At 38.3% G+C, this 144,179-nt stretch overlaps 4 protein-coding genes across 6 annotated transcripts; 2 read left to right on the top strand and 2 right to left on the bottom strand.

Moving 5' to 3' along the window:
* Positions 1 to 24,091: 24,091 nt before the first annotated feature.
* LOC123940688 (atherin-like) lies at positions 24,092 to 29,955 on the bottom strand. The gene is made up of 2 exons (XM_046003652.1): positions 29,537 to 29,955; positions 24,092 to 24,141 (listed from the first exon to the last, which is right to left on the bottom strand). The coding sequence occupies exons 1-2, from the start codon at positions 29,953 to 29,955 to the stop codon at positions 24,105 to 24,107; spliced, it is 456 nt and encodes a 151-aa protein (XP_045859608.1). The 3' UTR covers positions 24,092 to 24,104.
* Positions 29,467 to 39,644, top strand: ZNF639 (zinc finger protein 639). 2 transcript variants are annotated; one of them, XM_046003430.1, is made up of 6 exons: positions 29,467 to 29,600; positions 32,995 to 33,064; positions 33,703 to 33,771; positions 35,568 to 35,678; positions 37,876 to 38,010; positions 38,143 to 39,644. In XM_046003430.1, exons 3-6 carry the CDS (start codon positions 33,714 to 33,716, stop codon positions 39,294 to 39,296), a joined length of 1,458 nt encoding a protein of 485 aa, XP_045859386.1. In that variant the 5' UTR covers positions 29,467 to 29,600; positions 32,995 to 33,064; positions 33,703 to 33,713; the 3' UTR covers positions 39,297 to 39,644. The 2 variants fall into 2 exon arrangements, with proteins under 2 accessions (XP_045859386.1, XP_045859385.1); XM_046003429.1 differs by lacking the exon at positions 29,467 to 29,600 and adding an exon at positions 29,633 to 29,821.
* A 12,329-nt stretch (positions 39,645 to 51,973) lies between these two features.
* On the top strand, positions 51,974 to 87,988 carry MFN1 (mitofusin 1). Of its 2 annotated transcripts, none has more exons than XM_046001417.1 (18): positions 51,974 to 52,082; positions 53,342 to 53,460; positions 54,832 to 54,967; positions 56,298 to 56,460; positions 59,174 to 59,298; positions 61,240 to 61,348; positions 62,233 to 62,340; positions 65,047 to 65,200; positions 65,315 to 65,382; positions 71,951 to 72,072; positions 73,706 to 73,832; positions 74,119 to 74,223; positions 74,494 to 74,596; positions 74,734 to 74,963; positions 76,583 to 76,735; positions 77,803 to 77,999; positions 81,415 to 81,549; positions 83,607 to 87,988. In XM_046001417.1, exons 2-18 carry the CDS (start codon positions 53,349 to 53,351, stop codon positions 83,686 to 83,688), a joined length of 2,229 nt encoding a protein of 742 aa, XP_045857373.1. In that variant the 5' UTR covers positions 51,974 to 52,082; positions 53,342 to 53,348; the 3' UTR covers positions 83,689 to 87,988. The 2 variants fall into 2 exon arrangements, with proteins under 2 accessions (XP_045857373.1, XP_045857371.1); XM_046001415.1 differs by lacking the exon at positions 51,974 to 52,082 and adding an exon at positions 52,089 to 52,407.
* Positions 87,989 to 89,306: 1,318 nt separating this feature from the next.
* GNB4 (G protein subunit beta 4) lies at positions 89,307 to 143,719 on the bottom strand. The gene is made up of 11 exons (XM_046001418.1): positions 143,438 to 143,719; positions 142,737 to 143,094; positions 116,701 to 116,798; positions 108,836 to 108,874; positions 107,843 to 107,949; positions 106,232 to 106,295; positions 104,293 to 104,455; positions 103,119 to 103,185; positions 102,811 to 103,012; positions 91,977 to 92,193; positions 89,307 to 90,486 (listed from the first exon to the last, which is right to left on the bottom strand). Exons 3-11 carry the CDS (start codon positions 116,755 to 116,757, stop codon positions 90,380 to 90,382), a joined length of 1,023 nt encoding a protein of 340 aa, XP_045857374.1. The 5' UTR covers positions 116,758 to 116,798; positions 142,737 to 143,094; positions 143,438 to 143,719; the 3' UTR covers positions 89,307 to 90,379.
* Between the last annotated feature and the right edge of the window lie 460 nt (positions 143,720 to 144,179).

The following is a 144,179-nucleotide window of genomic DNA, read 5'->3' as shown; positions in this document are numbered from 1 at the left end:
ACAGGGTTGTGAAGAGGCTTAAATGCGTATAATACCTAGCATCTCGTAGGTGCATAATAAAGCTACTGTCACGAACAATAATTTCTACAGAATTTACAGATTTCTAAAACTTAGTTTGGTTTTAGGTTTTTGGTTTTAAGTTCCAAATTAGGTTCCAGAAATCTGTGATACACATGAAATTCTCTGGGAAACTTTTTTAAAAATTGATAGCTGGCCTTCATCCCTGAGATCCTGATTTAATAGTCTGCAGCCTGGGCTTTTTTTTTTTTTTTAAACACACTTTTTGTACATGATTGTTCAATGTAGATTAATTTGTAATAGTCCCAAAGTGGAAACAAGCAAAATGTCCTGCAATGCACGAATGATTAAATAAACTGTGGTGCCCCCATACCATGGAGTATTGCTCTGCAGTAAAAAGGAACAATCCCTTTGATACCAGCAACAAGGGCATTATGTTGAGTGGGGGGAAAAAGTCAACTGAAAAGTTTACAGGTACATGATTCCATTTGTATGACATTCTTAAGATGACAAAATTACAGAGATGGAGAACAGATGAGTGGTTGCCAGGACTTAGAGATGGGGTGGGAGAGGGTAGGGGAATGGGTGTGGCTGTAAGGGGGTAACTCAAGGATCCGTGTGGTGATGGAGTAGTTCTGCATCTTGATGGTGGTGTTGGTCACATGAATCTACACAGGTTAAAACTGCATATAACGGGGATGCCTGGGTAGCTCAGTCAGTTAAGGATCCACTCTTGATCTCACCTCAAGTCATGATCTCAGGGTCATGAGATTGAGCCCACATCTGCCTCCTTGTTCAGCACAGAATCTCTCTCTCTCACCCATTTTGAACCTAAGGATACATCCAGACTGAAAGTGAAGGGATGGAGAAACATCTTTCATGTCAATGAGACTCAAAATATGGTGGGGGTAGTGATTCTCATATCAGATAAATTAGATTTTAAACTAAAGACTGTAGTCAGAGATAAAGAAGGACACTACATCGTTCTTAAAGAGTCTATACACCAAGAAGATCTAACAATTGTAAATATTTATGTTCCCAATATGGGAGCAGCCAACTACATAAGACAACTGTTAATGAAGATAAAGCGTCATATTGATATAAATACATTAATAGTAGGGTATTTTAACATACCACTCTCAGTATTGGACAGATAATCCAAGCAGAAAGTCAATAAAGAAACAAGAGCATTCAATGACGCATTGGACCAGATGGACCTCATAGATATATACAGAACATTCCACCCTAAAACAACAGAATACTCATTCTTCTGGAGTGTACATGGAACTTTCTCCAGAATAGACCACATACTGAGTCACACATCTGGTCTCAACTGATACCAAAAGACTGAGATTATCCCCTGAATATTCCCAGACCACAGGGCTTTGAAACTGGAACTCAACCACAAGAAAAAGTTTGGAAGGAATTCAAACACTTGGAAGCTAAAGACCACCTCGCTTAAGAATGTTTGGATCAACCAGGAAATCAAAGAAGAACTTAAACAATTCATGGAAACCAATGAGAATGACGACACTTCGGTCCAAAACCTATGGGATACAGCAAAGGTGGTCCTAAGGGGGAAATACATAGCCATCCAAGCCTCCCTCAAAAAAATTGAAAAATCCAGAATACACCAGCTGTCTTTATACCTTAAAGAGCTGGAGAATCAACAACAAATTAAGCCAACCCCACACACAAGAAGGGAAATAATCAAGATCAGAGTGGAGATCAATTAGATAGAAACTAGAGATATAGTAGAACACATCAATGAAACTAGAAGCTGGTTTTTTGAAAGAATCAAGATCAATAAACCATTAGCCAAACTAATCCAAAAGAAAAGAGAGAGGACCCAAATTAATAAAATTATGAATGAAAAGGGAGAGATCAGGACTAACACCAAAGAAATAGAAACAATCATCAGAAATTATTATCGACAGTTATATGCCAATAAGTTAAGCAATGTAGACGAAATGGATGCATTCCTAGAAACCTATAAACTTCCAAAACTGAATCAGGAAGATATTGACAACCTGAATAGACCAACATCTAGTAACGAGATTGAAGCAGTGATCAAAAAAACCCTAAAAAACAAGAGCCGAGGTCCTGACAGATTCCTGGAGAATTCTACCAAACTTTCAAAGAAGAAATAATACCTATTCTCCTGAAGCTGTTTCAAAAAATAGAAACAGAAGGAAAACTTCCATAAAACTTTTTTATGAAGCCAGCATTACCCTGGTCCCCAAACCAGGCAAAGACCCCACTAAAAAGGAGAATTCCAGACCAATATCCCTGATGAATATGGATGCTAAGAGTCTCAACAAGAGCCTAGCTAATAGAATCCAACAGTACATGGAAAAGATTATCCACCATGACCAGGTGGCATTTATCCATGGGTGGCAAGCGTGGTTCAACATTCACAAATCAATCAATGTGATAGAACAAATCAATAAGAGAAGAGAAAAGAACCACATGGTCCTCTCAACTGATGCAGAAAAAGCATTTGACAAGATACAGCATACATTCCTGATTAAAACTCTTCAGAGTATAGGCATAGAGGGAATATTCCTCAACTTCGTAAAATCTATCTATGAAAAACCCACAGCGAATATCATCCTCAATGGGGAAAAGCGGAGAGCCTTCCCTTTGAGATCAGGAACATGACAAGAATGCCCACTCTCACCACTCTTGTTCAACATAGTACTAGAAGTCCTAGCAACAGCAATCAGACAACAAAAAGAAATAAGAGGTATTCAAATTGGCAAAGAAGAAGTCAAACTCTCTCTCTTCACAGAAGACATGATACTTTATATGGAAAACCCAAAAGACCCCACCCCCAAACTACTAGAACTCATACAGCAATTCAGTCATGTGGCAGGATACAAAAATCAATGTACAGAAGTCAGTTGCTTTCTTATACACTAACAATGAAAATACAGAAAGGGAAATTAGAGAATTGATTCCATTTACTATAGCACCAAGAACCATGGGATACCTGGGAATAAACCTAACCAAAAAGGTAAAGGATCTGTACTCAAGGAACTACAGAACACTCATAAAAGAAATTGAAGAAGACACAAAAAGATGGAAGACCATTCCATTCTCATGGATCAGAAGAATAAACATTGTTAAAATGTCTATACTGCCTAGAGCAATCTTTCAATATACTTTCAATATACTTTCAATGTCATTCCGATCAAAATTCCACTGGCATTTTTCAAAGAGTTGCAGCAAATAATCTTAAAATTTGTATGGAACCCGAAGAGATCCTGAATTACTAAGGAAATGTTGAAAAAGAAAAACAAAATGGGGGGCACGACGTTGCCTGATTTCAAGCTTTACTACAAAGTTGTGATCAAGACAGCATGGTATTGACACAAAAACAGACACATACAGCAGTGGAACAGAGTAGAGGGCCCAGATATGGACCCTCAACTCTATGGTCAAATAATCCTCGACAAATCAGGAAAAAATAAACAGTGGAAAAAAGACCGTCTCTTCAATAAATGGTGTGGGAAAATTGGACAGCTATGTATAGAAGAATGAAACTCGACCATTCTCTTACACCATGCACAAAGATAAACTCAAAATGGATAAAAGACCTCAACATGAGGCAGGAATCCATCAGAATCCTAGAAGAGAATATAGGCAGTAACCTCTTTGACATCAGCCACAGCAGCTTTTTCAAGACATGTCTCCAAAGGCAAAGGAAACAAAAGTGAAAATAAACTTTGGGGACTTCATCAAAATGGAAAGCTTCTGCACAACAAAGGAAACAGTCAACAAAACAAAGAGGCAACCCACGGAATGGGAGAAGATATTCGCAAATGACACTACAGGCAAAGGGCTGATATCCAAGATCTATAAAGAACTCCTCAAACTCAACACACACAAAACAAATAATCATGTCAAAAAACAGGCAGAAGGCATGAACAGACACTTCTCCAAAGAAGACGTACAAATGGCTAACATGAAAAAATGTTCATCATCACTAGCCATTAGGGAGATTCAAATTAAAACTACATTGAGATACCACCTTACACCAGTTAGAATGGCCAAAATTAGCAAGACAGGAAACAACATGTGTTGGAGAGGATGTGGAGAAAGGGGAACCCTCTTCCACTGTTGGTGGGAATGCAAGTTGGTGCAGCCACTTTGGAGAAGAGTGTGGACATTTCTCAAGAAATTAAAAATAGAGCTTCCCCATGACCCTGCAATTGCACTGCTGGGTATTTACCCCAAAGATACAGATGTAGTGAAAAGAAGAGCCATCTGTACCCCCAACGTTTAGAGCAGTAATGGCCACGGTCGCCAAACTGCAGAAAGAACCAAGATGCCCTTCAACGGACGAATGGATGAGGAAGATGTGGTCCATAAACACGATGGAGTATTATGCCTCCATCAAAAAGGATGAATACCCAACTTTTGTAGCAACATGGACGGGACTGGAAGAGATTATGCTGAGCGAAATAAGTCAAGCAGAGAGAGTCAAGTATCATATGGTTTCACTTATTTGTGGAGCATAGCAAAGAACATGGAGGACATGGGGAGATGGAGAGGAGAAGGGAGTTGAGGGAAATTGGAAGGGGAGATGAACCATGAGAGACTATGGACTGTGAAAAACAACCTGAGGGTTTTGAGGGGGTGGGGGGGTGGGAGGTTGGGGAACCAGGTGATGGGTAATAGGGAGGGCACGTATTGCATGGAGCACTGGGTGTGGTGCAAAAACAATGAATACTGTTATGCTGAAAATAAATAAATAAAAAATAAAAACCACATTGAGATACCACCTTATGCCAGTTAGAATGGCCAAAATTAACAAGACAGTAAACAAAAAGTGTTGGAGAGGATGTCGAGAAAGGGAACCCTCTTACACTGTTGGTGGGAGTGCAAGTTGGTGCAGCCACTTTGGAAAACAGTATGGAGGTTCCTTAAGAAATTAAATATAGAGCTATCCAATGATCTTGCAATTGCACTACTGGGTATTTACCCCCAAAGATACAGATGTAGTAAAAAGAAGAGCCATCTGTACCCCAATGTTCATAGCAGCAATGACCAAAGTCACCAAACTATGGAAAGAACCAAGATGCCCTTCAACGGACAAATGGATAAAGAAGATATGGTCCATATACAATGGAGGATTATGCCTCCATCAGAAAGGATGAATACCCAACGTTTGTATCAACATGGACGGGACTGCAGGAGATTATGCTGAGTGTGATAAATTAAGCAGAGAGAGTCAATTATCATATGGTTTCACTTACTTGTGGAGCATAAGGAATAACACAGAGGACATGGGGAGATGGAGAGGAGAAGTGAGTTGGGGGAAATTGGAGGGGGAGATGAACCATGAGAGACTGTGGATTCTTAGAAACAAACAAGGTTTTGGAGGGAAGAAGGGTGGGAGGATGGGTGAACCTGCAGGTAGGTATTAGGGAGGGTACATATTGTATGGAGCACTGGGCGTGGTGCATAAACAATGAATTCTGAAACACTGAAAAGAAATTTTAAAAAATAAATAAAGATTTTTTAAAAATAAGATTCTCTGTCTCTCCTTCTCCCTCTGCCCTTCCCACCCACCATGCACTTAAAAAAAAAATTACGTAGAACTCCACAGACTTGGGGTGCCTGCATGGTTTGGTCCGTTAAGTGTCTGTATTCAGCTCACGTCTTGATCCCAGCCAGGGTCCTGGGATCAAGCCCTGTGTTGAGCTCCCTGCTTACTGGGGAATCTACTTCTCCCTCTCCCTCTGCCTGCTGCTCCCCAGCATATGCTCGCTCTCTCTCTCTCTCTCTCTCTGTCAAATAAATAAATAAAATCCTTTAAAAAGAGAGAACTACATAGACTCAAAGACACACAAATGAATGTACAGAAAACTGGTAAAATCTGAATAAGGTCTGTAGATTGTACCAGTGTTGGTTTCCTGGTTTTCATATTGTACATAGTTATCTAAGATGGTAACATTGAGGAAAATGGGTGTTCTCTGCACTGTTTTTGCAATATCCTGTGAATCTATAATAATTTAAAAAGAAAAAAGAAAAAGAAAAACTATTGCTTCATACAACGGTTTGCATAGGTCTCAAGGGTATTATGCAGAGTGAGAAAAGCCAAACGCAGAAGGCCACACACTGTATCATTCCATTTATACAACATTCTCGACCTGACCAAAATAGAGAGCTGGAACGCAGATTAGTTGTCAGAGGTTTAATGGTAAATGTAGGAAAAGGGGGACATGTGATTATTAAGAGATAGCATAAGAGAGATCGTTGTGATTCTGGAACAGTTCTTTTTTTTTTTTTTAATATTTTTATTTGACAGACAGAGGTTACAAGTAGGCAGAGAGGCAGGCAGAGAGAGAAGGAGGGGAAGCAGGCTCCCCACTGAGCAGAGAGCCCGATGTGGGGCTCGATTCCAGGACCCTGGGATCATGACCTGAGCTGAAGGCAGAGGCTTTAACCCACTGAGCCACCCAGGTGTCCCCAGTTCTTTATTTTTACTGCAGAGATGGTTACAGGAGTCTCCACAGGTAACAAAATGGCATGGCACAACACAAACACATTGTACCAATACGGATTTCCCGGTTTGGCTACTGTACTAACATTACACAAAACGTAACCACTGGGGGAACGTGAATGAGAGGTCCAGGCCCTCTCTGTATTGTCTTTGCAGATTCCTGTGAATCTACAGCTATTTCAAAATAAAAAGTTTTTAAAAAGACCCCTAGGTGACCTATATGAACAAAAATGTTTGAAAAACACTGACTCTGCTAACTGAGTCACAAATATTAAGTAGGCAGGAATAGAATCATGATTTGTTCAGACCATTAGTTAGCAACCTAGTTACCTGGGGAGATAAAAACAAAACAAAACAAAAATAGCCCAGACTAACTACATCAGATTCTGACCCGACAATTCTCAGATTCTAGGGCCTGAGATTCTGCATTTCTGACAAGATCTCAGCAGCAACAAAGAACAACTTCTGCCAAGAAAGGGGCACCACTAGACTAAAAAGATGTGGTATCGCCTAAGTAGGTACTTTGGTTATTATGTTCAAGAAAACTAGTTACTAATCTGTTATTTTCTTTTTTATCTCCTCACCAAAGTGGTAATAGCAAGAGCTAATACTGGAAAGCATTATGAAGGCTTTGAGCTGTTACGAAAAATGAAATATATTTACAAATATAAGAAGTAAAATCTTTATTTACAAATAATTCCATAATCGCTAGTGATTTTATGTGAATAAACTAGTGTTTATATATTCACATAAACACTAAAATAATCTTCACGGATACAGAAGAGAGCTGTGGAGAGAAAAGTATAAGTCATTCTTTAACAAGACTTGGGAGAATCCTTTGGTCTCAATCAGCAAAACTCGTGAAAATAATGAGTTCCGAATTGTTAGGGGCCATCCCTAGCTAGGATGTGGTTGCTAGTAGCCGCACCCCTGTCTAGTAGTCACCTCTGTCCCTACTGAGATAACTCTGATATGCTGTGAGCGAAAACGAATGAGATGCACAGACAGCATCAGACCAGAGAAAGAGAGAGACAGAGAGAGACAGGGACAAAGATGGCTTCGTGGGTCCAGTTGCTTTCTCCTATCTACCTTCCTTTCTCAGTTACTATGATTTTTTTTTTACGTTAAGTTCTCAATTATTTTCAATACTTATTTTTGTTTTGATTCTTGCAATTATTAGACTTGATTTAAATTTTGATTATTACCCAAGTGATAGATGTATATGTCCCTAAAAGATCAAATAGTACTTCAGATTTAAAAACAGAAAAATAGCAAACCCTGCCCTGCCATACCCCACTTCGAAGGCCCTTTCCTTACTGCCTTTTCAGTACTTTATCTATTTTCTACCTCCCTTTTTCTATGTATTTAGACTACCATCTTTGAATCAGTTTTAGAGGTTATTTATTAACTTTCTGCAATGGATGAGGACTCAGCACTCAAAAACTCATTTCACTATGCATAACTTGAACCTCTCCTTATCCTCTTGAAAGAATTACATCATTGTTAAAAAATTTCACTCTCCAGTGTTTACATTATTATGATTAAGTAACATTCTCTGATATTGAATAACATACTGTGATAATATGCTGAGAAAAAAAAATACCACAATTATATATGCATTCTTTGGGTTTAATTTAGAATAACAACCATTAATGTTTGTTAGAAATTTCTTATTTACCTATTTCAAAATCTCAGAACTATGAAAACTCCTTCAATGTGTTCAAACATAAGAAATAATCTGCCAGTCCAATTTTATTTTTTTAATTCTCCTGCTGCATTTGTTTTCCTGATTTTATTTTTTTCTAATTTTAATTCCAGTGTAATTAACATACAGTGTTATATTAGTTTCATGTGTATAAGTTATTGTGATTTTTTAAAATAATGTTTTATTTATCAAAGTAATATATGTATATATTTTCAAGAGTTAAATCATTTTATCAGGCATCTAATATACAACTGCATTACCTTCCTTCACCCCTCTCCATATCCTTTTGTTTTTGTTTTTTAAAGATCATAATTATTTGTCAGAGAGAGAACACAAGCAGGGGGAGTGGCAGGCAGAGGGAGAAGCAGGCTCCCCTCTGAGCAGGGAGCCTGATGCAGGGACTCTGTTTCTCTTCCTCTGCCCCTTCCCCCAGTCGCTCTCTCTCAAATAAATAAACAAATCTTTAAAAATACAATTATTTACTAGTTTATCTATTTACTTACTTAATTTTAAATGTACTTTTGTCTCAATTTCTCCCCCTTCCTGCTCTAATCTGAGTTGTTTGTATTCTAGGCCTGCTATGCTATAGTGCTCTGGGAATTATCTTTCCCATCACCCATCCCATCATCCCTCTCCTTTCTCTTATGTTGTATTCCTGACTTACTGGAGCCCCCATATTTCACTTTGGATTCACTCACTCGTTCTAATGGAGTACATCTCCAGAGCTTCCTGAAGAGGAGCACATTGGAGTAAAGATTCTTAAGTCTGCTCTCACGTTTGTCTGGTAGCTGTAGAATTCTAGATTGGATTACATTTTCCCTTGGAATTTTGAAGGTATTGCCTTACAGTGGTGCAACTTTCATCTCCTTAGATTATGATCTGTTCCCCTCTCATTCCTAGAGTTTTAGAATCTTCTTTTTAACCCTAATGTTTTAAAATCTCACAAGGCTTTGTCTTAGCATGGGATTTTTATTGCTGTTGTTTATTCAGTTTGCTGGGTCATCAGGAGACTCTTTCAATCTGAAGACTCACACACTTCTGTTCTGAGAAATTTTCTTGTACTTTTTTCCTTGATTATTTTCTCTTTTCTTTTCTAATGTTCTGTCTTTTGGGAACTCGCTTATTTCCTTATATTTCCTCTCCTTATTTACCCCTTTTTCTCCCACTCTTTTTTTCTCACTTTTCCCAGGAGAAGTCTATCTTCCAAAGCTTCTATTAATTTTTAGTTTAGCTAATTCGTGTTTAATTTCCAAAAACCTCTCACTGAATATTCATTTTTAGAGCACCCTTTTCTTATTGCATGGATTCAATAATATCTTCACCTTGGATTGTCTCTTTTCCTCTAGATTTCTTGAATGTTTCATTTTCTCTTTCACATTAAATTATTTTCTTAAACCTCTCATGATCCTCAGGTTCTGTCCATGTTTAAGAATATGGCACAGGGGCGCCTGGGTGGCTCAGTGGATTAAGCCACTGCCTTCGGCTCAGGTCATGATCTCAGGGTCCTGGGATCGGGCCCCGCATCGGGCTCTCTGCTCCGCGGGGAGCCTGCTTCCTCCTCTCTCTGCCTGCCTCTCTGCCTACTTGTGATCTCTCTCTCTGTCAAAAAAAAAAAAAAAGAAAAGAAAAAAAAAGAATATGGCACAAAAAAACAAAATAAAACAAAAACCTTGTTAGAAGCTAACCGTGGGCTTCACAAAGGGTGATCAGGCTGGGACCCAGCTATTTCCCTTGGGGCCCCCTTTCCCTATGACCAACATCTAAAAGTTCTTTCTTTTTTTTTAAGATTTTATTTATTTATTTGACAGACAGAGATCACAAGTAGGCAGAGAGGCAGGCAGAGAGAAGGGAAGAAAAGCAGGCTCCCTGCCGAGCAGAGAGCCTGATGCCAGGGCTCCATCCCAGGACCCTGGGACCGTGACCTGAACTGAAGGCAGAGGCTTTAACCCACTGAGCCACCCAGATGTCCCTAAAAGTTTTTTCTTTGGATTAACTGGTTTCCCAAAAGAAGAGTCCTCCCATTGGTAAACCTAAAAGTGAGTCTTATGACAGCCGAGTTGGGGCAGAAGACTAGAGTCCAACTCTTAATTACACTTTCCAGTAGAATCTCCCTTCCCTGTGCTATTTCTCATATTCCCAAATCCAGTCCCTCTAACTGAACCTCTCTAGAGAGTAAACTCTCAGTCTTCTATTGGGGTAGTGAATTGGAGCCTGGGTATGTAGAGAAAAGTTCTAGAGGATTTTTTAATTTGTTAAGGCTGCATAACAAAATAGCATAAAGTGAGTATTTTTTAAAGATTTTTATTTATTAATAATGTACTGTATGGTGACTAATATAATGAAAAATGAAACATTAAAAATATTTATTTATTTGAGAGAAAGAGAGAGAAAGCACAAGAGGGGAGAAAGGGCAGAGGGAGAGGGAGAAGCAGACTCCCCACTAAGCAGGGAGCCTGACCAGGGTTCGATCCCAGAACCCTGGGATCATGATCTGAGCCAAACACAGATGCTTAACCAACTGAGCCAGCCAGGCACCCAGACTGAGTGTTTTAAACAACAAATATTTATTTCTCACAGTTCTGGAACCTGGGATATCTATTTCAAGACATGGACAGTTTTGGTGTCTAGTGAGAGCGTGCTTGTTGGTTCAGAGACAGCTGTCTTCTCTCACCGTGTCCTCAAATCATGGAAGGGACAAAGGAGTTCTGTGTGGTCTCTTCTGTACGGGCACTAATTCCAAACATGAGGGTTCTATCCTCATGACCTAATCACCTCCCAAATCACCTCCCCACCTACTAATAGCATCTCATTAGGGGTTAGGATTTTAAAATATGAATTTCAGGGGGCAGGGACAGTGGTAGACACAGATATTCAGTCCATAATAAATCCTAAATTATTATTCTCCTTCTCCTTCTCCTTCTTCTCCAAAGAGTGGGCGAGGGGCAGACGGAGGAGAGAGAATCTCAAGCAGGCTCCACGCCCAGTGCAGAGCCCGATGTGGGGCTCAGTCTCATGACCCGAGATCATGACCTGAGCTAAAATCAAGAGTCAGACACTCTTCACTAACTGAGCCACCCAGGTGCCCCCCAACTGCTTTCTTATGTAGACTCTCCTTTTCATATAGACTTTCTCAAAAGTTCAATACCATTCATTCCCCTGTCTGCTGTACCTAATTCAAGCCTTTCCAAGATCTGGCTGTTAAAATTGGCTTGCTTCTTGGAGTTACCCTCTGTAGGCAGTTAGATTTGAGAAAATGAAAATCAGCCCTGGTGGTATTCAGACTGTGATATTCCTAACAGAACATAAACAATGTTTCCAATGGACTGGACAAGAGTACATAAAGCGTATTTCTATACAGAGCTATACCACAGCTGGAAAAATGACTAATAATCTTTTCTTGTGACTGCTGCTTTGCTTCTAGTGACATGCCCTGTCTGGTTTTATTTCTTCAGTTTCCTGAACAAAGATTTCTAAGACATCCAATTGCTGAAATTTCCCTATTTCTCAACTATATCCTATCCTTTTTCCTAATCCCCCTTTAGAATCACTCAGCACAAACCAGCCCTCTAAGAATTCCTTCCCAATTCTTCTGTACTGAGATGCTACCAAGATTCCTCTGGCATGTGTTCTCCCTTGCTGCAGAAAAATAATTAAACATAATTTTGTTTAACTCCAGGTTTGTTGCTGGTAATTTCTGGTGAATGTTGACAGAAGTCAGCTTTTTATGGTTGGCTAAATTAAGTAACCCTCATGTATCTACTTTCCGATTCTAAAATATTGTTGACCTCTCTCTGAGTTGCTACAAATTGTATTATCTCTCTCCCTCTTATTGCGAACCAACACTCTATTACTGAAGATGTTTCAAACTGGATTTCTATCACTTGCAGTGAATGAACAAATCTCACACAGCACCTGCCACAGTCAGCATATAAGCCACGGCATTGAATCTAGACCATACATGTGTATCTCCAGACGCAGTCCTTCCACAAAATGTTAGACCTGTTGACCAAACTCCAACTGTATGCCAAATTCAACCAGACCTAAACTTAATTCATCCTCTTTTGTCACCAGGCTTGCTCCCCTCGACACCCTTGATTATGCCAGTTAATCTACCAGTTAGTTGGTCACACGAGACAGACACTGGGAATTCTGTCTACAGTGTACCCTCTTCCTCACTTCCAAACACCCTATTGTCACCAAGTCCTGACAATTTTACCTCCTACAGACTTCTTGAATTTGTTCTGTTCCTCTGTCCCTAGTGCTACTGCCCCATTTCAAAGTCTTTATCATCTGTCACCTAGAACAATACAATAGCTTCTAACTCTTTTCTCTATCTTCAGGGAAGCACCATTTTTGCTAAAATTCAAACCAGATATTTATGCTATCATTTATCAATATGTTCCTCTTGGCTACAGCATAAACACTAAGCTTCTTGGTAAGACAAGCAAAATCCTCCCATACCTGGTCCCTGTTCACTTTTCCAGTCTAAAAACAGATCCACCTTCAAACTGAACACTTTCTTCCAGAAATGCCAAAACATGTTGCTTCTCATTTTCTTTGTATATGCATCCTCTCTGGCCAACAATTTCTCCCTTCTTTACCATATGGCTAATTCCTGCTCATCTTCCAAGAAGGTTTTTCTATCCTGCACTCCCCAGCCGAGAGAACATTTGTCTAACCCAAAAGACTATAAGGTTTTCATGTGTAGGGGCTTGCTTTTATTCAACTTTGTGTTCCATAGTGAGTAGCATAAACACAGGCACATAATAGTCATTCTTTAAATAATTGCTATCAGGTTAAAAGAGGACGTTATAACTGTATGATATTTCAGGTAAGCTTCATGGTAACCACAAGGGAAAAATATGTCATAGATACACAAAAGATTGTGATTAAAAAGAAAAAAAGTCAAATCATGTTGCCACCCAAACTCATCAAATCACAAAGGAAGACAGAAGAAAGGAACCCATGAACAAAGGATCTACAAAACAATTAGAAAACAATTAACAAAATGGAAACAGTAAGTCCTTAACTATCAGTAATTACTTTAACATAAATAGATTAAATTCTCTAATCAAAAGACATAGAATGGATGAGTGGATTTTAAAAAAGTTAGATCCAGAGGTCTGGGGGGTTAAGTCAGTTAAGTATCTGGCTTTGGCTCAGTTATGATCTCAGGGTCCTGGGATCAAACCCTTCTTTGGCTCCCTGGTCAGCAGGGAGTCTGCTTCTCCCTCTCTCTCTTTCCCTCCCCAGAGCCCCCGCTCATGCTCTCTCTGTCTCTCTCTCAAATAAATTTTTAAAATTAAAAAAATATTAGATTTAGTGATATGTTGCCTATAAGAAATTCATCCTAGCTTTAAGGACACATGTAGGCTGAGAGTAAAAGGATGGAAAAAGATATTACAAGCAAATATTAACAAAAAGGAAGAAGGAATAGACCTTAGCTAAAATAGACTTCAAGTTAAAAATGGTCAAAAGAAACAAAGATGGTGATTATAAGTGGTAAAGGGGTCAATTCATCAAGAAGGTATAATAATTGTAAATATTCTGGCATCTCACACAAGAGCCCTTAAATATATAAAGCAAATACTAACTGGGGGGAAAAATGAGAAATAAACAGCAATGCAGTAATAGTAATAACAACTTTAACACCCCACTCTCAACAAAGGATATATCATCATCCAGACATAGAATTAAAAAGCAAACTGCAGATTTGAACAGCACTATACACCAAATGGACCTCGGAGACATACACAGAACCTTCTTTCCAATAGCAGCAGGATACACATTCTTCCCAAGTGCAAATGGGACATTTTCTAGGATAGATCATATGTAAGGTCACAAAACAATTCTCAACAAATACAAGAAGATAGAAGTCATATGAAGTATCTTTTCTGACCATGATAGTATAAAACTAGAAATCAATAACAAGAAGAAAGTTGGAAAATTAACAAATATGTTTATATTAAACAACACATTGCTGAACAAGCAATGGATCAAAGAAGAAATTTTAAAAGATCAAAAAATATCTTGAGACAAAAATGGAAACACAACATACCAAAATTTACAGGACGCAACAAAAGCACTTCTAAGAGGAAAGTGTATAGCTGTAAGTGCCTATATTAAGAAAAAGAAATCTCAAATAACCTAACATGACATCTCAAGAAACTACAAAAAGAACAAACTAAGGCCAAAGAAGGAATTAAATAATAAACAGTAAAGCAGAAATAAACGAAATAGAAAATAAGAAAATAATAGAAAAGATTAACAAGAGTTAAGAGTTCGTTCCTTGAAGAGATAAAATTGGCAAACATTTAGCCAGACTATACACTAAAAATGAACAACCTGAAAAATAAAATAACCCTATCCACAATAGCATCAAAAATAATAAAATACTTAGAAACAAACTTAACCAGGGAGGCAAAAAATTTAAACACTGAAAACTGTAAGACATTGATGAAAAGAATTGAAGACAATACAAATAAAGGGGAAAATATCCCATGTTCATGAACCAGAAAAATATGATTAAGATCTCTATACTGCCAAAATCTTATCTATTGTCTATAGTCAATGCAGTTACTATGATAATTCCAATGACATTTTTTTTTTACAGAAGTAGGAAAAACAATCCTAAATTGGTATGGAACTATAGAAGACCCTGAATAGTCAAAGCAATCTTCAGAGAGAAGAACAAAACCGGAGGTGTTACGCTTCCTGATTTTAAACTGTACTGATGAATGGAAGAGATTTAAAAACGGATCAAGGACTTTGGCAGAAAATAAAAATAATTTTGAATTTGCACTCTCCATAAAAAATTGGGGAAAATGTCAGTAAATAATATTAGCAAAACCTTTTAAAAAATCAAATAAATTTTTTTGGTCATTTTGTTTTTTCTTTCATTTTCAGCCTATCCCTATGCCATCGAATTTGAAGTAAGTTTTTTTTTTAAGATTTTATTTATTTATTTGACAGACAAAGATCACAAGTAGCCAGAGAGGCAGGAGGAAGCAGAGAGCCCGATGTGGGGCTCGATGCGGGGCTTGATCCCAGGATCCTGGGATCATTACCCAAGCCGAAGGCAAAGGCTTTAACCCACTGAGCCACCCAGGCACCCCTTGAAGTAAGTTTCTTATAAGCAACATCTTGTTGGATCAAATTTTATTTTATTTTAGTATAGTTGACACACAATATTACATTAGTTTCAGGTGTACAACATAGTGATTCAACTCTCCATGCAGTATACTATGCTCACCACAACTGTAGCTCCCATCTGTCACCATGCACACTACCACAGTACCACTGACTTTATTTCCTATGCTATGCTTTTTTTTTTTCAATGATCATAAGGCTCTAAAAAAGGGGTTTCCATTTTTATTATTTTACATTCAAAACAAAACATTAAAATGTGTAATTCATAAAGACTAAAAACTGTAATCTAAAGTGAAAATGACTTGTTAGGGTCGTGAAGCGTTCCATATTTTTTAATCACTTTACTAGTTGAAGATATTTATCCAGAGAAAGGACCCAAGAGACCTGGTCAAGTAGAATAAATACAAAACTACTTTGTAGATAGTATGTTGGCTATAAGCCTTAGAAGACTGTGTTTTGGCATCATCTTTTTCTACTTATCCTGTTTAACAGCTTTTTCCTCCATCGGTGGTTATTTATTCTTCACAAATGTTTTTCATTTCTAGAAATCTTTATTTCATAGAAATTACTTGACAACAGTATGCTATGCTTTTTATTCCTAGGCCTTATTCACTCCATAACTGGAAGCCTGTATCTCTCATTCTCCTTCACTCATTTTGCCTATCATCCTACTCCCCGTGGATCAAAAACAATTTGAAGCCATCCTGCCAGTCTTCTAATGATATTTTTAAACTGCCCACGTTTAAGGTAAATATTGATATGTAAGGGCTTAAGTATGTTATTGTATTATTTGTTTCCTGTTTCCTCTGTTTCTCATTCCTGTGTTTCCCTTTTCTTACCTTCCAATGGATTATTTGGACACATGGGATTCCATCTGGATTTATCTGAAAAAAAATTTTAGTATATTGTATTGTATGATTTTCTTAGTGTTTGCTCTGTGTATTAGAATATACATATGCGGGGCGCCTGGGTGGCTCAGTGGATTAAGCCGCTGCCTTCGGCTCAGGTCATGATCTCAGGGTCCTGGGATCGAGCCCCACATCGGGCTCTCTGCTCCGCAGGGAGCCTGCTTCCTCCTCTCTCTCTGCCTGCCTCTCTGCCTAGCCTGCCTCTCTGCCTAGTTGTGATTTCTCTCTGTCAAATAAATAAAATTTAAAAATCTTAAAAAAAAAAAAAAGAATATATATATGCAAGTTACCATAGCCTACTGGTATGAATGTTTTCTACTTTGGGGGAAATGTAAAAACCATATTTCATTTGGGTCCCTTTACCCTCTCCACTATTTAAATATAGTAATCTTATGTATTTCCTTTACATACAATATGCATCACACTAGATAATGTTATGATTTTTGGTTCAATTATCAAATATGACTTAAGAAACCTAGGAAAAAGCTAGCACACACACACACACATACAAACAAACCTTGTGCATACGTGACTTCATAGTTATGCTGGTATGTTTTAAGGGTAAATTTCTAGAAGTGGAACTTATCAACTAAATGGCAAATTTATCTGTAATTTTGCTAATATTGTCCAGATATTTCCCCAGGTGCTGTATCATTTTGCATTCATGAAATTGCCTGTTTCCTTACAAACCTCTCCAAAAGTGTTTACTTTCAAATTTTTGGATTTATACTAATCTCACAGTGAGAAATGATAACTCAAGGTAATTTTAATTTGTATTTATATCGTTATATAATTTGAACATTTTTTATATGTTTAAAGACCGTTTCTACTTCTTTCTCTGTGAACCATTCTGTCTCCATTTTTTTTTTAATATTTTATTTATTTATTTGGCAGAGATCACAAGTAGGCGGAGAGGCAGCAGAGAGAGAGGAAGGGAAGCAGGCTCCCCTCTGAGCAGAGAGCCCCATGCAGGGCTCGATCCCAGGACCCTGGGATCATGACCTGAGCCGAAGGCAGAGGCTTTAACCCACTGAGCCACCCAGGCGCCCCTCTGTCTCCATTTCTTAAAAGCTTTTCTTGCTTCTCCTCACGATACTACCTCTGTCTTCAAGGAAGGCTGGAAAACACATTTCGAACTCAAGTCAAGTCAAGGATTTAGTTCATAAGGAAGAAGGCAAGATAGGGAACTGAAAATCTCAGTCCCAATTTATCTTGATTTCCATTTAACCTTTCATTTTCAAAGGTCCTTACAGAAATAAAAAAGTGAAGTTTCCAAAGAAGCAAGAAGTGTTAATAGTGATAAGCTGGGGAAATGGGATGGAAATGGGAATGAATTACTTATGTTGCACCCAATAATATTTAGTTTCTCCTTGGAAAACGAGATTTCTGAATCTGCTTTTATCATGAAGCCAAATAAATTAATAAAAACAAAGTAATTTCCCTCTCCCCCCTCCATTACCCCTCTCTACATAAGGCTGGCTGTTTTGTTTTGAAACTCTGCCTGCTTTTTGTAAACTGGCAAAGACTAAGATCAGAAAAGTTTCTGTAAAGTGCAAGTTTTTGGAGATCTGATTCTAACAAAATTTGAATATATGAAAGTAAAAAACAAATTCATCTTCCATAAATCAATGATATGAAACATGTGGGAAGGGGATTTCTGCAGCTTAATGACAATTAGTTTTCATCATGGACCTTGTTTGGATCTTGTTTTTGAAAAAACTAACTGGAAAATGATGTTTAGGAGATGGAAATGTGTGTCTTTGAAGATATTGAGGCATTAATGTTCTTTTTGTTAGGTGTGAAAATGATATGTTCATGTAAGAAAATGCCCATATTCTATAGAGAATTATGTGGGAGTGAAATGACCTGAGATCTTCTTAAAATGCTTGAGACAATAGAGAAAAGGATAAAAGGAAGTAAGGGAGGGTGGGAGAGCAGAAGGAAAAAGAGAAGAGAGAAAGCAAGTAAAGTATCGCTTGATAATTATTGAAAATGAGACACTGAGTATATGAGGGTTCATTTATTGTTTTCTCTAGTGTATGTTTGAAAAAGTTTATAAAAGCTATGAAAAATACCAAAAGAGTATGCAGAGTAAAAATGGAAAAATAAATTTAAGTGAGATTCTCATCCAAATTAATTATCCTTTGAATATACCAAACCTCATCATTTTTATGAGCAAATCAATGTCAAATCCCTTTAAAAGTTATTTTGCAATGTTTCAAGTTTTTATTTAATATTCTAGTTCTTTAACATACAGTGTAATATTAGCTTCAGGAGTAGAATTAAGTGATTCATCACTTATGTATAACATCCAGTGCTCAACACAACCAGTGCCTCCTTAATAACCAACACCCACTTGGCCCATTCCCCCCATCCACCTCCCGCCATCAACCCTCAGTTTGTTCTCTCTGGTTGAGTCCCTTATGGTTTGCCTCCCTCTCTTCTTTTTTCTTTCCCTTATATTAATGTCTTTTGTTTCTAGAATTCTACATATGAGTGAAATCCTGTGGTATTTGTCTTTCTCTGACTTATTTTACTTAGCATAATACACTCTAGCTCCATCCATGTCATTGCAAATAGCAAGATTTCACTTTTTTATGGCTGAATGTGTATATATAGCGCCTCTTCTTTTTTTTTTTTTTAATTTATTTATTTGACAGACAGAGATCACAAGTAGGCAGAGCAGCAGGCAGAGAGAGAGTAGGAAGCAGGCTCCCTGCTAAGCAGAGAGCCCGATGCGGGGCTCGATCCCAGGATCCTGGGATCATGACCTGAGCCAAAGACAGAGGCTTTAATCCACTGAGCCACCCAGGCGCCCATAGCACCTCTTCTTTATCCATTCATCAGTCAATGGACATTTGGGCTCTTTCCATAATTTGGCTATTGTAGATAATCCTTCTATTAACATTGGGGTGCATGTATCTCTTTGAATCAGTACTTTTTTTTTAATTTTTTTTTTTTAATTTGACAGAGAGAGATCGCAAGTAGACAGAGAGGCAGGCAGAGAGAGAGAGGGAAGCAGGCTCGCCACCGAGCAGAGAGCCCGATGCGGGACTCAATCCCAGGACCCTGAGATCATGACCTGAGCCGAAGGCAGCGGCTTAACCCACTGAGCCACCCAGGCACCCCTGAATCAGTACTTTTGTATCCTTTGGATAAATACCTAGTAGTGCAATTGCTGGGTCATAGCGTAGTTCTATTTTTAACTTTTTAAGGAACCTCTATACTGTTTTCCAGAGTGGCTCTATCAGTTGGCATATCCACCAAGAGTGTAAAAGGGTTCCATTTTCTCCACATTCTCCCAAGCATCTGTTGTTTCCTGTGTTATTAATTTTAGCCATTCTGACAGGTGCAAGGTGGCATCTCATTGTAGTTTTGATTTGTATTTCCCTGATGATGAGTGATGTTGAGCATTTTTTCATGTGTTGGTTAGCCATCTGTATGCCTTTTTGAAAAAATGTCTATTCATGTCTTCTGTCCACTTCTTAACTGGATTACTTGTTTTTTGGGCGTTGGGCTTGATAAGTTCTTATGTATTTTGGATACATTTTATCAATATGTCATATCTTTATCAGATATATCATTTGCAAATATCTTCTCCCTTTCTGAAGTTTGCCTTTCAGTTTTGTTGATTGTTTCTTTCACTGTGCAGGTTTTAATTTTGATGAAGTCCCAACAGTTCATTTCTCCTTTTGTTTCCCTTGCTTCTAGAGACATGTCTAGTAAGAAGTTGCAACGGCCAGTGTCAAAGAGGTTGCTGACTATGTTCTCCTCTACGATTTTAATGGTTTCCTGTCTCACATTTGGGTCTTTCATCCATCTTGAATTTATTTTTGTGTAATGTATAAGAAAGTGGTCCAGTTTCATTCTTCTGCGTGTTGCTTTCCATTTCCCAACACCATTTGTTAAAGAGACTTTTTACCATTGGATTATTTCCTACTTTTCTACTTTTCCTACATATTCCTACTTATTCTTTCCTACTTTAGCTGACCATATAGTTGTGGGTCCATTTCTGGGTTTTCTATTCTGTTCCATTGACCTCTGTGTCTGTTTTTGTGCCAGTACCATACCGTCTTGATCACTACAGCTTTGTAATATAGCCTGAAGTTAGGAATCATGATGCCTGGCTTTTCTTTTTCAAGACTGCTATTCAGGGTCTTTTATGATTCCATACAAACTTTAGGATTGTTTGTTCTAGCTCTGTGAAAAATGCTGGTGGTATTTTGATAGGGATTGCATTAAATGTGTAGATTGCTTTGGTCAGTATAGACATTTTAACAATGTCTGTTCTTCCAATCCATCAGCATGGATTATTTTTCCATTTGTTTGTGTCATCTTCAGTTTCTTTCCTAAGTGTTCTATAGTTTTCAGCATACAGATCTTTTACTTATTTAGTTAGGGTTATTCCTGGGTATCTTGTGTTTTTTTGGTGCTATTGCAAATGGGATTGATTCCTTGATTTCTCTTTCTGCTGCTTCATTTTTGATATAGAGAAATGCAACAGATTTCTGTACATTAATTTTGTACCCTATGACTTTGGTGAATTCATGTATTAGTTCTAGCAATTTTTTGGTGGAGTCTTTCAGGTTTTCTACATAGAGTATCATGTTGTCTGTGGATAGTGAAAGTTCCTTCCTTGCCAATTTGGATGACTTGTGTTTCTTTCTGTTGTCTGATTGCTAAGACTGGGACTTCCAGTACTATGTTAAATTACAGTGGTAAGAGTGGACATCCCTGTCTTTTTCCTGACTCTAGAGGAAAAGCTCTGTTTTTCCTCATTGAGAATGATATTAGCTGTAGGTCTTTTGTAAATGGGACATTGAGGTATGTTCCCTCTGTCCCTACTTCACTGAGGGTTTTTATCAAGAACAGATGTTGTACTTTGTCAAATGCTTTTTTCTGCATCTATTCAGAGGATCATGTGGTTTTTATCCTTTCTTTTATTAATGTAGTATATCACGCTGATTGATTTGTGAATATTGAACCACCTTGCAGCCCAGAACAAATCCCACTTAATTGTGGTGAATGATTCTTTTAATGTACTGTTGGATTCAATTTGCTAGAATTTTGTTAAGGATTTTCACATCCATGTTCATCAGGGATATTGGTCTATAATTCTTCTTTTTAGTGGGTCTTTACCTGGTTTTGGGATCAAGGTAATGCTGGCCTTGTAGAATGAGTTTGGAAGTTTCCCTTCCAGTTCTATTTTTTGGAACAGCTTGAAAAAAAATGGATATTAACTTATCTTTAAATGTTTGGTAGTATTCCCCTGGGAAGCCATTTGAGCCTAGACTTTTTTTCCTTGGGAGATTTTTGATTATTGATTCAATTTCTTTGCTGGCTATCAGTCTATTCAAATTTTCCTCCTGTTTCAGTTTTGGTAGTTTATATGTTTCTAGGAATTTACCTATTTCTTCCAGATTGCCCAATTTGTTGGCATATACTTTTTCATAATATTCTCTTATAATTATTTGTATTTCTGTGGTGTTCTTGTGATTTCTCCTCTCTTATTTGTGATTTTATTTATTTGGGTCCTTTTTCTTTTCCTTTTCATAAGTCTGGCTAGGTGTTTATCAATTTTATGAATTCTTTCAAAGAACCAGCTCCTGGTTTCATTTACCTGTTTTACTAGGTTTTTTGGTGTTTTTTTTTTTGTTTGTTTCTATATCATTTATTTCTGCTCTAATCTTTATTATGTCCTCTCTTCTGCTGACTTTAGGCTTCATTTGTTGTTCTTTTTCCAGTTTCTTTAAGTGTAAGATTAGGTTGTGCATTTGATACTTTTCTTGCCTCTTAGGAAGGCCTGTATTGCTATATAGTTCCCTTTTATGCCCACTTTTGTTGCATCCTAAAGGTTTTGGACAGCCATATTTTCATCAGCGTTTGTTTCCATGTATTTTTTTTTTTTTTGTATCTCCTTTAATTTCCTGGTTAACCCATTTATTCTTTAGTAGGATGTTCTTTACCCCCCAAGTATTTGTGGTCTTTCCAAATCTTTTCTTATGGTTGACTTCAAGTTTCATAGTGTTGTAGTAAGAAAAATATGAATGGTATGATCTCAATCTTTTATTTGTTGAGGCCTGATCTGTAAGTCAGTATGTGATCTATTCTGGAGAATGTCCCATGTGTACTTGAAAAGAATGTGTATTCTGCTGATTTAGGATAAAATGTTCTGAATATATCTGTTAGGTCCACCTGGTCCATTCAAAGCCATTGTTTCCTTGTTGATTTTCTGCTTAAATGATCTGTCTATTGATATGAGTAGGTTGTTAATGTCTCCTTCTATCATTGTATTATTATCAATGAGTTTCTGTATTGTTCGTTATTAATTGTTTTATATATTTGTTTTCTCCCAAGTTGGGGGCATAAATATTTACAATTGTTAGATCTTGTTGGGTAGACCCCTTTACTATGATACAGTGCCCATTTTCATACCTTGTCACAGCCTTTGGTTTAAAATCTAGTTTGTCTGATATAAGTATAGCTACCCCAGCTTTCTTTTAATGTCCATTAGCAGAGCATGGAAAATGGTTCTCTATCCTCTCATTTTCAAACTGCAGGTGTCTATGTCTGAAATGAGTCTCTGGTAGGCAAAGTATAGATGGGTCTTTTTGTTTTAATCCATTCTGATAACCTATGTCTTTTGATTGGAGCATTTAGTCAATTTACATTCAAAGTGATAATTGATAGATAAGAATTTACTGTCAAAGTGTTACTTTATGTAAGTAACTGTTTCTGGAGATATTCTATTTCTTTCTCGTCGTTGCTGCTTTTGGTCTTTCTTTTCCACTCAGAGTCTTTCTATGCTGATGGTTGGGGGAGAAAAATGGCACCAGTCTTCTCCCTCCTCCCTAGAGAGGGCATTTGTGCCCACCCTCTCCAGGAAGCCTTCACAGAAAAGCAAACAATCACTCCTCGTTTATCCCAGGCATCCCTCAGATCCTTGCCTTCACCCTGTCTGTGTCCAGGCCATCGGCTCACCTGGCAGTGCAGTGCACCCATGTTTTATCAAAGGCGTGCCAGCTGAGCTTCAAAACTCCAAATGTCAGGGGCATGGCATGGACCTGCAGGGGTCCTCTGGTGGATGGTCTCCCCACACTCTGGCTCGTGCTGGTTTGTCCCAGAAGAGGAGTTGCACCAACATGCAGGACCTTGGAGTCTAGAGTAAAGTGCCTGAGTCCAAGTTAGCTGCCCTTAGCAGGAGTCTCTAAATATGCTTAAGGGGCAGGAAAGTACAATGGTGCCTGCCACCTCTTTTGTCTCTGAGAAGCAATGCCACCTCTCCCAGATGCACTCCAAGAAGGGGGAACCATCTCTCCCAGTGTGTCCCAGGGGATCCTCAGATTACAGCTGTCTGCCCCCAGGCCCCTGCCCTTCTTCTCCACAGGAGCACTGCAGTGTGCACCAAGCTCAACACCAGCCACGTCATGGACTTCATAAACTCCAGTCTTTCAGTTCCACTGATTGTAAAAACCCCTCTCATTTTCCCAGTCCATGATTTTGGGAAAGCACTTTTCTGTGTGATCCCCTGTGCACTGCTTTCTCGCGCTCTCTCCTCTCTCTCTCTCTCTCCCTCCCTCCAGCTCCCTCTCTGCACTCCACAATCAGGGCTCCCTCCCCTCTGCAGCAACCTTGATCATTTTCTCCCCCAAATCATGTCTCCACACCTCCTACCTTCCACAATGTGGTCTCTTCTCTCCCTCTAGTTGTGCAGTCTGTTCTGGTAGTCCTCAGATCAACTTCTTGGATATTCAGAATGATTTGATATTTATCCAGGGGTGTTTGGGTGGGGGGAGGCAAGCACAGGGTCCTCCTACTCCTCTTCCACCTTAACTCTTCTCCTAAAAATTCTTAAACAAGAGATTTTACATCTATGAAAGGCAGGAAAACCAAGACCTGCATTCATTATGATGTTCCTCCTTAAATATTTTTTCCTTTCTTAATGGCTTCAGTATGTTTCTTGTTCATGTCAGATCTATGGATGCTGATACCTCTCCTTTCAGAGGAAGGGAAGGCTAGAGAAGCAAGAGCTAGAAATGAAATGCCTTGACATAAAAATCACACATAATGCTTTTACGGACTTCAAACAGGACAGGGAGTGTAATATTCTGTATGCCTGAAAGCAGAGAGCACCAGAAATTGGATATTGTGCAACAGTAGTAACACCTGCTACAAACCTAAACAATCAGTTTATTTTCTTCCTAGAGATAACAAATATAACCATTTACTGAGGAAATGCTTTGTTTTCATCATTTTTTAATCTCAGTCTCCCTTGACATGGCTCAGCCTTCAGATCTTTGCAGGTATATATGTCTAAATATAAATCTATCTCACAGATACAACACTTGACCTTCATTCCCAAATGCTGTAAATAAAGTCAGTACTCTAGAAAATAAAAAGTGTCATGTAGAAATTATTATTAATATTCTAATAAGGAAGTCTAGTCAGATTTTATTCATTCATTCACTTATTTGGTTAAAGAAAAAAATTTTTTTTAATTCAGCATTGAGTGAAAAAATTTGATAGCCAAGCAGGGAACTTGATCCAGAATAGAGTCTAGATAGACTCTTGGGGATAATGGGTCAAGGAAGGGAAAATGGAGTAAGTCTTTTAAAGCCGAAAGACTCTCTCTGTTCCATTTTGAGGAATCAGTGTTTGACTAGCTGGCTAGATCTAGACTTGCTGGTTTTTAAAGCACTGAACTGGCTCCTTGGGGGACCTCTGCTGTCTGAGTGGCTCATAATTATGGAGTCCAGGTGTCTCTGTTGGGGATGTGAAGTCCCTGACTTAATGCTATGGCATGTAGCTGCCTCATGTCTGAGTCAGGAGTATGTCAGTCAGTCAGGTCTGCACTAGTATTAGCAAGCTAGTGGCCAGAATAGAGTTTACCAATTAATTCAACAAGTTGAATACCTCTTTACGTGTCCCATCCTCCTTAGACCAAGGTAAGTCCCCTGTCATGTGCTCCCATAACACTCTTTACTTACTTTACTTTTTTTTTACTTACTTTACTTACTTTATATAAGGTTAGTCATCACATTCTAATGCTGTTGAATTGCTAATCTTCCCCCACTTTATCATAAGGTACAGCAGGGCAAGGGCTATATCTATCTTGATCACACTGTATTCCCAGTACCCAGTATAGTGCTGGACCGAAGGTATATATGAAGTGAATATTTTATTTTTTTGTCCCCTTCCCATGCACAGTGATTTTTTTTTTGAGGGGGCGGGGAGAAGTTCAGAGAGAGAGAGAAAGAGTCTCAAGCAGACTCCAGGTTGGGCACTGAGCCCCATGAGGGGCTCAATCTCATCAGCCTGAGATCTACAATGTGAGCCGAAACCAAGAGTTGGTCGCTTAAATGAATGTACCACCTAGGCACCACTGCAATGAATATTTTATTTTAAAAATTAATGAGTGTTGGTGGGCCTGGGTGGCTCAGTCATTAAGCATCTCCCTTCGGCTCAGGTCATGATCACAGGGTCCTGGGACTGAGCCCCACATCGGGCTCCCTGCTCAGTGGGAAGCCTGCTTCTCCCTCTCCTACTCCCCCTGCTTGTGCTCTCACTGTGTCTCTCTCTGTCAAATAAATAAAATCTTTAAAAATTTAATGAGAGTCTATATAAGACACTGCTAAGCAGGGAGATGGAGCAGACTTGAATATAATAAAACTGTAATTCAAAGTCTGTAAAGAAACAATATGATAAATAGGAGAAGCCAATTTTTGCGAGGAAGAAAGCTTATTCAAACTGGGGGAATTAAATTGTTAAGAAAAAGAATATAAAATTATACATACAAAATTTTACTTAAGTACAAAATTATACAAGAATATCAAATTATAAATACCTCATCTCAGAAGAGGTTCATGAAATTGAGGAGACTTAAAGCTTAAGCTTTGTTTCCTTCACAGTAAATGCATCTCTGGTAATAAGTGGACCAATGTACCAAATACTGTGAAGTCTCTGAAGAGTGATCAGAGATCTCTGCTGGGGATAATCAAAGATTTCACAGAAGAGATAAATTATGAGCTTGATCTTACAGACAGAAACAAGGTAAAAACACTGCAGGTGGGAAAAACATGCTGAAACACACAAGTGAAAAAGACCTAGAGGCTAACTGTTGAATAGTGAGAAGTGCTCTTTGGCTAGTGTAGGTTTGGGTGGAGAAAGCCTTAGGATAGTGACTTTCAAAGGGTGATCCTGGGCCAACAACATCAGCATCACTCACCTCCAGCTCAGATTTATCCAGGTAGAAACTTGGGCTAGTGCACAGAAATCTATAGTTTGACAAGGACTGCTGGTGATTCTGATGCAGTTAAAGTTTGAAAACTAGGGCCTTAGGAAGTTAATTGAGCATCTGGGGCGCCTGGGTGGCTCAGTTGGTTAAGCAACTGCCTTCGGCTCAGGTCATGATCCCAGCGTCCCAGGATCGAGTCCTGCATTGGACTCCCAGATCCACAGGAAGTCTGCTTCTCCCTCTGACCTCCTCCCCTATCATGCTCTCTCACTCACTCTCTTGGTCTCAAATCAACAAATAAAATCTTGGGGGAAAAAAAAAGTTAATTGAGCATCAGATAAAGCTATATTTATCAAATTTAATTTCAGGCTATTATACAAGATGGAGAGAAATGAGAAAAAAAGGATTATGACAGAAAGAGAGAGAATACTGTTCATCTCACAGCCCAAAATAAACTACAAATAAGCTAAAAAGTTGAAGTGAAAAAATACAACCAGATACTGGGTAGAAGAAAAGATTAATTTCACAACAACTTAAAACATTCATACCATTAACAAAATTAAAAAGCAAACAACAAACTTGAAAGAAATATATGCAACATATATCTTGGGTAAAAAGCTAAAAATTTTAACTTTCTTTAAAAAGAGATAAACAGCCCATAGAAAAATGGACAAAATATATAAACTGAAAATTCTCAAGAGAAATACAAATGGCCAGTAAACACAGAAAATATTTAAGTTCACAAGAAACAAATACAAATTAAGATGGAATACTATGTTTCATTTACCAAATTAGCAAAGCATTTTTTTAAAGACAGAAACAACTTAATCATCTGCTATGTAACTATATAGTTGGTTATTTTTAGTGGAATTCCACAGTGCCATTAACATTAACAGCATGAAGTATATTCAGGGTATATTAAGAGGGTGGGGGGAAGCTGCTGCAGAATAACATAATACTATCCAAATTTTTAAAACCAATTCTAAATGAATATAGATTTTTAAAAATAATAATAATGTACAGCCCCTGAGCAAAATGTTACCATTGATTACCTCTGGGTTGTAGGATTATGATAACTTTTTCTTTTGCTATTCATACTTTGCTGCTGTTTCCATTAAGTGATAAAGATGTATCCCTTTTCTAATCAGGAAAAAAACTGAGCTCTACTACAAATGTGATAAAAAGTTGGGAGAAATAATGAGGATTTAATACCCCTTTGGTCAAAATTATATTAGAAGATAACAAACCCTATAACTCGGTATTCTCTTGAGATTTGCGGGTTTCATCCTCGCAGCCACCACCCTCCGTTAAGAGGAAGGAAAGGAAAGAGGGGGAACGCAAAAATGAAACTGGAAAACTTACTCCAGCTAATCAAAAAACATCAAGTAGCCTCTGACTTGTGATTATGCTAAAGGACATGTCAACATTGTGATGCTCTTCGTATTTATTTCTCTGGGTAAGGGAAAATAGTGTGGGTTTGTTTGTTTGTTTGTTTGTTTAAGTAATGTGCTGGGGGGCTGGTAATGTTGTTTTCTCTCACTACAGAATGTTTTGAAATAAAACGTCAGCCTAGAATGTAAAGATTTTGTTTGGCACAAGGCAACACATGAGCAAAACAGTAACTTAAAATGGTCCCATACCACCCCCTTGTGGCTTCCAATGTGTCACCTCTGGAAACAGCCCGACCAGCCAAGAGGACGGAACCGTGAATAATGTTTATGTAAGTCCAGCGAACACGTGTCCCTTCCCTACGCGGTAGCGGTACGAATTATACGAGGATTAAAAGATACCACTAAATCTCTTCGTACTTTATCCAGGCCATGCCAGCATTCGTAAACATTCACTTATTTGGGCTGAGTACACACACACACACACAGTAGTCGAGGTCCTAAAAAGTGAGCATCGGAAACCGGGTGTCTCTTTAAAATACGGGTTCATCTTCTGGAATAAAGGTGAAGGAATGGGAGTAAAGTCTGGGATGATTATTCTCCAGCGTTTGGTTGGTTGGGCAGCATGTGGTAATCAGAAGAAGCACAGTGGATGTGGATGAAAAGACAGGGATTGCAGCCCTAACTCTCCGAGTGACCTTGAGCGCCTATAATAAGGGCCCCATTCATCTATTAACAGTTATTTGAAACCTGGGTGCTGAGGTTATAAAAATGAATCAGACCTAGCCTTTAGACCCTCGCTTTTCTAATTTGTAAATTGGGACCGACAACTTCAATTTACTATCAAAAATTAAACATAAACATAAACATTAAAATTATACATAAACATTAAACATAACATTATACATTAACATTAAAAAACTAAACATAAACATCCCTTGTACAGAGATGTTCATTTTTGAAACCGTGTTCACAGGTTTATTTATGCTTGTTCAATTTAATCCTTTCCACGTCTGCTCCTAGGAGCTCTAAATCCGAAAAGGAATTAAATAATCTAATCCAATCCTCTAAAATTTTACATTCATTCCACGGGGATTCCTTGAATCAAGGAATCGGCCTGAAGCCTAATAACGACCGCGATCTTCAAAATTCTCAGCCTCCTACCCCTGCGTAGTTCTTCAGTGGGGACTCGGTACAACCTTGGCAAGGCCGTCGCCCTTTGCGTCCCCAGCAAGCAGCTGCCACTCTGGGGGCTGAAATGCCGTTTGCCTTGCCTAACTCGTGTAAAACCGCTCTCGCACGCCCCCTGGAGGAGCCGTGTGGGAAAGGGGCCGCTAGCTCGCCGCGCTTCTCCCACTTCTCTGGAGGCGGGAGGAAAGGCTCGGGAGCCGGTGGCAGGGAAGTTCCCTCGGCGGCCTTGCGGGGAGCAATTCTAGGGAGTGGAATCACCCGCTAGGCTCCGGAGAGGCGGTACCCAGCCCGAAAGAACCCTGCGGGGGCACAGAAGTGCCGGCAGGGGGCGCGCGCTGCCGGGCCACCCCCGGAGCTAAAGGCCGGTGGTCCCTCCCAGGTCTGGTGTGCGGCGTGGCCGCGCCGCCCGATCCCCTGCCCCCCCACTCTCACCTCGTCACCTCCCCGCCCAGTCGGCGGGCCCCTGAGGTGCGCGGCGCAGGCGCGGAGCGAGGCGGTGAGTGCGGCCGCAGAGCTGGGGCCTGGGGCCTGGTGCCTGGCGGGCAGGGCGTGAGGCGCGCGGGAGGGAGAAGGGCCGGCCCGGGGGAGCGCCCGGGAGCGCTAGGTCCACTGCGGCGCCGCCCGCCGGCAGGGCCGCGTGGCCGCTCCGCCCGCATTCGGGCGCTTGGGCTACGGCCGCCGCCTCGGAACTGCGCCTGGGCGGGCCCCTGAGTCCTGGTGAGTGTGAGGAGGAGCGGGCCGGCGGCGTGCGGACGCAGCCTCCCACAGGAAAGGGCAAGGAATACCCCACGACGTCTTTTTAAATAAAACCCTGCCTCCGTTTTAAGGCGGGACGGCGACCCCTCCGCCATCCCGAAGGCAGTTCCACCCCCCGCGGAGGACGCTCGGCCCCCTGCTGCTGTTTTCTTTATGGCGCTTTTGGGGTCGGGGTTTAGGGTCCCCGCTGGTCGCCTGGCCCTGCTGGGCCCGGTGCAAGGCGCGGGCGTGGAGGCGGCTAGGTCCGGGGGTCTCCTGCGCGGCCCCTCTGACCGGCGTGTCCGGTGGCGCCTGGGCTCCCGAAGCCGGTCGGTGCCAGGCTGGCCCCCCGCCGTGCGGAGCGGCTTCGGGATTCTGGCTGCGAATCCCTTGTTCGCCCGCAAGCCTCCGCTGCAGAAAGCAGCCTGGCGGTCTCATCTCCGGCCAGTGGCCTGCCCTCCCCCTCTTAGGGTGCTCCTACACCCCTTTTGGTTTTCTTTTTTTTTTTTTTTTAAGATTTTTTAATTTATTTATTTGACAGAGAGAGAGATCACAAGTAGGCAGAGAGAGGAGGAAGCAGGCTCCCTGCGGAGCAGAGAGCCCGATGCGGGGCTCGATCCGAGGACCCTGAGATCATGACCTGAGCGGAAGGCAGCGGCTTAATCCACTGAGCCACCCAGGCGCCCCTGGTTTTCTTTTTCAGTACAACCTAGGACGCGATTAATTTGAAGTAATTTCAATTACCTCTTTGCGAAGAGGTAAAAATTTGGGCAAAGACTGATAACTCAAGTTGGACGTACCGTGGGTTCTAGTTTAAAAACTCTACTGAAACATTTTTGTGTTTCAGTTCTTTTAAAATCTGGAGAATATGTACTTATTCTGAAAGGAGGATGAAAAAACTTGCTTTTAAAACCTTATAAAAATAGAGCTTTTGATTGTGAATACTTGCCTCATTTTTATACCAGTTAGAGAATATTTGTATTAGATGAAAGGCCTTAGATGTCGATCTGTTTGATATAGGTACTGATTGCGTGTTATATGGCATTTTGTACAGACATTCTTGAAAAAAATGACAGGTGGAGAGATGCTGATTGGTATTTTGTAAGTTGCTTTTTAAAAAAAAATCAATGTTTTATGTGGCATGGTTTCATTTTTGTAAATGTAAAACATATACATGTATACCTTAGCATAGGAAAATGTCTAGATGTCTGTATACCAAAATGTTAACAATGTTCTTTCTGGGTGAGTAGAGTCAAAGTGATTTAATTAATTTAAATTACTTTATAACCTGCTGTGACATGTATTATATGGGTTGTTTGTTAAATGGGGAAGAGGGAGTGAATGAGAAGGTGACTCAAAATCTTCCCCATGAGAGGAAGACTTAGTGAGCAAGGTTGATAAGACATCTTTGAGTAAAAAACCAAACTTCTTCATCAGGGCAGTTATGTATACAAAAAGCACATAAGAATATTTGCTGAAATGAAAGATGTTAGCATTTCTGGTCTTGAATAGGCATCTTAGCATCATGCTGAAAGGGTGGGAGTCAGACCTTTCCTGATCAAGGTGATCCTATTCCTCTCACCTGACAGCCTGAATCCAGGCCAGCTTGCAACATTAATTTTAATGCCATGCTTGGTTTCCTTTCCTTGCTTTTTCATTCTTCAAATTGGGAAGAATTTAAAGTGTATTCTGAAATAGCAAGAAGCTACTTTAATGTTGGGCCGATAGTTTTCATTGTTCTCCCTGACAGTTTTAGAACATTTAAAACATGAAGTTTAATGCCCTGGGCTGTATAAATTCTGGAAGTGTACAGAAGAGGTATTAGGAATAAGTCTTGAGGTTTTAGTTTATGGCATAATGAGAAATTTTTGAATGTACTTTATTGGGAAGGGTTCAAGGAATGCTATTTGTATTAGGTGAGCCATTTTATATAGAGGTACTATTTCTATAAATCTTACTGTTGTCAGTTTCTTTGGATTATTCCCTTCCCTTCTTCCTGTTGGTGACTAAGAACTGGAAGATGTAACTTGCTGGTAATAGTGATTAGCAGTGAAAATTACTTACCCAGTTAGTTGTTCAAAACTCAGAGTCAGAAGACATGATTTTTCAGCTCTGATTCTGCCACTTAGTTGACTTTCACTAAATGCTTCCTCATCAGTAAAATTGGAGTGAGTTTGGTGATAACCCTTCTGTGTACCTCATAGGGTTGTGAAGATCAAATAAAATAAGAGGAAAATGCTCAATAAACTAAAAAGCACTGTCTTATTACTGTATGATCACATCACCTATAAAGCTAATTAATGTACCCAGAACCTAGTGAAGCAGCAAAAATAGTGTGTGCACCTCAGGTACCTTACTGTTAGAAACAAGATGGTCTCAGTAATAATACCAAGTTCTACCTGCTATGTATATCACTTTGATGATAAGAAAGGCAGCATATAAAGCTGGCAGAGAAAATGTCCCTTTCTTTTTCTGACATTCCTTATTTGCCCACTTCTACAATGAAAGAACACTAACCTGAAATCGAAAAGGTGATTCTGATTCTGACATTAATCTGTTACCTGAATTGTAACTCCCTATTTGTATCTCCCTGTTTCCAAAGCATGTGCTTTAAAATTAGATCTTTACTCAGATTCCAGTGTTACCACTTACAAAGAATATCCTGGACTTAATTTTACTATGCCTCGGTTTTCTCATCAATAACAAGGGATATATAATCAATTTTGAGGGAGTGTTGTATATTTTTCATATTATAGGATTAAATAAGATAAAGCAGCCTGGCACATGATTGGTGTTCAGTAAATGGTTATTGTCCTTGTATTGTTAAATAATCTATAAGGACTTAAATAGTTCAGAGTCTGATTTGGTTTGCTTTCATTATGGCTAAATAACCAGATTTATATTCCTGTTTTGGTGTTAAAATATACCTATAGCTTTAGAAGCTAAATTCATTTCAAAGAAATATGACACATGTATATACTCACATATTTATCAGTTTTTAGTGCTTAATACAATATGTTCAAAAGATTATTTATACTTGAATTAATTCCATATAACTTTCCAGTTAATTAAAGACCTGGTGCCATAGTATTCTTGAGTCTCAGAAGTGAAATACATTTTTGCTATTATGACTTCTTTTGTGTTTTTTCCTACAGGCATTTCTTAACCATCTGTGAAAACTCTGTAGTTCATTTCTCCTCACTACAGTGTTAAGAAATATACCAAGTAAGTGGAATGCGATAAAACCATTTAGTCAATTTTATAACAGTCCATTGGAATTTAATCATTTAATGATTAAATAGAAGTTGCTATCTGTTTTGTTCTAAATAGAATGTTGAATGTGACCTTATAAGTAAGAAAAGAATTTTTTCTTGAAAATCATATTCTGAGCTTCTATGTGATGAGTGTATTTTCTGGAAATGAGGGGATTGGTACAGATTTGTGACATTTTTCAAGAGCGTATACCCACTGTTAGCTTGAAAATGTATCAAAATATTCCCAATTGTAAGAAATGTACCTGTTTTATTCTTAATAGGGTACTATAATGATTTTTTAAATAAAAATAATTTAAGAGCATGGTTTATTGTAATTATCCAGTTCTCAAAATTACATCAACATTTGAAATGGACGTCACAACCTCACTAAGAAAAAAAAAACAGTATTGGTGTCCTGCCTTTAAACTTGATCAGAAAAGTAAATCCAAAATATAAATGGAAGCATTGTTTAACACTTCTCTTACAAAGTAGATTTTCAAGTGGCACATATACATCTTATTCCCAGCAAGTTCTTTAGTTAGGAGGGATTTTTATAAAATATTAACAATCTTTATTTGTGACATTTTTGTTAATTTTTTTCATTTTTAGATTACAAAGATATGAATGAATATCCTAAAAAAAGAAAAAGGAAGACATTACACCCTTCTCGTTACTCAGGTCAGTGGATTATATTAAAGTTGGGCCCTGGATTGAGTCCCTTGCCATTGTATTCTTACCCATTTTCTCATAAATAATCAGATAACAGTTAAATATCTGGGTCAATTTTTAGGTAAGAGAAAACTTTAAGTTCTTTTTTTTTAAGATTTTATTTATACATTTGACAGACAGAGATCACAAGTAGGCAGAGAGGCAGGCAGAGAGCCCGATGCGGGGCTCAATCCCAGGACCCTGGGATCATGACCTGAGCGAAAGGCAGAGGCTTTAATCCACTGAGCCACCCAGGTGCCCCGACTTTAAGTTCTTTGAATATATATTCCTCATTGTCCCACGTGCTAGGCGCACATTAGAAGTTTACAGACATTATTTAATATATACAACTGAGTAGTTGATAGATATTTAAAATTAGATATCCAAGGTGGCATGCTTATACAGCATTAAGCTTGTTCTTAAGGTACATTAACCTTGGTGGAAGGTATTTGGATTGCTGGGGATAAATTTTTTATCCTATACATTATTTTCAAAAATGTGAACTTTTATTTTGATTGTGTTATTTTAGGTCCTTTGGTTGAGGTTGGCTCTACTATCTTGGCAATAAGTGAGGTCTTTTTTTTTTTTTTTTAAAGATTTTATTTATTGATTTGACAGAGAGAGATCACAAGTAGGCAGAGAGGCAGGCAGAGAGAGAGAGGGAAGCAGGCTCCCTGCTGAGCAGAGAGCCCGATGCGGGACTCGATCCCAAGACCCTGAGATCATGACCTGAGCCGAAGGCAGTGGCTTAACCCACTGAGCCACCCAAGTGTCCCCAATAAGTGAGGTCTTAAGAAGAGAGGTCTTTAAAAAAAAGAGAGAAAGATCTTTGATTTGACTTATGCAGAATTTAAGAAACAAAACAGAGGAGCATCAGGGAAAGGAGGGAAAAATAAAAGAAGATGAAAGCAGAGAGGAGACAAACCATAAGAGACTCTCAATCATAGGAAACAAACAGGGTTGCTGGAGGGGAGGGGGGAAGGGAAGGGGGTAACTGGGTGATGGATATTAAGGAGGGCATGTGATGAATGAGCACTGGGTATTGTATCGAACTGATGAATCCCTGAACTCTACCACTGAAACTAATAATATACTGTATGTTAATTAATTGAATTTAAATAAGTTTAAAAAATAATAAAGAATAATAATAAATAATGATAATAAGAATAAAGAATAAATGTGAATAAAAAGTTAAAAATAATAAAGTGCAAAAATAACAGAGGTCTTTGTTACCACCTGTAACTAATCTCACGTATCTATATTTCAGATAGTCTCTAGCATACCTGCTAGTCCACCCAAGCTACACATTCACTCTTCATATCTTAGGAAATTAAGCCTGGTTTACTGCCTCCTAGCCTCTCCCAACAAGACTTGAAATGACTATTCAGAAGCCCTCATTGGTCCTCAGACCATTTCTCCTATGCCTTGCTTTCTTTTCATTACATGGCAGATCTTCTTGGTAGTTAATTCAGTGTTAATTCAATGTTTTTTGCAGTTAATATATTTATCACATATTTATAATGTGTGGAATTCTGACAGTAAGGCAGATCTATCTTTGTGTACTTCAAGTGTTATATTGTAAATCATGTAATTGGTGGTTCTTGCAAAGCTCAATGTCACTATCAGATCTGAAATATAGAAGCTTTCAGAATTGAAGGAAATATACTTTATTACAAATATGAAAATTTATATATGGTGGATAAAGTGATGGCTTTACATGTTTAATTGTTTACTTAAAATTTTTAAAATTTTCCTCTTATGTTCAGATTCCTCTGGAATAAGCAGAATTGCAGACGGATTCAATGGAATTTTTTCTGATCATTGTTATAGTGTTTGTTCTATGAGACAACCGGACTTAAAATACTTTGACAACAAAGGTATATCTAATATTTTCCAAAATATCCTTTAAGTTGCTTTTATATGTTTTTATTTCTTACTTGAAAATGTGGGTAAAAGTTATGACTTCTAAATGGGCACGTATTCAGTTTGTTTAAATGTAGGGAAATTGGGGTTTTTTTGGTAAGAAAGCAAGTATGAATTTTTAATTTTTAACATTATTTCAACCTGTAAATAGGTCTCCTAAGTCCATTTTAGTGGCAAGGAATTGGTGGAAAATCAAGACTGACCCAGAGCTGGGAGCATTTATGATGAAAGGTTAGGAATAGTGTTATACACAGTTCTTCCACTCAGCTGTAGTCTAAAGGGCTAATGGAAAGGAAGGAATGGAGGGTGAAGCACTCAGTGTTTTTCAGTCTTAACATGTTTTGTTGAGTCTTTAAAACAGCATTGGGTAAATGATAAAAATTTGTATTTGCTCTCTTCTTTGCAGCCATCAAAACTGCCAGTTTCCTTGAGCTCCTACCAGAGGCACAGAAATATAATTTTTTAAAAAGCATAAGGAGTTGGAGATATTTGTATGAACTCATGTTTGGCTTAATAGAGACACAGATGGTTACATACAGAGATAATTATAGTTATGTCTGTGTATATGCAGCACTGTACAAACGTGTTTACTCTTTTAGTTGAGAGGGCCTAGAAGATATGACACCCCAGTGGGAGTGAGCCCAGATTTTGGTTTTTAAAACCATTTTCCAATAAAAAGAACTAGCACTTGGAGAAATGGCTGATTTAGTTCTAAGGTGGGAAATACATAAGATGAGCCTGGAGCATTTTGTAGTGCCAGAAAATAAGGAAGTACTCAACACACACACATGATCCAGGTAGTCAGAGGAACACAGGAACCAACTAAAGAGCTCCCAGTAGCCAAAGTTGAAACAATTTGAGGGAAAAAAAAAATTAGAACCCCAAAATATAAAATAAATATTCCTGAGTCCATACAGATGTAATTGAATGAATAAATTAAAAACTGTATAGAAGAATTCCAAATTATTTATGTGGATGCTTCTCCCTCAAGGAGGTGGAACATAACTTTCCACTCCTTAAATGAGGACTGCATACAGGGACTTCGTTCCAAAACATAGAGTATGGAGAGTACTCTTTGGAGAGCCTTCATCATGGGTCATGGTCTCAGGATCCTGGGATCGACCCCTACATCGGACTCTCCGCTCAGCAGGGAGCCTGCTTCCCCCTCTCTCTCTCTCTGACTGCCTCTCTGCCTACTTGCTCTGCTCTCTGTCAAATAAATAAAATCTTAAAAAAAAAAAAAAATACAGCAAAGAAACCTGATCAATACTACTACAACCAGGTGATCACAGTCAACATCTGCAGCAGCAAATCATGTTAGTACTATGTACCCTTGATATGATGTGATAAAAAAGGCAGCTTGCCTCTCTGGTCTACCTCTAATAACCCATAATCCCAGTCTCATCATTGGGCATCCTACAAAATACCTGATCTCTACTCCTCAAAACTGTCATGGTCATCAAAAACAAGGAAAGTCTGAGAAACTGCCACAGCTAACAGTATCCTAGAGAGAGATGACAACTAAATGTAATGTGAAATCTTAGGTTCTTGAAACAGAAAAAGGACATTAGGAAAAAATAGGAAAATCTGCTTAAGTGTAGACTTTAGTTAATACCACCTTACTGGTACTGGTTATTAATTGTAACAAATGTATCATATTAAGAGCATGGAGAAATTGAAATGTAAGAGAATGGAGAAACTGAATGCAGGATATATGGGGATCCTCTGTATTATCTTCTCAAATTTTTTCTGAGAACTAAAAATAAAGTCTTTTAAGAACAACAGTGACATAATATTAAAGCCTAGTTTTTTCTGCTGACCTGTATTTCAGTTTCCCCATGCTAACTTTAAAACACGGGGTCTGGGCTGAGGGAATATTCAAACTCAGTAATTTAAACTGAAAATTCCTAAGTAACTTTAATAAGTATATTCTAGTCCAAATGGGGCACAGATGCAAAAGCAGTTGCTTGTTTGGACAGATTATTTTGTGTGTCTGTTGGATAACATCTCTTTTCTTGGCTAAATCTAAGTCCTTTAGTTCCTGTTGGAATTCAAAATTTTATTTAAAACATTTAGTGCTTTGTTTAATAGTAATTAATATATAATGCTTTGATATATATAATAAGTATTTTTCCAAATCTCTTTTTACAGATGATGATTCTGATACAGAGACATCAAATGACTTGCCAAAATTTACAGATGGAATCAAGGCCAGAAATAGAAATCAAAACTACCTGGTTCCCAGTCCTGTACTTAGAATTCTAGACCACACTGCCTTTTCTACAGGTTAGGGAAACCAGTTGTTAGCATTTGCTTATTTTATATAGATGAATGAAAAAATTAGATATAAAATTTTTGCCAATTATTTATTCATTAGGTCTTACTTAGTGATGATAACAGACGTGTTATATTTTTCAGAAAAATCTGCTGATATTGAAATTTGTGATGAAGAGTGTGACTCACCTGAGTCAGTCAACCAACAGACTCAAGAGGAGAATCCTATAGAAGTTCACACTGCTGAAGATGTTCCAATTGCTGCAGAAGTACATGCAATTTCTGAAGATTATGATATAGAGACAGAAAACAATTCCTCAGAAAGTCTTCAAGACCAAACTGATGAGGAGCCACCAGCTAAACTTTGCAAAATTCTTGACAAGAGCCAAGCTCTGAATGTGACTGCCCAACAGAAGTGGCCTTTACTGAGAGCCAATAGCAGTGGTCTCTATAAGTGTGAACTTTGTGAGTTCAACAGCAAATATTTTTCTGATTTAAAGCAGCATATGATCCTGAAGCATAAGCGTACTGATTCAAATGTGTGTCGAGTATGCAAGGAAAGTTTCTCTACCAACATGCTTTTGATCGAACATGCCAAACTGCATGAAGAGGATCCCTACATTTGTAAATACTGTGATTATAAAACAGTGATTTTTGAGAACCTCAGCCAGCACATTGCAGACACCCATTTTAGTGACCACCTCTATTGGTGTGAGCAGTGCGATGTACAGTTCTCCTCAAGCAGTGAACTCTACCTGCATTTCCAGGAGCACAGCTGTGATGAACAGTACTTGTGTCAGTTTTGTGAACATGAAACGAATGATCCAGAAGACTTGCATAGCCATGTGGTAAATGAACATGCATGTAAATTAATTGAGTTGAGTGATAAGTATAACAATGGAGAACATGGACAGTACAGCCTCTTAAGCAAAATTACCTTTGATAAATGTAAAAACTTCTTTGTGTGTCAAGTATGTGGTTTTCGGAGTAGACTTCATACAAATGTTAACAGGCATGTTGCTATTGAACATACTAAAATTTTTCCTCATGTTTGTGATGACTGTGGGAAAGGCTTTTCAAGTATGCTAGAATATTGCAAACATTTAAATTCACATTTATCTGAAGGGATTTATTTATGTCAATACTGTGAATATTCAACAGGACAAATTGAAGATCTTAAAATTCATCTAGACTTCAAGCATTCAGCTGACTTACCTCATAAATGTAGTGACTGCTTGATGAGGTTTGGAAATGAAAGGGAATTAATAAGTCATCTTCCAGTCCACGAGACAACTTGATTATTTTCTTTACCTGTCATAATGTTAATGTAAAATAATAAATTTGGCTTTTTTGGAGATGTTAAAATGGATGATTTTAAACATAACTTATGAGAATTGCTTTTAACAAGTACGTTTTTTAATTGTCCAATTTTCTTGGCATTGCTACATTTTTCAGTATATAATGGTATCCTAAATGTGTTATTTTCAGTGCATGATAGTTTTAACCACTCTTGGTGTCTGTCATCTTGTTTCTTACAGAGCCTCTGATTTCATGAATTGATGAGAAACAGATGTACTAAAGAAACTAGACTACAGTTTTCCTTTTGTAACCATGGGTGCTATTAACTTTTTTAAACTCAAGACAAACTCAGTCTGATATTTCCATTTATAAGAACCCAAACCCTCCCAGATAATCCCCATCAGGAATTATCTCCAAGACTCAGTGGACTATCCATCTGTATAATTCTTTTGACAACACTAGGAAGCAAGTGTTACAGTAGGAAGGAAGATCCAGTTTTGTTGATGGTCTTTTTTTGTTGTTGTTTTTAATTCTCATTCTATTTTAGCCCCTATCTATGAGTTAAATGATTTTAAAATGGGACTGAGGAGGAACTGGTAAGGGGTTAGACAATAAGAAGTAACATTTAATAGCTCAACATTTTCATAATTCATTTGTAGTTATGTAACAGCGAAGTAAGCTCAAACTGCTGATGACAAATCATTTATTGACTGAGAAAACCCACTGAAGTATTAATCTGGAATTATGAAGATCTGGAAGATGAGGGATTCTGGCTTTCTTCTTGGCTTGTAGATGGCCATTTTCATTCACATGGTGTTCTCTTTGTATGCAAGTCTATTTCTCAAACTCCCCTTTTTGTAAGATCACTGGATGAGAGCTAACCTTCATGACCTTATTTTAACCTAGTAAAGATCCAATCCCCAAATACGGTCATATTTTGAGGTACTGGAGCTCAGGACTTCAACATTCGAATTGAGGGATGGGAAAAAGAGACAAAACCACAGTTCAATAGCAGCTTCTTAAATAGCAATATGCAAAGATATGATTTTTGTCTATCATTGAACTCTAATAAACTCATGCTAACAAACAGTATTGTTCAGGAATATTGATACAGTTGAAGAGATCAATTTATGACCTATGGTTTTCCCACTATAAGAACCATGGGAATTTAGTCTATTTTGAGAATGGCAGCAACAAGTTTTTTCAAAAATAATCATTTTTAGCTCTACTATTGTCATATATGCATAATTGTATTCTTAGAAACTCATCTGATTTGAACATTCCAGGTAGGGCTACCTGATAGAAATGTTTCTAAGACTTAATATCAGAGTATTTAAACTGGAAGAGAACCTTAGAAACCATCTGGTCTAAACCCTCTAGTTCTCTTAAGTTTCTTATTGAAATAGGCCAAGGTCACAAAACCAGTATAAGAGACAGGAGTGGAATCCAAGTTATTTGGCCTCCAGTCTAATGTTTCCATTACACCATGTTACATTAAAATTCAAGCTTTGTCCTTGGGGTGTTTTTCATGACTACTTAACACAGCTGTTTGGCTGCCTTCTTGGCAATTCTTTTTTTAATGCCTTTTTAATATACATCCATCTTCAAGAATTTTATTTTTAGGAAACAGACTTTAAATAAATAATGCCTTGGTGGGTTTTTTTTCAATTTTGTATTTTATTACTTTACATTTGATCACATTAGTAATCAAAGTAATTGTAATGAAACCTCAAGAGATACTAATCCAAATTTAAACCCATGTAATGTACTTTTTACTGAATCTGCATCTTGAGGACACATTCCACTGATGGTTTGTCCAGTAAAAACTTTTTGCTTTGACTCCGCTTTCAAATAAGTCAATGAGAGCCGGTTTATATTTTTAGCTTAAAGAACTTCTTTAGAAAAACAACCCTAACTAAAAAGAGATTTTTCTAACTACTTCTGGGTTTTGCCCCCCCAAAAAACAAACATTTCCACTGAACTGTCTTGTGATTTAAAGCACAGTTCAAGTCTGAGAATACATAATTGATAGTGATGTTTATTTGCACTACAATAGAATTCTTGGCAGTAGTGTTGGGCCATTTTTTTTCTTGCTTTTTTTATCTTTACCTTGCAATGAGTTATTGTTTATTCAAAATTTCAAAATTCAAAATTCCAAATTTCCCCTGTACTCCAAAATTTGAAAGTGTGCACTATTCAAAAGCCTCTCTTCCTGCTCATAAATTTGCCAGTTTTATCATTTTAAATCAACACTCTTAGGTTTCATGAATGTGTGTCATCACATACTAACCAGTTTCTCCGTTTCACAGGGTCCATAGCGTGTTGTTAGGTGATTGCTGAGTTACTGGTAGGTGTAGTATATGTAAGGTTTGTGTGTGTGTGTGTTTTTCTGCCAATAGACTAACACTATTCCTAATTTTTAAATCTAATTTGCAAAGCACTGTATTACTTAATTTCTGGCACTTTACCATTAACCTTACTTTTGCTTGTTTTGTCAGTATTACTTCCTTTTGTAAGAAGTTTAATATGTTTCCCAAACTACCGTGATTCATTTTTAATGGATTTTAATGCCTAAAAGCACTATGACTTATACAAACTTGAGAAAGTTAATAAAAATCAAATGGCCCAATCCTCTTGGGAATCAGATGGGTTTACCAAAAAAACAGTATTTGTTAAGAATTTAAGTGAAAACAAATAGTTAAGACCAGACATCCCAAGGAAAAGCAAATTTGGTTACTCAGGTTTACCCTATAATTAACACAGTCTGATTCCTGGGGCGCCTGGGTGGCTCAGTTGGTTAAGCAACTGCCTTTGGCTAAGGTCGTGATCCTGGAGTCCTGGGATCGAGTCCCGCATTCGGCTCTCTGCTCGCAGGGAGTCTGCTCTCCCTCTGACCTCTCCCACTCTCATGCTCTTTCTCATTCTCTCTCTCTCAAATAAATAAATAAAATCTTTAAATTAAAAAAAGAAAGCAAAAACAGTCTGACTCCTATAAATTAAGATAAAATTTGGGTATATATATTCCTTTGCCTATAACTTTCAGTTCTGGTGACTGAAGACAGAGTATAAGAATTTTCATTCAAGACATTTAGGTTATGGATTTACATATGCTCCTTATATTGGTTTAGCTTTCCATTAAAAAATCTTTTTTTTTTTTTTAAGATTCATTTATTTGACAGAGATCACGAGTAAGCAGAGAGGCAGGCAGAGAGAGAGAGGAGGAAGCAGGCTCCCTGCTGAGCAGAGAGCCCGATGTGGGGCTCGATCCCAGGACCCTGAGATCATGACCTGAGCTGAAGACAGAGGCTTAACCCACTGAGCCACCCAGGTGCCCCTCCATTAAAAAATCGTTTAAGACAACATACATTTGGTGGGGCACCTGGGTGGCTCAGTGGTTTAGGCCACTGCCTTCGGCTCAGGTCATGATCTCAGGGTCCTGGGATCGAGTCCCGCATCGGGCTCTCTGCTCGGCAAGGAGCCTGCTTCCCTCTCACTCTCTCTGCTTGCCTCTCTGCCTACTTGTGATCTCTCTCTGTCAAATAAATAAATAAAATCTTTAAAAAAAAAAAAAAAAAAGACAACATACATTTGGGTCACCTGGGTGGCTCAGTGGGTTAAGCCTCTGTCTTCAGCTCAGGTCATGATCTCAGCATCCTGGGCTCTCTGCTCAGCGGGGAGCCTGCTTCCTCCTCTCTCTTCCTGCCTCTCTGCCTACTTGTGATCTCTCTCTCTGAAATAAATAAATAAAATCTTTTTTTTAAAAAAAAGGAATGTATACATTTATGTTGTAAAATAAAAATTCACAAAGCTGGGGCACCTGGGTGGCTCAGTGGGTTAAAGCCTCTGCCTTCAGCTCAGGTCATGATCCCGGGGTCCTGGGATCGAGCCCCGCATTGGGCTCTCTGCTCAGCAGGGAGCCTGCTTCCCCCACCTCTTTCTCTCTGCCTACTTGTGATCTCTCTCTCTGGCAAATAAATAAATAAAATCTTTAAAAAAAAAAATCACAAAGCTAAAAGTTGTCATGTAATTTACATATTTAAATGAAGTTATGCATTCAATTTGTAATTTTAAAAATTTTAAGACAGTATTTTTTTTTAAGATTTTATTTATTTATTTGACAGAGATTACAAGAAGGCAGAGAGGCAGGCAGAGAAAGATGAGGAAGCCCGCTCCCTGCAGAGCAGAGAGCTCCATACGGGGCTCGATCCCAGGACCCTGGGATCATGACCCAGGCCAAAGGCAGAGGCCTTAACCCGCTGAGCCACCCAGGCACCCCAAGACAGTGTTCTTTAAAGCCTACTTCATACTAGTCATTGAAAATAATTTCTGGATAAAGACTTCCTGTATTAAAGCATCAGTCATCACAACCTCCTTAAATTCGTTCTCCTTCATAATCCTGGTGTTAAACTGGTAACTACCCAAACCCAAAATAAATCTATTTGTGAAAAGTAATTTCTTTATTCTAAAAAGAAACAATTTTGGGGGGCAGCTGTCTGGCTCAGTAGAGCATGGGACTCTTGATCTCACAGTTGTGAGTTCAAGCACCATGTGGGTATAGAGATTACTTAAAATCCTTTAAAAAATGAAAATAAAAAATTTTCTCACATTGCTACATAGAAATATTGTATTACCTACTAGTCTTATTCCCACATTTTAAGAAGGCTGATTATTTAGACAGCTTTTTAAAGGAATTTTTGTTATTAAAACCTTTAAAAGTGTGTTGTTTTTGGTTTTAAAAAGGCAAGTGAGTATAACCTGAATAGTCTTTTTCTTGCTAAAAATATTGAACTGAATGACTTAAACCCTGAGAAATTTAATGAAAAGTATGTTTTGAATGAGAACTCAAAACTTTTCTAGTTTTTAACCTTACCCAGATAGTGTCCACTGCCAAAAAACTTTTAGTTGAAATGACTGATACTTTTGTTACCCTTCTCTTTAGAATAACCTGAGAGCAGGAATTGGAATCATACCCGTCAAATGTAACTTCTGGTGGGTAATTTTTTTTCCTTACTTAATTCTCTGTGTGAAGGCCATTCACCATTCTGTTCTGAATTTGGATTGACTGAAGTTTGAGAATATTAGATTCTCTTTTCCTGCCTACCCTTCATTTTATTTAGGGTAACCTCCATTATTCATGTTTCTAAAACATATTCCTCAAATAAAATCTATGGTTGATAACCTTCATCTTTACAACTCTTCCATACCTCCAGGAAGTCTCATAAGATTAAAATTTTCCCAATTAAAAGGGTGAGAGTAAATTTGTTTTCTTTAATTCTTCTATTCTCCAAACTGTTAAAATAATTTAACTTCCCTCACACCGTATACCACATCACTGGTTTCTACACCTTATAAATATTTTACATGTTCCTGTCTAATAGCAGTTGGCTGTGCTGAATTTATAAATTTTAGTGAATCTATCTTGGGTTTTAAGAAGCAGAATATCATGGCACAGATCTTAATAATACTTTTTTATGGTCACAAGATTATGGTTAAGTTCCTTACGGCACTCATTCAGTGTTCTTTACTGAATAATTAAAATACCGAGGTGGAGGAACTAACCTGGAATGATGGAATGTCAGTCTGTCTGAGAGGGATCTCAGAGGTCTTCTAATCCGGACTCATAAAGTGCACAACATATAAAAATAATTGTATGTGATACAAGTTTTGTTTTCATGGTAATAAATTATACGTTAACTGGCACATCAAATCTGAATTGTGAATATATTTACTTAGGACAAAACTGACTTTTTTAAGAAAAAAGCAGATTGATTTGAAGAAAATATGAAGTAAATAATGATACATAGACATGGAAAAGTTGGCTAGGTGATACATGAAAGACTAAAATTTGAGAATACAAAATTCTGATCTAAGCTTCTTTGTTTATAGTTTAGAATGGTTATCTAGTATCATTAGTCAAATGCATTTTTATAAAGATTTTATTTAGTTATTTTGGGGCATTTGAGGCAGGAGGAAGAGTAGAGGAAGAGGGAGATAATAATATCCAGCAGACTCCTTGCTGAGTGCAGAGCCTGAGGCAGGACTCAAACCTATGACCCTGAGACCATGACCTGAGCTGAAACCAAGAGTCAGATGCTTTACCCACTGAGCCACTCAGATGCCCTAGTCAAATGCTTTTTAAGCTAGAATAAATGGAACTTCTAATTTCCCCATCACTCTTAAAAATTTTTCTTTAGAGAAAGTTTAAATATGGCCTATTTTTTTTCACAGAATGTTATACTAGACACCTGAAGAGAGAAAATGACAGAGTCCTGTACCAAAATATGAGTGATTTTTAAATCCTGTTTGCTAACTATAAATTGTATGACTATAACCATGAACAGTGGACATAATATTACTAAATTTTTCTCAAATAGACCATGGAGTCTCTGCAACTCCTTAAAAACTTCTATTTCACTACTCTTCAATTTGACAAGTAGCTATGGAATATCAATTACAAAGCTATGTGCTCAGAGATATGAAGATAAATAAACTATGGTTCTTGTCCTCAAAAAGACTTACCATATAAGGCAGGAAACTCTTCTCTCACATTTCTAAAGTTAATTCAGTTAAATATCAAACTGAGTAACTTTTGCATTTCTAAGTATTTGTTTTATGTACATGGCTACCAGAACATTCTTGTATGTGTTGAGGTGTTTGGGGTTTGTTTTGGTTTTCTTTGGGGGTGTGTGGGTGTGTTGGGTTACATATACACATAATATATGTGCGATTAAATACTTCCAAAATATTATCCAGACTGACTAAAGTTTATATTCCCATCAGCAGATCACATTTCTCTACATCCTCACCAAAAATTAGTATCATACCACATTTTTAATTTTCTGTAAATCTGAGGGGCATAAAGTAGTACATTATTATTGTTTGAATTTGCGTTATCAAATTACTAACAAGGTTGAAAATATCTTAAAACAAGATATTTTGGTTTCTTGTTTTGTGAACTGCTTCTGGTTGACTTTCAAAAGTTCTTAATAAAATTTAAATATCAGTCCTTTGTTTCCTATATATACTGCAAAAAAAAAAAAAAAAACCCAGGTTGTTATATATTACTAATATCTTTTTTTGAACAGGAATCTTTAATGTAGATAGATCCATTACATTTTCCCTTTATAAGTTGTGCTTTCTGCATCTTGTTTACAGAATTGTCTTTAACCTCAATGTCATAAAGTTATTTTCCTGCATTTTCTCCTAATAATTTTCTGGTTATACTTTGCATGTCCACGTCTGAGTTTCTTTGTGTGTTGGTATGATTCAAGTTGTTGTTGTTGTTGTTTGATTCAAGTGAGCCAATTTTCCTAATACTATTTGTTAAATAATGCATCTTCCTTCAGTGTGCATACCAATTTTATCATATATCAATTGCCTACGGGCATAACTGACATACAGGTCTGTGTCTGTACTCATATATATTCCTTTGTTCTAGCAACAGTGCCCCAGGCTTAAACAGTTACAGTATGCTTAAAATATTAGGGTTTTACAATGTGTCTTAGTATAAAGTAGTGCAACTTTACTCCCTTTACTCTTTGGGAGAATTGTATTAGTTATTGGTGGACTTTTTCTTCTTCCATGTAAATTTAGGATTAGTTCCAATTCCATCTGAAGTCTTGTGGCAATTGCATTAAAATTTTAAATCATTTTAGAGGGAATTAACATCTTTACATTAAAATCTTTACTTGTGTAAATATTGTATATTTCTCCATTCACTCAAGTCTCTTTTTAATGTTCTTTTAATTTTTTTTTTTTTCATGAGGGTCATATGTACTTTTTGTTCAGTCAATGCCTAGATTCTTCACAGTTTAGGTTTCTTTAGCATGTTTATTTTCTAATGGGTTATTACAGGTACATAGGAAGGCTTCTGGTTTTTTAAACATTGATTTTGTATGTAGACACCTTTTCAGGTTCTAGTCTTCTTGGTTCTAATAGTCATCTTTGCTCAATTTTTAATATAAATAACCATATAACTTCTGAATGACATAAACTTAAGGAATTAAATGTCCTTAATAACTCTTTTTTTTTAATCACGGAATTTGGTTGTAACTTTACTGTTATTACTAATGAGTGCCATTATTAATGCGCAGAACTAGCAATAGCAGGCATTCCTTTTTTGTTTCTAGTCTTAGATGTAAGACTCCTAAAGTTTCCCCAGTAAGTTTGTTTACTCTAGGTTTTGATGATAGTCTTTATTAGGTTTCTTAGTTTTCTAAGAACTTTTATTATAAATAGATATTAAACTTAAGCAATAACTTTTTGTGCACCTATTAAGGTAAGTATGTGAGAGTTCTCCTTTAATCTACTAATGTAATAAATTATATTGGTTGATTTTCAGATGTGGAATTATCTTTGTATTTCCAGGAAAACCCTGTTTGGACAAAAACTTTTTTCAAATACAGCGTTGGATTCAGTTAGCTAATAGTTCATGGAGAACATTTGCTTCTACATTCACAAATGTAATTTTTCTTACTTGTACCTCCTATCCAGTGTGGTATCAAGGTTATTCTACTCTTGTAAGTAAGTTGGATGTTTCCTCTCTTGTTCTATTCTCAGACAAAACCTGTATCAGATAAGATTAATCTCTTTTTAAAGTGTTTGGTAAAAAGTCACCTCTAAAATCATCTAGGCCTGGCTTTTAAAAGACATGCATACATTGGGGAAATTGCCATTTCAGTTCTTTGAGTGATTATTAACTTATCCAATTTTTCTTTTTTTTCTTGGAATAATTTTGGTATGTGATGCTTTCCCAGAAATTTTACATTTCATTTAAGTTATCAAATTTATTGGCTTTATGGTATATATCTAGAGTTATTTTCCTTTGATTTGTGTCTTCCTAGTTTTTGACATTCTTGAACACATTTGGCAGTGGTGTGTCAAATTTATAAGTTTTTTGAATAATTACATTTTAGTTTTTGTTAATCTGTATTTGTTTTAGTCTTTATATTTTAATTTTTAAAAAGATTTTATTTATTTGACAGAGAGAGACAGAGAGGGAAGACAAGCAGGGGGAGTGAGAGAGGAAGAAGCAGACCCCCTACCGAGCAGGGAGCCAGAGGAGGGCTCAATCTCAGGACCCTGGGATCATTAACAACTGAGCCTCCCAGGAGCCCCAATTTTTTTCTTCTTTATGTTTACTCTGCTGGTTTTTGCCCATGAAGCCTGTTCCATTTTAAGAAAAATGGATTAAATTATTAGTTAGTATATCAAAACATTTGTTATAATGTGATTTATAGTTCATTTTTACTTTAAAATATAATTCTATAACCATGTAATTATTATTTGTAGAATTAACAAACGGGCACCAGCATGATTTAAAAAATTTAAAAATAAAGCAAAAGTTCCCTTTGAGATTCCCTATGCTCAGAGCTGATTTGAATAATTAAGGGTTTCACATAGCTATTAAGTGGCATAGTCTAGATTTGAACTGAGGTCTTCAGATTTCAAGTTCCACATTTTTAAAGATTCTAGCCAGTCACTTGACAGACAGAGGTCACAAATAGGCAGTGAGGCAGGGGGAGAGAGGGAGGAAAGCAGACTCCCTGCTGAGCAGAGAGCCTGATGCAGGCTCTATCCCAGAACCCTGAGATCATGACCTGAGCCGAAGGCAGAGGCTTTAACCCACTGAGCCACCCAGGCGCCCCTCAAGTTCCGTATTTAATTAAAAGATTAATTAAAAGATTTCTTCTTCAATACATATTTGTTGAATGAACATATGAATAGATCTTAAAGGTGGTGAATGCTTTCACTCTCCATATGCTACCAGATGCTTGAAATTCATCCTTAAAATTTCATTCCTTTTTGCTTAATGCCTTAAAACCATTGTTAATTATTATAGTGCTTATCAGTCAGAATTGTTACTAGATGCACATGTATTTTATTAAGAATTAAAAATAAAAACTTTATATTTTTCTCACTACAGAAATACATGCTTAATATAGAAACTGTGAAAACAGAAAACTACAAAGGAAAAAAAAAATCACATGTAATATCATCATCCAGAAATAAAATGTATGTATTGAATGATTTACAAAAATATTTTTATGTACTGGGGAATATATGTATGTCAAGTATTTTTCTAAAATAAACTTTAATGACTATATCATATTTAATACTGTCCACATACCACAACTTATTTAACCCATCTCCTTTGGGGGAACACTTGGATTGTTTACAATTTTTCATGGTTTTAAATAATATTTTACTATTTATTTGTATTTTTGAATATATAGCATTTGGTTATTTATTTATAGCTAAGTTTCTGTCCACATGTTTATTTTCCTAGGACTGCTGGGTCAAAGGCCTTCACATTATAAATTTTGAATAATTTTCCCAAATAGTCCATAACAATGTGATAGACAGTTTTATGTGTCAACTTGAGTAGGCTGTAATACCCAACTATTCAATCAAACACTGATCTGTGTGTTTCTGGGAAAGTATTAGTGATTAACATTTACAAGCAGTAGACTTTATATAAAGAAAATTATTTGGGGATAATGTGGGTGGGCTTGATCCAACCAGGTAAAAGGCTTTAAGAGGAGAAAAAAGATTTTCCTAAAAAGGAATGGTGCCTGTGGTGCAGTATCAGGTCCTGCCCAAAGATTTCCATTCTGCTGCTCCTTTAAGAACCACTGAATTTCCATTCTGCCCTTACTGACCTCTTGCCCTACAAATTTTGGATTTGCCTAGCCAGCCCTCACAATCACAGAAGCCAATTCTTTGCGATAAATTTGCCCTCTGATCCTGATTGATACACACTGTAACCCTCTGACCAGCAAAGTATGCAACTGCCAAGTCGTCATTTACATTATAATGCAAAGTTTTCTTACATAAACAGACCTTTATCTATGGTAGAAATAGATCTTTTTTAAAGAAGATTTGAAAAAAGCACATCTGAAATGATCTTATTTATTTACTTGAAAGACAGAATGAGCAAGAGAAAGCGCACAAGAGCAGGAGCAGAGGGAGAGGGAGAAGCAGGCCCAACGTAGGACCTTGGATTATGGACCTGAGCCGAAGGCAGCCACCCAGGTGCCCTGAAATAGATCTTTATTGGAAAACAAATTTTGATAGAAGTACAATGTAAGGATTCCTAGCAGAATGAATAGCATACTGTTTATGTGTGTGCATTTGTATACGGTGCAGAAGGAGGTTGGTAAAATTAGATAAGGGATTAAAAAGCACAGAACACCAAAGTCAAATGATTCCAGTTTATTTTGCAATTATGCCTACAGCTCCAGTATATTACTAATATTAAAAGCCATTTTTTAAATGAAATACCTCTAATTCCAGTCAGTAGAATAACCCTTTCATAAACATTGTGTGGAATCTTGGTACAGTCCAATACCTAGAGGACAACCAAAGTGACCTTTTTAAAATATAAGTCCTATCAGTCCCCAAGTTTAAAACAGCTAGCCATTGCACTTAAAATAAAATCCAAACTTCTAATCTTGGCCTATGTGATTCTACAGCTACCTACCTCTCTAAATTTCCCACATTTTTTTTCTGCCTCCCTGCATCCTAGATATACTGGCCTTTTCTTTTTCATCCACCATACCACTCTCCTTCCTATAGGCCTTTGTACTTCCTGTTCCCACTATTTGTGCCACTCTTCCTCCAATATTCCAAGTATTGGCTTCCTGGGAAAAATCAAGGAAATATTATCCCCCCAGAAAGGATCACCCTGTGTGGCTCAGTTTTTCTCATTTTTCTTCCCATAGTCTATCGCATTGTCATTTTTTCCTTTTTCAGGGTAGGAAGCACATCTGAAATGATCTCATTTATTTCATTTTTTTAATCGATATTCATGTATTCCAACAAAACATTAATCTTTCTTTTTCCAGCTCTAACTATATACCCAGCAGTGTTATAAGCACTTTACCTGCTATCGACCCATTTAATTTTCACAAGAACTTATAAGGTAGATCTTATTAGTACTCTAGTTTTATAAGCGAAGTGTCTGAGGCTCAGGAAAATGAGGTGGCTTCACGTGCAAAACTGCATCTCACTTACTAGCCCAGGAAAGCAATCTCCAGACCAATTGTTAAGCCACGTAAAGACTAGCAGCAGCAGCTCTCCAAGGATGTCAGATGCACGCTCTCAGGCCTCACCTCTGACCCAATGAATCAGAATGTGCTGTTAAACAAGATCCACAGGTGATTCTTAAGTATAAAATTTGAAAAATACTCATCAACAATGGATCAATTTCTTCTCACCTCTAAAGTATTTCAACACACACACAACTACCCCAGCCCAGGAAGCCAGTCACAGAACAGAAAAGATTAGTGGTAGTGGAGCGGTCAAAAGGTTTTCCTTTATTGCCGCTGCTGCAACAAGCAGAAATCCCTTTTGTCTGGCAGCCCTAACCCCACCTCATCCTAATTCACCCCACCCACCTCCTTTTTGAGATCTCCCTCACTAAAGTGGAAGCTAGCTATGCCTAAAGGAGGCAGAGCTTTGGAGACTCTGATGGGAGAAGAGATGGGCGGCAGACGTACCCGGGGTGGGGAAAGGGGGGTTCCCGGAAAGGAAACCATTCGGATAGCATTCACGAGCCTCAACAAACCCAGCCTTCTGCCCTTAGGAAAAATGGCGGTCGGCGCAGCTGCACTTCCGGCCACGGAGCCAAACAAAATCGGGGCGGAGAAGAAACCGGAAGTGACCGCCCTTTTGACACTCCTCCCACCTCCTCTCCTCTTCCCAGCCTCTCCCGGGAGGATGAGGAGGCTTGGGGGTTGTGGCTGGTTTGCGGTTGCCGGGTGACAAGTCGGAGCCGGGACAGTGTGAGTGCTCGCTCCCTCGGCCGCTGGCCGGTTCACTTCGCTCGGGGTGACCTTCGGGCGGCCAGGGACAGGGGGCGGAGAATCGTGCGCCGGAGCTCTGTGACGAGGCGCCGCCGCGGCTCTGCGGGAACCGAGCTAGCGAGCGGATTTGCGAGCGGGGGCCCTCGGCCAGGTCGGGCCCGCGGAGCTCGCGAGGCCGGAGCTTTGAGCCCGGGGTTGGGGAGCTCGGTCTGGGGCTGGCGCTCGCGGGGCGGTGGTGAGGTCCGGTCCCTAGCTCTGCTAGCGGCGTTCCAGCGCCCGGTGTGGAAGGCCTTTCCTGTGGAAGGTAGGTGTTCACACCCGGTAGAACCGGGTCGTTGCCCTCACCCCGCTTTTCCCACGCAGCTCCTTCACTGAGTCATTTCGTGACCCTTCGGAAGGCTTTATGGCCATTCTGCTCCGTTCCACACGCATAGGTACCGGGACTGGACTAGCGTGTAATCGGTTTTGTTTGGTGTCTTTTTCATCATGAGAACTTGCCAGAAAAGAAAATTTGTTTTAACTTCTATTCTTTGAAGTTCTTGGTAGTTTGGCTGGTAACGTTAATGATCGCTTTAAGCGTTGCCTGCTTATTTGTTGTGATGAGAACTAATTTTTTTTTAAACGTCGGAGTTACTTTATGATACTGGAATTTTGTTTCCTAACTGGGTATCCACCTCCACCCCCTATAGCCCCAGGTTGAGAAACTTCTTGTTTGCAACTTGTTCCATCTCACTAACCCTGTTCTTAAGAGTCACGTGCAGTCACAGTTTGCCACAATTAGTTTCATCTTCTCCAAAGGGAAATAAAGGAAAAGGAGAAATTGCAACCAAGATTTTTTCCAATAGTTATTTTAATGGACTGTCCACTGAACAGTCTTCAGTAGCTTGTCTAAAACATTTCTCAGGAAACAATTATCCAAAAGTCTTTTGGCAGTTTAGTTTATTTCACTGGGGAGTTAATGCAGTAGGAAGGTGTCATTAATTTGCATGTCTTTATCATATAGTTTAACTTGTGCTTTTATTTTTTTCTTTTTGAAGATTTATTTATTTTAGAGAGAGACAGAGGAAGAGAGTTGCAGGGGGTAGGGTGGACGCAGGGAGAGAGAATCCTAAGCAGACCGACCCCCGCCCCCAGCTCGGAGCTTGATGTGGGGGTGGATCTCAGGATCTTGAGATGACAACCTCACCACCCAGGCACCCCTAATTTGTGCTTTTCTAACTTTACTTTTCTTCCCCCAGTAACACAATGGCAGAAACTGCTTCTCCACTGAAGCACTTTGTGCTGGCTAAGAGGGCAATTACTGCAATCTTCGACCAATTACTGGAGTTTGTTACTGAAGGATCCTATTTTGTTGAAGGTTAGTTTCTCTTAAGTTTTTAAAATAATACAGTTGAAAGTATATGCAAGGGCGCCTGGGTGGCTCAGTGGGTTAAGCCGCTGCCTTTGGCTCAGGTCATGATCTCAGGGTCCTGGGATCGAGTCCCACATCGGGCTCTCTGCTCAGCAGGGAGCCTGCTTCCCTCTCTCTCTCTCTGCCTGCCTCTCTGCCTACTTGTGATCTCTCTCTCTCTCTCTCAAATAAATAAATAAAAAATCTTTAAAAAAAAAAAAAAAAAAAAAAAAGAAAGTATATGCAAAGTATTTCTTTGTCCTTTCACCCTTAGTTACTGAACACATATACAGGGCACTGCTCTATAGTCTAGGAGAAATGCCATAACAAATGAAACCCATTTCTGCCCTCCAAAGGAAGATTAAGTGGTATTAATAACCTAAGATACAAGTAGTTTTATGTATGATACCAGTAAGCACTTTATTATATTATTAATGCTTTTAATCCTTATATCAATGCTGGGACAGATTTTAATTGCAATTACTGTATTTTTTTTTTTTAAGATTTTATTTATTTGTCAGAGAGAGGGTACAAGCAGGGGGAACAGCAGGGACCCCAGTGTGGGACTTGATCCTGGGACCCTGGGATCATGACCTGAGCCAAAGGCAGACACTTAACTGACTGAGCCACCCACACATCCCTAATTGCAGTTATTTTAAAGATGAAGAAACCAAGGCACAGAAAATTTAAGCAACTTGCCCAAGATCACCTCGCTAGTGAATGTCCAGACTAAAAATCAGGCAGCCCATATTTAAGCCATTATACTTATCTCTTCCCGAAGTCAGCTGTCAGCCTAGATCTCAGACCTATCTTATCTTCTCAGATGAGGGTGGACTGTGGTGGGGGAAAGAGCAAAAGAAGCTTTCTTAGAGTAAGTGTAACTGTTCAAACAGGTTGGTGAGGAATGTCTTACTGGGGAATACATGGAGGTAACTTGAAATCTTTACTGGTTCTTAAGATTACATGACTGTCAAGGGTACAATGAAAAGGAGGGATTCTATATACTTCTTCAGTGACAGTTGGGAAACATTTGGTATGTTGGTAGAGTCACACTTTTTTCCTTATCCTTCCTCCCTCACCAGATTTTTAGCTTGAGGATAGCCCCTGTAATTTTTAATAATTTTGGAATTTAGGGGCGGGATTCTTACGACCTTTTGCAACAAGGCATTCGCCTTTTACCAAATATTCAGAAACTGGCATTTTTACTTTTCAGATGGCCATGTTAATATAGAGCAAAGCCAAAATATGCAAAATGTGTGCATATCTTAGGTATTCCTTTGTGTGATTAACCTAATAATCATTTTTATCATTTTTTCTAACACCATTTCAATTTTGTAGCAACATACAGGAATCCAGAACTTGATCAAATAGCTACTGAGGATGATCTGATAGAAATACAGGGTTATAGAAACAAGCTTTCCATCATTGGTGAGGTGCTGTCTCGGAGACATATGAAAGTGGCATTTTTTGGCAGGTAATCCTTTATCGTTTCTCTCAAGGGTAGTTTCCAGAAATCAGCTTTTCTAAGTCATATCTCCAGCCTTGTTTCTGATGTTTCAGCAAGTGATATTCCTCCCCCTTTACCCCACAAAGAGTTTTTCCCTTTGCTAAATGCTAAAGCTATTAGCGTGAAAAAGCATTTGTTCATTTTAGTTCTTGGTATAAAATGAAACTTTCTAAAGGTCATTTGTATTTTTACTTTTTAAGGATGCTGATCTCTGAGAATTAGCTTCTTAGCCAGTCCAAAGATAGAAATACAGATAAATGATATGTGTAACTTGTGACTTTTTAAAGTTTCTCTTAATTATCAGGTGTGCCTTCCAAAAGGATTCTGAGCCCCACGATTCCCAGAGGGAGAGTAGGAAATGCCATTTGTTAACTATCTCGAGTGATAGAGCAATCTGTGACATAGCTTATGTTCATTAAAGAATAATATGTTAACTTCCTGTGTAGCATGCACTCTGTTAGGCAGTAGGAATGCAAAGACAAATGAGTAGGCCCGTATCATGTGTTGTGTATCAACAGAAACATTGATTTACTCACTAAACTAACTTTTAACCCCATCTTAGGGCTTTTTTTTTAAACACTTGTGAGTTCCTATACTTAGAATTCCCTTTGCCTTGATTTATCTATGTGTGACTCTTTCTCACTGTTCAGATCTCATCCTAAGTGTTACAACCTCAGAAATCTTCACTGACGACTCTGTCTGAAGTATGCCTTCTCAGTTATTCTCTTCTAAAGTGCCCTGTTTATGCCCTTTAAACCTTTTCCACAAAGCTGTGCTGTTTTATTTATTTATTTATAGGTCCACTTCTGCTTCACCTTATAGGCCTTACAGAATCTAGCATGAGGTAGGTCCATAAATAGGCCCTAATTTAGATTAGGGTGGAGTGGGAATGGGAAGGAAGAGGCCTCCTGATGAAGTGATGACTCCGTTGTCCTATTTGAGAAGGAGAGATAGGTAATATCTTTGGAAGTGAAAAAGATCCAGCCCAGATTTACAGAGATGGAGACTTCACACCACAGTTTGTGATGGGACGAATTTGTGATTGTGATGTCAAATTGTCACAAGATAAAAAGGCAAGGATAGATATATGAGAAAGGTGGGATTTGTGTTCTTCTATTTTTCTGATATGTACATTCCTGATATTTGTGTAAATCAGGTTGGCAATTTTGTAAAAAATGCAATCTGATGAAATTTCATCAAAGTTTGAATCCTAAAAAGGTTGGCCTTAGACGCAGTGAAAGAATAAAGTTTTTACCGTTAACGTTTTATTTTCATGATTTTATATATCATTCTTCAGGACAAGCAGTGGGAAGAGCTCTGTTATCAATGCAATGTTATGGGATAAAGTCCTCCCTAGTGGGATTGGCCATACAACCAACTGCTTCTTGAGTGTTGAAGGAACTGATGGAGATAAAGCCTATCTTATGACAGAAGGATCAGATGAAAAAAAGAGTGTGAAGGTATAATATTATTAGCAGCATAATGTATCTGAAATAATGTCCTTAACTTTTTTTTTTTGAATTTGTAAAATGTCTACATTGCTGGACATAAAAGAACTATTAATATTTCTATTTAGCTTTAAAGCCATCACTGATATTTTGAATTCTTTAATTTTTTTTTTTTTTTGCTTCAGAGCTAAATCATTAGAAGAATAGATCTTAAAGCATACCATATTAGAAGAATATCTTATTAGAAGAATAAAACTTGTCCTTAAAATAAATTAGAGTTAAAAGTTTGTTACATTTTAAAAATAATGTTTCCAGTGAAAACAGCATTACTGAAGTTTATTGTTGCTATTTACTCTCAAATCTAATTTCATCTTTTGAAAGAAAACTTTGTTTAAAAAAATGGGGCTCTGGAATGTTTTTGATGCATGTCTGTGCCTTTAGAATCTATTTTATCTTTGGAGTACTTAGTAAGAACATTCATGAATAGATTTAATAGTTTTTTCAGATAAGGGCCAATGGCAATCCCCTACCTTTCATAAATTTCTTTTTTTTTTTAAGATTTTATTTATTTATTTGACACAGAGAGAGTGAGAGATCATAAGTAAGCAGAGAGGCAGGCAGAGAGAGAGGGGGAAGCAGGCTCCCCCCCTGAGCAGAGAGCCCGATGTGGGGCTCGATCGCAGGACCCTGAGATCATGACCTTAGCCGAAGGCAGAGGCTTAACCCACTGAGCTACCCAGACGCCCTTTTCATAAATTTCTTAAGGAACCCAGTGCCACTAGGTTCCTTCAGCCAAAAGAGGGGAAGAAAGTGTTTCTCAATATTATCACTTTCTCTTAAGTCTTAAGATCTCTCCCACAAATGCAGAAGTTCAGTGTTTAAAATCCATCACATATTAGTTTTTGCAAAACTAAGTTGAATTAACTGGTGTAGTTATTGTCCTGTGAGTTTACTGTTTGATTTAGCTCAGGTAACTCAATCTGCATAATACCTTTCAGATTAGCTATGGGGAATAAAGGAGGTGATGTTTATGAAAATATTTTCAAACTTTTAACCCATCCAAATGAAGGAATCACTTCTTAATCAGGATTTTTACCAAATCCAAATTCAAACTACTGGTGGCTTTAGATCCTCAGTAAAATGTACTATGATATTTTAAAATAATCATCTCCTCTTTCTTGGTCTGTGCTCTCTACTTCCAGTCCACTTCCTTCATGTCCTTTTGCTCCTCTCCTGTAGTCCAGAATTTAAATTTGTTTACCTCAAGTTGAGACCTGCTTTAAGGTATAGACTTTGAGTCTCATGCTGTAGTAGTTTATTTAGTAAAAGAAATGCAATAGTAACAGCTAATATTTCACTGTACACTTACTAAGTACCAGGCAATATTCTAAGTACCTGCAGTAACTCAAACCTCACCATAGCTCTGTCAGATAGGTGCTTTTATTATCTTAATTTTACAGACCAGGCATCAAGATTTTAGTACAAGTTTATAATTCAGCCAAAAAGTTTATGAAAGCAAGCAAAAATAAAACCTAGCTAACATTGTCACTATGGAGATTCACCTCAGCTGTAATCAGGACTGTTGTGCCCATTTGAAAATAGATGTTTCTCTTTAAAAATTGATACCTCTACATTTCATTTGTATGTGTGCTGGTGTCCTTTCCTTGAATATTAATTTTATATTAAGCTCTTTGTATTGTATGTTTAACACATACATGAATGATATTAAAGTAACACATTAATAAATTAGCATATGTCAGAAATCATCTTGAGAAATAGAAATATTTTAGTGAATTCAAATGGAAAGAGAAGGCATAGTCATTGATGTCAGGCAGGTTTATGTGAGCAAATAACTGCCTGCTGAGAAAAATCCTTTATTAAAAGAATATGTCTTGAGCTTCTCTTGTATTGTTTTGGTCTTATTTCTCTGGTGTTTTTTAAACCTATTTTAGTAATGTTTCTTCTATTTTCACCCCTTAACTACTGAGCAGTGCATTTTAGAAGAGACAGAAAATACAAATGGCAAAAAGAAACTCCAAAACTCACGTTTCCTAAAGCCAGTGGAAACTCTTCTTATGGTGTAGAGTTAAATGTGTTTCTTTGTATTTTGTAAACAAAGTGGTTTCTTCTGTGCTATTTTTTTTGACTTGCCTTTATTTTCTCTTAATGTATTGTAAATTTGTTTCCATACATACAGTATCAATATCAGGTATTACATAGCGTTCCATTGCCAGAGTTCACTTATTAGGCATTTAAAATGTTACTAGTTCTGATTACTTTTGCAGAGTGGATGAGTAAACTGTGTTTTTTGTTTTTTTTTTTTAAAGATTTTATTTATTTATTTGACAGAGAGAGATCACAAGTAGGCAGAGAGGCAGGCAGAGAGAGTGAGAGGGAAGCAAGCTCCCTGCCGAGCAGAGAGCCCAATGCGGGACTCGATCCCAGGACCCTGAGATCATGACCTGAGCCGAAGGCAGCGGCCTAAACCACTGAGCCACCCAGGCGCCCCGAGTAAACTGTTTTTAAGAGTATCTTTTTTCCCCCACTTGGTAATTCTAAAACTTAGTTTCTCAAGATTGCTGAGATAGTTTTATTTCCAGTTATTTAAAGTTTGGCTTTTTGTATATGTTTTGCAAAAATAAATGTACCAGATCATAGTGTTTTTCATTTTTATTGAGTTTTATTACAAGCAGAGTTTTGTTTATTTCTTTCCCTTCCACTTTAGACAGTTAATCAGCTGGCTCATGCCCTTCATATGGACAAAGACTTGAAAGCTGGCTGTCTTGTACATGTATTTTGGCCAAAGGCAAAATGTGCCCTCTTGAGAGATGACCTGGTTTTAGTGGACAGGTAAAATTACATATGAATTGCGTTTTCTCCTTGTAAAAGTTTATTTGATAGAATAGTATTGCTTGTTTTAAAGTATAATACATAAAAATTTAAATGTTTAGTTGCTGCTTTGTTTTCACTTGTTAGATTGTTAAGAAACAGAAAAGGTGTTGGTTTATGTTTTTTACTGGTTACATAAAGTGCCAGTTTCTTTGTCTAATTCTATTAGACGAAATTTAAAGGATAGCCACTTTTCTTCCCCCTCTACCTTATAGTTTGGATAAATAGCTGGGGCTTAGAGGTTGTCTAATTCTAAATGACTATGTAGGTAACTCTGATTAGGTAAATTTTTTTAACTAGTAATACCTCTTTTTTTTTTTTTTTAAGAATTGAAAGAACACATGCATAGGGTGTGGGGTGGGGGCGGCAAAGGGAGGGAATCTCGAGCAGACTTCATACTGAGCAGACTTCATACTGAGCAGACTTCATACTGAGCGTGGAGTCTGATGCAGGACTGTCACCACCCTGAGATCACAACCTGAGCTGAAATCAGTAGTCCAACGCTTAACTGACTGAGTTACCCAGGCATAATAAATTTAGACTTAAGGCCCAAGTTTCCCAGAATAACTTAATGGACAGTTTACATAGATTTTTTATTGTTCGGGAGTTAATTGAATACTTCTGGAATTTTGTTTCAGCTCTTCTAATGAGTCTTCATTTATTATATGTTCTTTTACTACATTGGTGCTAAGTAAAATGGATAATGTACATCTGCTAAGCAATGCTCTTAACTAAAAAAAGTAGTTAAATGATTTTTCAAAATTTTGGTATGCTCTTTTGTTTTCTTTGGTTAAAATTTCAGTGTTGTGTGGAAACCATTTTGGTTTTGGTGATGGGCTTTTTTTTTTTTTTTTTTTAAGATTTTTTTATTTATTTGACAGAGAGAGATCACAAGCAGGCAGAGAGGCAGGCAGAGAGAGAGGGAAGCAGGCTCCCGCTGAGCAGAGAGCCCAATGTGGGGCTCGATCCCAGGACCCTGGGACCATGACCCGAGCCGAAGGCAGCGGCTTAACCCACTGAGCCACCCAGGCGCCCCGGTGATGGGCTTTTAATTTTGCTTTATTTCATGACCAGACTATGTCCATGACCCCAACCTTTCATCTTTCTACATTGTCACAGTGTGTAGATAGTTGCATTATAATTTTTATAGTATAGTATATTAAACTTGGGTTTTAGCAGAGGGTATTTTGTTATTTATGCTCATGAGCACTTAAATATTTTCTCAGCTGTACTGGACATAGCTGCTTGCACCTTTGATTTTGTTATATATTAGCCATTTTGGGGGGGGGGTGGGTTGTTTTAGCACTTATTTTTCATCCTTCCAAACCATAAGGATTTAAAAGATTAAAATATTGACTATGTTACTTACTTTGTCAAAAATCAGAAGGTTATTTGTTTTTATCTTAAAGATTTATTTATTAGAGCGAGTGCCCCCCCCCCCCCGGCACAAAGAGGGGGGAGGGCAGAGGGAGAAGGAGAAGCAGGCTCCCCACTGAGCAGGGATCCAGTGACTTGGGCTCCATCCCAGGACCCTGGGATCCTGACCTGGGCTGATGGCAGACTTTAACTGACTGAGCCACCCAGGTGCCCAAGGTTATTTCTTTTTAGGAAACAACCTTTTTGTTTTTTTTTTTTTTAAGCATTTGTTAAGTTTCGGTTGAATAGGCTCTGGGAGTTCTTTGTCAGCAGAATAGATATGGAAGTTTATAAAACACAGACTCAGCTTGTCACAAGTGCTTTTTTTTATAGGTGGAAAAAGTAAATCTCTTAGGCTTTGTGCTGAAAACTGGTGAAAATCCTGGCCTTTAGAGTTCAATTTATAAAAGCTGTATAAAATGTCTTTTATAATCAAATTTTCTTTTTCAAAAAATATAAACTAGAGTATTATCTTATCCCCATTAGTCCCGGTACAGATGTCACTACAGAGCTGGATAGCTGGATTGATAAGTTTTGCTTAGATGCTGATGTCTTCGTTTTGGTAGCAAACTCTGAATCAACACTAATGAACACGGTAGGTTTAATCATATTATTATGTTTGAGTGGTAGGAAATGAGATAGTGTCTTTTCTGAAGAGTGAGGGAAATCCAAATCATGGATTAAAAAGAACCTCTAATATCAAGGGTGAACAGAGGAATTTGTGTTTCCATGGGACCGGAAAAGTTGATGCTGGTCTTCTTGAGTGTTCCCATTGGGAATCTAGGGTTTGATGGCTCTAGCTTCTAGTGAACCTTTAATGAAATGCAAGGTGTGATATGTATGTGGTGTTGACATTGATTGTGGTTATTTGCCAGTTTCAGAAGGAATGGGCACCAGATTGTCAGGGTGATGATTTCAGTCTTTTGAATAAAGTTTAACACTCCCATCTCACACCCTCCCCCCAGTCCCCACATCTGGCAGGCAAGGCTTTTCATACTTCTGGTTTTGTCAACCCTTCCCAGCTTTACTTGTGTGTACTCTGGGCTCTGGCTTACCTGTGTCCATTATACGCCGCTGTCAGATTTAATAGATTAAATTATTTATCCAGACTGTCTAGAGCCATACTCATCCCAGATAAACTCCAGAACTTATAGATATCTAATATCCAAAACTGTAGTATGGTTTTTAAAAATTGTCATTCCTCAAAAGCATATAAATGGCCAAACACCATTATAACCTAGGTGTTACCAGCAAGACCTCTGATTTGCCACTAGTACTAGCTTTTGTATAACCTGATTTATATCACATGGACCAGGCTGCTATAACATGGTCAGTGATTTGGGATCCTTTATCGGTGGGTATGAATCCACTGTTGTCTTAATAGTTCAAACTTTAAGATTAGAAGAACGTCAACTATAAATGTAAATATAAAATAGCTGTTAAAAGTAAACTTATCTTGGGTATTTGATGTTTTTTTAGGAAAAGCAGTTTTTTCACAAGGTAAATGAACGACTTTCCAAGCCTAATATTTTCATTTTGAATAATCGTTGGGATGCCTCTGCGTCAGAGCCAGAATATATGGAAGATGTAAGTTATTTTTTCTTTTAGGTTATGAGCTGTAGTCATGTACATTGTTATCTGATAAAACAGTATACATTATAGAACATCCTACGTAGCTGTTCTTTTTTTTTTCTTTTTTTTTTTTTTTTACATAACTGTTCTTTTACTTGAGAAAAGACTTAGTGATAGAGACCAGAATATTAAACTACTTTGGAGGAAAATTGTTACAGAAGTGTACTATCTAATCATTTTAGATAATGAAACTTTGTTTTGTTGTAGTTTTTTTTGAAGTATAACATAACAAAAAAGTGTGTAGATCCTAAGTGTCCAGTTCAGTGAATTTTACAAATTGAACACATCTGTGTCAGGATTCAGCTCAAGAAGCAGAACATTGCCAGCACTCCCCTCCAGTCTCTGTCCTCTCTCATAAGAATGAGCACTTACATGACTTTTGACATCCTTGATTAGTTTTCTGGTTGTTCAACTTTATATAATCATGTAGTATCTGCTTTGTGTCAGGTTTCTTCTGCTTAACATTACATTTGTGATTGCATCCATACTCTTGTGCATAGTTGAAGTGCAGTGTCATTACTGTATAGTATTTCAGCCTTTGAATATCTACATTTGATTTATTCATTCTGCTAGTGATGGGCATTTGGGTAAACTTCCTATATTTAGCTGTTATGAGTAGTGCTGCTCTACGTATTCTTACATGTGTGTCTTTGGTGCACATAGGTATATATTTCTGTTGAGTATATTCCAGTGCTTCTCAGTCTGAGGGGTTGGGCAGTTTTGATCTCCAGGGAATATTGGGCCATGTCTGAAGATATTTTTGATTGCCACCGCTCTGGGAGTGTGCTACTGGCATCTGTTGGGTAGAGGCTAAGAGCTGTTAAAAGTCCCGTAACAGAACAACTCTCCCAACCAAAAATTTATCTGGCTCAAAATGTCAGTACTGCAGAGATCAGTAATCTGTGAGTATATATCTAGGAGTAGAATTGTTGGATTATAGGTAGAGAATATGCTGTTTCAGTAAACACAGCCCCAGAGTTTTCTAAAATGCTTTTACCAGTCTATACTCCCAAGCAGATTGAGAGTTCCAAGTGATTTATATATCCTTACCAACAGTTGTATTTTTTTGTTGTTTTAAATTTTAGTCATGCTGGTGGTTTTAGAAACTTTTTTTTTTTTTTTAAGATTGTATTTATTTGTCAGAGGGAGAGAGTAAGCACAAGCAGCAGGAGTGGCAGGCAGAGGGAGAGCAGGTTCCCTGCAGAGCAAGAAGTCCAATATGGGACCCCATCCCAGGACTCTGGGAACATAACCTGAGCCGAAAGCAGATGCTTAACCGACTGAGCCACCCAGGTGTCCCTAGAAACTTCTTTTTAAAAAGAATAGGTATCTGGAATTTGGTCTGTGGTCTATAAATAGTATTTAATTTGCCTGATAATTTCTTTTTCTGATTTTAATCATGATTTGTGTTTACGTACAAAAAAATTAAAATTTACAAAATCCCTTCACTGTTTACATGTTTGATTATGTGTTTTCATTCTTTACCCTACCCCCAGAATTATAATTTTGTTTAATATGAAGCTTTATATATCCTGTTATTATTAACTCGTGGTTATACTTTTGCAAATTGGGTCTCATTTAATCATCAGACATTTAGGAAATATCATCCACAGATTGTTTTTTCCCATTCTTACTTAGCTTAGATCCCTTATCATAGGCACAATGCTAGAGGCTAGTACTATACCCTAACTAGTTTTAGTCTTATTTTTTCTTTAATTTTTAATTTTTGTTAAAGTTCTAAGTAATCTCTGTACCCCACATGGGGCTCAAACTCACAACCCCAAGATCAAGTCACATACTGTACTGACTGAACCAGCCAGGCACCCCTCTTAATCCTAATTTTAATTCCTAAGTGCTAATCTTAAACCTAACATTGCAACCTAATTCCTAGCTAATGCGTTCTCCCCAAATTTAATTCTCAGTGTTTTAAGAAAGATAGACTATTTGGGATGCGTGGGTAGCTCACTTGGTTAAGCGACTGCCTGAAGCTCAGGCCATGTCCCCCATGGAGCTCCCTGCTCAGCAGGGAGTCTGCTTCTCCCTCTGACCCTCCCACCACGCTCTCTCTCTCTCATATAAATAAATAAAATCTTTAAAAAACAATCACTGAAAGAAAAATAGACTATGTTCTGATTTTGCAATAAAAATAGCTTCATTGTAGCAAATTATTTGTAGCATTTATTTTCTGATATCAAAGATATTAATAGCTTCATTGTAAGAAAATTTGGAAAACAAGCATAAGGAAGAAATAAAAATGCCCCACCTGCTTTGTGGTTGTTGCCTTCATGCCACCTATTAATTTTCACTAATATGTATATACATATTTCTTTTTTGTAGTATAGCCATGTATGTCAATAATACAGAAATAAGAACATTTTCCCATGGCAGTAAATATTAGTATTTGTCAGTACTATGTTGGGAAATGGCGTCATGGTATTTGGTGGTCCATCAGAATTTTAAATGGTCAAAGAAGCATCATTACTCTAAGAGAAAGTATTCTGTCAGCAAGTATCAAACTTCATTTACTAGAATTTTTGGATTTGTTAAGTATATGGGTGATACCACAATAATATCACTATAAATGGAGTTTAGTAAAGGCCTATAGCAGTCAGTCACATTTGTTTAATTATTAAAATTATTTTGGTACTGTGTTTTCTCTAGGTACGCAGACAGCACATGGAAAGATGTCTGCATTTCTTGGTGGAGGAGCTTAAGGTTGTGGATCCTTTAGAGGCACAGAATCGTATTTTCTTTGTTTCTGCAAAGGAAGTTCTTAGTGCTAGAAAGCACAAAGCACAGGGAATGCCAGAAGGTGGTATGTATTAATATAGATTGTCTTTTGAAATACAAGAATAGTTGTAGAAATAACATACTATAAATCTTACTTTGCTATATCCTAGGTTTTAAACTTTTCACCTAAATATTACAGGTGGGGCGCTTGCTGAAGGATTCCAGGCAAGATTACAGGAGTTTCAGAATTTCGAACAAATCTTCGAGGTAGGAATTTTGTGTATGTATTGACTAATATAAAACCCTATCATTGGTTGGAGAATGATCATAATCCTCCGTTTCCACTATTTATCTTTGTCAAATAACCTTTGCTTGCTGTCACTGAGTATAGTTACTGTTACAGCAAGTGAAACAAGTTTGAAGAAAGGAAGCCCCTGCAAAATCTGTAAGAATTGAGAATTAAAGATTGTAATTTCTCATTTTTTTCTTATATGGTTGTATTCAAACAGGAAACTGTTTTTCTAATTTGCATGTGTTGTGCAATGAGTGAAATTCTCTTTATTCAGTAATTTGAGGCAAGATTAAATAAATGTAATTGCTATTGGAATGGGTAATGGAGCAAAGTGAAGATCATGTTTTTCTTTTGTACCATACTGTTGATAGATATAGAATGTAGTTAATGTCATTTGACAGAAGTTTATTCCATTTTAAGCTGTGTCATTACCTGTTTGTTCTCCACATTTTATATCAAACGTCCTAAACAAATGTGTACAAAAATAATTAGGATATAGGGTATTCTGTAGTTTGGGAATCTGGTAGGAACTACTGGGCACACGAATAGCTAATGTATTTGCAGCATTGGGAAGGAAGGACACTTTCTTATATTTTGGTGTAGGCATTTTATTCAGAGACATTAAAATTCATCCTACATTTAACTGAAAAAAGTTCTTTAGATGTTAATTTTCAAGCTCTTATTTAGCTGTTTTTAATCTAGCTCTGTTTAGATTACATATCCCCTTTTCACCCATGAATGAACATGAAGACTTCAGAACTAAGAAAAACTTCTTTTGTAATTCTTCCTTTAAGTTGTAATAGCTTTAATAGTAAGGACATGAATGTTGAATGTACTTGGCAGAATTTTTTAAATTAAACATTTGGTCACTATCCCCAATCTTTAATTTGGTGAGTTGGAGATAGACTATTAAGTAGATGAAGACAGAGTATGTAAAGAAGGAAAGTCCACACTATTGGAGATATTGGTAAGATGTCTCTAAAGTCAGAGCTCCTGGGATGTTAGCATATGTCATCCCAAGCTAAACCATAGATTGCATGAATTCCCAGTCACTCCAAGACCATTGTTTATATTCTTTCCTTTTTCTTTCACAAGATTCAGTGCTCTCCTCACCTTTCTCAATTATTTCATCCATGGGGAAAATATTGGGGAGAGGATCTATTGTTCTGTCTCCCTTTGTCTTACTTATTGACCTTTCTTTCCTTCTATGTGTATTAGATATTTGCCACTGATTTCTTCTACTAAATCATATTGTTCTCGTATGCATTTATAACCTCTTTCATATTGGTTCCTGCTACCCAGACAGAATATCTCCTTGAAGAAGTGGGAATGAGAAGAATAAAAAGCTATGCTGTAGAGCACTGGTTCCCAAACCTTGGCTGATCATGAGAATCACATGAGGTGCTTTAGAGAACTGCCTGAATTATCCCAGAGGACGATCCAGTGGGGCATGGGTTGGACCTAGCAATCCGTATATATTCAAAGCTACCCAAGTGAGAACAATAATCAAGCAGACCTAGGAATTACTGTTTTTAATGTTTTTAGAAGAAATTTGGCAGTTTTTTTATTGTAATAGTTCATTTGGGAATCTAAAAATTATGTATAGAAAAAACCATGTGCAAGAGCTTTACATAAAGTCATAGGGAATGTCAGACCTTAGAATTTGAAATGTTTGTTCAATTAAAAGTATGACAGATTTAATATAAGAATCAGCTAGAAATTATTTGAACTTACCTAAAGGAATAACTAGATGGGCAAAAAGTCTTGTCTTGGTGGCCAAAGCATTTTTTGATGATTACTCTTTTCAGCTTTTTTTCCAGAGTGAAATTAGTTACTTCTTAAATCAATTTTCATAATTTAAGACTTCTATAAATTGCGGCATTTTTAAGAATTTATAATTTAGTAGGATAAAATTGTTCATTTTTAAAACTTTTGTATTTTTTCTCGTATCTCTGTAGACATACGTACATGTATGTACATGTGTATATATTCTATTTTTTCTTTTTTCCTTTTTTTAAAGATTTTTATTTATGTATTTGACAGAGACACAGTGAGAGAGGGAACACAAGCAGGGGGTACTGGGAGAGGGAGAAGCAGGCCTCCCGCCAAGCAGGGAGCCCGATGCGGGGCTCTATCACAGGACCCTGGGATCATGACTTGAGCCAAAGGCAGATGCTCAACACCTGAGCCACCCAGGTGCCCCCACATGTATATATTCTAACCTTAATTGGATTTCCCAGTGGTTTAACTGCTCGGCTTTATCCTCCAAAGACCTAGCCCCAGCTTTTGGTTAATTTTTCTATTCATAAATAGCAGTTTTTGGTTTTCATTCATTAAATTCTATGTTAATCTTTAAAACATAGTTTTTCCTGCTTTTTTTATACTTTTTTTAAGTGGAATTGTCTTTTGCTTCTTTTCTTCAGGGAAGAATTTAGGGCTGTGAATTTGTGATGTAACTTTGGGTTTCAGTGTCCAGTTTAGTTTTCATTGTTTTTAATAGTTTTTAATTACAGTTGTTGGCATTTTCTGTTCAATACAGGAGTTGCTAAGAATCAGATGTTTTGATTCTTTTCATCCAACTTTTGGTTATTTATTTCTTGGTTTCTTTGTATTGTGATCACAGAATGTGTCATTATGTATTTTCTCTTTGTTTTTAGAATTCACTTTTTTTGGAGTCTTAGAAAATGATTTTTGTGAAAAGAGAAATTGTACCAAGTTTACCATTTTTAGTGGTCTGATATTTGCCATAGACTTTCTGGGTTTCATTTGGTTCTTTTTTTTTTTTTTTTTTAAAGATTTTATTTATTCATTTGACAGACAGACATCACAAGTAGGCAGAGAGATAGAGGAAGGGAAGCAGGCTCTCCACTGAGCAGAGAGCCCAATGCGGGGCTCGATCCCAGGACGCTGGGATCATGACCTGAGCCGAAGGCAGAGGCTTCAACCCACTGAGCCACCCAGGTGCCCCTCATTTGGTTCTTAAGGAGCAAAACATTATAGGAACATTTGGAGTATCAAGTTAAAATAAGGCTTGAAAATTAAATCCATTAAAATCAATCAAAATCCATGTTAATTCTGTCAGCATGTTTCTTATTATTTTAAACCTGTATTTGAACAAGTGTATATTCTAAAGATAATTTAGAAATCTAAATACCTTTGCTCAAATATTTGGCCATTAGCTGTTCTTAATAGTTTTGATTATAAGATGGAAAACAGGTATAAAATAATTCTACTCTAAAATGTCAGTGAATTTGTTGTAAAGGACATTCTGGGACAACTGGTGAAATCTGAAAATGGACTGTGTGTTCGGTTAATAGTATTTACTGTCCCAGTTGAATGCAGTGATTGTTTCTTGGTTGTATAGGAAAATGATCCCATTCCTAAAAACACATGTTAATTAATATATTTAGTAGTGAAGTTGTGGTGTCTGCAAAGAAGTATCAAATTGTTCAACAGGAAAAAAATATCTATAAAAATATATGTATATCTCTCTATATAGATACATCTATATGGAGAGGGAGATAGATGGGAAAGGTATATTATATAGTATTTTTTCTTGCACTGCCCTTTCAATTTAAAATCTTTAAAAGTAGGGGCGCCTGGGTGGCTCAGTGGGTTAAGCCTCTGCCTTCTGTTCAGTTCGTGGTCTCAGGGTCCTGGGATCGAGCCCCACATCAGGCTGTCTGCTCAGCAGGGAGCCTGCTTCCCCCTATCTGCCTGCCTGCCTCTTTGCCTACTTGTGATTCTCTCTGCCTGTCTCAAATAAATTAATTAAAAAAAAAAAAAACTTTAAAAAAGTAAGTTGGGAGTGATGAATAGCATGTTATTGGGTGTTTGGGGTCTGTTAAGAGGATTTGACAAACTCATTTTATGTCTTAATTATATGTAAGTATTAATATCTACAAATCTATGACTGTAATTAACTACCAGCTAGCTTCTTTAGATATTATTAGAAAGTTAGAAAACAAAAAAAAGTAAGTTAGAAAACTATCTTAACTGAGATACGATTGGGATTTAAAATGGTTTGGTGTAGTATTTTAACCTTCTTGGAAAATTAGAGTTCCTGATAAAGTCTGGAAGCTGCTGCTCACTATGTATGTTCCCTATGGGGATTCATAAGCTTATTATTAGTGTAGTGAGAGTTCTGAGAAATAATGCAATTTTAAAAACCCATATTTAAATTAACATTTCTCACACCTCAGAATAGAGTATTTCTTTTGCAGGTTGACTTGATATTTTTGTGATCAGTGGGAATATCCGTGTCGGATACCCATTTCTAAACTAGAAGGAGTTTATGTTTATTATTTTAACTAGTTATTTATATTAACTAGAAGTAGTTTATGTCTCTCTGTTAATTCATGAATTACTGTATATTTTTAAAATCAAGGAATGACTTTTATATTGCCTAATAACTTTTGAAAATATTTTCTTTCTGGTCTAGCTCTAATACTGTGCTGTTACCTATAAATTTAGGTCTTCATTGCTGATATCTAGATCTGCTTCATCGAGGAATATAGGATTTCTTTTAACCTTTTTTTCTTTTCAAAATATTTTTATGCTTTTACTGTTTTTATGGAGGTTAATTTTTCATTTTATGAGATGCAGTTATTTAAAGAAAATCAGAGCTTTGTTTTGGTTGTTAAAAATAAGCAGTTTAACTGTTTAATATTGTGTACTTATTGGTGGTTTGGCGTAGGTTTGGCGTAGGTTTGGCGTACACTTATTGGTGTAGGCACATACAGAACGGGAATACCATAACTTCCTACAACTAATCTTTTCAGGATTAGTGATGTTGAGTGATGTATAAATAAGTTTAACCATGAACAAAAGTTAAGCTATCCAGTGAAAGAAAGTCATGGGTTTAAGTTAAGGTTTTATAAAGTGTTAAGTAAATGAATTACCCTCAATGTCCTATAGCTAAAGAAGTGAATCTGTTTTTATTTCATACCTCATAGTACCAAAGAGGACAGCTAAAATGGCAAAAGAAATTGTAAAAGTTTTTTCTATCTTAGTGAATTGAATAGGTAATCATTTTAGAGATGTGAAGGCTCTAGGTTATAAATAGTGTATTGAATGAATGTAACATACTAGTGATTTCAAGATAAATACTTTATTAAGTGAATACTTTTTAAAGCTTGAAAGCTGTTTATTGTGGTGAAGGATAGTTAACACAATTTATACTGGTTACAATAAAAAGAGGTTCAAGAAGATGAAATCATGGAAAGTTGGGGTATATTCCTAATTTTTTTTTTTAAGATTTTATTTATTTATTTGACAGATAGAGATCACAAGTAGGGAGAGAGGCAGGCATAGAGAGAGAGAGAGAGAGAGAGAGAGAGGAGGAAGCAGGCTCCCTGCCAAGCAGAGAGCCCGATGCGGGGCTCGATCCCAGGATGCGGGGATCATGACCCGAGCGAAAGGCAGAGGCCCAACCCACTGAGCCACCCAGGCGCCCCATATATTCCTAATTTTTAAAAAAATTCATCACAGGGAATAAATGTGACTTCCTACAAAACACCTATTGTAGTTATTGCTGCTGTGATCCAGACAAGCGATTGTTCAAAGACTAGATGACCTTCTTCTGTAAACACTTGTAGTTGTTTTTAGATGTTATGTCAGTGCAGAATTTAACTTTCTATGAAGTAAGAATGAAAGAGTTTTAATATAATAATTTTGTGAGCTTTCAATGATGAATTCACAGTAAATATTTTAGATAACAAATAGTATTCAGATGTATTGAAATTGAAACAAGTTTTATAGTATAAATGTGTCCATTACTATATGTGATGCATTCTACCGTATTCTATTTGAAAACAAAAAACAAACAAAAAAAACACTGATCAAGAAACCTGATTTGTACAGCTGTGAATGGTTTATGAGCTACAATTAGCTTAAAGATGAAACAAATGAGATAGGACATCATTCGAACCTGTTTGCACAAACTATAGAGCAAGGACAATAACAGGATTATCTTTGAAATAGCTGTAGCTATTTTTTAAACAATATTATTATTTCGGTTGCTTGTTGCTAAAGACTGTTTTTCAAGTTCAAGTTTTAATACAAGTCCTAATTTCTAATAACTATGTTCTATCATTCAACTCATTTCTTAAAATATGGAATTCTAATTCATAACTCAGTTAAGAACTTCATTAGGTTATCTATTGTAAGCATGAGAAAAATCAAGACAGACTAGAAATAGATTAAAGGCAATCCCAATAAAATTAATAATTTTAATGGAGAAAACTTTAACATTGACAACAGTACCCTGCTTATTCATTTTTTTAAAAAAATATAGTCAAAAAACCATTGCACATTACTGTGTAAAATTACACAAAGATATGAACTTGCTGTTAATGCCCTTTTTACTTTTGATTTCTTGTAGGTTTTTTAACCTTTGTTATTTTAAGTTCTTTTTATCATGCATTTATTTTCTGCCCTTACTTACGTTTTGATTATCATTGCAAACAGCAAGTTTTTGTGTTTAAATTCCTGAAAATGTTGGGATGGAATTACAGTAATGTGTTATGGCTTGGGCCCTCGCAGGAGTGTATCTCGCAGTCAGCAGTGAAAACAAAGTTTGAACAGCACACTATCAGAGCTAAACAGATACTAGATACTGTGAAAAACATAATGGATTCAGTAAACGTGGCAGCAGCAGAGAAAAGGTATGAATTCATTTTATTGCAAAATAAAAATGTCAGTTCATGTCAATATAAATTCCTTAGACTAAGGTTTTAAATTGTTATATTTTAAATACTTTAGCACTTAAGTCAGCAACCTACTTGCATGTTTTAAGTGAATATTTGAAATTGTAAATATTTATTCTACAACCTTAACATCATTTACATTTCCCGGAACCCATTATTCTCAAGAGTTATGATTTTAACGTGCTTCATAGTTTTAAAATATCTTTAAGGCAGTGGAAGAACAAGTGGAATTTTTTGAAGAAATCCAAAAAGCAGGTGGACTTCTTTTTATATTCAACCTATGACCCATTTTTCATGTTTATACATTGATACCTAGAAATCTCTCTTTGATGCCAGTTGTGGTTTTTTATCAACTGGTAAACAAGGCGATATTACCTGCCAGCCAGAAGGTCAGTTTGGTAATCACTACCCTATATGTCATTGTACTGCACTGTTACTCCATTTATGACGTTATAAAGATGAAAGTAAATTCATGAAATTGCTAACACTGAGGAAAAGGCTAGTTCTCACAAACTTGGTACACTTGAAACAAAGCTGAGGTTATTAGATGTGATACAGGTATTAGATGTGATAGGGGATGTTAAACCTTAATTGAGCAGTTAGTGGGCTTAAGCCAATCAAGGGAAAGATACAAAGCATCAGAGATTAAGAGGACATTAAATTGGGAATTTTAAATGCATCTGATCTTACTGGGAACAAATATACCTAAATCTATTGCCTAGTTATGACACTTCTGGAATGCATCATATACAAAATTAGAGAATTTCTAATAAATGAAATAGAAGAGTGAGAACTCAAGAGTGATCTCGGGCCCCGTGCACTGTTTCTGTATGGGATTATTTTGTCATTTATGCCTCTTTCAGCTCAGTTGTTTTATCATAGTAGCCAGAGTGAGTATTTGGTCTACCAGTTGACCTTAATATTACTGATTTTAAAAATACAGGACATTGAACTAAACACAGCACAAAGAAGATGTGATTTGAGAATGGTTTATATAATCATGTCTTGGGAACTCTCTTAGCTGAAGATAATTTTAAAAATTCTCAGGTCTTTGTTTTCCTATATCCTACAGTGGTTGACAAATTTTCTATAAAAGCTAGATAGTAGATATTTTAGGCTTTGTGAGTTGTACTTTCTCTTTGGCAACTAGTCCATTCTGCAGTATTAGGGCAAAGGTAGCCATACAGATGATAGGCATATGAGGCATATGAATGGTCATGGCATGGCACAAACTAGCAGCTGGCTGGATTTGGCTTTCAGGATGCCATTTGCTGACCCTGTTTATTAAATGAAGTCATTATTTTTATTGTGACTGTTCGTATCTTGTGTTTGGAGAGTCCTTATTCTTTGGGATTTGGATGCCACATGCACAGACAGACAAAGTAGTTTATATTCGACCCTCTAGAAAATACTTTGTAAATGAAACATTATTTGAATCATTTTAGATGTGAAATGTGTTGTTTTATTTTGTTTTGTTTTTTGCCACTGTATCATGCTAGCAGATGGTTCATTACCTAAGTGAATGCCCTAGCTTAATTGCCTTGGGACTTTAGTATTTCCTGAGAATTAATTATTCTACCTACTACAATAGGGTTTATTCAATGGAAGAGAGGGAAGATCAAATTGATAGACTGGACTTTATCCGAAACCAGATGAATCTTTTAACACTGGATGTTAAGAAAAAAATCAGGGCAGTTACAGAAGAGGTGGCAAACAAGGTGAGTTGGTGACTTTGACTATAATTTCTGGGAATGGAGAGACTGGCTTAGTCAGTAGAGCGTGCCACTCTTGATCTTGGGATTATGAGTTCAAGCCCCACATTGGGTGTAGGATTACTTAAAAATAAAATCTTTAAATAAAATAAATTTCTGGAAATGAAAATATTTTTGATAATCCTAAAAATGTTATCACCGTTACCCTAAAGGCACATTTTATTAAGTTTTTTACAATTTGATTGACTAGTTGATAATCTTGGTTAATTTTTTTTTAACTTCATATTTTCAGGTTTCCTGTGCAATGACAGATGAAATTTGTCGACTCTCCATTTTAGTTGATGAATTTTGTTCTGAGTTTCATCCTACTCCAAGTGTATTGAAAGTATATAAAAATGTAAGTTAAATTACTGTTAAAAGTTACTCAGTTTCCTCACCTTATTCTACATTTTTATTTAGTGGATTAGCCATTTTAATGTCTTCCTGGCAATCAGTACATGATTGAACTTTTCTATCTCCTGTGCACTCTTGTAATAAATGTAAACTATCTTATATATAGTACCCAAAAACATCCTCTTAAAATAAGATCGTTTACTATACTTAAGTTTTTGCAAAATCTGTACATGTTCTAGAGAAAAAATAATGGGCACATGTACCATGTTAACAGGAGTTAAATAAGCACATAGAAGATGGTATGGGAAGAAATTTGGCGGATCGGTGTACCAGTGAAGTCAATGCTTCAATGCTTCAGTCCCAGCAAGAAATTATTGGTAATGTTTATGTCTATAAGTTCATGTGTAGTTGATTTATTTCATTGGGAAAGGACTTAGTTTCCTTGAGGTGTTTTATAAAATGTAAAACATTATTTACTCTTGTTTCTTAACTACCGTAATTTTGTTTTATCTAGAAAATTTGAAGCCATTACTTCCAACTGGTATACAGAATAAACTACATACACTGATTCCTTGCAAGAAATTTGATCTCAGCTATGACCTAAATTGCCACAAGTTATGTTCAGATTTTCAAGAGGATATTGTATTTCGTTTTTCCCTGGGCTGGTCTTCCCTTGTCCATCGTTTCTTGGGCCCAGTGAATGCTCAGAGGGTGTTGCTAGGATTATCAGAACCCATCTTCCAGGTATCTTTTTCTTTTTGAGTAAGCTTTTGATTTTGTTGTTGCTCTACTACACAGTTATTTATCTTTGATTCTACCAGCTGAGATTCTTGCTATTTTTTAAAAAATATTTCTACTTTGCTTATGTGATTTCTCTAATACAACTAGTTGTGTCCAGTTTGCATAGTTATGAGCTAATACCAATCACATAGAGCCATTTCTGAATTAGTTACACTGCACAAAGGGAAAGGCAGTTCCAGCGTTTTCATTCAGTACTGTTGTAGTTGTTTCACATTCATTTTTGGAACAGTTTTTTCCTTAGAAGTTTTTGTTTTCAAATAAAATTGAAGTTTTGACTTCAATTAGAGTAAATGCAACCATTTAGAAAAAAAAACTTTTGAATTTATCAATTCAGTACTTTTTCAGAAAATCGGTGGAGTTTTAAAACCATCACCACAATCCAGTTTTAGAACTTAGCACACCAAAATGGTACCCTTGTGCCCATTTGCAGGTGATCATTCTCACCTCCAGCCCTATTGCTAGTTAGCTTTCTGTAACTGTCATATTTTTCCCTTTCTGGACATTTCCTATAAACGGAATAATAAAAAATGTGCCCTTCTGTCCCTGGGGCGTCTTTCACTTAGCAGAGTATTGTCAAGGTTCATCATGATGGTACATGAATGTTGTAGCATATACCAGTACTCCATTTTTTATAGGTGAATAATATTCCATTATAGATTATCACATATTTTATTCAGTTGATGGGCACTGAAGTTGTTTGTACTTTTTTGGCATTTATGAATGATGCTACTATGAACACTCATGTACTATTTTTATGTGGGCATCTGTTTTCATTTCTCTTGAGTATATACCTAGTAATGAAATTGCTGGGCCATGCGGTAACTCCATGTTTAACTTTCTGAGGAACTGCCAAACTGTTTTCCAAAGCAGCTACACCATTTTACATTCCCACCAGCAATATATTAAGGTTCTGTTTCTCAACATTCCATCAAGACTTGTTATTGTCTGTCTTTTTTATTAGTGGATGTGAAGGGGTATCTCATGTAGTTTCAGTTTGTGTTTCCCTAATGACTAATGATTTTGAACATCTTTCATGTGCTTGTATTGGCCATTTGTGTATCTTGTGAAATGTCTATTCAGATAATTTACCCATTTTTTAATTGGATTATTTGGCTTCTTCTTGTAGAATTTCTTTATATATTCTCTAGATGCAAGTCCTTTGTCAGATACATGATTTCAGAGTATGTTTTTCTGGCCTGTGGCTTGTCTTTTAATTTTCGTATAGTGTATTTTGAAGTGTAGAAGATTTTAATTTTTAAGTAATTAAAAAAATTTTTTTCTAAGGTTGTGTCTTTGGTGTGAGAATGTTAAAATACAGTTTTAATTCCACTTGAGAGTTGAGGACCTACTGTTACAGGTAGAATCATAAAAATTCAGTATTGGTCATAGAAAATAATTTTGAGACTTTTTATTTTCTTCATATATTTACGCTAAACTCATCATTTGACTCATTCTTTTTATAGATGTACTACTGTAATTATACAAGAAATAAAATAGAACTTTATAAATGTAACATTTGCAGTTGTTTAATTATAATAATCCTTTTCCCCCAACCTTATCAGCTTCCCAGATCTTTAGCCTCTACTCCCACTGCTCCAACCAATCCAGCAACTCCAGACAGTGCATCACAGGAAGAACTCATGGTCACCTTAATAACAGGATTAGCTTCTCTCACATCTAGAACTTCTATGGGCATCATAGTTGTTGGAGGAGTGGTAAGAAGTTCTTTTTAGTATAATTAAAATTGGAGTTTTTGCAAAGCTGTCTGCTAGACACGAAAAGAAAGGTATATTTACTTTTATTTCCAGGATAATCTGTAAAATGACATGAAAAGTTGTTGGCTAAAATTAGTGAATAAAGATGAGTTTCACAGGTCTAATCTTAAGTTTTTAAAAATACAGACTTATTTATTTTTAAATTGAGGTGTAGTTGACATAACATGGTATTCTAGGCATACAAGATAATGATTTGATGTATATATATTGCAAAATGATTACCACAGTATACATTTTTAACAAATGCCTCTTTAGGAAAAAAAAAATAACCACCAACTAGCTAGTCCTTAAAACAATGCTTCCTATTTTCACTTCATAGCACATAAAGAAATGATATTTATAATTTGGAGTAACAAGAATGATTCAGGTCCCTTATGTAGCCTTCTCTGAATACCAGAGGGATCTGCCTTAAAGTATTCAAGATTATTTTTTAGTTGTAGTTCTTTTTAACTGTTAAAATTTTTTTCACATCATTAACAACATAGTTTTCTTTTGGTTTTTAAAATCTCTGACCTGGGGCGCCTGGGTGGCTCAGTGGGTTAAAGCCTCTGCCTTCCACTCAGGTCATGATCCCAGGGTCCTGGGATCCAGTACCGCATTGGGCTCTCTGCTCAGCGGGGATCCTGCTTCCTCCTCTCTCTCTGCCTGCCTCTCTGCCTACTTGGGATCTCTGTTTGTCAAATAAATAAATAAAATCTTTAAAAATAAATAAAATAAAATCTCTGACCTAAAAAAAAATTCACATGTCTTCTTGAGATATATCAACTTAGCAAATGTCTGGCAGGTTATAAAAGTTTTTGCCTGGTATTTATGTATAGCTCCTTTATCATCTGGATTGATTTCCAGTAGCTTCAGATTTTCTCACAGAAGGAATATACATTTTTTTAAAAATATGGATTTGAGTCAAAGATACGTAGGGGGCTGATGAGTTTATTAAAATGCCTTAATGTACAATCTCCCTAGTGGTGATATTCTTTCTTAAAATAACCTGTGAATTTATCCTACAGATTTGGAAAACTGTAGGGTGGAAACTCATATCTGTTTCATTAAGTATGTATGGAGCTTTGTATCTTTATGAGAGGCTGACCTGGACCACACGTGCCAAGGAGAGAGCCTTTAAACAGCAGTTTGTGAACTATGCAACTGAAAAACTGCAGATGATTGTTAGCTTCACCAGTGCAAACTGTAGCCATCAAGTACAACAGTAAGTTGAAAGATGTCTTTTTTTTTTCTTAAAGCATTACTGATGTATGACATGTATAAAAAAATGCATAAACAAGAGTATAGCTCAAAAGAATTATCACAGTATAAACAGAGTTTGTAATCACCACCAAGGTGGAAAAAACAAGGGTATCACACAGGCTCAAAAATTCATGATGGCACTCAGGGCTTGATCCTGGTACCCTGCGATCATGACTTGAGCCGAAGGCAGACATTTAACCGACTGAGTCACCCAGGCGCCCAAGACAAGATGAATTTTGACAACATACTAAGTGAAAGAAGCCAATCACAAAAGACCACATAAGGTATGGTCCTATTTATATTAAATGTCTAGAGTAGGCAAATGGATAGAGACAGAAAGCATATTATTATTTGCCAAGGGTTAGGAGAGGGGCAAAGGGTAATGACTCGTAATGTATCTGAGATGTTTTTGTGGGGCGGTAGTGATAAAAGGTTCTAAAATTTTATTTTGGTCATGGTCACACAACTCTGTGAATATACTAAAAATTGAATTGTATATTTTGAGCAGATTTTACAGTATGTAAATTATATCTTAATAAAGGTGAGAAAAGGGGAGGCTGGGTGGCTCAGTTGGTTAAGCATCTGCCGTTGGCTGGGATCATGATCCCAGTGTTCTGGGATCAGGCCCTGCATTGGGCTCCCTGCTCAGGTGGGAGCCTGCTTCTCCCTCTGCCTCTGCCCCTTCCCCCTGCTTGTGTACTCCCTCTCTCTGTCAAACATAGAATCTTCAAAAAATGAAAAAAATAATCTGGCAACCAAATGCCACACACACACACACACACACACACAAAAAGCATGATGGCAAGTGTAATGTATTTTTACTGTCACAGCCCAGATTTACAAGTCTAAGATTTTTTGTTTGTTAAGAGAGAATAAGCAGGAGCATGGGTAGGGGCAGAGGAAGAGGGAAAAGCAGACTCCCCACTGAGCAGAGAGCCTAATGTGGGACTCAATCCCAGGACCCTGGGATCATGACATGAGCCAAAGGCAGATGCTTAATCAACTGAGCCCTCAGGTGCACTCCGGTGCCCCACTGCATTTACAAGTTTAAAGGCATAATTCTTTTAGAACTGAAGAGAATTTTATTTATTTTTTTTTTTTTCAAAGACTTTATCCATCCATTTGACAGACAGAGATCACAAGTAGATAGAGAGGCAGGCAGAGAGAGGGAAGCAGGCTCCCCGCCGAGCAGAGAGCCCGACGCGGGACTCGATCCCAGGACCCTGAGATCATGACCCGAGCCGAAGGCAGCGGCCCAACCCACTGAGCCACCCAGGCGCCCGAGAATTTTATTTTTTATTTTAAGATTTTTATTTATTTGACAGACAGAGATCACAAGTAGGCAGAGAGGCAGGCAGAGAGAGGAAGGGAAGCAGGCTGCCCACTGAGCAAAGAGCCCGATTAAGGACTCGATCCCAGGACCCTGGGATCATGACCTGAGCCAAAGGCAGAGGCTTTAACCCACTGAGCCACTCAGACGCCCCTAAAGAGCGTTTTATTATACTGGGTCCACTAGTTTCTTTTATATATCTTAAAATTTGTTTCATTGATCTAATATATAGAACTGCAATTAAGTCAATGCATAATAGTCTGTATTTGGATGCTGCTGAGAGCTAAATTAAACTGTTTTCTGAGCTGAAGAGAATTGTGATTTAATGGGAGAAATAACATAATTACAATAAAAGTTGAAAAGTGATAAGTAACGTAAGTGGTAAGTAAGCCTCATAACATGAGGCTCTAGAATCTTAAATCATGAAGGGTAGAGGGTCAAAAAAGATTTCCCGGGGCACCTGGGTGGCCCAGTGGGTTAGAGCCTCTGTCTTCAGCTCAGGTCAGGATCTCGGGGTCCTGGGATTGAGCCCCACATCGGGCTCTCTACTCAGCGGGGAGCCTGCTTCCCCCCCCCCCCGCTTCTGTCTGCCTCTTTGCCTACTTGTGATCTCTCTCTGTCAAATAAATACATAAAATCTTAAAAAAAAAAAAAAAGAAAAGATTTCCCGCAAGGAAGAGTAGCCTAACAAGGTTTGAATGTGTGGAATAGGAAGAGGTAGGCAGAGGGAAACACCCCAAACCAAAAGAAAGTAAGTGAGGAAAGAAATGTGTTCAGAAACATGAGAAATTTGAGTGTGGAGATGTGTATTTGAGGGGGGTACATTCGAATATAAATCTAATACTAGGACAGGAGCGTGGGTATTTGGAAGTCCTGGAAGTTGATGTCACTGACATTTAGTTCTATAAAAATAACTGCAGTGGTGTGGTGTATTGAATGGTTTAGGCTGAGGAGACCAGAGTTAAAGGGAGATTAAACTTTCAAACACAAGCTCAAAGCCTGTACTAACACAGAGTTGCAGAGAATAGAAACAATGAGGGCACAGACTGGAGGATATTTGCCAAATATTTACTGAGCTCTTGTCTTATACGAGAGTGTTCATTTTATTTATATTAAGGAAGATCTTTTCTCTAATGAAGGTACCTAGACCTCCGGAAGAAATCAGCTGAGGTTACATATGTAAAAACAAAGCTTTTCCAAAAAATGAAGCTTTTAATTCATTTAATCATCAATTGTTAATTGCCTACCATGTGCTAACTAACTCTGCCTATATCTATGGTAACAGTGGTTGTAGGAAATAGAGATAACTTGATCTCTTTCTTAAAAGACTTTACATCCTAATGGAGGCAGCCTCGATATATTACTGTTAAAAAATACTCGCTAAATATCGATTTAATGAAATATGAAAATAATGAAAGATTCTTATTTGTCTTAATATTGATATATGGTGAGATGGGTTGAAAATGGAGAGGAAAAAAAACCATGAGGAAGATGAATATGCAGAGAAAAGTCAGTTAATCATATTCCAGAGGTATACACACCTACTAGGCATGCTCCTAGTTGCAAAAATAACATGTTTGCCAAAGCTACCATATTAACTGGCACAAAAATTAAATACAATCCTTTGGTTATGGAAACCTGGTTCAATGTTGCTATGATTTGAAGTATTTTTTGTCTAAGTCACAAGCATATGAAATTTTCTTCCTGTGCTCAGTAATTGTTACTTCTATAGGCAAGGGACGAGTAAGGCTTATTGTGCTTCTGAAGAAATACACCCATCTTCTGCCTTTTTATAGCTTATTTATATTCACAACCGTACATTAGAGGTCGATACTGCCTGTTGAGCATTTGTCTTGAGACCAGATGAAATTACGGCTACAAGTGCCATAGCCTCCTTCAGAACATTCTTCACAGTGTTCTTTGATATCTTATGTTTTAGGTATATTTTAAACTTAGTCTTTCTGTATAAGCTTTAAATTAAAGCTTCATTCATTTTAAAAGAATGAATTTTTCATGACTGCTTAAAAAAAGCTTTTTTTATTTTAAGGGAAATGGCAACCACTTTTGCTCGCCTGTGCCAACAAGTTGATATTACACAAAAACATCTGGAAGAAGAAATTGCTAGATTATCCAAAGAAATAGATCAGTTGGAGAAAATACAAAACAATTCAAAGTTCTTAAGGTATTTGAATCTTTTTTCTCAATAATGTGAACATTTGTTGGTGTCGTTACTTGAGTATAATTATGTAAAATTACTAGTGAATTTGTAGTAAAACTTTGTACATTTGGTTATTTTCCATATTCCATTTGTTTTTCATTTTCAGTGAAACCTAATTTCAGCAAGAAAAAGAAAATCTAAATTAAAAAATTAAAAGGATTTTTTTAGGTCTTTATCTAAAACTATTAAGTCATACTAGTCCCCATTCAGAGCAGAAGTTTTGTAATTAAAAGTGCAAGGTTTGATTTTGTTTTTTAAGATTTATTTATTTTAGAGAGTGGGCACATGCTTGCACACTTTTACCGCCTGTACGAGTTGAGGGGCAGGGCAGAGGGAAAGAATCTTCGTGTAAACTCTGCTGAGCAGAGAGCCCAACACGGGGCTCAGTCCCAGGACCCATGAGCTCATGACCTGAGCCGAGACCAAGAGCCAGACACTCAACTGATAGAGCCACCCAGGTGCCCCAAAAGTGTGAGTTTTTAGTCCTCTGTATTCAAGACCCTTAACTTCCATTTTCATTGGGGGACTGTTGGGTGTACTTTAAAGCGACAAAAGTAAACAAGACATCCTAATATGCACCATTCTGGTTTAATATTGACTTATCGTGGGTTTTGTGGCATCTAAGTAAAGTTTGCCTTTGGGGACTTGACCAGGAGTATGAGTGATGAGTAGTAGAAGAAACTACTTCTTGGTAGTTCCTCACTTTCACCTTTTACCCATTAGCTGGCTCACCTAACAAGTTATCATTAAGCAGCAATGAACCAAGCTGCTGCTGTTTACCAGTGCATGTGCTACATACGGTTGCTCATCCAAGAGCAGCTCGCGATGTCTCCAAATTATAGAGGCTGTCCTTGTGAGCTAAATTTTGGGACATACATCTAAAACACTTACAGTCAAGTCTGTCCACGATGTCTTAATCTGATGTGCAGTGACATCGTCATCACTCCTCAATTTCATCATCTCTGAAAAAGACTGCCGTCGCTTAGACCTTAACCTCCTTATACATGTAAACACAGCCAAGTAAATTTGATTTATTCCATTCTGCCTGATTTAAGATTATCTCAAGTACAGCCTTTCAAATTTAGTAAGATTATATTTAGTAGGTTTTGTGTGTGTGTGTTTGACTTAGGTAAGTTTTTTTTAGTAGTGTTTCATCTTGTTTAGAGTAAAATGTAAATGATATTATTGGCACTTACTGTAGCTTTTTGATTTTGGCCAGACTGACTTATGTATGAATAATTATGATCTGCTCATCCTTTTTCTAACAGGAAAGTATAAAGTAACAAATACCATAATATTTAGAATCTCCATTGTTGCTAGATTAGGATCAGTAATTCAGATAAAACTTGCCTCAGGCTTCAGAAGCCTGAAGAAGCACGCAGTGGAGTCTATAGTACATGACCTTGACAATATGCACCCAGCAACAGTACAAGACCAAGAGAAAAGAGAAACTCATTCAAGTATGTGTGCGCCCTGGCATAGTAGGTGAATGGGAGACAGGATCTGTGTTCCTCTGTCAGTGTTCCTATTTTCCTCTTTTTAGGGTACTTAGCTGTATCAGGTATAATCCTAGTATTAAAAAAAAAAAAAAACCAAACTTTTGGTATACCATGGTCCTTTGACATCTGACAGCTACTTTATATATACATAAAACCAGTTATTCTACACTTTATGCTTAACTTAAAGGGAATTCAAAGATAGTTACGACTCTGTGACTTTGGATATAACTCCCATGTAAGGTAATAGGATTCCTTTGTCTCTTATGCTTTTCATTCTTAAGTTTTCGGTTTTTATCTCAGTGTACCTTTTTCAAGTTCTGGACATTGGATTCTGTGTTTACAGCAAAGTAATAGCATATATACATATCTTATAAGGTTGGTAATAATTTAATCTGCATTCAGATAAATGTAGCAACACCTGACTAGTGGTTTTCTTCTTAAGATTGGATGGAATGCACTTTTTTTTTCCTCACTGGCCTTTATGATAATTAGAGTGGTTTTTTATTCATTTTTCTAAATTAGAAATAAAGCCGTTCAACTTGAAAATGAACTGGAGAATTTTACTAAGCAGTTTCTACATTCAAGCAATGAAGAAGAATCTTAACAGTAGAGATTGCTTTGGTGATCATCAGAGGAGAAAATGGAACTTGGAAGATTGGGACAGTTGTTTATGAAATGACTTTAAATATGAATTACACTAACTGTACCTAAATAGCAAATCCTTGTGTAGATTCTGGTAATTATCTATCTCAGGGTGTTTGCATTTCTGAAGAGTGTTGATGTATTTTTAATTTTAATTTTGGGTAAAGAAAGGCTAAATTGTGTTAAAAATGATGAATTAGTTAAAAGCAACAGAACCAACTATGTGACCCCTGAGGGGTGGGGCCTTGTTCTTAATTAGGGCTCTCTTTGTTTTTGATTCTGAAAAACTCTGCTTCCTGGCATCCAGGAGTTAGAGAATGCTCCTTTCATCTTTTCTCAAAACTAATTTTTGATGCCCACCTTAATGGGAATAGTCATTTGTTTTTGTTGTTTTATAAACTGTATTGCTCTATCAAGGAGGAGTGTCGAATGTTCTTGAGTGTATTTTTGATGCAAGTTACAATCACTTTTGCCGTCCTGGCAGGTATGTAAACCACTAATATACTGTTTTTACTCCCTCTTTTTTCCCATTAAAACTGATGTAAAATAGTATAAAGGTTTGTTATTATAAAGTCTCTTAAAAAAGTATCTGGGTCTGAATAAATAGTCGCCTGATCTGTTTCTAAAGAAGTATTTTCTGCTTCAGCTATGATTATGGCAAGAAAACCTTTCTATCTCAGTTTTAGGAATAAAGTTTGAAGTGATAAAAATAGCCAAAGATATGGGAGCTCTGAATTTTCGGTGGTTACGGTCATGTACAAATGCTATTCTTCAGAAGGTTTTTGCCAGGAATACTGCTGGACTGTCCCCCCCAGGTGGCTTTCACTTTTATTTAATTGTATGAATTTGCCAGGGCACTGTTTATATTATTTTAATTTCTAACTTAATGAAATGTTCATGAGTTCAAGTACTGTGTCTGTTTCTGTGTAAAAACTAATAGAAACATATATGGAAACCTACAAAATGGCGTTCTGGAGCTTTGCTATGCAAAACGTAGTCTTGAGGATCACTAAAGCACCAGCATCTAGATGCTTGTTATATGCATCATGACAGTGCATTTGGCCAGGGATGGTTTCTGCTTTTCCACAGAGGGATAACATGTTAGGCTCTTTTATCCTTAATATTTCCTTTCTTGTGCCTTTAAGGCTCCCAGATGCTACTCAGTCTTTTTGGTGCAGCACTAGGTTCCAGGATATTTTAAGGAGAAAATAACATTACTTAGGTCACAGAAGCCTTTCAAAAATATATTTTTATGCAGATCAGATACTAGGATGCAGTATTAAAATCCAAATACTACTTTATAGCATTTGTTGTTGTTTTATAACCAAAAAATAGTACAAGCTACCAACAAATGTAGCAACTGCCACATGAAAAACTGATGTCTAAGACTGGGTACTACTAACTTACGTTACAAGTTCAAGACCTTTAATCTTTATATGAAAGTACTTGAACTTTTTGAAAGAGCATAGTGGTTTGGTATCACCTCCTTAGTAATAGTACAGTGGCTGTCAGAGTTTGGTCTCTGAATTAACTGTATTACCACTTGTGTGAACTTTTGAGAAGAGCATATTGCAGGGTCTCCTCCATACCTACTGAATCCAGTAGTGTTTGGGAACCAGCAGTCTGTTTTCACATGACCTCCAGGTGATCCCGATGCATGCTCAAGTTGGAACTACCAGAATAGTGGTTCTGGTACAGTGAAGAAACTACAGTTAAGTTCTCCATCACCAGTTTGAATGTAGTTCCGCCTGATCAAGTGTGAAAATGCATGAATGTTGGAAATGGAACACTGCAGTAATGAAACCCAACCTTTATGCCTAGAGATATGCGCACCTCTGACTAAGCCCATGAATTATACAGGAAGTATGTAAATTCACAGCTGTAGTTCAAAGTTGTTGCACATACTTGGTTTACTCTGTATGTTTGCAGGATTATTTGTAACTTTGTATAGTCTTAAACTTTTTATAGAACTACATTTTTATAAGTATGCAAGGTGAAAATAAAACTTGTTTGCCTGATAGTTGATAAATGTAGCATTTATGCCGGCAGTGAGTTTTAATCATCATGTAGTAGACTGGCCCTTGCACCCGGCCAAGAAAAGAGGCTCCCAAATGTCATTTCATTCTCCTGGCCAAGAAAAGAGTTCCCCCAATTCATTCTTGAAAGACAAAGAAATGAAAGCAGTAACTTTGTAGCCTTTTAACAGTAAGTAGCATTTATAGTGATGAGGAGGAGGTTAAGGGAAGGCAAAAGGGCCAAGCATGAAATACCAGGCTTGGAGTTTACTTCTGAGGCTTAATTTTTAGTGTGATTAAGATATTATTCATTTAGAGAGACAGCACAAGTGGTGGGTGGTGGCACAGAGGAAGCAGCAGGCTCTTCACGGAGCAGGGAGCCTGAAGCGGGGTTCAGTCCCAGAACCCTGGGATCATGCCCTGAGCTGAAGGCAGACACTAACCCAGGCACCTATTTTTAGTGTGATTTTTAAAATTAAAACGTAATACATGAAATCTGGTTAAAAGCACTTTATTGATTACAGTATCAGTTCACAGCAACATTTCACAGAGCTACTGTACAAATAAAGTAATGAATCATTGTGCAAGAAAGATCCAAGAATACTATTAAGTCATGGTACAAGTCCATAGTTTGGTTTAAAGCTTTTGTAAGAGCTTTAATCTACTACGTTCACCTTGCCCATAGTCATATTACTGACATTCAAAGTCAATTGGCTACAAGTTTGTAGAAACCACTGTAGGTGAAGAAAAACATTTTAATCAGCTTTAAAAACCCACTTCTATGTGGATGCCTTTGGATAAGAATATGTGAATCCAAGTGTTCAGATGCTTTCAAAACAAATAGAGCACCATTGTGTAAAAAACAAAAAGGCTTGAAATATCTACCAAGTTATCACTGAAGTTCAATTAAAAAATACTACATGATGTAAGATTTTGTTGGGAACACTTAACACCAGTTGAAACACAAAACCAGCTTTTTCATGATGCTGCATTATATCTATTTTATAGGATCAGTAATTGGATTTAAGAAAAAGGAAATTTTATCAACATGCAAACAAATCTACTAAATACAAGGTGTACCATCAATCTGTGACTGAAACTTTGAAAAGATACACCGCTAGCTTAGACATTCAACTATGAACCATTTTAATGAGTACCTATTGTAAGATATACCACAGAATTTAAGGCAACTCAAAATGAGCAGGAGGAAAAACTAGTAAATATGAAACATAATTCACCCAAACAGTCTAATTTAAAATACTAATTTTTTTCATTGTGCTAATTAACCTTGCGGGTGCTTTAAAAAATTCTAACGGGAAATAAGACAGTTTAAAATTTTGCTTTCCACAATGGCTAAAGGCAAATTTGAAGCTGAACACAGTACTTGATTTAAAAGGCAGAAATTTTTAAGCCTGACTTAAACCCTCAAGATTCTAGAGAGAATACTGTGAAAATGATAGGCCCATTTCCAAGATTGATTAATCAGTTTCCTAAGCTTAAACATCAACAGATAAGCCACAGGTATTCACCTGCCTTGTAATTTAAAATGTGAACATTCAACAGTAACCAAAGCATAAATTTCCCTGAATGTTGTCACTTTTAGAAAGGTTAAAATTATTAAATCTAAGACTTCGATAGTGTTGGAGAAGGTCAGTTAGAATACTGGCACAGTATATTTTAGCAATAAAAATTTCACTGTCACCTGAAGAAGGCAAGATCCATTTCTCTTAACAGGTTAATTTTAAGACTGCCGAACACGTTCCAGAAGCACCTATATCTGTATGTCTAGGATACTAGTTCACTATCATGCAGTAGCAGTTCAGCTGAGTCTACATTAAAATGAGAATGGCCTATTAGACTCTTAGAATTGAAATATTAAGCCCAAACTTTTGCATCTGTGAAGATGAACTCAGTGTGGTATGCATGGAACCATGGGATCAAGCTAGAAAAATCTGAGGGAGGGAAGGATGGACCTTGGATATTTAGTCTAAACCTCTAATACAGGTGCCAAAACTGAGGACTGCCTGTCCATCAAGATGGAGAGGTCTTTGCTACCAGCTTTTGGGATGATCTGCTGAACCACATGGCAATCATTATCACTCTTTTTAAAAAAGAGTATGTTCTCTTAAATTATTCTTGCTAGATCTGGGGGAAAAAAACACTTTGAGATGATTAATTAATCTATAAATAAACATGCTGAGGCGTATTATGTTAAAGTTTCTTATAAGGTAAAGGAAACAGGTACCAGATAAATACAACAATCTTGATGCAAATTCTTTAAAACTGTAGAGTAATACTATATTCCTCTTACCGGTTACAAGTCTTATGCACAACACTTGAGACTATCAGCTGAACTCAAACTGCAAGTAAATAAATATTTCTGGCAATTGGAACCTACATTACTGGAGAGCAAAGATTTAGCTAGTAAGTTAATGTGGTAATAAGGTCACCATTTGGTCATATGTATAAATAGCACAATAGTGATTGGGTCTTAGTTGCCTAGTACACATTTAATTATGGGAACTGCTTTTAAGCTTATCTACAAAGACTTTAAATCTTTCTATCAACATGCTTAAGACCATGGAATTCTTATAGTCCGTGCCCCTCTGGCAAAAGTATCTTGTTGTTAGAGAAACTTTCAAGGTAGAGGAGATGCTCTCATATATACATTTTTTATATATATACACACACATATATATATGTATATATATAGCTATTTTGCACATGGCAGAAGGGCTTTCTTACAGGAATTTGGAATGAACTGCTGAACTACATGGCAAAACCTCACCTTTTGGGGAAATGAATACGTTCCTTTAAAATATTGCCTTACCTTAAAGAGCTATTCTTTATGAAATGACAGTCCACAAACATTAATTGCAAAAAAAAGTTCATAGAAATCTTATGTGTTTATAAATATACATTCATGCCTGCCATCTAAAAGTCATTTTTTTTTGGTCCTACATCTTACTCTTCCTTTATCCGTTTTCTTTTTATCATCATTAGCTGATCTTAAAACTGGTAACAGACTTCATTATAGTCGGTGCACTTACTAGCATATTCACAATATAAAAATGAAAATTCACAAGTAAAATTTGGGGAGCATTTAGATTAGGGTTACATGTGATCAAAAGTTGAAACCTAAGTTGAAACAGACATGGTTTACTAAATTACAAAAGTAATGCACTTTTGTATAATAATCCATGACTTCATCAATCAAGACTAATGATCTTGTATTATCAATCATTTAGCTTTAGTTATAGGGGAAAAGTATCTTTGTTTAAATTGAGGGGGGCATTCTAATAATAGACACATTATATCATTGACAAGTAGGAATTGCTTAGGACAATACTAAGCAATCTTCCTTTGACTCCTTTAAGGACTGCTCCTGGAATTTTTCTTTTGGCTTTAAAGTGGAGTCACTTGGATCTAAGTATTCCTTTTGGTAAAATCACTTAGAAACCATTTTTTTGTGCCAAGAGAAAAAGCACAGAAGAGCGAAAAGTCTGAATGTTTCCTTTTTTTAAATTTAAGTCACGATGTGCTCGCTTCGGCAGCACATATACTAAAATTTAAGTCACGATAATATGAAATCTGAATTGATATAAACTGAACAACTCATAAAGCCACCTTGCTACACAACTGTAACTAATCAAGTCTAGTGACTGGTTAGATTTTAACACTTCTTTCAACAACGTAATGTCATCACATTGTATTTCCCATCTACATGTCTATCGACGGAGAACACTGGACAAAATTCTTCAGATGCAAGGACAACCCAAATGTTAATCTGAAATAATGAGGGTAACCTACAAACTCAGTTTTAGAATATGAAATCACTAGGAAAGCCCTGCTCTTTAGAGACCTACTCCAAGTGTCATTAGATCCTAACCAGATTTTTTAAATGTTCAGAACTTTTTTTTTATGCAATCACTGCTAACTATGTAAGAATTTCTTATGTATGTCTAAAATTTCAGAATGATATCTTGATTCCCTGGCCTTCAGATTATCTCCCCCTCCAAGGACTGAAAATGAGCACTTACTTAAATTCACAGGATGGCAGAAGGATACACCAGAAACTAATGATACTCAACAGGGACTGCCCTCAGAGGTATCTAGGCCTGCCAGCATTCTTAAACATTAAGCAACCAGGAGCTAAAAGGTCAGAAATCAAGGAGACTTTCTTCAAACGTAAGTACACATACATATGGGATCACTTCCATCACTTACAATGCCTACTTCCTCCATTACAAAACTCAAAAATGTGGTTCTTATGTATAGAAAGATAAAAATATAAGTCTTAAAAAACGCAAACAATCAAACATGATAAACCGCTATAATGTGAACATTCTGTCCTACACAAAGAAAATAAAGAATTTCGAGTACAAGCAAAAATTCATCAAGGTTCAATTAGCTTAATTCCTCAAATTAATGCACTGGTCCTTTCAATCTCAGCAAGCACCCTTGCCTTTTTTTTCTCCCCCCAACTTGTTTTGTTTTGTAGTTTACTGAAATCTTTTTGTATATAACAATCTCAATAGAAAAATCTTCACCTGCAAATATAAGGTAGAATTTTCTTCTCACAGCGATAGGCTGTAGCACTGATTTCTCCAGATAGCAACGGAGAACGGGTATGCACTATTAATTCCAGATTCTAAGAAAACTGTCCCAAGAGCCTGTTGCCACAGCCATGCCATCATCTGTTACACCTAAACAGCTGACACGGTTATCATGACCAGCAAGAACACCTGAAAAGCAGAAGTTTAGTAAAAAGTTAACAAGAGCCAACTTTCAGAATTAAACAAGTATGTGCATAAAAGATTTAGAAGGGTATTTAAAACCCAAACGGGGAGCCTGGATGCGAGGGGTAAGCTAGGTAACTGCAAGGAAAATGAGAATCATGAAGATCTACAAGAAAACTTGGAATATATAAAATTCAAGAATTATTTTTTTTAATAAACTGAGTTTGCAGTATCTCTCTATAACGAAGCAAAATCATGTTCACCCAACCGCAGGAACATACCTCATCTAACTCTTAATACCGCTGGTAGTCCCTCCAGCACAGCAATGTTTGGCAACAGGCAAATGTACAATCATGGGTTGAAGTAACAGAAAATGAGCACTGTGACTAAATACTCCAAGTCATATTGGAAAGGAAAATGAATTAGCAATTTGCAAGTCGCTATTCAATTTTTACCATTAGAGTATCCAGTTGGGCCAACGAAACCAAGCAACTGTAAGCAAAGCAAAACTAACTCAAGCATATGCTAAATTATGGGAAACAAACACATTCTGATTATTGTTAATCCAGGCAATCCAGGCAAATGCCTAATACCTCTTTAAACAAAAGTCCTAATTATGTAAACACTGACTGATGTTCTAAATATGTGGGAAACATTAGAAGACAGGAAGGATGCGGCTATAGCGGGAGGAGAAATGTTAAAGCTGAGCCCTCAACAGAGAATGCCAAGAAGTTAAAAAAAAAAAAAAAAAAAAAGTCAGTGATTCATTCAAATCATTGTTTTAAAACTTCTAGTCTCTGTTGAGTGTTCAGCTTTAGCATCTCTCCCGCTGCTCCTAATAAACCACGTGGGAGTGCACACATGCACACATACGGAGTGCTAGCAGGAAAGGCGTGTTATTTAAAGATATGGAAGTACATACTTAGGAGCTACCTTTGGGAACAGGAAATAGCAGCCGGGGCCAGAGGGCTGCTGCTTTGGTAACAAGCCATGTACCTGTTTGAGTCCTTGTGCATAATACTGATTGTAAGAAATACTTACAATCACTCTGTGTAAGGTGTTATTCATGACCGTCTACAGTGGGACTTGATACACTCACTAATATTCTGGAGGCCACAGGGGAGAAGTCAGAGCATGGGGCTAAGGGGAGAGTGGGCCTGTGTCCTGTCCCAGACTAGATCCGCTCCAGAAGGAAGAGGATTCATAGCAGTTACAGTGCCTCCTGTCAGGTTAGAAGAAACTGTAATCTAGCAAAGTCCACACTGAATCAGATTCACTGTTCATCTTCAGAGCAAAACTTACCAAACAAGATATTCTAGAACTAGATGTTTCTACTCTTTACAAAACGGGAACGTCACTAGGGACCACGAATGAAGAGATGCCAGGGTGCCATTCCCCATGGCTCCATAGCATCCGGGAGGCCTGGAGAACCACCTGACAGGAACCTCTCCCTGCTTCCTGACAAAATCCAAACCTACTGAAACTTCTTTACCAACCTGCACGATCTCCTTTTAGCGTGTCCCACACGTTACAGTTGAAGTCATCGTAACCAGCTAACAGGAGGCGCCCGCTTTTTGAAAAGGCTACGGAAGTGATCCCGCAGATGATATTGTCGTGAGAATACAGCAGTAACTCCTGGTCTGCACGGAGGTCAAAGAGCCGGCACGTGGCATCATCAGAGCCAGTGGCAAAGGCATATCCGTTTGGGAAAAACTAAAAAGCAGAGGAACAGACATTTATACAAAATCAGAAGTATACAAAATCCACACGAGGCAGTGGATTTGAACTAAATTTTGAACTAAATTGAACTAAATTAAACCTAAATTTAACTCCAACTTGGCTTCTTCCAGGTAAGAAATGTCGGGCCCTGAAAATTCTTAAACACTTTTGGCCCTCAGCTTCAGAGTGCTGGTTAGGACTGAATGGACTAACATTCAAGGTCCGTGGTTCGGCACACAGCAAGTACGCAGTAAAAACTGGCTCTGTTCCTCCATGCAGCTTATTAAAAGATTTAAACCAGACGGTACTGTTTATAGAATTTATATGTGCAGTCTTAAACATTCCAAAGTCCCATCATGAAAAATAAGCAGGAAAGATTTTACAAAAGAGAACATGAATCAGCCTGGTTAGGCTGGTATAAACTTCAGATAGTAGTAAACTATGCATTACTAGTTTGTGAATCCCCTTTTCCCAGAATCTAGCAGAACACTGATTTTTTTTTTTAATAAAACAAAGACTTTTTTTTTTCATGTATCTGTTGGTCATCTGTGTACCTGTATTATTTTTGTGAACTGATTTTTCACGACCTTTGCTTATTTTTACTATGCTGTTAGTATTTGCTGATTTGTAGGAATAAGATGAATACAAATTTTATTTTTGCACATTTTATAGTTCCTTTTAAAAATATAAAATTCCATTTTTATGTAACCAAATTTATCTTTCCATTTGCGATTTCTTCCATTGTTTTATGAATACAGTCCTTAGGCTTATTAGCTGATGTTCAATTGTATCTTTTTCTAATTTTTTAAAGTAATTTCATTTTTCACATCTTAATTTTTATCTATCCAGGATTTATTTGATATACCAGCATTCAGTATAAAGATCTAACTTAATTTTCTTAATAGTCAAGTAACTGTCCCAACTGTTAATTAAATAATCATTTTACTGATTTTGTTGTTACATCTTTTAATTCACTGAACTCTTGTGTACACAAAAAAATGTTAGTTTTGTCTCTCCTTTCTTGTAACTGTACTACACTTTTTAAAAAAAATCCTCGGGGTGCCTGAGTGGCTCAGTGGGTTAAAAGCCTCTGCCTTCAGTTCAGGTCATGATCCCAGGGTCCTGGGATCAAGTCCCGCATCGGGCTCTCTGTTCAGCAGGGAGCCTGCTTCTCCGTCTCTCTCCACCTGTCTCTCTGTCTACTTGTGATCTCTGTCCATCAAATAAATAAATAAAATCTTTAAATAAAATAAAATAAAAAATCCCAAGTTGACAGTAAATTTTTCTATCTGGCATGGTAAAATACTCATGGTACTCTGATTCAAATCAGTCTGTTTTCTCCTCCCCGCCCCGTACTTCAATTTCACAAACATCTGATCAAGTTTCTCTTCTTCATATTCCTGACTCATCTCAAAAAAAAAAAAAAAAGATCCACTTGGGTTTTTTTGAGGGAGAGGAAGAGAATCCCAGCAGACTCTCCTGGACACAGGGCTCCAACTCATGACCCTGAGATCGCAACCTAAGCTGAAGAGTCGGACACTTGACCGACTGCACCACCCAGCCACCTCTCCACTTGGGTTTTGATTCAAATTTGGATTAAGCCTAAAATTTAGTTTGGCATAAATGATTAGCTTATAACGTGCAGTCTTTTCATTCAGGAAGATGGTACTTCCCATCTGGTTCCCAAAAGGCATAAGGAACCCGTAGCCATAATTTCCTCTACCTACCAAGGATCCAAATCATTAGTCCTCCCAGGCTACAGAGTAGTTTAGAAAGAAGGTCCTTAAGCAAGTGAAAGGCTTCACCAAACCCTTACCACCTACCTAGAGGCTAATGATTTTGACCACTTTCTTCCATCCTAACAGCCAGCAAGATACTCTCCATTGTTGCTTTGCAGGAAGTCCAACAATATCATTTACATACATTTATCAGCATGTATGGGGTTAAACCTGTTCTCTACCACCGACCAAAACAGAAGCTATAGTACAGTAAAGGACACCTAGCGCAGAACACCCAGTCAAGATCACCCCTTTCAGCGCACTGTATGCCAGTCTATGTTCAAGACACAGGATGACCAGACATCTGTTTTGTATAGGATTGTCCCCATTTATGCCCTTCTCCCAGGCAAAACTGGTAAGGGCATTCTCTCACACTCAAAATTTCACATTTCCTAGGCTGGATGACAGAAGCTCACATTACCAGTATGATGAACTAGTTTTAACTGGGAGCGTAGGCTGGCCCTCAGAACTACAGGAAATACTTAAGTATATTTTAAACCTGCCAGATGCATTTAAAGAAAAGTCTGTGTGATGTTGGCTGTTCATTTAGTTGGGTTTCTTTGGGTTTGCAGTACAACCTTTACTATTCTTAATTTTTATGTATCTGCAATATTTACCCTTCTTAAGTTTACCAGAGATTTAGGGAGTCAAGTCTTCTGACTCGACTGAGTATTTGAATTTTTAAATTTTCTAATAGTTTTCTATTATAAAATTTTCTAAATATTTGTTCATTCAACAAATATTCATTAAGTACCTACTGTATCATGCACAGTTCTAAATGCTGGTCTGGAGATCTATGGAAGTCAACAAAACTGACAAAAACCTTTGTCTCGGGGCGCCTGGGTGGCTCAGTGGGTTAAGCCGCTGCCTTCGGTTCAGGTCATGATCTTAGGGTCCTGGGATCGAGTCCCGCATCGGGCTCTCTGCTCAGCGGGGAGCCTGCTTCCCTCTCTCTCTGCCTGCCTCTCTATCTACTTGTGATCTCTCTCTGTCAAAATAAATAATCTTTAAAAAAAAAAAAAAAAAAAAAAAAAAAACCTTTGTCTCCATAGAGCTTATATTCTTGTGAAGCAGACCATAAACATGAAAAGCAAATAAAAAATAAGCATGTTAGATCATGATAAATACTGAGGGGGAAAAAAAGCCAGAAAAAGGGCAAAGGAACATGGGTAAAAGCTTAGGGTGTCCAGGGAAGGCTTTACTGAGAAGCTGTATTTACTGAAGAGCACCCCCCCCCCCCAACCACCACCACCAGGCAGGAGGTGAAGAGCTGGGCTTCTGCTGGGAAGATCAGAGACACAGAGAGGGGTCAGTAGTGGTGACAGTCCCTGTAGTAGAAAATGTGCTGGCTCTTCTAAAATTCAAAAAACTTTAAGTTCTGAAAAACAGCCATCCTGAGGGGTTCTTATCAGCCTCTTAGGGACTGTGAACCTGTGGTCACCCATGACCCTCGCTGCCTCCCTCCCTCTCTGAACTGCCCCGTCCTCCCTTTGCCTCAGTCACACTGGCCTTCTCGCCACCCCTCCAGCCTCCCATCCCCTAGGCCCCTGGGCCCAGAGCAGTGTCCAGTGTGTCCAGTGACAGATACAGCATACTAAGTGGGATAAGTAAAGACGCGGAGCAGCTCCTTGTCGTTCTAGTCAGGTTCTGCCACAGAGTACGTCTACACTAAACGCAGGGGAGAAAACGCTTTTCACAGCTCTCCAGATGTCAGACTGGCAGCTAGGCTGGATGGACTACAGTGAAGGGGCAAGAGGGTAGGGTGTGGAGGACCCGCTGGTTCTGGGAGAGGTTCTCACTTCAGGCTGCATTTCTGCTTTTCTCTTTACCAGCTCCTTCCTCTCTCTCTCTCCTAGTGTGACCTGTTCTTTTTTTCCGAAGTCCTGAGCTAGTCACTTCATATTTATTATTTCTTTAGTGGCCTCCTATGCAGTTGATTCTTATGTTTAAGAACATTTGTCCAGGGGCGCCTGGGTGGCTCAGTGCATTAAGCCGCTGCCTTCGGCTCAGGTCATGATCTCGGGGGTCCTGGGATCGAGCCCTGCATCGGGCTCTCTGCTCTGCAGGGAGCCTGCTTCCCTCTCTCTCTCTGCCTGCCTCTCTGCCTGCTTGTGATCTCTCTCTCTGTCAAATAAATAACAAACAAACAAAATCTTTAAGAACATTTGTCCAGTGCAAAGTGCAATGTTTAAACTAGAGTATTCAAATCCTTCATCTTTTTTTCCTGCCGACCTAGCATATGGGGATCTCAAAGTTGTAGATGAAAGTCTCCTAACAATGGTGTTTTGGATTCATTTCTCCTCGCGTTTCTAATGGCTTTGGCTTCGTGTACATTTCAGTCCTATGCTGTATTTACTAGAATTTTTCTCCCCTATCATAAAGTATAGCCTCTGAAACTTAAAATTCCTGAGTTACAACATCTCTCCCTCAACACTCAGTGGATATTGTTCAGAAGCCTTCCAGCCCTATTATGGAAAAGTGTGAGGCTAGCCTGACTTTTTTTTTTTTTTATCTTTTGTATCTAGGTAATCTACTTTTTCATTTTAAATATTTCTAGAATTTTTTTGTCCTTATGTTTTGATATCTTAAATTCAAAAGGATAGGTCTATGTTGGCCTTTTAAATTACTTTAAAATACTGGGCAAGCCCCTTTAAATTGTTTTTTTTCTTCAGCTCATTTTTTTTTTTAATTATTTCTTTGCTATACTTCCGCTTTCAACCAAAATGGAGTAACAGTGATTACATTTACCACCATGCTGAAAAAGATAAGAATAAAAAAAATGATAAAATTGACAAAATACATGAAACATGGTTTTAGGGGTGCCTCAGTGGCTCGGTCAGTTAAGCATCTGCCTTCTGCTTGGGTCGTGATCCCGGGGTCTTGGGATCAAGCCCCACATGGGGCTCCCTGCTCAGTGGGAAGTCTGCTTCTCCCTCTGCCTGCTGCTACCCGTTTGTACTCTGTCAAATAAATAACTTTTTTTTTTAAATAAAATCTTTAAAAAGAGAGAGAGAGAGAGAGAAAGAAACATGGTTCTAATGACACTGGATATCAGTCAACAAAGGAGCGTGGTCCCTGAGAGCCATGACACAGATGAGGCAAACCCCGTAACTGCCCCCAACTTCCTGCCTGGAGAAAGGTTATAGGTCATGGTACTCAGAAGGGGAACCCAAATGGAGCCCACTAGCACCCCAGAGTGAGAAGACAGAGATGGGAATCCAGGGAGTCCAAGGCTAGAGTTCACAGGCCAGAGCCCCAGACAGGACACCCCTTGGTAGACAGTAAGGTCAGGAGATGATAAGGGGCCCCTCAAGTATTCACCTGAGTACTGATCAAAGGTGTGTGAGGAAACGACTCAAGCAGAGGAGACACCCAGAAAGATAACCAGAAACAAACCAAGGCTCACCCAGGCCCAGGAATGATGTCTGTCCCTCCTAGCAAGAGGGAAAATCCCACTAAGGGTGGGATGAACAAGCATACATAAGGTGCTGCTCTGGGGCCCTAACAAAACTGAAATGCAAGACCTGAAAGGATCAAATTATTTCCAGATAACTATGTCCTAGAACAAAGCTAAATAGTATTTATATAAATACGAAATTATCCAGCATCCAGCACAGTAAAATTTACAGTGTGTGGCATCACATCTTATGAAAATCAGACATGCAAAAGCAAGACAACTGGACCCATAATTAAGGGGGGGGATCATTCAGCTGACACAAACCCCCAAAATATCATAGATGACAGACTTAACAGACAAGGTGTCCAAGATTAAACAGGACACTATATGGGTTTAATGGATGAGACACTGCAGAAGAAGGGTAGTGAGCTGGAAGATGTAGCAACAGCAGCTATCCGGAATGAAATACAGCAAGGAACAAGACTGAAAAATAAAATGAACACAGTATGAGTGAACTGTGGGAACACTTCAGGTGTCTTTTTTTTTTTTTAAAGATTTTATTTATTTATTTGACAGAGATCACAAGCAGGCAGAGAGGCAGACAGAGAGAGAGGAGGAAGCAGGCTCCCTGCCAAGCACAGAGCCCGATGCGGGGCTCGAACCCAGGATCCTGGGATCATGACCTGAGCTGAAGGCAGAGGCTTTAACCCACTGAGCCACCCAGGTGCCCTGAAAATTTCAAATTTGATGAAGACTATAATCCACAGTTCCTGAGATAAGAAGCAGGAAGAAAATTACACAAAGACACATCATAATCAAGTTGTTTAAAAAACAAAGAGAAAGGACACCTGGGTGGTTCAGCTGGTTCAGCCACTCACTCTTAGTTTCAGCTCAGCTCATGTTCTTGGGGTTGTGGGTTCAAGCCCTCCGTCAGGCTCCATGCCCAGCACCGAATGTGCTTGAGATTCTCTCTCCCCCTCTCCCTCTGTCCCTTTCCCATGCCTGAGCTCAACCTAGTTTCTCTCTGAAATAAATGGATAAAATCTTTAGGGAAAGGGGGGGCTTTCCAAAAAAAAAAAGAACAAGGGGAAAAAATCAGAAAATATTAAAAGTAGGCAGAGGAAAACAAAGGACACACTGTATAGAGACCAAATATAAGCGTGACAGCACATCTCACATCAGTACCAACATAAACCAGAAGACGGTGGAATAACGTCTTCAGAATATCAACAGAAAAAGAAAAAAAAAACACAGTTAAAGTGTTTTCCAAAAATGAGGGCAAAATAAAAAATGTTTTGAATATACAAAACCTGAAGGACATTAACAGATTTGCATTATAAGATACATTAAAGAAAGCCCTTCAAGAAGAAAAACAGGTAAAAATCTGAATCTATAAACAAAAGGATGAGGAGCACAGAAAATGGTAATTATGTTAAACGTAAAGACTTTATTTTTTAAATCTCCATAAAGGGGTGCCTGGGTGGCTCAGTGGGTTAAAGCCTCTGCCTTTGGCTCAGGTCATGATCCCAGGGTCCTGGGATCAAGCCCCGCATCGGGCTCTCTGCTCCGCGGGGAACCTGCTTCCCCCTCTCTGTCTGCCTCTCTCCCTACTTGTGATCTCTGTCTGTCAAATAAATAAAATCTTTAAAAAAAAAAAACAAAACTCCCTAAAGGAGCATCAGCACTTGAAAGCAACAATAATATCAATGTATCTTAGGGTTTAAGACTTATGAAAGGAAAATGTAGAACAACTGCACAAAGGCTGGGGGAGAAGTAGGAGAATCAGATAAAAGGCTTTTCTCTATATGAAAAAGTGGTAGAAAAATCACTTAAAAGTAGATTGCTATAAACTGTAGATGTATACCACAAATTTTCTCAGCAACCACAAAACAACAACAGCAAAAACCAAAACCAACAAAAATGTTGCTAAAAAACCGAGATGTGATATTTAAAAATTCAAAATTTTTTTAAAAACTCAAAAAAAGTAGAAAAAGAACAAAGAATAGACAGGACAAAAGGCAAAGAGCAAGATCGTGAATTTAAACCTAATCCTGTCAATACAATAATCATATAAAATGTAAATGGTCTAAACAATAAAGACAGAAACAGGACTCTTTTTTTTTTTTTTTTTTGAAGATTTGAGCCAGTGAGCAAGCAAGCATAAGTAGGGGAGGGGAAGGGGCAGCGGGAAAGAAGCAGACTCGCTGCTGAGCAGGGAGCCCCATGCAGGACTCGATCCCAGGACCCTGGAATCATGACCTGAGTCAAAGGCCAATGCTTAACTAACCAAGCCACCCAGGCACCCCGAAACAGGACTCTTTAGACCCAACTCTTTAGACCCCTATAAGAAAATCACTCTGGATATAAAAATATAAAATATAAAAGGAAAAAGATATGCCTATGCTAAGACTAGTCAAAAGAAAGCCGGGGTAGTTCTATTAACATCACACAAAAATTTCAGAGTAAATAATATTACCAGGGATAAAGAGGGACATTTCATAATGATAAATCAACCGACCAAGAGACCACAATAATCCTAAAGGTTTATGCTTTCAAATACTCACTGAAGCAAAAACTATTACAAGGAAAAATGAGCAAATACACAAATAGAGATTTCAAAAGTTCTCAATAACAGAAAGAACTGAGTTATCAGTAAGGATACAGAAGACAGGTCTTCTAGTTCTATTAGTCTAATAGTTCTATAGTCTAATAGTTCTATTAGCCAACTTGAGATAATTGTTATCTGTGGAACTCTCCATCCAGTAACAGCAGAACAGAGATTCTTTCCAAGTCCAAAACAATGACTAGGTCAGACCATTTTCTGGACCATAAAACAAATCTCAAGTTTAGAATCCTATAAATCATACACAAAGTGTATTCATGGACCATAATACAATTAAAAACAAAAATAAAAATATCTAGAAAATCTCCACATATTTGAAAACTGTATGACATACTTCTAAAAACCTTGTGAGTCAAAGAGATCACTTTTTAACTAAATGAAAACACAGCAACATCCAAATCTGTGGGATGCACCAAAAGCAATGTTTAGAAATTTACCACTTTCAGCTTCAATATTTAAACATAAAAAGTTTCCAATCAATGGTTTCAACTTCTACCTTACACACCTAGGAAAAGAAAATGACACCCAACTACACAGCCAAGAAATAATTGAAAAATCGATTAAATAAAACAAAAATCGAGCAAATCACTCAAACCAAAAGACTGTTCTTTGAGAAGATAAAGAAAACAGATAAACCTCTACAAATGTATTCATTTGCTAGGACTACCGTGTAACGAAGCACCACAAGCAGCGTAGCTTACACAGCAGAAATTTAAGGTCTCACAGCAGCGTAGATTACACAGCAGAAATTTAACGTCTCGCAGTTTTAGAGGCTGCAAGCCTAAAGTGAAGGTGTCTAAGGGCTGTGGCTGGCAGTCTTCTCCCTGGGACTCTTCACACTGTTAACCTTCTCCGCTTGTTGGTCTGGAGCTTTCCCCTTTTTCTAAGAACACTGGTCCTGTTGGATTAAAAGACCTCCAATCTGGTATGGCTCAGCTAATCACATCTGCAACAACCCCATTTTCAAATAAGGTCACACACCCTGAGGTAGTGGGGGTTAGGACTTGGTGGATAAATGGATAACCTCAACAGGTCTATATCTAAGTAAGACATTAAATTCGTAGTTAAATCTCTTCTCACAAAGAAAACTCTACCAGAGAGCTTTCACAGAGAAATTAAACCAAACATCTGGGATGCCTGCATGGCTCAGTCAGTTGAGTGTCTGTTTGCCTTCGGCTCAGGTCATGATCCCAGGGTCCTTGCTGGGGGAATGGGGAGCCTGTGGCTCCCCCTGCTTCTGTACTCTATTTATTAAATAAATAAAATATTTTAAAAAAAGAAAAAGAACAAAGTAAAAATAAACAAAAATAAACCATTTAAGGAAGAAGTAAGACCAATTCTACACAAACTGTCCCAAGCAACTGAAGTGGAGGGAATGGTCCCCAACTTTGCCTATAAGGCCAGCATTAGTCTGATACCAAACTAGAAAAAAAATTTGAAGAAAGGAAAAAATAGAACAACTTTTATGAATATGGCTGTAAAACTTCATAAAAACTTTTATAAATCAAAGTAATACATAAAAACAATTATGTATGATGACCAAGTATGATTTGTCCCAGAAATACAGGGTTGGGTTAATATTAGGGGGAAAAAAAATCAATGTGAATTCACTAACAGACTAAAAACAAAAACCACATGATCTTCTCCACAGATGAGGAGAAAGCATTTAATAAACTCCATTCAGACCTGAAAATCTAAGCAAATTAGGGAAACAGAATACCATCAACCCGAGAGAGGTGACAGAAGACAGAGACGGAGAAGATAGGCATACCTGTTCTAAAATTCTATCCTAACCAGGCCGGCCAATTAATACGGGGTGGGTCTTGGGACTGAGTCCTGCATCGGGCTCCCTGCTCAGCAGCGAGTCTGCTTCTCTCCCGCTGCCCCTTTCCCTCCCCTACTTGTGCTTGCTCACTCACTGCTCAAATCTTCAAAAAAAAGAGTCCTGTTTCTGTCTTTATTGTTTAGATCATTTACATTTTATATGATTATTGTATTGACAGGATTAGGTTTAAATTCACCATCTTGCTCTTTGCCTTGTGTCCTATTCTTTGTTCTTTTTCTACCTTTTTTGAGTTTTTAAAAAATTTTTGAAATTTTAAATATCGTGTCTTGGTTTTTTAGCAACATTTTTGTTGGGTTTTTGGTTTTTGCTGTTGTTCTGTGGTTGCCGAGAAAATCTGTGGTCTACTCTACAGTTTGTAGCAATCTACTTTTAAGTGATCTTCTACCACTTTTACTTTCTCAGATGTTTAACAAAATTATAAAAAATGGCCTTCATTTTTTTAAAGATTTATTTATTTATTTGACAGAAATCACAAGTAGGTGGAGAGGCAGGCAGAGAGAGAGAGTGAGAGGGAAGCAGGCTCCCCGCTGAGCGGAGAGCCCGATGTGGGGCTCAATCCCAGGACCCTGGGATCATGACCTGAGCCGAAGGCAGAGGCTTTAACTCACTCAGCCACCCAGGCGCCCCCCAAAAATGGCTTTGTTTCTTTGTTATTATAATGTGAATAAACAGGAAACAATTTTTTCCCCAAATACATCTTCTTCCAAAATGAGGAGTGTCTGATACACAAAAGCATTTGCAGTCATAGTACTTTTGGAAATTCTAGTCATTTTTAACAGTTTAGCATTTGACCTACACAGGACAGTAAAAACCACATCTGACTAGTTCATGCTCATATACACGGAGTACTTACCTGGCTTAATCTACCTGTAGTTCCCTGTTTGGGGGTTTTGTTGCTATAACCATGTTATAGATTTCAACAATTTATATTCACAATACAGTTTCCTTAGAAATGCTATTTACTTACACTGACAGCATTGATATCTGACACATGTCCAGTAAAAGACTGTCTGCACATTCCATCTCGAATATCCCACAATTTGGAAGAAGCATCACAAGCACCAGAAACAAAAGTCCTCATGTCAGGACTCAGGGAAAGACTCATCACATCTCCAGAATGCCCAGTGAAAGTGGTGGTCTGCTGGGCAGTTTCGATGTCCCATAAAGCACTGTAATTAAACGTAAATTAAAATAATAGCTATCAGATCTTTCCTTATGTTAGTTCCAACTACCACCCTCAATCCCCAAATCAGTGTTCGTGTGGACCACACTTACCAAGTTGTGTCTCCTGAACTTGTAACGATCTGGCTGTCATCTAAAAATCGGCAGCAGGACAAGTAGCCTATAGCATGGAGAGCAACACATTTTAGGTTAACTAAACGGAATAACCCAATTACCATGTGAAATACTAATACACATTTTTTAAAACCCAATATGTAGGCAACATATATTTGTTGGCATAACCTATAGTTTTACTTTCAGTTCTATGCTGTCTGCAACTCAATTCAATTTTATCAGCAAATTCTCAGGTAATTACTATGTCGATGGCATATCCTGTTAGACACTCCAGAAATGACAAACTTAGGACACAGTTCCCTTCTGCCTACAATGATTACCGAAGAGAGAGATTCCTTTACACAAATCTCTATCATCTATGGCAGACTGGTTAAGGTGCACTGGGAAATCCTCTACTAATACTGTGAGAAATTACACACAGTTTCATGGAAAACGGTTACCTGAATGCTCAGAATTTACCAGTGTTTCCAAATATGGAAATGGCAGGAAAAGGATATTAGAGTATTTTATGAAAAGCATCATCAAATAGTACTACCAAGAATTCAGAGAGGCAGAAGCCTGATGAGCGGCAATAAATTCCTTAGTAACACTGAAAATCAAATACACTCTATGGTGTGCCCCCTGGCAAATCAAGCAATGTACTCTCATGTTTATGAAGTATTTTTCACTATGTATCTTATACACACTTTCAGTTACGTAACTTAGATGCCAAAATCCCGTAACTGTTATATAGTGGCAGAGAAAACAGAGAATTATGGCTTTTGTTGTTTTTTTTTTAAATAGGCTCCATGCCAAGCATGGAGCCCAACACGGGGCTTGAACTCACGACCCTCAGATCATGACCTGAGCCAAAGATCAAGAGTCAGCCACTTAAATGACTGACCACCCAAGCACCCCTGTATTGTTTGCATCTTTTACAACTGATCTGTCATTTTCATAAAAACAGTGTTATTTTTGAAAGAAAAATAAGGTCACAGTCATCACTTGTAGACCTTTAAAGTTGGTGCTTTGCTGATTCATTGTCATTTTTACTCTCACTTGATCAACACTCAACCTTCAGCAGCGGAGCACGATTTGCCACACAGTCTAGCTCGCTGGCTCACTCGGGAGTCCTCCTATTTGGTAGGAAAGGACAGTACTTAGTGCAGCTCACCTGTGTGACCCGGTAACTCCCGGCTCACTCTCACGTTTCCCTCTCTGGTTTTTAAGTTATATATAGAGCAGATGTTGTCCAGCCCTCCACACGCGACGTAATTACCGGATGGAGCGTAGGCACAGGTCATCACCCAGGAAGATCTCAAAGGAATAGCATGCATCTGCACAACAAATATAACACAGAAACTATTACTAAGATTACAGAAACAGTCCGTTTTTCAAACCGATTTACAATGAAGCAAATACGACTAAAAATGAAATGCATCTCACTAAAAATAAGCCAAATTAAAAATGCAATGGTTTGAATGAACAATGAAAAATACAGAAAAACTAATGGGCACGTTAGCATATATCACCAATTCATTTGGATTACAGTGTTTTTCCAGAAATTATTTTAAGAGAAGGATGCAGAATGTCTCAATGCTAATAAATATATCCATTCAAAACAGTAAATGCAAATGTTAAAGAACTGACTAAAATTCTTTGTTCTGGCAACAGTAGTCAAAAGAGGAATTTCCTCCAATATGACACTAAACAATGCAAGTATCAGAGCCAATTAAAATGGTTCTTCCATAAAAAATTAAAAAATAAAATGGTATTTTTAAATTTTAATTTAAAAAAATTAAAAAATAAAATGAAGAGATGGCACTCTGGGGGCGCCTGGGTGGCTCAGTTGGTAAAGCGTTTGCCTTCGGCTCAGGTCATGACCCCAGGGTCCAGGGATCGAGCCCGCCATGAGCTCTGCTCAGTGCGGAGTCTGCTTCTCCCTCTCCTTTCTGCCCCTCCCCCTGGTCTGAGCTCTCTCTTTCACTCAAATAAATAAATCTCAGCGAAAGAGAGATGGCACTGTGTCCTTCTAATAGCTGGATATACACTCTGCACCCAAATTTTAAAAACGGCAATAGTTTGCTGTGCCTTATTACCCAACAGCAATCATTTGCAAGTAGGTGACAAAATTTAAGGTATATGGGAACAGCAAGGCTAAATGGTCCAGAGAATGAACACTCCGGTTGAATCCTATTATGCTCTTGCTTAAACCTAAAATATTTTAAAAACTATTTTTGTTCTAGGAAAATATGGCTGAAAGACATGCTGGATGGGCCAACTAATATAGAAAAACTTATAAATCTGTCTTAGCTAGCTTTAAAATCTCAATCAGGCTGAAGTTATTGTTTACTTCACAAAACAGTACTTTTAAATCTTTAATAAAAATACTGATAGAAATACACAGAATATAAAAGGTATTTCATATGTGTAAGTTTCTTGAGTGGAAGCTTTTCCACTGCCACTCAACCCTCTGACATCAAGGATTCCTTCCAGTGGACACATTAGGAGGACCCACCGGGTTTTGCCAAGATGGGAAAAAGTTGTAATTTGCCTCCAAGGTTCTGCATCTCCTGAGCAAGCCAGAAACACAAATCAGTGGATCCGAGAAAACTCTCACAGTAGCAACGTGGCTTACCCGCAACTAGAAATAAAAACCTCAGGGTTGTTGCCCATTAGGAAATGGGTAATTTAAAAAAAAAAATCATTTATAGGGGCACCTGGCTAACTCATTCATAAGAGCTTGGGACTCCTGATCTCAAGGCTGTGAGTCTGAGCCCCACGCTGAATGCAGAGTGTACTTAAATAAATAAAACTTTAAAAAATAAACCCTTCATGTGTAAAACTGATGCACACCCTTTTCTAATACTAACATGCAAAGTAGGAGACTCAAGTAAAATACACTGAATGATAGTCCTACCACTGTCTTTGGGAACATAAAAGGGCTTAATTATTAAAAGCAAATACTAGGCCCAAACAGAGGATCTAGAGTAAAATAAATGGAGTAATTTTATCTTTGAAGGAAATTTAAGTCTGAAATAACCGAATAAAGGAAAGCACTGGTGGACACCAGACCAAATAAAAGATTAAAGAGAATGACTAAGATATCCTACCTTATTTGTTGTATAGCTATCCCAAATAATTAATTTTCCATCTTGGGAAGCACTGACTAGTAGCCTAGAGGAAAAAACACACAAAGAATTTGACACTTAGAGGAAAAAAAGTAGCTTAAATTAGTCATCCACTGCATTACTATAGAATAGTTAAGAAAAAAATATTTTTCTAATTAAAAACCTGATACCGGAAAATTATCTTCTCAACTTAAAAAAATAAATTTTTTCTGCATGCCAAAAGTTTTCAGTAAGACACAGAATTTAGCAAAATTTAAACATTTTACTAAATTTAAACATTTTTACTAAAAATGTCTCTGGTTATAATTCAACTTTTTTTTGAAAAAATGATTCAACTTTTTATGGTGACAACATTCTAGTTCTTATTCAAGATTCTGATAGCTAATAGCTGACTGGTTCATTATTTACTGACTGAGGCTTAACGACAACAGAGTACATATAACCCTAAAACCGTATTTCACTCCACCTAAAAATCTGAACTGAGAGCCTGTGAAGGCAAGGCAGCCTTTTTGGGTATGATGCAGGATATGCCTCCTGCCTTTGAGGCCTCTACCATCTGGCAGAGAGAAGGTATTTACAACAAGTTTACAGTAAGTTAAGTAAGTGAAAATTGTCAGAGGGGTGGTATAAAATCAATGCTGTTGTTGAGTCCTGTTGAGTCTTGCCAGAAAGAACACATACTGAAAAATGGAATCCTGTAAGCTAAAGGTAGAAGTCCACATCTGTGAGGAGGGTATGTTCATTGACAAGGAGAAAAATACAGCACGTGTTTCAGGAACTGTGAATTTTCCACTTGCACAGAGTGTGCGAGAAATGGGTGTAACAGCTGAGAAAAGTGGACTGGGCTTGAACAGCAGAAAGCTTTGTCTGCTGGCTAAATATGAACTCTTAACTAAACAACTATTAGTTAACTGAATTTTTTTGTTTTGCTTTGGACATTTTCACTAGGATATAAAATTCAAAAGATATAAAAAAGCTATTCAGGGGCACCTGGGTGGCTCAGTGGCTTAAAGCCTCTGCCCTTGGCTCAGGTCACAATCCCAGGGTCCTAGGATCAAGCCCCACATCAGGCTCTCTGCTCAGCAGGGAGCCTGCTTCCCTTCCTCTCTCTGCCTGCCTCTCTGTCTACTTGTGATCTCTGTCAAATAAATAAATAAAATCTTTAAAAAAGCTATCCAGTGGGGAAAAAAGTCACCTTCCCTTCCCTGTCACCAAGCCATCTGGATCCCTTCCCTATAGGTAAACGACATTAGCAGGAATTTATGTAGCAGCGGCAACAATTTTCTTGAGCTCACAATCCTGAGATCAAGATCTGAGCTGAGATCAAGAGTTGGACACTTAACTCAGTGAGCCACCCACGCACCCTGAAATACATTCTTTAAAAATCAGCTGGCGCGGGCACCTGGGTGACTCAGTTGGTTAGGCGGTCAGACATCTGCCTTTGGCTCAGGTAATGATCCCAGGACTGATCCCTGCCTTGGGCTCCATGTTCAGTGCAGAGTCTGCTTGAGATTCTCTCTCCTCTCCCCACCTTTCTCCTACCGCTGTCTCTCCGCACCTCTTAAAAAAAAAAAAAAAAATGTAGGTACAAACCTTGAATCATATCCCCAGTGCATAGCATAGATCTTAGCTAGGTGACCCCTCAAAGTACGTCTCGTTCGCATTTGTATTCGGCCCACAGAATCCATATTTGATGTGATCTTTAGAAAACAAGAACGTTATTTTTTACAACTTAGACATACCTCAGACAACAAAGCAGAAATAATAGGCATAAGACAGAAGACAACTTTATAGCAGCTGAAGGTACTTTAAATAATTCCAGAGCCATTACAGGATCAGTAAGTTGAAGAAAAAGAGACTCTGAATGTTCCTATTTGCGCCCCTTCCAGTGAGAATATTTATCATAGACTATTAACTTTTAAGAATAGACATACCTTCCAACTTTAGGGGAAAAAAAAGCCACAGATAAAAATCAAATAGTAGATGATCAAAGAGTAAAACATAGATACTTTTAACTGTTTATAAGAAAGCAAGCTCTAGCAGAGCACATAAAATATTTCCTTAATAAGAATTATCAATATTAAACTAATGAAACCTTCCTAAGAGTTGATGTAAAAAAAAAAAAGTATAATCAGCACATATCAAAATGAATCAGAAGTTACCTAAAAAAATACGTAAGAATCTACATATTTTTTCCCCTAGAGTCTTCTATTTAAACAAGTATGCTTTAAAAAGCGCATATACAGGGTGCCTGGGTGGCTCAGTGGGTTAAGCCTCCGCCTTCGGCTCAGGTCATCATCTCAGTTCCTGGGATCGAGTCCTGCATCAGGCTCTCTGCTCAGCAGGAAGCCTGCTTCCCTCTCTCTCTCTCTGCCTGACTCTCTGCCTACTTGTGATCTCTCTCTGTCAAATAAAATATTTTTAAAAAAAGTACATGTACAGCATCTGACAAATTATAGTATTTTTAAATACAGAGCTCACTTTTTTCCATTAAATACTAATAAAAACCAACTGAGTATCATTTGCATCCACATCAAGCTCTTTCATGTGAATTACTAAAATGAATGGAGAGAAAAATAACTTTACCTGAATAAGCGTTGCATCATTACATGCTTTCCTAGCATCCTGAAGTAAAGAAAGAAGATGAGAATACATTTAAACATGGAAATCTCTGGATAGGACTTAAAATACTATTTTCATTGAAAACATAAGACTTACAAATACACCTTTCACTGTACCACATAGTCTTTATTTAAAATTCAGTGGTCAGTACATTCATAATTTTGTGAAACCACTACCACTAATTCCAGAACAGTTACCATTAAAAAAGAAAAGTTAGAAGAAGAAACAAAGATACCAAAAAATCCCAATACCCCCCAATCCCCTCATTCCCTGGTAATCACTAATTTACTTTTTTTTCCTATGGATTTGCCCATTCTGGACATTTCTATACATGGAATCTTTTAATAGGACATTTTGTGTCTGGCTTCTTTCACTTAATGTAGGTTTTCAGGGTCCATCCATGTTGTAGCAAATGTCAGTACTCCATTTCTTCTCATGCTGAGTAATATTCCACTGTGTGAAAGGATCATGCTGTTTATCCATTAACTGATGGACATTTAATTTCTTTCCACTTTTTGGCTTTTGTGAATAATGAGGCTGTGAACACCCATGTGAGTTATGCATCCATATTTTCAGTTCTCCTGGTTATACACCTAGGAGTGGTGAGTGATGGGTAACTCTAACTCTTATAATCAAGTGTCAAGTTGTTTTCTTCACAACAGCTGTACCATTTTACATTCCCACCAGGAATGTAGTATGAGCTTTCTGATTTCTTCACATCCTCACCCACACTGTCACCTTTATTATTATTTTATTAGCCATTTCCATGGCTGTGAAGTGGTATCTCACTGTATTTCTTATTTGCATTTCCCTAATGATTAGTGATGGTGAGCATCTTCTTCGCATGCAATACCTATCTGTACATGAGCTTACTGGCCATCTGTAGGTCTTTGGAGAACTGTCCAAATCTTTTGCCCCTTTTTAAACTCCATTATTGTTGAGTTGTAGGAGCTCTTTATATATTCTGGACACTAGATTCTTATCAGATATATGATTGGCAAATACTTTCTCCCATTCTGTAGGTTGTCTTTTCGTTTTCTTGATTGTGTCCTTATACAAGTTTTTAGTTTTAGTTAAGTCTGATTTATCTATTTCTTCTGTTGCTTGAGCTTTCCATGTCATACTAAACTGCTGTTGAATCCAAGGTCACAAAGGTTAACAGCTTACGTTTAAAAAAAAAAGTAAAAAAAAAAGTAAAAATTTTGTAACTATTTATTTATTTATTTATTTGAGAGACAGACAGCAGAAGGGGGAGAGGCAGTGAGAGAGACTCTCAAGCTGACTCAAGCCCAGGACCCTGAGAGCATGACTCCAGCCAAAACCAAGAGTTGGACACTTACCTGACAGTGCCACCAAGGCACCCCTAAAATTTGCAATACTTTTACCGTTTATATTTAGGTATCATTTTCAGTTAATTTTTATAAATGGCATGAGGTAGGAGTCCAAATTCATTCTTTTGCATGTGGGTATCCAGTTGTCCCAGCACCATGTGTTGAAAAGATTGTTTTTTCCTTTCAAATGGTCTTATTATCCTCACTGAAAAAAAATCAATCGGCCCTAGATATATGGGTTCATTTAGGGACTCTCAATTCTATTGTGCAAATATACTTCTGGTTTATGATTAAAAGATTTTAAATTGCATCCCCACGAGTAAAAATGAACTAGGTTGATTTAATAGGCCCAGAGTATTCAGAGTTATATTTGTTACTAAGCTTCAGCAAAAAGGTTCAGAATTCCCATTTGGTTTGTTCTGGCATTTAGAAGTTGAGGTGATAGGAAGGATATTTATAGCATACTCAGGTCATTTCGGAAATATTTTTATAAATATATAGCACGTCTTTAAAATGCTTAGTATCTGTGTACAGTGTAAATGCAATTAGGAATATTTTAGGTCCAATGAGGAAAAGATAGGATACATCAGGAAAACAATTTCTGTAATAGGAAATGGCTCATACTGAATCACATCTGTAAGTAGCAAGGTCTCTACATGTAAGCGGCTGTTTATGTTTAAGCATTCTAGGAGAGCCTTTCAAAGAGAACTTAAATTTTTACACAAACTGAAGGCACTTATCACAAAGAAGATAACAGTGAAACAAATTGATATAACAAAATAACATTTAATAAGCAACAAGATGTTTTTAAAATCAAGTTCCTCAATGAACTGAGAGGATTCACATAACATGGGGAATCAGAAGCACAATTCTTCCTACTAAACAATTTTTTTCGTCTCAAAGGTCAGGGTACTATCCTCTCCAACACATTCTCCCTACTGTACTTAGCACACTCCTGTGCAAAGAGGAAGCACACAGTAGCTGAATAAATGCCCCAAATGGTCAGCGTGTCGCAGTCAGCCAAGGGAAAAATGCCTGCCTCTGCTTGCAGCAAAGACGAGATGGAGCACATGACCTTTTTTAGCTGCCCTTTCAACCTATTTGCAACACTTAGACTATTTCTGTTAAGGATGTTCGCAAGTAGTTACACAAACATACAATTTGATTCTCTCATTCTTAGTCAAATTGTGGGTTAAGAAACCTCACTTGGCAAAGAATAATTTAGTCCAGTTTCCTACAATGAAAATAATCTCCAGAAATGATGGTGATGGCCTGAACTATCTATGTTCCAAAAGTGATGGAGTTAAAGACTAAATTCTAGAAACAGTTTTCTGATTTTAAGCTTTGTGAAAATGAACTATCCTTGTTTAGGTCACCTTTCTTAACCTAGTCATTCAAATTAAAAAAAAAAAAAAAAATCTGTGTCAGGTTCTATCCTGACAGATAGAATGCTGCCAGAAATGTCAGCCCTCACGGAAGGCTTGTAATATTAATAGTACAATTAAACAGTAAGTGAGAATTATTGAATAGTGCAAATTGATAAAAATAAGATGTTGGAATATAAGCATTATACAATTAGCAGTTACCTGCAAATCATGCAAAGATTCTATTCACATGCAGAAGAATTTACTCTTACAAACACTTATCCATTATAAAATGAATATAAAATTATTCCTAATTTGGGGCGCCTGGGTGGTTCAGTGGGTTAAGACTCTGCCTTCATCTCAGGTCATGAGCTCAGGGTCCTGGGATCAAGCCCTGCATCAGGCTCCCTGCTCGGCGGGGAGCCTGCTTCCCCTCTCTCTGCCTGCCTCTCTGCCTACTTGTGATCTCTGTCAAATAAATAAAATCTTTTTTTTTTTAAAGATTTTATTTATTTATTTGACAGAGAGAGATCACAAGTAGATAGAGAGGCAGGCAGAGAGAGAGAGAGAGAGGGAAGCAGGCTCCCTGCTGAGCAGAGAGCCCGATGTGGGGACTCGATCCCAGGACCCCGAGATCATGACCTGAGCCGAAGGCAGCGGCTTAACCCACTGAGCCACCCAGGCGCGCCCCCTCTGTCAAATAAATAAAATCTTTTAAAAAAATTATTCCCAATTAAAGGCTGAAGTCCATATTATCCACCAAAATGTAAGACATCTTTGTGCAAAAGTGACATATTTCTCACTCCAAATAATAATTACAAAAGAAGAATGTTTCCTTTATTTTTTAAATTTAAAATAAATCCTACTGCATAAGACTGCATACCTTTCTATTATGTCGTGTGTCTATACCACAGTGAAGTATACAGTTAGATTATATATTCCAGAAGTGAGGGGGACAAAGGGAGGGCCTTCACATACAGCACGACATGATTAAACTGAGAAGTGTAGTACACGGCACCTTACATACATGTGGTCCCTGGAAATTACGGGAGAGGAATGTGAGCACCTGCATCCATGCAATTTTGTTTGGGATGCTGGTGAGCTATGAAGAATGCCTGGGACACAGAACTTTCCATCCAAGTACGAGCAGCAGAGGCAAATGGGCACAGGGAACTATGAAACGAGGCCAGCTGTGGTCAAGCCTGTAACACAAACCCAAAGTGCCGTAATTTACTGGTAAGTCCTATGCGCGTCATTTCACGTGATCTCCACAAACCTACATAGTGGGCACTGGTATTCTCACCTTATAGGAAAGGGATCAAGAGTCAAAGAAGTTAAACTTGTTCAAGGCCACAGAATTAGGAAGAGCTGAAGCCCAAGCACCTTCCACCGCGCCGTGTGGCCTGCCTTCCAATGAAAGGAGACTAAATCCAAGTACAGGACTCTGGTGAGGCTTTTCAGAGGACTGGGACTCAACAGATAGGAGTCGATGGAGGAAAAACTGGAGCCAAGGTAGTATCACCCTAGGCAAAGGAAACCATTTGTAAAAGGGCGATGAAGGGGGAAAGAGCAGCGCATCATCAGAGAACAGCCACCAGACTCATAGGACAACAACACAGGCTGCAGAGAGGATGTCAGCACCGGCTGCAGGGCCAGGAGGACACAGGCTCTGGCGTCAAAATATACCTGGTCTGAGAGGCACCTGGGTGGCTTAGTTGGTTGAGCGTCTGCCTTTGGCTCAGGTCATGACGTCAAGGTTCTGGGATCCAACCCGGCATATGGCTCCTTGCTCAGTGGGTCTGCTTCTCCTTCTCCTTCCACCCCAACCCCACAGCTTGTGCATGCACGCACACTCTGTCCAGGTCAATGAACAAAATCTTTAAAAACATATATATACCTGGCCTGAATCCTGGAGCTAGCACTTAGTAGCCACACTGCCTTGGCAGATTATTTCATCTCACTGAGGATCAGTTTCCTCAGCTATAAAACAAAGCAAAATCATCTACCTTAAAGGATTGCTAAAAGGATTAATGAGATTAGCATGCCACCAAGTATTTGGCCAATCACCCCAGGCAAGGACACCACAAGGAAATTACAGATCAATATCCCTGATCAAAACAGAAGTAAAAATCCTCAAAAAATTATTAGCAAACCAAATTTAACAGTATACTGAAACAATCACACCATAATCAAGCGAGACTTATCTCAGGGATGCAAGGATGGCTCAACATCCACAAATCAATGATACGATACATTAACAAAATGAAAGATAAAAACTGTACACTCATCTCAACAGACGCAGAAGGCATTCAACAAAATTCAACATCCATTGATGAGAAAAACTCTCAAAAATATGGGTATAGAGGAACTGTACCTCAACATAATAAAGGTCCTATATGACAAGCCCACAGCTAACATCATACTCAACAATGAGAAGCTGAAAGCTTTTCCTCTGACATCAGTAACAAGACAAGGATGCCCACTCTCCCCACTGTAATTCAACATATTACTGGAAGTCCTCAGCAGAGCAATTAGGCAAGAAAAGGGAATAAAGGCATCCAAACTGGAAAGGAAGAAATAAAACTATTTGCATATGACATGGTATTATATATAGGAAACCCTAAAGACCACACACACACACACACACACACACACACACACGAAATAAATTTAGGGGACTCCTGGGTAGCTCAGTCGTTAAGCAGCTACTTTCGGCTCAGGTCATGATCCCAGAGTCCTGGGTTTGAGCCCCACATCAGGCTCCCTGCTTAGCGCGAAGCCTGCTTCTCCCACTCCCCCTGCTTGTGTTCCCTCTTTCTCGCTGTGTCTCTCTCTGTCAAAATAAATAAAATCTTGAAAAAAAAAAAATTCAGTAAAGCTGCAAGACATACAAAATACATACAAGATCCAAAAAAAAAAAAAAATCTATCATTTCTATACACTAAAAACTATCAGAAAGAAATCAAGAAACAATCCTACTGCATCAAAAAGAACAAAACATAATCAAGGAGGTTAAAGACCTATACATGGAAATCTATTAAAACAAAGATGAAAGAAACCTGAAGACACAAAATCAATGGAAAGCTGTTCTATGGCTCATGCACTGAAAGAATACTGTTAATCCATACCACCCAAAGCAAGCTACAGATGCAAGGCAATTCCTATCGAGAGTCGAATGGCATTTTCCACAAAAATACACATTCTACTTCCTAAACTCTGTATGAAACCACAGAAGCTCCTGAGTAGCCAAAGAAATTTTGAAACAAAAGAACAAAATGGGAGGCATCATGCTCTCAGATTTCAAACCATTATTGCAAAGTCACAGTTATCAAACAGTATGGTATTAGCATAAAAATGGACACAAGTATCAATGGAACAGAGAACCCAGAAATACACCTATGCATGTATAGTCAATTAATTTATGACAACAGGGGAAAGATGGTCTCTTTAATAAATGGTGTTGGGAGAACTGGAGAGCCACAAGCAAAAGAATGAAACTGTACCACTATCTTACTCCAGACACAAAAATAAACTCAAGATGGATTAAACACTTGAATTTAACACCTGAAACCGTAACTCCTAGAAGAAAACCCAGGTGGTACACATGCACCAGAGTATTATCCAGCCATAAAAGGAAAAGATCTCGCCATTTCCAACAACACGCGTGGACACTGTGAGCATTAAGTCAAAGAAGTCAGAGACAAATACCATATGATCTCATTTATATGTAATCCAAAAAGAAAAGAAAAGAAAAGAGAAGTCCAAGCTCGTGTATACAGAGAACATTTTTTTAAATGACATGCTCATGGGACCATGCACTCAGCCAGTCTGTCAGTCCTGCTCAGCTTCTGCAGCAAGTGACACTGAGCAGAGGTGGCAGAGAATCCATTCTGGTGCTGGCAACGTCTACTTCAGACATTACTCTGTAAGGCCTTCCCTCATCATCCCAGGCAGAATAAATCCCTCCTTTGTCAGCTTTGTCAGACACCTAAACTATCAAACTCAGAGTTCTTATTTGCATCTTAATCATCCACGCACGTCCTTGGATTCCTGAAAGGAGATTTGGTCAGTTAGGATTTCAATCCAGTCAGTATCCACATTTTTTTTGGTGAGTGTCCTTCAGCCATCCTTTGTTCTTCCTGCTCCTTTCCTCTCTTTTCTTGTAATATCCATGTATAGATCCTATGCTTGATTCTTTCTTCCGATTCTTCCGTCATCAAATCAGATGAGTTCTGAAACAGCTCTTGCGGAAGAAGGTTCACAGGTGGGGGCGGGGGCTGTGGTGGGCGGCCAGCAGTGCTCCGAGTCACTAGGGATTCTCCTGGCTTTGTTCTAAAGTTCTTCTGTGTATCCCCTACTGTTTCAAACCTTGATTTCTCTGCAGTAAGTAGGCACAGCAAGGATACAATCCAGTCTCCTTCCTCTACCCTGCTCACCAAGAGGCTTCCTAAACATGAAGGAACATAGACATGCCATCTTTTATCTCTATCTTCCTTGGTCCAGGAAAACGTGTTTCCACTGTTCCAGAGGGTTACTGGTGTTTTTGCTGAGGGAGTACTAGCCACTTTGCAGAAACTGTCCCTCTCAGTCTTCCCACATCTTGATGCATTACTGTTTGATTCTTGGCATGAAGTTCTAAAGGTCTTTTAATTTAATGGTTAGATGGAACTTGTATTTGCTTAAGTTTTTCGCTGTTTTGAGTTGATTTCCAAGAGTAAAAGATGACAGATATGTGTTTATTATGCCACTAATAATTTTTAATGTTTTTCTGTAATCTAGTATTTCAGAGATTCAGATTTTTCTAGTGTATTGCAACGTGATAATATCTGCCTCATCACAGGACACCTAAAACCAAGCTACGATTCCAGGTGTGTGAATAAGAATTAGGTTTGTCTTTCCACAGTAATTACATATAGAGTATTAAATTCTTAGGGACACAGAGGTCCTAAGTCCACACAGACAGTTGTTAGGAATGATTTTTAGAGAGTACTTTAGAGGTATATAAAGACAAACTCACCACTTCAAGACTCATACATTTAGTATTTGTAAACTGATCCAATAACGAACACATTTTATTCATTGCTGGTACTAAACAGAAGTGTTAAAATTCCAGAACAAGAAACTCCGCTCTTACCTGGATCTGATTCCGTAGCTGTTCGGCTTCCTGCCTCAACTGCTCCAGCTCACTCATCCTTCTGCTTGTGTGCCTCAGAAATCAGCAAGTGGAAGCAACTGTCAAAAACAAAAACGAAAACCCAGCCGGCTAGATTCAGGTCTCCATTTACACATTAATCTACTTTTTGAACTACTGACACACAACTTCTCTTTGATCCTTCCAAAATTCAAGCGAGCTAGCAATTCCAAGATCCGGCAACAACCGACTTAGTAAATACAGACCTCGATTACTCACTAAAAAGGTCCAATGGAGAACATGATCAGAGGATGGAAGAGAAATCCTGAGTTGAAAGAGTCAAACCTAATTTACAGACCGTCAGGACTAGAATACAGTCCAGTGAGAAATCATCTACAACACTTCAGACAGCATCCATAATATCTATTTATCCCCATTTAGATGCCTAACAGGCACCACAGAGTTCATACTTCAAAGCCAAACCCCACTCCACCCCCAGGTCTTCCCTGTTTCAGTAAATGGAAAGTCAGTCCTGTCAACCCTTTATTTTAAGCCAAACACTGGGGAGTCATCCTTATTTCTTTCACACCCTACATGTAACCCATCAGCACAACCTGCCAATTCTTCCTTCAGAAAAATATCTAGGACCTGACTAAACCCAATTACCTCCACTCTGCTCACCTCGGTCTAAGCCACCACCATCTCTCACCTGGGCTCCCTTCTACTGCCCTCCTCTCCTAAATATAGCAACCGAGTCATCCTTTGTTAAAACACCAGTCTTTCTTCTCTGAATCCTACAAGGTTTTCCACTCCAATTCAGAGGAAAACCTATGTCTAGCTTGACCTAGAGAGCCCTACACAATCTCTTACACACCCCTCTCTGACTTTATCCATCACGCTGCCCCTCACTCTGCTCCAGCCACTTCGAAGGCTTCTTGATGTCCCTTGAACACACCAAGTAGGATCTAGTTTCAGTGTCGTTTACACTTGCTCTTCCCTTGGCCTAAAACGCTCTTACTCCTGATATTTTCATTGCTTGCTGACTTTTGCTCAAATGTACCTCCTCAGAAGGACCTTTGCTGACAGCCCATATGCACCCGCCTTACGGCGTGGCCGCCTGACGACTCAGCACCATCTAGTATGTACTGCTTATTTGTTGTTGGTTTGCTGCTAGCAGAATGTAGGCTCCTTGAGGCGGGAACTTTGTTCGCTTTATTTTTTTTGCTACATCCCTAGCACCTAAGACACCTCTCCAATAAATTAACCTGAAACAGCTTAATAAATAAAGGAAAAAACATTTTAAGAATTTAGGATGAATCATAGAACCCAAAGGCAGGAACATTACCACCTCTGAAAAAAACCGAAGCTGAAAACTGGTAGTATTTTTTCCTCTACCTGTCCTGTTTTTCTCTACTTGTTTTCTTCTTTCTACAAAATAACTTCTTTGCTTCTCCAAGCACCAGACCCAGTTTTGATTTCCTCAGGTTAAAATTAGAGATCCAAATGACTACCTCAACTCCAAATTCCCACTTGGAGAGACTGATTCCAGTAAGAGACAATGTGTTTCTGGTGTCATTCTTCATTCACTTCAACTGTAGTACAAGTATCTGTTTATTAGGGTTAACTTTATTTTGTCAAGTTAACACGTTAATTGGGATTGCTTGCAATGGTATTAAACTACAAACTAAGAAGAACTTTCATCATTCTAATAATCCATGTCCAATTTACTACTACAATACAGCTCTCTGTTTATCTAAATGTTCAGCAAATTTTGATCATTATAAGGCTTAACCAATTCTAGATGAAGTTCTGTTTAACAATTTAGTATGTTCCTCAGAGAGTACTAGGCTGGTTAGATTACAGCCAATCTGAAAGACCCTTCTGCCTAATGAGATAAGTAGCATTCAGGTTCTTTAAATTCACAACCTTAATTACCCTTGCTGGACCATTCCAAAGTTATCACTGGCCCCCAAATCCTAAAAACTCTGGTTCTTTATTCTTTCCTTCTTTATTTGCTGAGTGCCAAAAAATCCTGGGCATGCAAAACTGGTGTAAAGCTCTTACTGAGTTGCTAATGTCCTAAAAAGGAGGTCCATCACAGGTCTCCTTAGTTTCAGGGTGTTCAAAACTGCCACTGACCTGCCCATGGACTACTGCCTTTCCACCCCAATAGCCACCCACATACAACTGACTCTCTACAGCAGAGCTGTAAGCAGAAACAGTAAGGGGTTCCTGAAAAAATATCAACAGACCCAGCTCTCCTAAAAAGTCATTTCAGGGCCCCAGACATCTTGGGAAAGAATGTGAGAAGAGCCAGCCACATTAGGCCAGGAGACCCACCTGACCCACACTCTTGAGTTAATCTTTGCAGGACCTAAACCCTCTGAGCACTCAGATACCAGTCCATCCATCCAGAGCCAGAGAGGTGAGGACACTGGCCTCTGCTTTGACAGCTCCTCGTGACTCCGACCTGGACTCCATCACCTTAAGACGACTTCTGCCTCATCTCCATGCTGTATTCCCCACCACCCAGGCTCCTTCACGAATACGTATGCACCCTTAGCTTAAAAGCTCCCCAGTTTTGTCCTTCTGTGAGACACTGCTTTCGGGAGGGGAAAAAAAAATTAACCCACTGTTCTCTTTTACTTACTGCAAGCAAAACCCTTCCTTTTTCCTTTACTTTGGCTTCTGTCTTTTGGCTCAACACTCACCAAGAGGCAAATCCAGTTTCAGGTAACACAGCCAGCAAGAGCTATTCAGGATATACTAGGATCTGCACCAAACGGGGGAGATTTTCCACCCTGGGTGCCCAAAAGGATGGAGTACCATGAACAGAAATGACAAACAGAAAGCAATTCCCTCATCACCACCACTCTAGGGAGTGGTTACTTCTCCACTTCTGGGTTACTTCTGGGAGAGACCATGGGCCCTGAATATCCCTACACATTTTTCCTGGGCCTGCCAAACTAGGCCTTAATCACTCTCACCAGGGCTGTTTCTCAGGGATGTATTTGGACAAGCAACCTTGAGGGATGAGACAATGTCTCCCCGGCAAGACAGAAAAGGTTTGCTTCCACTTACAATAAAAGTAGTACGTTCCCCAAGCTCAGTGTTTCTGGGCTCTGACACAAATCTGATGTACATGTGGCATCTATCTAGACCCACTACTGGTGTTAACCCCTTAGGAACTGAGGAACATGGGGGAATCAGCACAAACCAACACCAGGATAGGCTACTTAATGTGCTGGAATAAAGTCCTTGGTCTCTGACCAAGGAGTCTCACATCTGCTAGCATCTAATTTACTATCTTGTTAGTAGTGAAAATCCCAGACACTTTGAAGCCCTTGAAGGAGAAGGTTCATGAGAGAGAGGAGTTCAATAGGAGTTTATGGTATCTCTCATCTTTTAATGGAGATATAACTGACCCCTAATATTGTGTAAGTCATTGTGTAAGTTTTAGTTACAGAAAGTGAGTTGACATTTATATATTGCAATACGATTAACAAAGAGTTACCTGTCCGATCACACAATTACCATTTCTTCTTTGTAGAGAGAACATCTAGGATCCAGTCTTTCAGTAACTTCCAGGCATACAATACCGAGTGGTTGACTACAATCACTGCTCTGTGCAGCACTCCTCCAGAACTCCCTCATCCTCTCTCTGCGAGTCCCTTTCTTCAACAGATTAGACTCGAGGTCCAGCAATTCACCCACGAGTTGCCAGAACCCTAGTTTCCCCGACCCTTTTACGCTGTCACACTCAACAGACAAAAACCAAAACCTCGTATGAATTCAACTACTTACTTTCTTTTGGCCAGTACTCAAGTCACCAAACACTGATTTTTTTTTTTAACATTTTAGAGGGTTTTTTTTTATTGTTTTTTTAATTTATTTATTTTTTCAGCGTACCAGTATTCATTGTTTTTGCACAACACCCAGTGCTCCATGCAAAACGTGCCCTCCCTATTACCCACCACCTGTTCCCCCAAACTCCCACCCCTGACCCTTCAAAACCCTCAGGTTGTTTTTCAGAGTCCATAGTCTCTTATGGTTCGTCTCCCCTTCCAAATTTTTTCTTTTATAAACATATAATGTAGTTTTATCCCCAGGGGTACAGGTCTGTGAATCGCCAGGTTTACACACTTCACAGCACTCACGATAGCACATACCCTCCCCAATGTCCATAACCCCCTCCCCCACCAAACACTGATTTAAAAAGTCAAACAGAGCGTACTACAAATTCATTACACTCATCTCAACCGGGCCCTCAAAACCGGTTGCCCGGCAACCTACATGGCTTCTTACTCATCACTTTCACTCTATCTAAACTACCTCAGTTCCTTTGAACTCTTTAAGCTTCTGACCTTTCACACCCTCTTACAAATGCCCTTGCCTTCTATATCACAGAGAAAGCAAGCCATCAGACATGAACTCTTTCAATTTTCTACCACCAGATAGATATATAAAACTATACAAACCTAACAGACTCATCACATTCTCCTTTCCCTCCATTCAGAATAGAGGAACTGACTTTTCTGTCCTTTGGTCCAATTCCTCCACCTGTGATTTAAATCCTATCTACTGTCTTTTCAGTAATCTTATACTTCCCTTAATAATCTCTTCTAGAACATTCAAGTTCTCATTGTTCCTCATTGTTCTAGTCTTTTAGGGAAAATTTCAAACAGAGAAAGGTAGAGAAATCCATATAATGGACACCCATAATATACCATACAATTTACAAATTGTTCGTGTTATTGCTGTATTTTTTTCTTGATTTTGCTCATTTTTTTAAATTTTTTTTTTTAAGATTTTATTTATTTGAGAGAGAGACAGAGAGTATGAGTACAAGCAGTGGGGAGGGGCGGAGGGAAGAGGGAGAAGCAGGGAACCCAACAACCCAGGGCTCAATCCCAGGACCCTGAGATCATGACCTGACCAACCAACTGAGCCATCTAGGAGTCTCCACTTGCTTAAGTATTTTAAAGTCAGTCACAGACAGCAAGACATTCCACTCTGAAATATGTCAGCACTCATCTCCAAAAAATATTAGGACACTTATCTATTAAACCCTATTACCATTAACAGATCTACCAAAATTAACAGTAATTATTCAGGAGCTAATATACCTAGTCCATTTTCAAATTTCCTTAATTACTCCACCAATGTCTTTTTACATCTGATTTATTCAAATTAGGATCCAATTACAGACTACATAACACACTGGGTTATGTCTCCTAAATCTCTCAATCTAGAAGTATCCATGGCCTGCTTTATTTCCCCCTAAAATACTGAGTTACTGGACAGAATGAGCCACTTGTCCTTTTCAATGTCCTGCATCCTGCTTACTTCCTTATGGTATCATTTAACTTGTTTATCCTCTACACTGCCAAAAAACTTTAAGTTAGATCCACAGGTTAAAGGATATTCAAGTACCATGTGTTTGACAGGAATACTTCTAGGTAACATGCAGACTTAGTGGTATCATAAAACAGAACACACTTAATCTTTGTTAATTCGCTCTTTGTAAAGCTAAGATTGGTCAGGGTATTCAAGTGTTAACAATTCAGGCTCTTTTAAGTCCTCACTTTCATCTAGCAAACAAACCACCACCTGTGGGTAACCTTTCACTTTCAAGTGGATACTTTCCATCAGGGTTTAACATGCCCAAGTCTCTACCTTTAAAAAAAAGAGAGAGAGAGAGAAAATGCCTTGATTCTTTCTACAGTTCACTATCACCGACCTTCCTTTTTCTATCCTTCATTATGAACTCTCAAACAAAGCTGCCTATACATGACCCCATTTCTTCACAGGGACTTCTGAATTCTCAAGCCTCACTCCTGTCCAGCCGCCTTCAGCTAAATTAAAGCAGACATCATGGAAAAGGGGAGAGCGCTCAGAAGGCATGGGTCTGAGAAAGGTTTCTAGGGGCAAAATCAGAGTCCTTCCTTGAGATGCTTGTACCAAATGAAAGGTAGCAGAATACGCCAACCCAATGATGGCTTAAGGATGTGGCATAGGATTATTCAGAGAAACAGCAGACACAGGAGAGAGAAAATCTCCACTTGTCAGAAAGTCTTGCTCTCTGTTCTAGGAAGGAAAGGACTCTAAACCAGAGAATCTGAACCAATGGAGAGTGCAGGATTTAAATCTGCACAACAAACCACACCTTTGTTTACCCTTGCCTCTCCTGATAACCTCCCACAACCTTCCCCCTTCCTACCCTTCTTCCTCTAGCTGAAGACTGTCAGCTGGTACCTTGGCTACCTTAGGGAGTTACACATTTTTCTCCCTGGGAATCTCTGATGTATATGTGAGGGATACAAATATGTTCAAAACTTGTTTTTCTCATTTATCTTTTACTGCAGGGTGTCTCAGCCAAGAACTCAGAAAAGTAAAAAGAAAATCAGTTTTCCTCCGCTACAGAGGGAACTGCAAACTTTCTCCAGGTGCCTCAAAAGAAATGTTAAAGCTGCCTTCCCCTACCTTCCATGGCCTACTGCTAAAACGAGAAACTTGTTTTTCACTCTTTAAGGAAAATTTACTGGTTCTGTCACTAGGGAGAAAGAATATTTTGATGACACACTTTGTTGCTCTTTTCTTCCCACCTGACAATTGCTGAGAATACCAATAAAGATCATATCTAGCACAAACTAAATTATAAATGACTTCTGTACAAGCCTAGAGCTGACTAGGGTAAAATGAAGCCACAAAGATACCCCCAGGTGAAACCAAGTAAAATAAATCTTAATAAGTTATGTTTTGAAGGTCTAAAGGAGGATCTAATAAAGTGGCCAGTCCCTGTATTGACCTAGTCTGTGGACGTATCAGAACTATGAAAGTTCTGGATTCCTGAGAATGATATTGTGGCGTGAGGTACAGTTTAGTAAGTTGCTGCCTCAAACCTTCAACTAAAGCATGCTCCAGTTCAGAGAAGTGAGGTCCTCCAGGGGCACATATTTGACAAAGTCCTCCAACTACTTGCCCTCCTCTAGTTAGGTCCTTTACATCATCAGTTAATGAGAACAAAAACCAAGAAAATGGCAAAATAGTTCATAATACTTTGTGAATGTGGGGGGGAAACATGAAAAGTAATGGCAGGAGAAAGAAAACCAGTAAGATAAATAGTCAACCACCACTACAGAAATTCACCACTGGGTAGAGCCAGGTGAACCGCCACATTAATGAACTCCAGCTCTTCCTTAAAGTTTAAGATACTCAAGAACCCAACCTGTAAGGGAGTAAACCAAAACATACTCTCTCACTGATCAGACTTCACCTGAATTAATGACCAAAAAAAGAAGCGATACTAGGCAGAAATTAAGGTTTCCGCCTACACTGGTCATACACCTAACAGAAAACAGAGTAGGACTTCTAGGGACTCAGACATAGTGAAAAGTCCCAAAGCTGAAAGCAAAGAGGCATCAATTATGCTACCCCTCCTTTCTTTTTTAGTGCTTCTGACATATGGGAACCAAATCAACCTCAAGGCTTATTAAATAGCCCAATGGTCTGCTGCACACACACCCCAACCCAACTGTTGACAATGATTCTCACAATTCTCTCTCTATATCCCTCTATACACACTGAGATGAGGAAAGGTCAGCCAGAAGGGCTACCTAGCACCTTCAGTTGTGTAAGGACAGTGTATTCATGAGTAGATGTCTTCTACGGGGGAGAGGGATACAGGGGAACAAAGTCACAGATTGAGTAAAGAAGGATTAGCATCCAGAGTTTTAAAAAAATTCCTCCAAACTAATAAAAAAGACCAATGAGCTAACTGAAAAATGTGCAAAGATATGAATGAGCAAACCACAGCAGGAAAAACTGTGGAAGCCAATATTCGAATAAAGAGATATTCATTCAACCTCAGTAAGCAGGGCAATGCAAATAAGGAACAATTTCATACCAACCAGATTGCTCAAACTGTATCTCAACTAAGAACTAACAAGGCTGGGGCACCTGGTTGGTAGTTGGGGTAAAGCATGTGATTCTTGATCTCAAGGTCATGAGTTCAAGCCCTACACTGGGTGTAGAGATTACTTAAATTAAAAAGAAAAAGAAAAAGAGGAATTGGCAAGGTTGGGGGAAAAGGTGACTCATTCTGGTAGGAAAGCTATTGGAAATAACTTGGCCAGTATCTAACAAAGGTGATGATACCTCTATCTTTCAATATGATAATTCCATTTCTGGGGGCCCCCGGGCTGGCTCAGTAGGACATGCCTGCCACTCCTGATCTTGGAGTCATGAGTTCAAGCTCCACGTGGGGTATATAGATTACTTAAATAAAACTGTTTAAAAAGTTTATTAGAAAAATAAGACTTAATTCCATTTCTGGGTACATAAGCCCTAAAGGAAACTCAAGTACATGTGCTCATATGTCAAGAGTTGGATTCAGGGCCGCCTGGGTGGCTCAGTGGGTTAAGCCTCTGCCTTCGGCTGGGGTCGTGATCTTGGGGTCCTGGGATCGAGCCCCACATCGGGCTCTCTGCTTGGCGGGGAGCCTGCTTCCCCCTCTCTCTCTGCCTGCCTCTCTGCCTACTTGTGACCTCTCTTTCTGTCAAAAAAATAGATAAAATCTTTTAAGAAAAAAAAAAAAGAGTTGGATTCATATAGTACTACTCGTAAGAGCAAGAAATTTAAAACACCAATGCCCACCAACAGGAGAATGGGTAATTGTAGTGTTTTCTTTCATGCTGAATTATTATATCACAAGAAAACAAATGAACTACAGGTACAGACAATGTAGAGTAATCTGAACAATATTATTGGCGGGGGGTGGGGTGGGGGGTGGGGTGGGGGGTGGAACAAGTTCCAGAAGACACATATCTTCTTTTTATAAAAACTCCAACTTTTTTTATAGTTTACTATAAAACTCTTTTTTTATAACTCTTTTTATAAAGCTCAAAAACAACTCTTTTTTTAAACTCTTTTTATAAAGCTCAAAAACAACTAAGAATGCACACCTATGTAACAAAATATTCTTGAAGGGAATGATAAAACAGTACAAGGAAGAAGCACACAAGTACAATAGCTGCAAGTGATGCTTAATTTTTGAATTCCTGAGCTGGGTTTGCTTTATGGGTGTTTTTGTTACCAACGAGCAAGCAAATATATAGAAGTGAGTCACAGTGGATCCACAATAAATATAGTTAACTTAACTCTTGCACTAAATTGAACAAGGAGGGGCGCCTGGGTGGCTCAGTTGGTTGGGCGACTGCCTTCAGCTCAGGTCATGATCCTGGAGTCCTGGGATGGAGTCCCGCATCGGGCTCTCTGCTCCATGGGGAGTCTGCTTTTCCCTCTGACCCTCCCCTTCTTGTGCTCTCTCTCTCATTCTCTAATAAATAAATAAAATCTTAAGAAAAAAAAATAAATTGAACAAGGAGACCCTTAGACTGAGGAGGTTCTAATACCTTAACAAACTACGTAAGCAACCCCAAACCCAAGCTTGTAAAACCCAAGGACCACCACTCACAGCCAACTAGGCTTTCCAAATAAGGCAACCACATAGCTATAGCTAATCAAATAATTTCCTTGCTTTGTTTCTTTCTCTAAGAATCTTGCCCCTACATATGCCCAATCCAAATAGATTTTTGCTAAAAAAAAAACCTTAAATGTTTAATATGCCTCAAGTCCACTGGGAACCATAAAATAAGTGGAATGAGGTAAAAATAAAGACGAAAGGAAACGGAGGTTCAGACAGGTGAAATAACTTGCCTAAATTTAGAGGCATGGTGGAGGGGACTGAATCCAACTGTGTGTTAGAGTCTGGAATGCGGCTCTCTTTCCTCTGCCACACTGCTCTTTTCATAGGGCAGCTCATCAAACTTCTCTGCTGAATCTGACTAATGATATTCCCCCTCCTCATTCCCTTTACTACTATGGCTTTCATGACCCCAGCTTCCTAGATCCTCCTTGTATCTCACTATTGTTTCTCTGGGGGTTTTTTTGCTGTCTCTCCCCACCCCATTCACTTAAATACTTACATTTCCCAGGATCTATCTTCAGCCAGTTAAGAAACTTTCCTCCTAGGAGGAGGGAAAGATAAAGTAATACGAGATACAGATGAGCCATCTCTACATTCCTTTATAAAAAAACAAAAAAACCCCCACAACCACAGGGGTACCTGGCTGGCTCAGTTAGTGGACCATGTGACTCTTGATCTTAGGGTCAGGAGTTCAAGCCCCAAGTTGGGTGTAGAGATTACTTAAAAATAAAGTCTTAAAAGATTTTTTGAAATTATACATAAAAACACAACCAAGAACAAAACACAAACTAAAAACATCAGAAGGATTCAGTATAATTGTCAAGAAATTTCACCAATGGTGATTTTTAATCTAGGTCATATTGGAGCGGTTCATCACAATCTCTGAAGTGGTACTGAAATTGTAGACAAAAGCAATTTTAAACTAATAATTTAACAGAAATTAGTTTAATATCAGCACAGTGTCTTTCAGTTACCGTAACTTCTTGACTAAGTTCTTTTTCAACATGAATGATTCATTTAACACAACTGAAATTACTCTATCATATAATGAAAGTATTGTAAGTTGAGAAGAAAGCAGCATATTAGTTATCTTTTTAAAAGTTCAGCTGTGCCAGTTACACATATAAAAAAAATACCAATGAGCCCCTGTATCCACACTAATTAAAAAAAAATACACTTGTGTAATTCAGCCTTCTCTCTCCACTTCTTAAAACGTCCACAGAATCTTTACCAAAGCAAGGCATTATGTAGGCTATACAATTATACTGCTGTTGAGTGAACAGAGCCATTTTCATCTATATGCAATAAGGAATATGAATATTTCTTAGCTATTAATAATTGTCATACTGATCATGAAAGCTCACGAAGCATGAAAGAATATTTTAAGTTGTAAATTCAGGCATAAAACTACTTTTGCTTACTAAGTCTATTCATCAGAAGAATTCAAATTTGTTTTTTATAATCCCTAATGTTCTACGTTTCTCTTGGCAATCTGTTAATTCCTATACTTTGTAAAAATCAAAAAAAAAAAACAAACCCCTAACTGCAAACCCATAATGAATTAGGTATTTAAAGCTTTTACAATCATTCTTAGTGAGGAGTTTATTTTTGCTTTTTTTTTTTTTAAGATTTTATTTATTTATTTGACAGAAAGATGGATCACAAGTAGGCAGAGAGGCAGAGAGAGAGAGAAGGGGAAGCAGGCTTCCCACTGATCAGAAAGCCTGATGTGGGGTTCGATCCCATGACCCTGAGATCATGACCTGAGCTGAAGGCAGCGGCTTAACCCACTGAGCCACCCAGGCGCCCCTCTTAGCATGGAATTTAAAAGCACACTTGCCTATCCACCCCAAGCATTCCACGTACAGTTATTCCCATGTGGCTTTCACAAGAAGTTAGCTAAAAACCTAGGACTGCAGGGGGTGAATGGATAAACCAGAAGAATACAAGTTGGAGCTGCTGAAACTGTAACACAGGCATTCAGTTTTTTTACTTTCTCATCCCACTGAACACTTAAAGCCCCCAAAGTAAAAATTCCACCTCTTGTGAACTGCAGGCCATCTGTGTTGTCTGTGTTCTAGAAAACAAATAAGGCGCTGTTGTTCTTCAGTCGGTTTCCCTTCATCTAACCGGTTTCCCTTCATCTAACCGGGATGTTGTGGCGTGGTTCCTTCTTTCACCAGACATTTAATGAATGCCTATCATGTGCAAAGACCTGAGGCTACACATGAATAGGACAGGCCCAGTTCCCCAGGAATTCACAGTCAAGTAGGAAAACAGACATTTAAGGGCATACTACCATAGGTCCATAATCTCATTATACGCAGCCCTAGCACCAGGTGTGGCTTGGATCTGGGAAGTGTTCAGATTTTAAGAAGGTGTGGACCATGGGACAGCACCCCATACAATCAAGGAGTATTTCTGTAGCAAAACATAAGCACATTTACACGTAGGTGAGGAAAAACGGACTGGCAGTTTTCAAGTTAGATCAGGCCTAGTTGCCATACAAAATACGTCCAAATCATGTAAGGTTTTGCCACTAAGTGATGTATGAAAAAAACCTGCCATTTGCATAGCATTTTGGATCTCCAATTTCTGGATAAGAGATTATTGACCTGTAATGCCTAAGAGGAAGATTACATGGCACAAAGTCAGGATAAGCCCAGAACTGAGGCATTAGTAGGAGTTAGCCAACCAAGAAATAGCATTCATTGCCCCTTTTTGTGCCATGCACTATTCGAAATTCTCCACAGTAACTCATTTAATGGCTTCAAATCAATCTCAGAAGGTAGGGGCTAGGGCGCCTGGGTGGCTCAGTGGTTTAAGCCGCTGCCTTCGGCTCAGGTCATGATCTCAGGGTCCTGGGATCGAGTCCCACGTCGGGCTCTCTGCACTGAAGGGAGCCTGCTTCCCTCTCACTCTCTCTGCCTGCCTCTCTGCCTACTTGTGATCTCTCTCTGTCAAAATTAATAAATAAAATCTTAAAAAAAAAAAAAAAAAGAAGGTAGGGGCTAGTATCTTCCCCATCCCACAGATGACGGAACTACAGGTTATGGAGCTTACCACGCTTACCTGAGTTCATATAACCTAATAGCTTGCTGACTCATTTGCAGTGTCCTTACTGCGTGATCCCAGGACTGCTCGCCTGCTGAGTCTCAATTCCCTGACATCAGTAGTGTGGAGATACCCTATGGGACTGTTTGGGTGATTAGAGATACACATTCACAAAATGTCCTTGGAACTTTAAGCGAGGGCTAATTTGGCCCAGCAAGGGAAGTATCAAAGACATTACATAACCAGAAACACTGCTCAGGTCCTTATCTGTATCTGGATCAATAGATATAATACAAAATACTTTAAACAAAAACGAAAATACAATTATTACCAGAAAGAGATTTTTTCATGGCCTCAGCATCCCAGTTATGCTGCCATGTAACCCCTCTGTTCTCTCTAACTCCTTGAGAGGTGCAGAAGATCCCTCCCTGGGAACTCTGGAGACTTGTGTTGGCAAGGAGAGGACTCTTCCCTATCCCCTATTATATAGACCCGGACTGCCTAATGAGAGGGAAGGAGAGAAGAGAGAGTCAAAAGGGGAAAGAGGGTAGGAGAGAAAACATGCAATTATGTGAAGGCCTTTCTCAAACTCCACCCACCTGGTGAGGACAGCAGTACCGGCCCACCCCCGTATGCTGTGACCCCCAACTCCAATGCCTTGACTCCGAGACTGAAGCACTGTTCGTTACTGTTATATACCCTTCAGGTGTGTAAGGGAAGAAGCAGCACTGTTGCTAACCGGGATTCCACTAAATAACTCATCAGTGGTTCCCAAAGTGTGGGAACCACCAGCAGCAGTACCAGTGAGAAACTTGCAAGAAAAGCACATTTTAGGCCCTTTCCCAGCCAAGCCCCCTGATTCTGCTGCCTCCCACAGTCTGAGAAACACAGGTCTGAACTCGGTTACATAGGAAACAAATCTAAAACCTTTTGACTGTGGGAAGGTTCAAGAATGTATTCATTTAGGGGCTCCTGGGGGCTCAGCTCGTTAAATGTCTGCATCTGGCTCAGGTCCCGATCTCAGAGTCCCGGATCAGACTCACTCTGTTCAGCGGGGAGTCGGCTTCTCCCTCTCCCTCTGCGCCTCCCTGCTGCTTGTGCTCTCTCTCTCTCTCTCTCACACTCTCAAATAAATAAAATCTTTAAAAAAAATTTTTCCTAAAAAAAAACTAAATGGCATTTATATTATCGTCCTGCTCAAACAAAACATCTAAATACTTTAAAAAATAAACATAGTAGTTGGAATACACAATTATAGAAAAAAAATTCCCATTCTTATCAGTTTTTTTTTAATAAGGCAGGATTATTTCCCATATCTGAACTGTTAAAATTTTTTAAATTTTTTTTCTGAAGAATGCCTTCAGAATGGGAAGAGAGAAAAAAGAAATACTCCCCATATAAATTTCCTATTTCTCAAACACTCACAACTTAAAGATGTTTTTACAAAGAAATCATTAACAATTTCTTGACGTATTTCAGGTGTTATCTTCCCCTTCCTCAAGGGAAACAATCCATCTGGCAAAAACTTGAATTTTTTGGCAGCCATTACCTTCTTTAAAATAATCTGTATTTGGTCATGCTTTTACTCTTTAAGAAACATAAGAATGAAATAAACTCCAGAGTTGAAAGGACACCTTAGGAACTAGCCATCTTCTATCAGGAAATACCTAGGACACCTGAAGAGAGAGATACTTGAAAAGAAGTTTTTAATTTAAGGCTTAAATGCACTGATCTTTGTTAAAGTAGCAAAGCATGTGAGAAAATACCTGCCAATACGCTTTCATGTATCTCCGGAATTAACTAAAAAGGGGACTTAGATTCTCAACTGCCAAAAGTAGCTCTTACTAAATTTTTTTCTTTTAAAAAGAACTTTGTGGGCGCCTGGGTGGCTCAGTGGTTTAAGCCGCTGCCTTCGGCTCAGGTCATGATCTCAGGGTCCTGGGATCGAGTCCCGCATCGGGCTCTCTGCTCGGCAGGGAGCCTGCTTCCCTCTCACTCTCTCTGCCTGCCTCTCTGCCTACTTGTATCTCTCTCTGTCAAATAAATAAATAAAATCTTTAAAAAAGAACTTTTTGATTTATTTTTCTTAACAAGTCACAACATAATCAGTCCACACAGAAATCAACCAACAAGAAAACAAGCTCTTTATCCAGGTATCATAAACAGATCCACTGGGGGTGAACCCTCTGGATAAGAATTAGGGGCTCTCTCTTTGAACAGGACTTGTCATCGTGGCAGAAATCTAAACTGAGGTAGTAAATTCCACCGCCCAATAAAATGTCATGCATCAAAGTAAAAAAAAAAAAAATGGACAGGTATTCATGGAATTTAAAGTAAATGGATTTTGTTGTTTCATTCCTACACATTTTTACATTTGTGTGTTATAAATAAAACGTGACGACTGTAGTGTTTTAAACTATGCCATTTATAAAAGCTGAGTGTTTCATCATAAATTCTTTCGGTTTAATTTTTAAATTACAAATTATAAAATTATCCTTTAAATCAAGGAAAAGGGAAGAACTCTTTGAGACAAAGGTAGTAACAAAACCTAAGATTATAATAATATCAGGTACTACAGAAAAACCAAATGCAGAGTGCCTCTTTTAAATGTAGAGTGCATGTGTTTCCATTCTTTTAGTGTATCCTCCCTACAGAACTGGAGAGAAAATGGAAGCTTGAAGTGAAGAGGTTTAGCTTTTCTCTAGTCAACATTTGGGAAAGCTATCAAAAGGATTTTTCTTCCTGCATTATTCCCATTATTTTTAGCAACAGTCTTAACGTATATAAGAAATGAACACTATCCCGACCTGTCAATCCAAATTGCCCTGAGATTCATTCTTCTACTCAACAAACATGTCTTTAACTCCTACCCTGCACAAGGCACTCATAACGACCCACCCCAATCAAAAAAGTTCATCTTCTTCCGAAAAATAATTACTGTATCGGGATAGAAGGGCTGCAACAGAGCACATATTTTAAAATACTATGTAACCCAAACGGAATGTTTCATGAGAATATGACTGAACTTACCATGCTAAGGATTTCCCTTAAACTGAAACCGTTTCAAGAATGCTTATATTTTTAGATGCACTACCTCTTAAAGCAACAAGTTCTATGAATTCACTGGCAGCTTTGTAAAATGGCAGGGAATTTCCTTTTACTTAGTCCTACAACTACCTTCTCTAAGTTGAGAAGCCTCTAATTTTAGTATTTCTAAGACTCTGACTCAGACATTAAGAAAATAAATTACGATTATGTAAACTACAAATCGTAACTTTCTCAGACTGTCTTTTCTCAGATGACTTCACTCAAGTATTACTACCGCTTGGCTTTTTTTGATGGGACCAAGTATGGTTCATCTCTAAATCACTAAATCACACAGTCTTGGATCACTTTAAAGTCACATAATTCGTGTGTGTGTGTGTGTTTTGTTTGTTTTGTTTTGTTTTTTTAAGATTTTTAAGATTTATTTATTTGTCAGAGAGAGAGAGGGAGAGAGCGCGCGAGTGAGCACAGGCAGACAGAGTGGCAGGCAGAGGGAGAAGCAGGCTCCCCGCCAAGCAAGGAGCCCAATGTGGGACTCGATCCCAGGATGCCAGGATCATGACCTGAGCCGAAGGCAGCCGCTTAACCAACTGAGCCACCCAGGCGTCCCTCGTGTTGTGGTTTTTTTTTTAACCAAAAACAATCCCTTAAATTTACGAGAATTTGTTACACATTATTCTTGATTATACCTAAAAAATGTTTAAATGAATCCCACCACTAAAGGATGAAAATATGACAACAGTGGCTATCAGAATTTCATCCAACAAATGTTTGTTAAGTGCCCATCCAATGTTTCTAGGTTTCTAATGTTTATAAGGCATCATGATCTAGCTAATTTGTTAATTTGGCTACATGGCACAAAATGTGACATGCAAATGACATATTCATGGAAAGGTAGCTACAACTTCATGTGTTCACAGCTTTAAAAAAAAGTTAAAAATCTTTTTTTTTTTTTTAAAGTAAAATTATCTTAAAGTTACCAAGGTAAGTAGAAGCAGAGTACATCGCTCAGGGTCTTTCTCCCAGTACAGATCTCGTTCTTTCCAACATAAAGCCATTAATACCTAGGCAGAAGGTCAAACTTCAGAGGTTTTACTAATTAAAAAGCAAATGCATTCATGTGGTATCGGTCTGAGTCGAACAGGTTTCCACCAATGCTACTTCAGGATCACACTTTATGTACCAAAATATCCCACAATTGCTTTCTTGGGTTTAGACTAACAGCTAATAACCCACACTAGCTATCTGTGATTCCACTCCATCCTCAACTCCCTTTCCCACCACTAAGGTTCTCGAAAGCCATCTGTCCAAGGGGACTTCTCTCTCCCACGTGACCTGAATAGTGTTTGAGCAGCACTCACTCTCACATACACCAAAATCGCTCTTCAGCACCGCTGAGGAAACACACATTATTCCTGATGCTTCACTAGCCCTTCAGGATGTGTCTCCATTATCTCTAAAAACTTTACAAAGATGTTTCCTCACTAAAAACTAGCACATAACCATGGATGAAATTTACATAGCAACATTTCTCTCCTTTTTTATAACCTAAGTCACAGAGGAATATTTCTGTGTGTGTTTTTAAATATTTTCCCCCAAAAGCTTCCCTAGTCACACATTAATAATTAATGAAATTCCTTGATAAGTTTTAGTTCTCATAAACATTAACATATAACCATGAAAATATCTGTTTTAAAAATTTTTAAATAACAATTGTTTTTGCTTTTTATATCATGTGACAAGAAGACCACATTTTTCTTTTTTCTTAAATGTTTATTTAAGTAATCTCTACACCCAACATGGGGCTCAACCTCCTGACCCCAAGATCAAGAGTCTCCTGTTCTTTGGACTGAGCCAGCCAGATACCCTAAAACCACATTTTTCAAAAAGTTTAGTCCTACTCTCACAACAGCTTCCCCAGAGACCCATTTCATAAGTAATACACATAATAAGGATCCCTTGTTGATGAATTTCAATCCTTAAATAATTAGCTGTCCTCCATTTTTCTACTAAGTACATAATTTAATTTACAGAAGTCTAGGAGATAAAAAAAAAATGTTTAAATTATTTCCTTATAAAAACCCGGTCACTAGAAGCCTTGTTAACTATCCTAAATAAAATGTATAATCTATGTTGAAAGCCAGTTAGACAATGAAGTCTCATTCAGGTTAAGGTATATTACTGAATTTTTAATTTTACATTACCAAATAGCTAAAGCCCAATTTTCACCCTTTAAACAATTCCAGGGTAAGAGTGTGTACGTGGGGAACTCCAGAAAAATTGAAGAGGGGAAAAAATGAGCCAAGCCATTGCAATGTTACTGTAACAAAACTATCAAAAATCCCTCTACACAAGCACAGGGACTAATAGTCCTTTGAGCACAGGGACCCCCCCACCCCCATCCTCATCTTTGTCTATTCCAAAGTAGTGTTCTCCCTCTACAGTACAGATTCTATCAATTTCTCCATAGTTAAAAATGTATTACAAGTTAGATGATGAACAACAGATGGATAAAGATTGGGGTGAGTGTGTGTGCACGTGCGCGCGCGCACAAATGGAGTATTATGCAGCCATCAAAAAGTATTATGCAGCCATCAAAAATTGCTAAATTATTTTAGCAAGTCAGTAGTACATGCACATTGCCATTTGCAACAATGTGCATGGAACTAGATAGAGGGTATTATGCTGAGTGAAATAAGTCAATTAGAGAAAGACAATTATCATATGATCCCACTGATATGAGGAATTTGAGAAACAAGACAGAGGATCATAGGGGAAGGGAAGGAAAAAGGAAACAAGATGAAACCAGAGAGGGAGAGAAACCATAAGAGACTCTTAATCTCAGGAAACAAACTGAGGGCTGTTGGAGGGGCGGGGCGTTGGAGGAATGGGGTGGCTGGGTGATGGACTCCAGGGAAGGTACGTGCTATGATGAGTGCTGTGTTGTGTAAGACTGATGAATCATAGACCTGTACCCCTGAAACAAATAATACATTATGTTAACAAATACATATATAGATGATTAAAAAAATTAGATGAAGAAACAGTAAGACTCTAAAAATATAGTATTTTTGAATAAATACAAATGAAATGTTTAAGGACCGTCACTCTTCAACTGTTTATATAACAAAAAATTACAAACATAAATCAACAGGAAAGGAGATATGATACATCCATACACTGAAATATTACATAGCTGTTAAGATGAGAACCTCAGAGCTCTAAATACGTGCAAAGATACCAGCACTAATGACACCCCCTGAGCAAATGCTCCCTTTTGGGGTCCCAACTGTATAGTAAGCATTTTGGTGGGAGTATGCCCTTACCCAGCAAGGAATATACTAAGCTTTCTTGGTAATGACCAAACAGCACAGGAAACAACCTTGCTAAAGCCAAAACTGGGTTAGAGAAGGGGGTAAGTTAAGCTGTGTACTGCCTTAAATATTAAAGATGGACATTAAGAGAAACTTAAGTTATTTCAGCAAGTCAGTAGTACATGCACATTAAAATCATTTAATGTGATTGCTATTGCAAAACAAATTAAGTAAGATATAACTTTGAGCAATTCTAGAAGGCTCTCCGTAATACACACTGAAAAAATGGTACTAGAACATATATTGTTAACCTATCAAGTATTTTTTGTTCATCACTATTGCACCAAAGGAAATTTTTTGGTACCTATGCCATCCCTAGGACAGTAGGAAGGCTGTCAGGTAGCATAATAATGAAGAGTGCTGCCTCTCCTACCCAACTGTTGCAGTTTGGATACTGGCTTTCCCACTGGCATATGTTAACTAATAAGAAAAATCAAAAGATTAACTGAAACAGTAGTTTAGAAAAAGGTGTCTGTGAACTAAAAATGGAAAAATATTAAAAATATTTTAAGAGAGGGGCGCCTGGGTGGCTCAGTCAGTTTAGCACCTGCCATCAGCTCAGGTCATGATCCCAGGGTTCTGGGATCAAGCCCCATTTCGGGCTCCCTGCTCAGTGGGGAGTCTGCTTCTCCCTCTCCCTCTGCCCCTCCTCCTGCTTGTGCTTGCTTGCTCTCTCTGTCAAATAAATAAATAAAATCTTTAAAAAACTATTTTCAGAGAAAGAAGTATATTTAAGCAGGAATTATTTTATATAACCAAAACGTCTTGGAGCTAAATGGTCTTTTTTTTTTTTTTTAACACCCTAAACCAGATCTCTCTTTAACTATTGTCCTTTTTCTTGTCATTCTTTCCTATATTAATATGGTTAATTTAGAGGCTTACTAAAAACTACAGTTTTTTAATCTTTGTAATTTAAAAGTCAATTACCCAGTTTGTGGTCAAGGTTCCTCCCTTTTTGTTTCTTCCTAGTGACCTACTATCATCTGGCTGCTTATCAGTATTACCTCCACCAGAGGGCAGACAAAAGGAAGATGAAGCTGGGAAAATTACCAACTTGTTAGCTTCCCAAGAAGCTTTAGCAGTATCACCAAGAAACTTAAACAGCACTACCGTTACAGGATTCTCTGAGACAGCCTTCCCCACTGGAAACAGTATTAGACAAAATACAGCAGAAAAGGTGGCAAATATTAATTCATGAATTTATTCATTCATTCAACAAATATCTGAGTTCCAACTACATGCCAGACACATTCTAGGCTCTAGGGATTCAACAGTAAATAAAACAAACAAAAGGCCCTGTTGTCATGGAGCTTTAATCTATATCTGTCTAGGAGACAGATAATAAAGCACATAAATAAACAATTTCAAGTACAGATAAGGACTCTGCAGGAGAAAAAAACCTGCAAGAAGTTAGCGACAAGGCAGGCTATTTTTAAACAAATTAATATGTAACGCCTGAATGAAATGATTGAATGAGCCATGCTTTTTTTTTTTTTTTTTAAAGATTTTATTTATTTATTTGACGGAGAGAGAGATCACAAGCAGGCAGAGAGGCAGGCAGAGAGAGAGGAGGAAGCAGGCTCCCTGAGGAGCAGAGAGCCCGATGCGGGGCTCGATCCCAGGACCCTGAGATCATGACCTGAGCCGAAGGCAGCGGCTTAATCCACTGAGCCACCCAGGCGCCCCATGAGCCATGCTTTAAATGGGAGAAGGGCATTCCAGGAAGTATGAACAGTAAATCAAAGGTCCTGAGGCAGAAACTAACCTGGGATACTGAATTAACTAACAGCAGAGAGAATAGTGAGACTGGAGGGTAGTGGGCAAAGCAGAAGAGATTAGACAGGGGTGGGCAGGAGACCAACCACATAATCATGTGGGCCTCCTGAACACAGTAAAAACTTCAGATTTTATCTAACAGTAATGGGTTCTGCTGCCTAAGACTGGAAGCTGAAAGATCAGTTAGGAGCTACTGTTGTAGTCCAGTCCCAGGAAGATGGTGGTTCGACACAAAGGTAGTGGCAGTACAACAATAAAAAATAGCCAAAATCGGAATGACAGCAAGTTAGGAGCCATCACAGTAGACAATGAGGGACCAAATGCAGGATGACTGAAACAGGAGAATTAAAGATAACTCTTATTGTCAGCCTAAGCAACTGGATGGAGGATAACACCATTTTCTGAGGAGGAGAAGTTACTGCCAGTGAAGCAGGATGAAAATCAGAGTCCGTGTCCCAGAAGCCAAGGGAAAACTGTTTCAGCAGGAAGGAGTTCTCTACCACCCGGGTTAAAGGTGACCAAGAGACCTAATGTGGCAAGACTGATGTCACTGGTGACCATGAGACCTAATGTGGCAAGACTGATGTCACTGGTGACCATGAGAAGAATCATTTTTTTAGAGCACAGGAAGGATAAATCACTCTGTAGTGGGTTTAGAGAGGAGAGATGCAGAGCTGAGGAATAGATACAGCCTGCATGGACTCTTCCCAAGATTTCTGTTGTGTGTTTTTGGACACAAAGTAGCTTTATTATTTTTTGACATTTTACTTTTAACATTTCATTTTTAAAAATTTCAAACTTATAGTTGAAAAAAGTAGTATTAAAAAAAAGGCAGTATGGTGAATAAATACTCTTAGACCTTTCACTTAGATTCACTAATTGTTAGTGCTTGCCACGTTTGCTTTATCATCCTCTTTTCATTCTAATTATTATTATTGCTTGTCCATTTGAGAGTAAATTGAAGATATTCTGACCACTTACTTCTAATAGTTCACTGTGTATCTTTCTAAGAACAAGGACATTGTCTTATACATCCACAGTACAATGAACAAATTCAGGAAACTTAACATTGATGCAATGCTATTATTTAATATTCATTACATACTCAAATTCTGCCAGCTCTGATAATACTATTAGGTCAGTTAGATTTTCCTTTTTTTTTTTTTAAAGATTTTATTTATTTATTTGACAGAGAGAGATCACAAGTAGACAGAGAGGCAGGCAGATAGAGAGAGAGAGGGAAGCAGGCTCGCTGCTGAGCAGAGAGCCCGATGCAGGGCTTGATCCCAGGACCCTGGGATCATGACCTGAGCTGAAGGCAGAGGCTTTAACCCACTGAGCCACCCAGGTGCCCCTCTGCCAGATTTCTTCACTGTGAAGTACTCTTTTTCCCCGTTGGTCATTAATCTCTGGAGAGACCACTGGAAACTGTGTTAGTACCCTTCTCCCCATCCAGTTTTCTCCATTAATAATGCTGGCGTGAACCAGCAAGACCATAATGGTTGCAAGCCAGTCACTTTTCTAATTCTACTACTCCTTCTACATTTTTATTGACAGTCTACTTGAGAATGCTTTCTTTTTCCTTTATTTATTATGAACTTGTGGATTCTTACTTTATTCAATGGGTTATAAGCCATTATTATCATTATTCATTTTGAGGCTCAAACTTTCCCAGATTTGGTCAAGCTAGTTCCTATGTCTTTTTGATGTACCACCACCATTTTGGGGGAATACTTCCTTACCCTGTACTCTAAGCTAATCTTCTGCTATTCCTGCCCCAGCCCTAGAATCAGCCATTTAGACCTGGGCACTATTTGTGCTTACTGCTACTAGGGTGTCATTGCTTCTAGACCTTTCCATCAGACAGAGCTAAAAATGTAACTCTAAATCCAATCGAACACCAGAGAGTGCTTCACTGCCTTCTTCTATTTCATCTTTATTTCCTTTCTCCCACAGTAAAAACTCTACCTCAAAAAATATCAGTGAATTTACTCATTTGCTCATTTCTACAATACATACAAAATAGTTCAAGAGTTGCTGTATCTCTACCACACAGGGTTCAAGATTTCTTATTTTTGCAGTCCTTTCTATCTTTAGATTTAAGGTAGATATTCAAAGTGCCGTGTTAAAAACTTACTTGGATTTTTCTTTTCTTCAGAGAGTTTATGTTATTCATTGAAACATACTGGTTCCTTTGTTGCTGTTTGTATTCAATTTTGGAGGTTTTTTATTTCAACCTTGTTAATTTTATTTTTGAACATATAAAACATAAACAAGTTTCCAAAACTATACAAAAAGATATAATCACAGCAGTGCCATTCCCTCCACTATGCCTTCTACTAAGTTCCTACCCACCCCCTGTAGGTAACTTACTAGTTTCTGGTTATCCTCTCCTGTATTTATTTTTATTCTATCAAAAAAATTATGTTTTCTCAAAAAAAAATGATGCTTTCTCAACATGGAACCAGAGACACGGGGCAGAACAGTAGATCAAGAAAAGAATTTTAAGATGGGAGACACAGGAGCTTCTGGGTGGCTCGGTTAAGCCTCTGCCTTCCACTAGGGTCAGGTTCCTGGGATAGAGTATGGCCTCGGGCTCCTTGCTCAGCAGGTAACTTGCTTCTCCGTCTCCCTCTACCTACAGCTCCCCATGCTTGTGCATGCACACGCACTCATGCGCTCGGTCTCTCTCTCTGTCAGTAAATAAATTCTTCAAAAGAAATATCTTCTGGTTTAATTTGAGGAATATCAGAGGGTTCTCATATTCAAAAAGAAACTGCCATATTGTTTATAGCCTTCCAAAATAGTTGTATGTATAGCTCTAGAAAACCCACATTAAAATGGGATCATTATTTTGGAAGGATAATCAAGTTTTTACTACCTATTAATGTCGACAGGAGAAAATCTGCCCTGGGAAGAGGGAGGTCTTAAACTCTGAGCCAGACGTTGAACCAAAAACAGAGAGGTGAGAGGAGAACGGACTCACGGATCTGTACAATTAACACAGTCGGGTGGTAACAATCACGCTGGAAAAACAAACCCGCATCTCTGGCATGTCTTGGAAAGTTTACAAATGTGCTAACGAGTAACTGAGGGTCATTCCTCACGTCCTGGCAAGAAACCACTGTGGCACAGAGGCAAGAAGGTGGACTTCAGGTTCAGAGAGGTCTGGCCTTGAATCCCAATTGAGTGACTGAACAGCTACATAAGCACAGGCAAGTCATTTAAGAATTCAGGGGCATAGTTTCCTCACCTGTAGAACTGGATAATGCCTACTTTGCCAAGTTCATGTAAGACATAAATAGAATAATGTATAGCATCACCCCTGGCCCAGAACAAATCTCTAATAATTAGTTCCTAGAACAAAAGCAGGTTAAACCAGTCAGCAAGGTAAAGAAACTAGTAACAAAGGGTACTTTAGTAACATGTCGGAAAAACTCCCAGAACTCACACCATCTCAGGCAGTACTTGGTAAGGGCAGAAAAATGTCCGATACTTTGTTCCAATTCTCAATTTTCAAAATGTCCCAGAATCTATTTTTAAAGTGTAAAAATACTTGCTGACATACTAAAGCACCAATGACTTAAAAGAAACAATTCTAGGGAGATGTTGATCAAATGGCACAAACCTCCAGTTACAAGAGAGTAGCTCTGGGGATACAAGGTACAGCATGGTTACTATTGTTAACAACACTGTATTCTATACTTGAAAGTGGCTAAATACAAGCCACTGGCACACACAGGTGATCAGTGTGTTAACTAATCTTACTGTGGTCATCATTATTCAATGTATATGAATATCAAGTCAGCACGTTGTATACTTTAAACTTATACCATGTTATATGTCAATTATATCTCAACAAAGCCGGGAAAAATTACAAAAGAAGCAATTCTACAAGTTAACAAAGACCAATGACTCAGAATAGCCTCGTAAACAATGCTTATGGCTCACAGACATGAACCTGAATGTACTGCAAGCCACGTTAACCAATTTTATAATTTTACAAATGTGTATACACAAGACAGTTAACCACGTTCAATAAAACAGTATTTCAAAAGCTTCTATTTCAGTTTCAGATTCATCTACAAACCAGAATGCAATACGGAAAATCTTAAAATGATCTTGAGCCAAATACTGAAATACACAATAAACTTTCAGAACCACAGATCAGTAATAACCCAAAAGTCCCACACGAAAGTCTTAAAATGTACAATGGCAAAGAAACTCAAAGCATACAATTTTATGTATCCAAACCGTCCTTTTCCTCCACAACTAGAAAAGACTTTCCTTTCATCTTAAATAAGCAGTGTGTGTTAAGTTCTAGAAGCTTTACTCCGAGGTCACAATCTCAGTTTGCAACACTAAAAAGGAATGAAAATACAGCGTTCTGATAAGCAATTAAATTTCAAATGTCTGAAGAAAACTTCCCAGCAGGGCGCTAATCTACACCCCGAGCTATTCTGCCAGTGGCCAAAAGAGAAAAAGATGCATCCACATCCTCTACCAAAAGAGAAAGGGAAGGAGCGGGAGAAAAGGGAAGAGACACAGAGACCGAGAGAGAGAGATGCAAAATAACAAAGCATCGTTTCTATAAACAAATGAAAGTCTGTTTTTAAACTTCTGGAAACTCAGTCTTCCCTTACCGTATGGCAATAAATATCAAAGTAGAAGGCAATCATTTGTGTTTTGAAGCAGAAAAAGAATGTGGAAAGAAAAGGAAAAACACTTTATCATGTACAGAATTTACAAGAATTCATAATCCATTACCCACCCACCCCCAATACTGGACATAATCATTTCCAAAACAAATTTAACACGAAACCGCTAGACTCATTTTTAGCACTCAGCGGAAAACTTTTACGAGCTTTCCCAGAGCTCTCCACCCAATAACCCTTCTGGGCAGTCCCGAGTAACCGCTATTTTCGGGGAACCACCAGCTCGCGCTCTGAGTCCCCCCGCGAGGCCTCGGCGAGTAGGGACCGGCCTGGGGGGTGTGGAGGCCGAGGGACTACAGGCCGCCCCCTCGCTTCCCAGAGCGAGCAGTCCGAGCCGCCCAGGAAGTGCCCGAGGCGGCGACCGAGCGGCTGGCCCCGGCGCGGGAGCACAGCGCGACCCAGGCGCGCCCGCCCCGTCCCTCCCGGGCAGGCTCCGCCACCCAGCTCGCCCGACCCCGCTAGCCCCAAGCCACCACCCGGCGGGGTTCCGGCGGGGCGGCCCCGAGGCGCCCCACGCCCCCTGCGGGAAGCCCGAGATCCCCCCGCGGGGCGCTCCGACGAGCCGCGGCGCGTGCGATCGCCGCCTACCTGGAGGGAGCTCAGGTCCCGCGTCGACCGGCCGCTCCCCGAGTCCGCGGGGAGCTCAGTAGCTCCTCGAGCGCGGAGCCGGCGTGCAGAGCGAAGCGCACCGCCGCGACGAGCGCCACCGAGATCCGCCGGCCACACCCAGGCCCGCGCCGCCCAGCAGCCAACTCCGCCGGGGCGGGGACGTGGCTCGAGGCGCGAGGCGCGAGGCGCGAGGCACGAGGCGCGCGGGCCCGATGGGGACGCGCCGCGGGCGCGCGCTCACCCTGAGCGCGCGTCGCCCGGGCGGGGGGACAGGGGGCGAAGGCGGCGACGGGTGTCGCGCGCAGCTTCTGCTTCCTATTTTCTGTCTCGTTTCCTGCTAGAAGAAGAAGAAAAACATTAATTCCCAGGCAGTTTCGTTTTCTTGTCGTTGTGGCGCCTGGACGCAAGAGCACACTTCAGAGCGTCCAAGTGGTGTGGCCGGTTTCCTTCCTGGCACCGCAAAACCCTCAGTCTGCTCGTGGGCAGGTTGGGGGGGGCTGACGTAGAAGACCCCGTCCCGTTTAGGTTTAACCGTCTGGAATTCTACGTTTAAGAAAGTAAACTGGAGCCCACAGTCACACTAAATTGCGTTGGAATCCCAGCTCTACCATCGCTGGCGGGTGACTGCGTCCGTCCCAGGGGCTCAGCTTGGTCATAGGCAAAAGGGGGATGATACCTACCTCCTAAAGGTGCTAACATATCACATGAGATGCCGTTTGCACAGAGCCTGCTTCTAAATAAATGACCAGTACTTGGAAGTTGTTACTGGTGAAACCAGGCCTTTCACATAATCCTGGCGAGTCGCTCATCTCTCTGCATGAGTTAAACATCGTACGCATCTCAACCGAGTTTTTTTTTTTTCTTTTTCTTTTTCTTTTCTTTCTTTCTTCTTCTTTTTAATGTTTAAAATGTCAGAAAATGATTGCAACAACCCAGTTTGCTTCCTCTGAGGTCAGTACCGCCCGGGAGCAGTTTTCCTCTCCCCACCCCCATCTTTCTTCTGAGTTAATTCCAGTTTGACAGACTGTTGCTATAGCATTCCTTCTCTGACGTCAAACAATTTAAAGAAACCGCCCTGCGTAACGAACACAGCAGAGGAGTTCTTTGTGGAGTTTCTGTGCAGGAGAAAGGTTTGAACGATTTGAAAGAACTTGAACACCTCCGCAGCTTTGCATTTCTTCCTCTTCGGCAGCTTCCCACTATCACCTGGAATAAATCTCTTAGTACACTGAAAGAGATGATGCCATGCGAAGCACAGTCTGATTGCGACTGTGCAGAACATGTGGCCGTTTTGTATAAAAGCCAGACCATGACAAAAATGGAAACTGTTGTAGTGCTAGGAGGATGAGATTATAGGTGTTTTTCCCCCAATTTTTCATTTTCCCTGATGCGGGGGTGCTTTTTCCATGAAGAAGAAAGGAG

This window comes from Meles meles, chromosome 4 (assembly GCF_922984935.1).
Source record: "Meles meles chromosome 4, mMelMel3.1 paternal haplotype, whole genome shotgun sequence".
NCBI lineage: Eukaryota > Metazoa > Chordata > Mammalia > Carnivora > Mustelidae > Meles > Meles meles.
Note: the sequence above shows the minus strand (reverse complement) of the source record. Positions and strands in the feature narration are given on the sequence as shown.

Excerpts from the sequence above, each read along its gene's own strand:
- GNB4 (XM_046001418.1), bottom strand. The coding sequence starts at position 116,757 with ATGAGTGAGCTGGAGCAGTTGAGGCAGGAAGCCGAACAGCTACGGAAT. Across the intron at positions 104,456-106,231 it reads ATAGCTATACAACAAATAAG|ATGCATGCTATTCCTTTGAG; the intron begins GTAGGATATCTT and ends TTTGTTGTGCAG. Across the intron at positions 103,186-104,292 it reads GGAGTTACCGGGTCACACAG|GCTACTTGTCCTGCTGCCGA; the intron begins GTGAGCTGCACT and ends TCCATGCTATAG.
- LOC123940688 (XM_046003652.1), bottom strand. The coding sequence starts at position 29,955 with ATGGCGGAGGGGTCGCCGTCCCGCCTTAAAACGGAGGCAGGGTTTTAT. Across the intron at positions 24,142-29,536 it reads CTGGGCGGGGAGGTGACGAG|AATTTTTAGGAGAAGAGTTA; the intron begins GTGAGAGTGGGG and ends CTCTTGTTTAAG.
- ZNF639 (XM_046003430.1), top strand. The coding sequence starts at position 33,714 with ATGAATGAATATCCTAAAAAAAGAAAAAGGAAGACATTACACCCTTCT. Across the intron at positions 33,772-35,567 it reads ACACCCTTCTCGTTACTCAG|ATTCCTCTGGAATAAGCAGA; the intron begins GTCAGTGGATTA and ends TCTTATGTTCAG. Across the intron at positions 38,011-38,142 it reads CCACACTGCCTTTTCTACAG|AAAAATCTGCTGATATTGAA; the intron begins GTTAGGGAAACC and ends TATATTTTTCAG.
- MFN1 (XM_046001417.1), top strand. The coding sequence starts at position 53,349 with ATGGCAGAAACTGCTTCTCCACTGAAGCACTTTGTGCTGGCTAAGAGG. Across the intron at positions 53,461-54,831 it reads AGGATCCTATTTTGTTGAAG|CAACATACAGGAATCCAGAA; the intron begins GTTAGTTTCTCT and ends TCAATTTTGTAG. Across the intron at positions 74,224-74,493 it reads TATTGAAAGTATATAAAAAT|GAGTTAAATAAGCACATAGA; the intron begins GTAAGTTAAATT and ends CCATGTTAACAG.